At 43.0% G+C, this 144,179-nt stretch overlaps 2 protein-coding genes across 3 annotated transcripts; both read left to right on the top strand.

The window, feature by feature from the left end:
- Window positions 1-43,016: 43,016 nt before the first annotated feature.
- ARFGAP1 (ADP ribosylation factor GTPase activating protein 1) lies at window positions 43,017-85,630 on the top strand. 2 transcript variants are annotated; one of them, XM_030211197.1, is made up of 13 exons: window positions 43,017-43,108; window positions 58,639-58,702; window positions 59,497-59,606; window positions 60,974-61,145; window positions 61,850-61,950; window positions 62,690-62,767; window positions 70,689-70,800; window positions 71,574-71,630; window positions 72,584-72,616; window positions 75,291-75,347; window positions 76,605-76,664; window positions 82,050-82,126; window positions 82,995-85,630. In XM_030211197.1, the coding sequence occupies exons 2-13, from the start codon at window positions 58,643-58,645 to the stop codon at window positions 83,350-83,352; spliced, it is 1,275 nt and encodes a 424-aa protein (XP_030067057.1). In that variant the 5' UTR covers window positions 43,017-43,108; window positions 58,639-58,642; the 3' UTR covers window positions 83,353-85,630. The 2 variants fall into 2 exon arrangements, with proteins under 2 accessions (XP_030067057.1, XP_030067058.1); XM_030211198.1 differs by lacking the exon at window positions 75,291-75,347.
- A 13,473-nt stretch (window positions 85,631-99,103) lies between these two features.
- Window positions 99,104-138,198, top strand: LOC115476285 (DEP domain-containing mTOR-interacting protein-like). The gene is made up of 9 exons (XM_030212575.1): window positions 99,104-99,223; window positions 112,155-112,333; window positions 118,741-118,864; window positions 119,680-119,858; window positions 120,310-120,492; window positions 128,937-129,077; window positions 129,369-129,439; window positions 135,792-135,896; window positions 137,340-138,198. The coding sequence occupies exons 1-9, from the start codon at window positions 99,138-99,140 to the stop codon at window positions 137,475-137,477; spliced, it is 1,206 nt and encodes a 401-aa protein (XP_030068435.1). The 5' UTR covers window positions 99,104-99,137; the 3' UTR covers window positions 137,478-138,198.
- The last annotated feature ends 5,981 nt before the right edge of the window (window positions 138,199-144,179 follow it).

The following is a 144,179-nucleotide window of genomic DNA, read 5'->3' as shown; positions in this document are numbered from 1 at the left end:
GAGGAATGACAGGGTCATGCAACCCAAAGATGTTTACATGCAACAGCACAGGAGCCAAGGGGTATGGGGCACTGTGTACCTGACAGACCTAAATGCCAGATATCCATATAGGCAGGTGGGTAAAGAAAGAAGGATTGTGGAAGGCTTGCAGAGGGCACAGTGGCAGGAGCACAGAGGTGTGAAAAGCACATATACACACTGGTTGGTGATGGCTCAGGTTGCGGGGGGGGGGGGGGAGAGGGAAGGCAGCACCTAAAAATGACTGAAACAGGGGCCCTCCATTCGCCTAGCTGAGTGGCTCATGATGACCTGACCACTAAGTGCTACTCCCTGTTAATTTTGGCGTCACGACCCCTTATGACCATTCTTTCAACATGTCCTCTGGTGTGTCTTCTTACCAAGCTGCATCGCCACAGACCCTACTACTACTATTACTTATCATTTCTATAGTGCTACTAGACATAAGCTGCTGTGACCAGTGAAAGATAGTAAGGTAATAGCACTGCTGAAATAAGATATTACCAACAGTCAGGATAAAAAAGCGCAGTTCACAAGGCTAGCAAAAAGCACTCCTCAGTCTTGGTACGCTTTTCAGCTTGAACAGGCAGGAAGTGATAACCGTGGACAGGGCCAAGCCGAACCGCCAGAGATATTGCCATGCACAGTGAGAGATGGTAAGATAACAGCACTGTTTTTTCAAGATGTTTGAAGCCAGCAACTCCTGGGAACCCATTTTCTTAGTGCAAAGCACCACAAAGCTATAAAATGAACAGAAAGAAAGAAAGAAAAGATAGGTGGAGACACCAGAGCATAGGCACTGACTCCGTGGGTGCTGTGGGAGTGCCCCAGCACCCCCAATATTTTTGTGACCCTTCCTCACCGACCATGGTCCACTGGCCTTCAGAGGCTAGTGATGTCTTTTGCAGACTTGCACACTGCAGAACCATTGGAGCAGGCTCAAGTGTGAGTCAGGCATAGGCAGGGAATGATGACGTTCACACAGATGCAGCCAGTAGTGGCAAAGTTGCTAACTTGCATGAGGGAAACTCCAACATGATGGCATGGATGATGATGACTGTCTTGGACTGGTCTCTCACTCTCAATGTCTACTCTTCTTTATTTCGGGTTCAGGGGGGGGGAGGGGTGTTGGGATCTGCAGTCCTCTGGTCCAGCTCAGCAGGCAGGTCTGGAGTCAGACTGGTGAGCTTCGGGTGCATGCAGGAGCTGTGTAAGTGAGCTTTTAGCTTTTTATGTTTTAAATATTATTTGTGAATTTTTTGCTCTGGGGACTGAGGGTGAAGTGAGGACGGGTGGAGAGGCAAGTAGGGATATTCAGTAGGGAATGGGATGGTGGGTACTAGGAGGGCATGAGCTTTGAGATGCAGCAAGTTCATAGATTTGAGATGGGTATAAAAGGGGCTGAACTGAAGGAGGAAGAGTTGGTAGTCTGGGGGGGGGGGGTGAGGAAAGTTGATGGGCAGGGGCTGGGCAGGAAATAGGAAAACAGAAGAGCAGAGAAGGGAAAAGATCATAGACTGGTGAGAAGAGGCGAGGCACTGGGCAGAGGAAAGTAGAGTTGGGTAAGGACAGGGTGAGTAAAGACAGAGACTAGGGATATGGTGAGAGAGAATAAGCAACTGTATGGAGCAGAAAGGTGGTAGATAAGTAAGTCACAAGTGAGGTGTGAAAGAGGTGGGAGATGTGAAGACTGAAGAAAGACATGAATCAAAACACAGAAAAATCAGTATCACTGGTATAGGGAAGACAGAAGGAATCAAGAAATGAAAAATTGGCAAGATATCTTGGAGAAGAAGGTAGAAGAGAGGACAGCAGGACAGTGGCGTTCCGTGCTTGGCTGACACCTGGGGCAGGTCGCCGCTGCGTGCACCCCCCCCCCCCCCGGGTGCAGTGCAACACGGCGCCCCCCCCGGCGTGGAATGGCACCCCGCCCCCCTGGCACAGCGCCTCTCACTCCCCCCGACAGTCCCCACCTGCCTACCAGCTGAGCTCCGACCGACACCTCCAATCTGCAGCGCTGCTGACTTTAAATGAAGAAAACCATCTCGTCGTTGGCCCTTCACTACTGAGTCCCGCCCTCTGATATAACTTCCTATTTCCTCGAGGGCGGGACTCAATAGTGAAGGGCCAACGACGAGACGGTTTTCTTCATTTAAAGTCAGCAGCGCTGCAGATTGGAGGTGCCGGCTGGAGCTCAGCTGGTAGGCAGGTGGGGACTGTCGGGGGGAGTGAGAGGCGCTGCGCCGGGGGGGGGGGGGGGACGGAGCACCCCCCCACCTGTTGACGCCCGGGGTGGACCGCCCCCACCGCCCCGCCCTTGCTATGCCACTGCAGCAGGACCAACCTTGTGTCTTGGTATTGGGTCTCTGTGAACTAATTCTGTTTTCCTTTCAATATTCTTTTATTGAATTTGAAAAAAAATGTATAAATAACTAAAAAATAAAATTAAATGTTCAGACAAGAAGGATACAAAATGTTTTTGATTTTTCTGGTTGTAATTGGAATGTGTCACTTTTGAGAATGTGCATCTTTTCTCTCATATTTTGCATAGAACAGGAGGAAATGCATTTCTGGTCTCTATTTGCTCACTGTTCTACCGCACAGAAGGTTGTCTTCTTTGGGTTTCCAGTTCAGTTTTTGTCTGAATACTTGTATTTCTAATTTGTGGTTACTTATTCTGTATTTGTTGAGAATCTATTATGTTCTGTATGTGACCGAGCTGAGGTGCCTCACTCAACTTGCCACTTGGCCACTGTTGGAAACAGGATGCTGGGCTGGATGGACCTTTGGTCTTTCCCAGTATGGCAATACTTATGTAGTTTTGGTAGCAATGCAGCTTATTCTGTTTTCCCCATAGGAGATGTAATGGCGTTCTAGATCTTGTGTGACAATTGCTGTACTGCTTCTTCATAGACAGAATTGCTGTTTGAGCTTTCTCAGTTCTGAAATAGCATGACAAGTTTGATTTATAGGTTCTAAGTGTGTGTTTGTAAGATTTTGTATTTCATACTGTGGTTGTTAGTGTGTAAACAGTTCGTTTGCTGCTTCTGAGGTGCACTGGATTTTTGTGGTATCATCTCAGTTTATAGTGAACTCTCCATGATGTTCTTTCTGGCAGATTTTGAGTTACATCCTTCTGGTGATGCTGCTTAACAGCACTTTAGTCTAGAGGTACAGAAAATGTCAACTTGTAGCATTCCTCATGCACTAAGGGGCTTGTCTTCATATTATATGTTAACTGGACCCACAGAAACCCTTTGAAAATTAATGGGGTAGCAGCTACACTGAATGCCATACGATGACATTTCTCTGTACTACTGCCCTATGCCCCCATCACATTGCTCACCCTGGGGCAGCTGAGCTTTGTTATGGTACTGTTAAGCAGCTGTCATTGTGTTTTGTTGCCTCCAGCCACAAAAACACTCCTGCAGCACAAACTTAAATTACAGATTAAATCTGATTGTGGAAAACTGTGCCACAGTTCTAAAATGGATATGTTTGTAATTCGTATCACAGCAGAAAAAGAAATGGAACATAATACACCCCCAGCGTCTGGAGTTAATCTGAATACCACAAAACAAACTGCTGAAGAGTTAGATGAAGATGAGAGATCCAGCACTAGCAGTGGTGCAAAATCAAAAAAAGGACGCCTATGTCAAAAAAAAGTGGATGTCAAATTTCAGCTGGCTCATGTACTGCAAGAAAAAAAAAAAAAAAGAAAAGACATTTTGCAAGACTTGCCAAGATGCAAAAGGTAGAGGTTTAATACAGTTTGCTACAAAAGCTGAGTCTTTATTCATTGATGATGGATTTGACACATGGCATCACGCACTGGAAAGATTCTGTAAGCATGAAAAATCAGAGTGCCATTGGAAGCTACAAGCAAATTAGCGAGTACACAAAACGTATTTGCCATAATGAGTAAAGCCAAGAAAAATGACATGCTGACTGTACGCCTGGTTCTGACAAAAACCTTCACATCACTGAGATATATTGTTTAGTAGCGGCCAGGCTACACGTGGTGTGATAAAGTCACACCCAGGATAGTTGGATTAAGGCAGTTTCAGTCTGAACTACAAGTCCCAAAAGGCATTGCAGGCAAGGAGCCAGGGGGGTGAGACGGAAAACCCGGACTGGACTCCTAGCTGCAATAAGGGAGGACATGGGTGTAAGCTAACAGGAGGTGTAGATTGGCTGCCACTAGGGGGAAAGAGAGATAGGAAACCCTGTGTGCAGAAGCTCCTCATTAGTCTAAAGCTTAACTCAGCTGGTATGGGTGTAGAGAAGCTAATGAGTGGAGAATGATTGGTTGTGAAGGCAGAAGCCAGGGATTGATTAGGCAGGTGGGAAGGAGTCCCAGCAGTTGAGTTCAGTTCAGGAGAGAAGTATTTGCAGGCTGAAAATCATTGGGCAGGGAGGTCCCTAAAGTACTGAAGCAGGCTGAGATTCCTTGGGTGAGAGGAAGTCCCAAAAGTATTGAATTCACTGTGAAGCTGATGCAGGGGAAAACCCTTGGGTAACATAGTAACATACATAGTAGATGACGGCAGAAAAAGACCTGCACGGTCCATCCAGTCTACTCAACAAGATAAACTCATATGTGCTACTTTTTGTGTATACCTTACCTTGATTTGTACCTGTCCTTTTCAGGGCAGAAGGAGTCCCTAAAATACTGAAGTCTCCTGAAGGTAAAGAGGATAGAAGGTAGAAAATGCTGCTTGGTGACTGAACTGTGATGATGACTTGAAAGAACTGTTTGTCTTGGGAATTGAATTACTGCTGATTGTGCACTGGATAAAGAGCCCACACTGAAGCCTGTAAGCCTGTATTGAATCCTGGTATGTGCTATGCTGCTGTTGGAACTGTGTACTAGAAACCTGCATGGAATAAAAGCTCTTAAGATTGAAGTTACTGGTGGACATCTGTTTCTTCACTGTACCGGGAGCCTGTGGCTGGAGGAGATTGATCTATCCTCGGCTGCACAAGAGAGGTACCGGGTTACAGTGGCCATACAGACGACAGGTCTCATTTTTTGAATTTGCTGAAGTTAAGGGGTGAAGATGCTCCTGAAATAAATCAATAGTTACAATGAACTAACTACAAATGGCTGTCACATGCTTGTGAACACTCAAAATTGTGAGTATTTTTCTATCATGATGAAAGTGTTCAAGAACAAGATTCAGTTTGCATTCGATGGGTTGGTGATGGTTTAGAGGTTCATGAAGACTTCATCGGATTTTATTAAACACGTGAAAGAACAGCAGAAAACCTTTTCAATATTGTTAAAAGATGTCTTAACAAGGTGTGGTTTGGATTTTAAAACATGCAGGGGACAGTGCTTTGATGGTGCTAGTAATGTCTCAGAAATAAGGAATGCTCCGCTGGATCAAGATGGCGTCCGTGAGAGGAAACGCTTCCTGAGAGCTCCGAACCACAAGTCTTTTTTTTTCGGAGTGTTTATCTTTCCGGAACCCAGTTTATGGGGAAAAGAAAGGGAAAAAGCGGGGCTAAAGCCGCTTCTAGCCCCGCTTCTACTTTAACTCTCCGACAACCGACTTTGGAAGCGTTTGGACTCCAGGCGCGTAGCGCTTTGATTCCTGCCATGGTTGGATCCCCAGACCATCTGGGGGATCTTAGCGTAGAAGGGGCGTCATTAAGCCCGCCCCAACAGACTGCTCCGCCGAGACCTGATGGTGGTTCGAGATCGACGGGAGAGCCAGAGTCGGTGTTTTCCGAGGCTACAGGCGGCCCTGTTGTTTTTTCGACGCCAGATAGGAATACATCAGATGAGAGGTCGGGAAGTATTGTTTCCTCGCCCTCCCCTATCATGGCTCCACCACCTGTGAATATCGGCGCTATTATAAGACCGGCAGTTGTTACCCTGGAGGTTCTTTGGGACGCTATCCAGGCATTGAATTCGTCTCTGCTTCAAGCTTCAACTTCTTTCAACTTTGAACTACATGGCCTTAAACAACAACAGAATACTATGGAATCGAAGGTTAAAGAGCAAGAAGACAAGAGTGAGTTAAATTCACTTGAAATCCAAAAACTGCAAACAATTGTTGGTAATTTAGTTTCTGATAGAGACAATGCTCAAAGAAAAATTGAACATTTTGATAACCAACTAAGGAGAAACAACTTAAGATTTTTGAACTTTCCTAAATGCCCTTTAATACCTCCAATGGAAATGCTAAAAAAGTATTTTATTGATGTATTAGGAATCCCAAAAGAAGCTATACCTCCAATTGTGAAGGTGTATTATATTACTGGAGCCAAAACTACTTCTGTGGAGGCTCCAGTAAATTTAACACAATTTCTTGAAACGTCCTTAGAAACCATTACAGAACGCACGACTCTCCTTGCAACCTTTGCCTTTGAAACAGATAGAAATAATATACTTAGATTATATTTCAAATTTATGTCTCTTCTGTTTCTGGGCTCAAAGATACAAGTTTTTCCTGATATCAGTAAATCTACTCAGAGAAGAAGAAGGGAATTTCTGGGACTTAGGCCCCGGATTCTCGCATTAGGTGGAACTTTTAAGTTAAAATTTGCATGTAGATGCCTTATTTCTTTAAGAATGGTTTATTATGTATTCTTTGACCCAGAAAAGTTAAAGCAGTTCATAATAGCAAAAGAAAGCGGCGGCGAATCTGCTTTGACAGCAACCGAAGTTAGCTAAAACCGCAGACAGTGATCTAGCTCTTATCCTCTTATTGTACTTTCTTTCTTTTTGCTTTTGTGATTAATTACCTTATATCTTGATCAAATATTATTGTGGTCTAAGTAACTATAACATTGCTATTTACCCTTGACTACGGTAACGATAGCCAGGGTGTATGTCATTATGTTCTTTTTTTTATTTTGTATTTCCTGATTTTCTGCATTTATTTTATATGAATGTATATTTGAAATTAATAAATAGAAATTAAAAAAAAAAAAAAAAAAGAAATAAGGAATGCTGTGCACGCTAAAGTTCAGGAAATGGAGCCTCGTGCCATCTTTGTTCATTGTTTGGCACACTCCCTCAATTTGGTTGTTCAGGACTGTGTAGCAAATGTATTAAACTGTAGGAATGTGCTGACTGAAATCAGGGACCTGATTAATTTTGTGACTGCATCTCCTAAACGAGCAGAAAAATATAAAAATCTGAAACATTCATCTGATGCACATAACCTGCAAACATTTGCACCCACTAGATTGACACTCGGTGCAGCTAGTTTAAAGTCAGTTATTGACAATTACGAAGAACTGCTTGAATTTTTCCACATAGCTGAGAGATTACACTGAAGCTGGGGCCAAACCGAATGGATTTTGTTGCAGACTACAGACATTTTCTGTGTATTTCATGCTACACCTACTTCTGAAGTTATTCTCTCATATTGATGTAGCAAACACAGCATTACAAGCAAGTACTCTCTGCATCCAGAAAGCATCATCTGTTATTGACAATTTGAAAATCACTCTTCAGTATCTAAGGAATAATTCCGATATATTCTGGTCAGAAACAAAAGAACAGACGAACAGGCTGAATCTTGTTGGGCAGACTGGATGGAGCATACAGGTTTTTATCTGCCGCCATTTACTGTGTTATACTGAAGAGCCAGTCCTGCCTCAGAAGCACAGAGTAACAAAGAAGTTAGATTCAGGAGTCAGTCAGCAACATACATTTTCCATAGCAGAAGATTTCTACAGGTGCCAGTACTTTAGGTTTTTGCTAATGCACTGACTGTTTTGCATGGCAGATTTGACATAGAAAGCTTGCATTTGCTTATGCAAGTTGAGAAATTTGTGATCATGGAAGATTCAGGAGAAAGTGTTTTCAGTTCTATGGAAGTGATGTTGACAGTAGTAGACTAACCACACAACGCGATATGATGCTGGATGTAATACAAGCCAGACAATCCCTCAGCACCATGAAAAATATACATGATGCTACGATATTTTTCAAGTCTAATCCAACATTTTTAAGCTTTTTTGACTAATTGTAGCATTCCGAGTCACAACGTGCTCCAGTGAGAGATCGTTCTATGCACTATGCCATCTAAAGACATTTCTCCGGTCAATAGTGGGTCAAGCAAGACTGAACAGCACTGCTGTTGGATTCTGTAGATATTGAGGTAGTAGTAAATGAATTCATCAGCAGAACTGCTGTACAAAAGGAACACATTCTCCTTGACAATAAAAAAAAATACTGATTCCCTCACTTTTTGTCATTTTGTTTTGCAATAACACTTTGACTTGGATGTTGGGCAATATTCTGTGAATCTGTTTGTCTCTAACAATAAACAGAAAATTGAATGTAATGTAAGACTATTTCTTTTTGTGGTGGTGGCAGGCGGAGGGAGAATATTGGGTTCTGTTCAGCACCCCCAATCATTTTGAAAAGTTGGCTCCCATGCGCCAGCGTCTGCCTCATTCATGACTTTGTTTAAAGGAATGAGGAGAACCAAGGCAGGAATTTACAAACTTAAAATACCATGAGCTATCAGGCAGGCAGGTATGTATGTGATGTCCTATTCCAGCTGGCTACACATAGCCTGTATCAGTTACACCAGCTACAGCAAACTGAGGCTAAACTACAAAAGCTTTCTACAAGCCGGTAAAGCTGCACGGTGAGTAGCTCTTGCTGGAGAGCCAGCATGTCCTTGATCAGTCTCCTTACTGTAGTGGTGACAGATATAATCTGTAACTTGGAAGGAGATTTTACACAATAAGGCTGAACATCCTTTAAACTTCTGTCACCACCATTGTCCAATTCCGTGCAAATGTATAGTCAAATACAGTTCTGTGAAATATATCTTTCAAACCTCCAATCACCATTTTTAATAGTAAGAGGGCGCTTCGAGTGTAGATCTTGTTTAAGATTTGCGTCTGTTGTAAATCTAAATGCTCCTGGAACATAATGCTTTTTTGTTGTTTGTTTTATTGCTGACATTTATTTCTTCTCAATTTTCTATCCTGGTCTTCCTCCTAGTGTGGGCTTGATAGATGCTATTGAGATTTTTTTTTGTCTTTATTAAATGTCTGTACAGGCATATACTGTAATATATAAGGTGCATTTAAAAGAAAAGAAAAACAACATTGTCCACCTCTGACTGCGTTAGCATCTGTGGCAGCTATTGCCTGTTCATCACTTCTACAATGTAGATCTTTTCATCAAGTTTCTCCCCCACCTTTTGCTGGTGTATCTGCTGTTCTTGCGCATCAATCACATTCACATAGACCACGACTGTATCCCTTGGGTATTGTGGACCATCATCTGAGAAAGGCAGCACAATTTTTTTAAAAATAGAAAATCCAGGGATATCTGTCCTAGTCCACCACTTCTATCTTCTATAGTGCATCCTAGAAAAGAAAGGAAAATGAATACGACATTCAGACGTCAAAAATATAATAGAAATATATCCTAGTACAAACATTGCTGGATTTCTAGTTACTATCAATTCAGCTTCCTTCTAAATGTTTGGCTTATGAATTTAAGCTAGCCATTATAGCTTGTCTATATAAAAGCTAAAAAGCGCTTCTGCAACGTTTTTATTATATTTTGACAAATGTTGAAGACATGTTGCATGAAAGACTCCTCATGTAAGGGAAGTGCTTCCATGGCCCTTTCTAATTTCTATTAGTTTACATTCTGTTTTGGGTTCACTGTTCAGCAGTGGGAGAAAGAGCAAGTTTGCAGATGAAATGTTATAATTAGGGCTATACATTTACCCCCCTATTTATAAAGCCATATGTCAATGCAGACACAGCCCATTCAAAGTGAGCTGGCTGTGTTGGAATTACCACACCGGAAGCCACTAGCGCAGCTTTGTAAACAGGGGGGTTAACGCGTTAATAATGTGATTAACGTGTTAAAATGAGTAAGTAGCACATATGCACTCAGTTTGTTATGCTTTTATATGGACATATACTGAGATAGTCAACATGTTATATCAATAAAAATTGTTGAAACATAAAAAAAAAATAAGTAAGCTAAAGTCATCTCTCTCTTCTTACCTCTCCCGGTGCTCTGGCAGCCCCCTTTCCTCTGCGCGTTCCTTCTCCCTGCTACTCACATGGCCCTCGGCCTTGACCGCTGCAGGGAGAACACGCTGTGTTTCACATGGCCCCAAGCGTCCCTTTATAACAGGAAGTTCTGTCAGAGGAGGTGGAACGTCCTATTACAGAGAAAGGCTTTGGGCCAGGTGAGACGCAGAGTGCTTTCCCCTACAGAGGTCAAAGCCGAGAGCCTTGAGTAGCAGGGAGAAAAGTGTGCAGAGGAATGGGGGCTGCCGAGGTGCCAGGAGAAAAAAAAAAGAAGAGAGGAGGAAAGAGAGAGAAAGATGCAGACTGGGGGGGGGGGGGGGGGGGGGGTGTGTGCAGCAGTGGGAGAAAGAGAGAGAAGTGGCGAGATAAAGAGGAATGAGAGAGAAATACAGGGTGGGGGGAGGTGGCGGTGGCAGAAAGAGGAAATGAGAGAGAAATACGGGGGTGGGGGGAGGTGGCGGTGGCAGAAAGAGAAAATGAGAGAGAAATACGGGAGGGGTGGAGGTGGCGGTGGCAGAAAGAGGAAATGAGAGAGATGTGGGTGGAGAGTTGTTAGAGGGACAGGTGCTGGAATTGGGGTTGGAAGAATCAAAGAAGGGAAATACTGTCCATAGAAGGGAGGGGAGGAAAGAGAGAAGGGAATAAACGGTGATCATGTATGGAGGGAAGGGAGGAGATAGTGCCCATGGAGGGGAGATGTAAACAACTATGTGTACATTGTAACCAGGTACCTCTCTTGTGCAGCCAAGGATAGAACAATCTCCTCCAGCCACAGGCTCCCGGCACAATGAAGAAATAGATGTCCACCAGTAACTTCAATCTTAAGGACTTTTATTCCATGCAGGTTTCTAGTACACAGTTCCAACAGCAGCACAGCACATACCAGGATTCAATACAGGCTTACAGGCTCCAGTCTGGGCTCTTTATCCACTGCACAATAAACAGTAATTCAATTCCCAAGACAAACAGTTCTTTCAGTTCATCATCACAGTTCAGTCACTAAGCAGCAGTTTCTCCCTTCTATCCTCTTTACCTTCAGGAGAGTTCAATATTTTAGGGACTCCTTCTAGCCAAGGGTTTTCCCCTGCATCAGCTTCACAGTGAATTCAATACTTTTGGGACTTCCTCTCACCCAAGGAATCTCAGCCTGCTTCAGTACTTTAGGGACCTCCCTGCCCAAGGATTCTCAGCCTGTAACTGCCAGTACTTTAGGGACCTCCTTGCCCAAGGGTTTTCAGCCTGCAACTCCTTCTCTCCTTCTGTTTCTCTCTCCTGAACTGAACTGCCTCTCTGCTGGGACTCCTTCCCACCTGCCTAATCAATCCCTGGCTTCAGCTCCCACCACCAATCATTCTCCTTCCATTAGCTTCCTCACACCCCAAACCAGCTGAGTTAAGCATTAGACTAATGAGACCAATGATGAGCTCCTGCACACAGGGTTTCCTCTCTTTCCTGCTAGTGGTAGCCACTCTACACAACATGCCAGCTTACACCCATGTCTTCCCTGATTGCAGCTAGGAGTCCAGTCCGGGTTCTTCATCTCCCCCTCTGGCTCTTTGCCTGCAATGCCTTCTGGGACTTGTAGTTCAGACAAACTGCCTTAACCCAACTATCCTGGAGGTGACTTTATCACAACATGCTAAATTTATTTCAACTTTTACATTTGGATCATGCAATTAATTGCATGGCTAAAAATTTTAATTGATGTACAGCCCTTGTTATAATGGGTTCCATGATCTGTTTGCAGAGATGGGAAATTCTACTTTACCTTAAAATCTCCCATAGCCTCTCTAAGTGCTGTCAAGTTCATCAGATGACTCTCACATAAGTAACTTAAAGTCAAAATTCATGTCTTGTGTTCACTTTCCAATGGAAAGGGTCCCTTCCTTCTCGTAATGTAATTTCCCAGTGCTCTGGGGAAGGAGGATTGGGGGGGGGGGGGGGGTGAAGCAAGTCAGCAGTTTCCTCAATCTGGTGACCTTCCACTGACTCCGCCAACACTTCTGACTGACAGTTCATCTTAATACTGTATACTGTAGGAAACAACTCACACTCAAGGAACCTTTCCTCTTAACAAACCTGTTCTGAAAATTATAAAAAGAGTAAGAAACTCAAAAACATTAAAACAAACTGAATTCAGTTGCTTTTCATAAGGAAGGATGAAAAAGGCACCTATCTACCATGACGCCTGAAAAGCTTATACAGTCACATTCTTGGAGAATTCTTACATTGGTCTCATAATAAGATATTTTGTTGCCTGCAAAGAACTGAACAGCAGCAAATTTAAGAATGCAATAATAAGGTAAATCAGACATGAGAGATTTAAGGCCTGACCACCATCCCAAAATGAGGAAAAAAAAGCTTCAGTAAACAAAACCATTGAACAAGCTAAGAACAAGCTAAGAATAAAACAAATGGTGACATGTATTTGTACTAGACCAGTCCATACCAATGGACTGTGTTCCTTCCTGACCAGCAGATGGAAGTCAAGAAATCCGAATTTTTCCAATATCATCACTAGTGTAAGGGCTGGTGCCTGCCAGAATCTGTCAGTATTTGCTTTGCTCAAGCAGTATAGTATCCAGACAAAAAAAAAACAACTTTCCCTGTAGGGATAAATCCAACATTGCTTCAAGCAAGGAACAGAATGAAATCTCTGATACAGCAGTCTTCCAGAATGGGTCCAGATTGCCTAATAGGACTCAAAGAAAGGCAGATATGAATAAGAATTTCACCTTTCTTATTGCCCCATTAGACTAGTCCACAAAGGAATGTACAACAGCAGTCCCTTAACAGTAGGGGTGTCACGTTTTCAAAGCTTGAACAAGGTTTGTGAGCCCTTGGGCCACTGCCGAGGAGCGGCAGTGGCAGGCAAAACCACCTCACACCGGAGACTAGGCAGAACAGGACTGGAACTTCGGACTGGAGTTGCAGCAGAGGCAAACAGGCAGGACTAAAGCAGAGCAGGTACCCTTAAACTTCACCTGCACTTGGCCACTTTTCACCACAAGTTGAGCTTCTGACTGCAGGTGGCCGGCAGGACTTACTGGACAAGGCAGGACTGGATACCCACTAGGCTGAACCAGGACTGAGGGTCAGAGGGGAAAGGAATAAACAGGGACCGCAGGGCAAGGAAGGGAAGCTAGGCAGAAAACTAGATAAGGACTCTCAAACAGACAAGGGGCAGATCTGAAAGCTGCAAGCAGCCACTGAAACAGGGGAAAAAACACAGACAACCTAGCACTAGACACAGACATACAAACAAGAGCAAGACTGGGAAACAAGCAATACAGAAAACAAGCAGAACAGGACACAAAGCTACACAAAGACTAAGCTAGAATCAGGCAAGAATACAAACTATAAACTGGACTGGGCAGAAGTGCAGCAAGCACCAACATACCAGGGCCTTAGACGCAATGCAAAGGCAAAGCAGTAAGGTTTCAGAATGGCTAATAAGCTCAGCAGCACCTGCAGCTCAGCTGCAACCATCACCAGGAAACTACGGGTGCTGTGTAGGTTCAATCCAAGCAAGCAAGTCTGGCAGCCCAGAAGATCCGGACCGGACTGGGCTGAAATCTGGAACGGGTGACGGTCCACAGCAGCTACCGGTTCTGGCCACCAGAGGGCGAGGTGAGCACAGACGTAACAAGGGGGTAAGGCAAGGTCCTCTGAATGAGTGCCCTGCCAAAGGCTGCATCTCATTTGGCCATGATGACTTATCTTGTAATGTTTTATGAAGGAATGCAGCAATGACCAGGTTGTCACTCGGCAGATATCTTCTTGTGGAATAGCCTTAGCCTCCACCTTGCATCTCACTATGTAGGCTTCCTCAATGGCCAGTTTAATCCAACAATCTATGGAGGCCTTGGATGCTGCCTCCAACACTCTATGGAGGCCTTGGATGCTGCCTCCCCTTTGTGCAGCCCCTGAAACAGGGCAAATATGGACTTAGTTGAAGGAGTCAGAACCATCGTTCTTCTTAAAAGCTGGCAGAACCACTGCCTGGTTAAGATGAGAGACCTTGAGTAAAAAGGATGGAATAGTCCATATCGAAATAGAGTGCTCCGAGAAAGACAGATGGGGATCCTTACGGAAGGCCAATCTGGCCAAACAAAGCACTACTAGTAACACCATCTTCAGAGCAAGATCCTTCAGGGTAGCATGCTTCAAAGCTCAAAGTGTGGGGGAAATGGTCCACCCAGGCCACTGAAGATAAAATAGGTCTCACTGATACGTCTCACTGTGAAAGAACAACTTTCAAAGGAGGGCCGAGATGTTTGAGCAGGGACTGTCTTTCTCCTATGTTTGTGCAGCGCTGCGTACGCCTTGTAGCGCTATAGAAATGCTAAATAGTAGTAGTAGTAGTAGTTTGACCCTCTACAAGAACCTCACCACATCCAGGTGGACTGCCAAGGACAAACTCTGGACTTTGCCCTAGAAGCAAGACAGCTGCCACCTAGACAAGAAGTTAAAGGCCAATCTACTATTAGTGATGTCATTAACCTTATATTGGATGGTGGCCAATGTAATGTCAATTTTTAAAAAGGGTTCCGGAGCGATCTGGGAAATTACAGACCAGTACTGATGTCAGTGCTGATCAAAATGATAGAATAAAGAATAAAATGACCAAACACATCGACAAACATGGTTAATAGGACAGTCTCAACATGGATTCAGTCAAGGGGAAATCTTGCCTCACCAATTTGCTACATTTCTTTGAAGGCATGAACAAACATATGGGTAATGGTGAGCTGGTTGATGTAGTGTATCTAGATTTTTAGAAAGCTTTTGACAAGGAGGAGTGGCCTAGTGGTTAGAGCACTGATCTTGAAATCCAGAGGTGGCCAGTTCAAATCCCACTGCTGCTCCTTGTGATCTCGGGCAAATCACTTAACCCTCCATTGCCTCAGGTACAAACTTAGATTGTGAGCCCTCTTAGGACAGAGCAATATCCAGTGTACCTGAATGTACCTCACCTTGAACTACTACTGAAAAAGGTGTGAGCAAAATCTAAATAAATAAATAAAGTACTGCATGAGAGACTCATGAGAAAATTAAAATGCCATGGGATAGGAGGCAATTTTCTGTTGTAGATTGGGAAGTGGTTAAAAGATAGACAACAAAGAGTAAGGTTAGATGGCCATTTCTCTTAATGGAGAAGGTGAACAGTGGAGTATCCCAGGGTTCTGTACTACGACTGGTGCTTTTTAACATACTTGACGAAGAAGGGCTACCTTCGAAAGCTAATCAAAAAAGTATTGTTAGTCCAATAAAAAAGGTATAATCTTATTTTCATTTCTATGTTTCATTTTATTCTATTTCTATTGATTACAGTGTTTACAGAAAATTTTCTTACCATACAACTGTTTGATATCTAAGATACCGTAAAAATGATCACGATGGAGTAACAGATATACTCCTATGAAATGGCTGACGGTTGCTTGTTTTAAAAAGACTTCAGCCATTTCTGTCTGTACGATGTAGAACTCATATGTTTAAGCACAGATGTTCTTCAAAAACCACGCCGTCGTGGCCTAGTGGTTACGGTGGTGGACATTGGTCCTGGGGAACTGAGTTCGATTCCCACTTCAGGCACAGGCAGCTCCTTGTGACTCTGAGCAAGTCACTTAACCCTCCATTGCCCCATGTAAGCTGCATTGAGCCTGCCATGAGTGGGAAAGCGCGGGGTACAAATGTAATAAAAATATAACTTTTTTTTTCTTCTGACCATCCTAGCTCGGTGTGTAGTTTTCTGGCTTCATGTAACAATGCTATGTATTTTAGCTTGACAGCAGTGGTAAGTGCCTTGAGACTCCCTGCAAAGCACAAGTTATTACCCACGTTGTTTAGATATACTAAATGTCTTCTTTTTTCCACGATAATGTGGTTACTGAGAACACTTTGTAAAGACCTGTTACAACCCGCACTACCGTCTTTGTTTCTGATAACTGTCACAATGAGATGCATGTTCTCATTGATGTGTATTTCTCTGAAACTCTGCAGAAAATTACTGATCTGTTCTAAGAAATGCCCTGCCTTGGTCCCTCCCGGTCTATGACTTCTAGAATACAAGGAATTATATAAACCTCCAGGCATAAATCTTATTTGTAAGTAATCATTGGGTGATGCTCTACTGTTTATGATATCTAAAGCTTGTTGGATACCCTGTCGCAGGGGCGTATCTGCGTGGGGCCACAGGGGCCTGGGCCCCCGCAGATTTTGCCCCGGACCCCCCTACCGCCGTTAACCCTCCCTCCCTCGCCTACCGCCGTCACCTACCCCGAGGTCCGCTTCCTCCGGCTTTTTAAAATGTTGCTTCAGCTGGCGGGGGACCCCAACCCCCCGCCAGCCCAGCCGCGATCTTTAACTTTTTCATCCTCGTCATGCAGCGCGCTGTGAAAGCTGCATGCATCTTTAGTTCCAGTTGGATGGAGTCTCTGACGCCAGCTGAAGCAATATTTTAAAAAGCCGGAGGAAGCGGACCTCGGGGTAGGTGACGGCGGTAGGCGAGGGAGGGAGGGAGTGTTAACGGCGGTAGGGGGGGGAGCTATAATGTGCCCCCTCACTCTAGCCCCTGCCTCCCCTACCGCCGAACCTCAGATACGCCCCTGCCCTGTCGTACAGCATTTTGAACATCACTGAATGATCTTGTAGTGTCTATATTAACAAAACAAAAATGGTCTGAGTAGCTCGTGCCAATAAACCTGGGAGAAGGCCTAGTCCACTTGTTCACAAACTCTATATATCTCACCGATTCAGGGTCCGCTGTAACATTTTCAGAAACATTGTCTATAACAGGTCCACTCACAGTTTCAGAATTGTTACGGGCCTCATACTCGCTACCAATGATGTCCGCATCTGAAGTTCCGCTCTCGGCTCTGGTATAACGGTGCACCCTCTTTCTCCCTCTTTCTGCAGGAGGGCGACTCATGCGTTTTCCTCTTTTCTCACTTGTGCTCCCCGGTCATTTTTCCAAATGATTGAATTTACCTCTAGGTTGAATGTACCGATTTGGGGGCACCGCTTCTGATTGGCTAAAAACCTGGAAGTGGGCATGCCACCTGCCAAAATCAATTAATTTTGACAACTGCAGGTGAGATATACTACTTTTACTCTCTTTACGAAAAACGATGCGGATAGGATCTGTGCTTTGTAGTGTTCATCGACATCCCCACTCATTAAACAGAAGGCATCTTTACTCCTCTTCAGTTTTATCTTAACATCTACCTCGATGATCAAAAGTTTTTCTTGGAAAAACAGATCACTGTGTAAATGGCCCAGTAACTCTACCTTCTGGCTTCCGGCTGTAAAGTGAGCCCTTTCATTGAAACTAGTGTTGCAACCGCTTTGTTTCTTTATAGAAGGTTGACCCTCACTTATGTAAGTTTTGTAATATTCCCATTTAGCAATTCTTAAAGCCAATTTATACTAAATTGCTTTTCTTCAAGCTTTTTTATTTTCATCAGTGTTGTTCTTAAGCTATATCCTTTCAAGTTTTCTGCAAAGTCTCTTCGCACTCAGATTATTTGTGTCAAACCAGGGAGAAGATTTTTTTATGTTTGGATTTTTGTCTTTTTTTGGTGCTAATTTGTCTACTATAAGTTTCGGTGAGTGGTCCCAGTGCAGAATAAAGTTATTATAGTCAAAAGATGATGTACACAGATCACTCTGGAACTGAGCCCATAACTCTCAGCCATCTACCTTAGCTCTTGTGGTGTAGGTGGTGGTGATATTATGGTTCTGTTCCTTAGAAAACGATTCCCTCCAGTTGAGGGTAAATGTAAGTTTACTATGATCAGACCATGGGATGCTCCTCCAACTATCATAATTAACGTAGTTCGTATCTAGAGATGAGAATCTGACACGAATAAATCTAGAAGATTTATCATGAGAACAAAGTGCAGTAGGATTGGAAAATCCCCAAGAATTTAGTAAATTGGTAATCTCTTCGGTATTAGGAGTGTAAATTTATATCTCCTACAAGAATAGTGCTCAAAGTATTTAAGCAAACATTGATACAAATTTAGTGAATTTGTACTGATCATTAGTCCAACTATCAGTGATACGATAGAAGACAATAGCAATTAAATGGCTAGCACGTGTTACTTCTTTGATTTTACAAGCAAGAATTTCCAGGTAAGGTGAAGAGTGATTGGATCTTTTTTTGTTACATTTGTACCCACTCAACTGAGAAGAAAAATGTATAAATTTATACCACCTCTCCTTTTCTTTATTCTGGGAAGATGTAATATTTTGAATACAGGGGGACAGAGGTCACTTATGGCAGGGAGATTGTAGTCATGTCTCTGAAATGAAAACTAGACACAGGTGGTCCTCAAGAATCCTATACTTGTTATCGGCAGCTTTATTTACTACAGAACAGGCATTTATATACCCTATAGGTACATGTAGGAAAGAATCAGTATTGACCTTAGATCACTGAATGTTGCAATTGTGATAAGCTGTGTTGTGCCGACTATTGTTATTTGCTATATGAGGTAATTTGTGATGCGATTTATGAGAGTGAATGTTGTTGTTAAACTGAAGTTCTAAATGTGAGTCGACTAACATTTGATTTTCTTAGCCTTCATCTAGAGGAATTCAGAACCAGAATATTAAAGAACAGGGCACAAACTGTATCGCAGTGATAGGATCAAATTGGGGGGGGGGGGGGGGGGGGGGGGTTGCGCTATAGGTTAAAGAGGAAATTGAGTCAAATAAAATAAACATTCCACATGACACAGATAGCAGTGTGGAATCATTATGGATAGAAATTCCATGTGTGAAGGGAAGGAGTATTTGTGAAGGGCTGTACTATCATCCATCTGGACAAAATGAACAGACGGATGAAGAAATGTTTACAGAGATTAGGAAAGCTGGCAAATTGGGCAATGCTATAATAATGGGTGATTTCAATTACCCCAATATTGACTGGATAAAGGGAGTGCCATGGAGATAAAATTTCTAGATGTAATAAATGACTGCTTCCTGGAGCAGTTGGTCCGGGAACCGACAAGAGGGGACGCCATTTTGGATCTGTTTCTTGGTGGCATGCAGGGCCTAGTGCGAGAGATGATGGTGTTGGGTCCCCTGGGAAATAGTGATCAAAACAGTAGCTCAAACTTGATCATATCTGGGATGAACCTGCAAAAAAAAAAAAAAAAAACTACTGTAGCTGCATTTAATTTTCAAAAGGGCAACTATAATAAAATGAGGGAAATGGTTCAAAAGAAACTAAAAGGATCGGCTGCAAAGGTTAGGACACTAAATCAGGCATGGACGTTATTCAAAAATACCATCTTGGAAGCCCAGTCCAGATGCATTCCATGTATTTGCAAAGGTGGAAAGAAGAGAAAACGTCAGCCAGCTTGGTTAAAAGGTGAAGTAAAAGAGGCCATTACAGCCAAAAGACTGTCCTCAAAGAATGGAAAAAGGACCCAAATGAAGAAAATAAGAAGCAACGTAAGTACTGGCAAGTCAGAGGCAAAACATTAATAAAGAAGGCTAAAAAAGAATATGAAGAGAAACTTGATGCAGAAGCTAAAACTCGCAGTAACAACTTTTTCAGAAACATCAGAAGCAGAAAGCCTGCAAGGGAATCCGTGGAATTGTTAGATCATGAAGGAGCAAAAGGGGCGCTCAGGGAGGACAAGGCCATAACGGAGAAACTCAATGAATTCTTTGCTTCTGTCTTTATGAGAGAAGATGTAAGAGATCTGCCTGTACCGGAAATGGTTTTCAAGGGTGATGATGCAGAGGAACTGAAAGAAATCTCGGTGAACCTGGAAGATGTACTGAGCCAAACTGACAAATTAAAGAGTAGCAAATCACCTGGACTGGATGGCATACATCCAAGGGTTCTCAAAGAACTCAAGCATGAAATTACTGATCTGCTGTTAGTAATATGTAACCTGTCGTTAAAATCATCTGTAGGGCCTGAAGATTAGAGGGTGGCCAATGTGATGCCGATTTTGAACAAGGGTTCTAGGGGTGATCCGGGAAATTATAAACCGGTAAGCCTGACATTGGTGCTGGGCAAAATAGTGGAAACTATTAAAAAGAATAAAATTACAGAACATATAGACAAACATGGTTTAATGGGACAGAGTCAGCATGGGTTCAGCCGAGGGAAGTCTTGCCATTTCTTTGAAGGCGTGAATAAACCTGTGGATAAAGGTGAACCAGTTGATGTAGTATACCTAGATTTTCAGAAAGAGTTTGATAAAGTTCCTCATGACAGATTCCTGAGAAAATTAAAGAGTCATGGGACAGGAAGCAAGGTTCTGGTGTGGATTAAGATTTGGTTATTGGACAGAAAACAGAGGGTAGGGTGAAATGGTCATTTCTCTCAATGGAGGACGGTGAACAGTGGAGTGCCACAGGGATCTGTACTGGGACCAGTACAATTTAACATATTTATAAATGATATGGAAATCAGAACGATGAGTGAGGTGATCAAATTTGCAGATGATATAAAACTATTCAAGGTTGTTAAAACACGTGTGGACTGTGAAATATTCCAGGAAGACCTTAGGAAATTGGAAGACTTGGCATCCAAATGGCAGATGAAATTTAATGTGGACAAATGCAAGGTGATACATATTGGAAAGAATAATCCGAATCATAGTTACCTGATGCTAGGGTCCACCTTGGGGGTCAGCAATCAAGAAAAAGATCTGGTTCTCACTGTACATAATACACCAAAATCTTCTGTTCAGTGTGCGGCAGCAGCCAATAAAGCAAATAGGATGTTAAGAATTATTAGGAAAGGGATGGTGAATAAGATCAAAAATACTACAATGCCTTTGTGTCGCTCCATAGTGTGTCTGCACCTTAAGTATTGTGTTCAGTTCTGGTTGCCATATCTCAAAAAAAGATATAACGGAATTAGAAAAGGTTCAAAGAAGAGCAACCAAAATGATAAAGGGGATGGAACTCCTCTCGGATGAGGAAAGGCTAAAGAGGTTAGGGCTCTTCAGCTTGGAAAAGAGACGGATGAGGGGAGATATGATTGAGGTCTACAAAATCCTGAGTGGTGTAGAATGAGTAGAAGTAGATCGATTTTTTACTCATTCCAAAAGTACAAAGACTAGAGTCACTTGAGGAAGTTACATGGAAATACTTTTAAAACAAATATTTTTTCACTCAACGAATATTTAAGTTCTGGAACTCTTTGCCGGAGGATGTGGTAAAAGCAGTTAGAGTATCTGGGTTTAAAAAAAGGTTTGGACAAGTTCCTGGAGGAAAAGTCCATAGTCTGCTATTGAGGCAGACACGGGAAGCAACTGCTTGCCCTGGGATTTGTAGTATGGTGTGTTGCTGCTAAATGGGTTTCTGCCAGGTACTTGTGACCTGGCTTGGCCACTGTTTGAAAAACAGAATACTGGGCTAGATGGACCATTGGTCTGACCCAGTATGGCTACTCTTATGTTCATATGTTCTAATGCTTTAACCTGGTAACTTGGAGTACAACAACCAGTTTCACAGTTGCACCATCATAAATTAGTTAACAGAGTGATATGTAATAGATAATAATACCTTAAAATGTATTAGTTCAGAGTAAACTGCTTGGACAGATCAGGATAGAAATCGCTACCAAAGTTGTGCACGAAGGGGCCCATAAAGGGGCAGGACTTGCCCCTTTGACACGCTTCTTTGGCACAATGCCTCAGATGGTAGCTTAATTTTAAAATCTGGTGGGAGGTGATGTCACTGGCAGTACATATTAGTCTTACCCAGGGGTTCTCAATCCAGTCCTTGGGACACACTTGCCAGTCAGGTTTTCAGGATACCCATAATAAATATGCAAGAGATAAATTTGCATATAATGGAGGTAGAGCATGCAGATCTCTCATATGCATATTTGTTGTGGGTATCCTAAAAACCTGACTGGCTAGGTGTGTCCTGAGAACGGGTTGAGAACCCCTAGTCTAACCGGATCATAAGGAATAATCATGTATGAAACAAAAATGGTACCTCTCCCATCAAGAAATATCCTTTACAGATTCAGATAACCTTTACTGGCCTAACATGTGTTGACAAATTAATACATGTAGGAAGCAGTTTTGCAACACAGAGTTAATTTTAAAAAACCTCACACTTGTATTTTAAAAAGACAAGGTACGCATTTAGGGCCCTTTTTATCAAGCTGCAGTAAAAAGGGCCCTGCAGTAGTATCAACGTGTGGATTCACTGTGTGCTGAGGCCCCCTTTTACCGCAGAAGGTAGAAGTCTTTTTTTTTTTTTAAGGGAAATGGCTCTGCTGAAAGTGAACCACTTGCCATGTGGCCATATCCCAGAGGAGCCCTTTCCACCACCCATTTATGAGGCAGTAAGGGCTCCCACGCTATCACAGCATTAGAAACTAAAAATGTATTTTCTAGTAAAAGGGCCCCTAAACTGCCTTTAACTAAGAAGCTACTATAATAATTCTCAGAGGAGCACAAATGCTCTCAGAGTTCAAGGAAAGTGCAACTATGTGCATGAACTCTAATGCGGGCACACGCCCATTTTATAAAATAAAGCAAACAGGTATACAACAGCTCCAACCAAATGCAGACATTAGGAACACCTACAGGCAAACCTCTTAAAAGTATATATGCTCTTGCACCAACGTTCCCTCTAAGGATTGAGTAGACGTGAGCAAAAATTTTTCTTTGCAGGGACTGACATTACCTTGAGAGCACATCTTACAGATACACATGTTATGATTAGTTTTGGGGTGACTTTCGGCCTGTAGGCTATAGGGAAGTTAACTCAAATTAGGCTTTGCTTCCTAGCTGTTCAGATCAGACCTGAAACTGTATTTTTAGGAGAACTAAGCTGTCAGCATGTGAGATCATGGGACAGAAGAATCATGATGTACTAGGTAACCTGGGAACAACTAGGGATATGACTACCCAAGCCCAATTATGCCAACCAATAAGGTAGTGAGAGGGTAGGTCTGAGAAGACTTCCCTTTGATGGGCCTATCAGAGAATGGGTTGTGTATACTTAAGCAGACTAGGCCTTTGCATCATAGGACCAACCCCCATGACTTAATCCTCATTACACTGGACCAATCATGAATTGCCAGGCTCCATTACTTCCATGTTAGTCTGTTGACATCCAGTCGGCTATGGAGACAAATCCCATATAACATGGGATTTCCTGAATATTAGCCAGAGTGAGTGTGTGAGCAAGAAGGGGAGTGTGAGAGCCAGAATGAGTGAGAGAGAAAGGGAGTGGGAGAGTGACAGAAGAGTGACAGTGAGTGAGTTGAAGTATGTGAAAAAAAAGGTGGACTCCAGCTCCACAGAAGGGCTGGAAAGATGTGCAATAGAAAAAGATGTATCACCAAAGGGGACAGCAAGGATCTCTCCCTGGATAAAGGAAAGAAAGTCCTATTCAGATTGAGTTAATATCAGAAATGTTACTACAGTGAAATTCTGTTTTAAAATCAGACTCTTTTTGGAGCAGTATTGGCCTGACAGCAACTAGCACAGTTTAAGTCCATTCATCAAACAGGGGGTAAGCTAGAGTAAATATGTGGTATTGACTGTGTGGAAACATTAAACATATTATCTTACTGAAATACAGAGATTGTAAGTTTCTACATATTTCTTTAATCAGAACTTAATTAAATGTGTTAATCTGTGTAACTATTCATTTGAGTTAAATAGAAGCCATACTTTAATTCCCAAGCCAAGCTGTATTTACTGTGAGTACCTCTTGATTATATAAGGCATAGCATTAAGGAGAAATTAGACCTTACCTGCTAATTTGCTTTCCTTTAATCCCTCCGGACCGGCCCAGGATTGGACATGGGTTGTGCTCGCCTACCAGCAGGTGGAGACTGAGAAAAAACTCTGACTCTAGATAGCCAATAAGAGCCCTGGTCATGTGACCTTAGCCTCAGTATTTGAATAACAAAGCAGAAAGGAAAGATCAGACCTATCTTCTGTGCCATGAGGCATATAAGCAGCCAGAAAGCACTAGCAAACAAAACGTGCTTATCATACGGCGGAGCCGTGATCTTGGGCTCACCAACAACTCATTGTAGAGCTGAGGTATGGCCAACTATGTACAGATTTATGAGCATATAAATATACGAATTTATTTCACTGTGAAAAGATATAAACAGGAAAACTTGCAGAATATTTAAGATATAGCCTTGTAACTTGTAGAACCTTTAAGCATTTTCTTAAGACTGTCTAACTCACAGAAATCGCTCTGTAGACGACAGTTTAAAATCTGTACACAGTAAAGTGGAATATATATATTCTGAAAGATACCACGGGAGGGGCCTGGGCCGGTCCGGAGGGATTAAAGGAAAGCAAATTAGCAGGTAAGGTCTAATTTCTCCTTCCTTAGCATCCCTCCGGACCGGCCCAGGATTGGACTGATGGGACGTAACAAAGCAGTAGTCCTAAGGGAGGGACCCCCGCAAACCAGCGGTGAGCACTCTTGATGCGAAGATGGCCTCCTGACGACACTGAACATCCAGCCTGTAATGCTTAGAGAATGAATGAAGAGAGGACCATGTCGCCGCCTTACAGATTTCCGCTGGCGGAACCAAGGAGCACTCTGCCCACGAGGCTGCCTGTCCTCGAGTAGAATGAGCTTTAACCGTCTCCGGAACTGGTCTGCCTGATAAAAGGTAAGCAGACGCTATCATCTCCTTAATCCAGCGAGACAAAGTTGCCTTAGAAGCTGACAACCCTTTGCGGTGACCCGCAAAAAGAAGAAAGAGACGGTCCGAGCGACGGAAGTCTTCAGTAACCGCGAGATACCTTTTAAGGACTCTCTTAACGTCCAGAGTACGCAAGTTCCGCTGCTCCTGTGTTCCTGAGGCCGATCCCAGTACCGGGAGAAAAACCGACTGGGAGAGATGAAAACGAGATAGCACCTTAGGCAAAAAGAAAGGAACTGGCCGAAGGACCACGCGCTCTTTAGAGAATTCCAGGAATGGAGATCTACAGGAAAAAGCTTGCAACTCTGAGACCCTCCGAGCAGATGCAATAGCCACCAAGAACAGTGCCTTAAGCGTTAAATCCTTCAAAGAACAAGCTTGTAAAGGCTCAAAAGGAGGTTTTGTTAGAGTCGTGAGAACCAGATTGAGATCCCAAGATGGAAACACCGCCCTGACCGGAGGACGAAGAAGACTTACCCCCTTCAAAAAACGGACCACATCGGGAAGGCTGGCGACAGACTTACCCCGAATGCGACCTCTGAAACAGGAGAGAGCTGCCGCCTGCACTTTGAGTGAAGAAAGAGAAAGTCCTTTATCAAAACCTCGCTGCAGAAAATCTAACATCTGAGCCACGGACGCCCGGAAAGGGACAACGCCCGCCTCTGCACACCAAGCCTCAAAAATTCTCCAAGTACGAATATAGCTCAGAGAGGTGGAACGCCGACGAGATCGAAGCATGGTGGAAATCACAGGAGCTGAGAAACCCCTCTTAGCTAACCGGGCTCGTTCAAGAGCCAAGCCGTAAGACAACATCGAGCCGGATCTGGATGTGGTACTGGTCCTTGCACCAGCAAGTCCTTGTGCACGGGAAGCTGAAGAGGAACCACTGCCGACAGACGTTGGAGATCCGCGTACCAAGGACGCCGAGGCCAGTCTGGAGCCACCAAAATCACTGGCCCCTCGTGTTCCTCGATCCTCTGTAGGAGACGACCTATTAGAGGCCATGGCGGAAACGCATAAAGAAGACCGGAGGGCCACTGCTGTAACAGAGCGTCTACCCCTGCCGCTCTGACATCCCTGCGACGACTGAAGAACCGAGGGACCTTGGAGTTGAGCCCTGAGGCGAACAGATCCTGAACTGGAGTGCCCCAGCGTTGCACTATGCAGTGAAAGGCCTGATCGCTGAGAGCCCACTCCCCGGGATCGAGAGTGTGTCGACTGAGAAAGTCTGCCCGCACATTGTCGACCCCTGCTACATGCGAGGCTGATATGGCGGAGAGGTGAACCTCCGCCCACGCGAGAAGACTCTCCGCTTCTCGATACAAGAGACGACACCTCGTTCCTCCCTGGCGGTTGATGTAGGCCACTGCCGAGGCATTGTCTGAGAGAACTCGTACCGCCTTGCCTACTAGGAGATGACCAAAGTGCTGCAGGGCTAACCGAATCGCCCTGGTCTCCAAGAAATTGATGGATTGAGCTGCTTCCAGCGGGGACCACAGCCCCTGGGTCCACTTGTCCAGGCAGTGAGCTCCCCAGCCCCGGAGACTGGCATCTGTTGTTAATGGTATCCACCGAGGAGACTCCAACGGCATTCCTGCCGAGAGATTCTTCATCCGTAGCCACCAGCAAAGAGAGCTGCGTTCTGGATGACGGAGTAACAACTTCATCGTGAGAGGATGTCGCTGAGAAGACCACCGGGAGAGCAGGGACCACTGAAGAGACCTCATGTGCAATCTGGCTGAAGAGAAGACTAGACGATTTAATATAAAAAGTTTATTTACAATTGTACTGCATACCTTTTATGAGGTATGCAGGAAGCATGTTCAGACAAAGCAGTCAGAGAATGCTTAAAGGCACAGATCTCTCATTGGTCTTATATAGCTTTCTTTGGCATCTGACTATACAACATCCCTGTGCAAGTCTCTGAATACCACAAACTGTTAATCATGTGCAGAACATCTGCTTTCTATTACCCCCCTACCTTCTATCCCACAGACTTTCTGGAGCCTGCCTCTGGCTAATGTGGGCCCCATCATGTCCCAGGAGATTTTAGTGTTGAAACAGCTAGCTCTGCATGTTTTTTTTTTTAAGCATTCCACTCCAATTTTTTTATGCTTTTATTCAACATTTTTATGCTTTTATTCAACATCCTCCCTTTGAGGACTGATATTCCAGGCCTCAACACATCTGTTTCAGCTCCAGTCTGTTTTCTTACCTCCTTTCTAAATCTCCTCCCCCCTTGTTTGTGGCATTCAGTTTCTGCACGCTTTTTCAATATTTTTGGCTGACATATTAAAGTTCTATTTATTCTGAATTTCAGTTATCATTGTTATTTTAAAAACATCCTGGCACATCTTTGCAAACATGCTAATACATGTTGCATTAAACAGATTCAATTGTACTAGGGTACAAAATTTATATTTCCTTTGAATACAGACAGTGAGCTTCATCAAAGGGGAATACACTGTCATTCATTCTTACTTCTCATTAGTTGATGTGGCATTAAAAATTACACAAATTAAAAGCATAACATTCATTGAATCAGTTGTTACAACATTCTGCATGTAAGTGCACTTTATCGGGGGAATGTGTTCAGTTGTCATACTATTAATCAGACACCAAAATGATGTCTGTGGGTACTTGTCCATAAGCAAGGCTTGCTTATAAATAGTCTCATTTGTCCAATGAAGGTTTTCATCATCTCTTACACAGGTATTATTGGAATCACAGTCATGGTGCCCACTCAATTTTATCATTGTAGTCCCATATATCATAGCTGGCAAGGACAAGGATGTGGGCACATATGATACAATCAGTCAGATTCAACATCTTGGCCGCTGCAACAAGTCTATTATCATATGTGTTCATTGTCCATTAACAAACAACAACATCCCAATACCATCATGTTTCGGGACATGTTTGTTTATTCTTTGTCCATTTCAATATTATTAGTTCGTCGAATATCTGATAAGTGTATCCAAGAAGTATGACCTTCCAGACAGGCAGCGGTCTGAGTAAGGGCCGTGATAGCAAAAGGCCCTACATACACAGGATCCTTCCATGTTTTATGTGTAAAGTTCTTTCGTAGCACTAGGTCACCTACTTTAAAAGCACAAACATCATTAGTAGTTCCTGCCTGTGATACTACATTTGTTCGGATCATATCACTTGTCAGGTTCAACATAGGTTGTAGCTTTTGCCAGTACTGAGCTGTGCTATCAGTACTTGCTGTCTGCATCGGGAAGAAATGACGTCCTGTCTGAATTTGGAATGGGGTCAATTTAGTACGCCCATTAGGTTGGGCCCTTATAACCATCAAAGCTAATGGTAACAAATCAAGCCAGGTATATGGTTTACCTGCTGTTTCCTTGTTTAAAGCCTTCAGTAATACTCTCAATTTAGTTTTTAAAATACCATTGTAGCGTTCCACCAAACCATTGGAGGTGGGGCGATACACTGATACTTTTCTGTGTGTTAAACCCATAATCGTTGCCATTTCTTTCAAAACACTGTTATTAAAATGTGTCCCGTTATCAGAAATTATTCTAGATGGACACCCATGTCTTGGCATAATATGAGTTACCAGGCATTGTACCACTTCATGTGCTGTCTCCCTTTTACATGGAAATGCTTCTACCCACCTTGAGAAAGCATCCACCCAAACTAACAAATACCTTTTTCCCTGCACTGGAACAATCATATCAGTGAAATCCATATACCATTCTTTTGCTGGGCCTTCTGGTATTGGAAGTGTCCCAGGCGATATTTTAGGACCTCGTTTAGGTATGTTAATATTACATACCATGCAATTCTGCACAACCTGTTGAATCAAGTTATCAATTTTTAAAGTCCAAAATCTTTGCTCAAACTGTTGTTTCATTGTATCTTTATTCCAATGCATGGTTGCATGCCACTCAGCCAATACCTTAATCGCCTGGCTCATTGGCATACAAGGTAATCCTTCTTCTGCATTAAACCATTCACTTCCCAATTTCATACATCCTCTCTTCAACCATTTTTCACTTTCCTGTCTCTCTGGCTGCCACATTTCAATCTTATCTACATTCGTAAGTGGCCCTTCCTGTGTCTGTCTAGTATTATACAAAATCTTTTCACTTTGCTTAACCACCTCCGTTGCTGCTGCATCAGCCATTGCATTACCTAGTGCCTCAAAGGTTGGCTTTTCAGTGTGGGCCGGGGTCCACACAACTGCAGTTTTTCTACCTTCACGTTCCCTTCTTGCCAAAATTTCAAACAGCAATTTCCAATATGTGTAATGTTGTAAATTTTTACCTGCACTGGTTATCATCCCCCTACGCTGCCATTTTAATATATGATACTGTAGTGAACTTGCAACATAACCACTATCAGTATATATAGTGACATTTTGAGTCATATCAGTGTGTTGTAAGGCCGTAATAACGGCTAAAAGTTCAGCATGCTGTGCAGTCTGGTTAGGAGGGGTTTTATATTGTACTTGCATTATCTTTCTTAGATTCTCATCTACCTGCACGCAGGCAAAGCCTGCAACAGTCCTTTCACAAGCTCCATCTGTAAACCATATTAACCCATCAGATAAGGGTTCAAAAGTAAGACAGTGAAATGTAGGGATTTCTATAGTATCGATCTCACCCTCTTGATCGACAGGAAAAAGCAGATCTATCTTATTTCTCTGTTCTTTAGTTAATGGTATTATTCTTATATCTTGTCCTAAAAGTACTGCTTGATATTTTCCAAATCTAGTGGCTGTCAATGCTGTTTGGCTAGGGCTCAACAGCGTTTTAATCGTGTGGTTGGTATGTATTACAATAGGAACAAAAGGCATTTGTGCTCTCCATTTGCCTATTGCTGCCACAATAGCTGTCAGTAACTTTGGTATTTCTTTCATTCCCTTTTCCACATGATTAAAAGAGCCTGATAAAAAAGCTACTGGTGCATTTACTTCATTATTTTGATTAATCATAGCTGCCCAACTATTTCCCATGTCTTTTACCCACAAATGCACAGGTGATTGGATATCTATTACTGCTAACGGTCCTGGAGATAATAAATCCCTCACAATCTTAGCCAGTACTATCTTATCCTGCTCTTCCAACACAATTAGTGTATTCTTTGGTGTGGCTGCGGGCAGTTTCAAATGTTTATAAAGTCTCATTACTTTTTGTGTATAATTTGGTATCCATTGTCTGCAGTAATTTAACATTCCCAAAACAGCACGTAACTGGGTAACTGTTTGCGGTACCGGAGTTTCATTTAAAATAGATATAACTTCCGGTATAATTACCTTATGTTCTGCTGAAACATTTTGTCCTAAAAAGGTGACAGTAGACTGAGCTATAACACATTTTTCCCTGTTACATTTATATCCTAACTCTCCTAATAACAAAAATAATTTTGTAGTCCAATCTAGGCATTCTGCTTCAGTCTCAGCAGACAGTAGAATATCATCTACATAGACAAACAATGACACCGTGTCAGGCAATTGACTCCTGAAATCCTTTAAATCCATCATTAGTTGTTTTGAGAATACCGATGGACTATCAGTAAAGCCTTGAGGCATCCTAGTCCACCTGTATGCCTCATTCTGTACTATAAATGACGTCAAATCCCTAGACTCTGGATGAAGAGGTATTGAAAAGAATGCATTAGACAAGTCAATAACAGTGTTATATGCATATATATTCTGAGTGTGCAGAAGAGTAGCAGGATTTGCACAAATCGGAAATTGATTTTTTGTAACCTCATTTAGCTCTCTTAAATCATGTACTATCCTTACATTGTTTTCCCCTTTCGGGACAGGAAACAATGGGGTATTGTACGGGGATACTGAAGGTTCAATAATACCACATTTCAATAATTTACCAATGTGTTCCAGGGTTTTGGATACTAATTTAGGTCGTATGGGGTAAGGGTCTTGCTTCGGCCCCTTTGCCCCTTCTATTAATTCTATCTTATGGGGTTTTGCATTTATGGCTAGTCCATATGGTGAATCACTTGTACTCCAAATATGTTGTGGTAATTCTTCCATAACCCATACTTTATTTTCATTATTCAATTGTTGGACCATAGTGAGCAAACTTGGTATTTCTTTATTTCCAAAATCTAAACACAATCCTAATTGAGACAATAAGTCTCTACCACACAAATTTACTGGGCAATCAGGTGCCACTAAGAAGGGTACCACAGCCTCCCTTGAACCGTGCGGTTGGCATTCCAAGCGCACCAGAGTCGGTTCCGTTAGCCTTTTTCTTTGTTCTATCCCCGTAAATCCCACTGTTGTTCTATACTGATTTGAAAGCTTAACTCCCTGCGGTTTTGCACATAACACAGAGGTACTCGCCCCTGTATCTATCAAAAATCTCACAGGAGTTCCATATTTGCCAATTGTCAATGTAATAAAGGGTTCCCTTGTGTCTAATCTGAAAATCATTCCCTCCTCCTGACACTGGTCTGCTTCCAGTCAATAGCATTGGTCTGGAGTATTCTGCCAAGCTGGAAAAGCATTTACAGTACCCTGTCTCTGTACTGCAGCCCCTGGTCCCTGTGATTGCATCACCGGCTGCTGTATTGCAGTCTGCGGGGCACTCACAGGCATCCCTACTACTTGTGGCATTAATCCTTGCTGCGTCTGCATTTGTACTTGGGGCATTCCTGCATTCTGATAACATTCTGAAGCATAGTAACCATATTGCTGACAAATCATATTGTTCAGATGTTATTAAAGATTTTAAATCACCTCTTCTATTAAACCTACACACAGAACTAGCTAGGACTGTGACTAATTCAAGACAGATGATCTCTTAACACTGCAGGAATCTCACTTAAAAAAGAGTCAAACAAAGTTAAATTGCAAAGACATTCCACATAGAGAACTAGAAACAGAATAACACATATTTTAAAATAAACAGAGATCAGAATTCCCTATAAGACAAAGAACTTATTTAAATCTAATCTAAAACAATCTTTTAAAAGGAACAAAAAAAAATTTCAGTTCTTCTTGACCTTTCTAACCTGTAAAGCCAGACACCCGAGAAATCAAAAACAGATGACATTCCTCAACCTTCAGGCTGAACAAAAGGTTGCTTTTCCCGCTCTTGCTGTATTTTTTCAAACGATCCATACTGAGACCAGCTCAAAAAAGAATCTTTTGCATCATACCATTTCTCATGTATTTTTTCAATCTGTTTTTTTTCTAATGGGAATAATTCTATGACATGCTGCAAAGGGGAGCATTTTTTTGAACTATCTAAATCTAAATACATAGCATATACAGGAGGCTGTTCTTTCTTATCTGCCCCTTTCCCTTTCATTTTATTCTGACTATTACAATTTCTCCTATAAAGCCACAACCTACAAAAATATACTAATGCACTTAAACAAAGAAAATATACAAAAAAGAAAACTACAAAGCTAAACAAATACCACTAATACGTCCACAATGTAAGCTTACTCACGCGTCTTCTTATTTCTCTTTAGCAAGCCCAGGAGTCCGTCACCTGTATGTCCACTTCAATAGTTTGATCACTCCCAAATCCGTGGTACATAGTAATCAGGCGTAAACAACGCTTGCTCTCTCTCAAAATCCTGTAAAAAACTTCATTAACAACAAACACTTAATTTGTTATTCGTCTGGCCTTCTCTTTTCCGTTTGCGGCCTACTCCTGGCTGGCTCGCCACTTTGAAGAGAAGACTAGACGATTTAATATAAAAAGTTTATTTACAATTGTACTGCATACCTTTTATGAGGTATGCAGGAAGCATGTTCAGACAAAGCAGTCAGAGAATGCTTAAAGGCACAGATCTCTCATTGGTCTTATATAGCTTTCTTTGGCATCTGACTATACAACATCCCTGTGCAAGTCTCTGAATACCACAAACTGTTAATCATGTGCAGAACATCTGCTTTCTATTACCCCCCTACCTTCTATCCCACAGACTTTCTGGAGCCTGCCTCTGGCTAATGTGGGCCCCATCATGTCCCAGGAGATTTTAGTGTTGAAACAGCTAGCTCTGCATGTTTTTTTTTTGAAGCATTCCACTCCAATTTTTTTATGCTTTTATTCAACATTTTTATGCTTTTATTCAACATGGCCCAGGGCACTACCTCTATTGTTGCTGCCATCGAACCGAGAACCTGCAGATAATCCCGAGCCGACGGGGTTTTCTGATGAAGTAATCCCAGAACCTGAGACCTGAGCTTCAAGACTCTTCCTTGCGGGAGGAAAACTCGACCCTTCTCTGTATCGAAGGTGACTCCCAAATACTCTAGCAACTGAGAGGGAACCAACCGGCACTTGGCCAGATTCACTACCCAACCTAGGGACTGCAAGAAAGCTACCACTCGCTGAGTGACCTGACAACTCTCCTGATAAGACTTCGCTCTGATCAACCAGTCGTCTAAGTAAGGATGAACGAGGATTCCCTCTTTCCTGAGAGCAGCTGCCACCACTACCATAACCTTGGTAAACGTGCGTGGAGCCGTCGCGAGACCAAAGGGCAGAGCTGGAAACTGGTAATGCTTTCCTAGGATGGCAAAGCGCAAGAACTGGTGGTGAGCCGGACATATCGGGATATGCAAATAAGCCTCTGTGAGATCTAATGCTGTTAAATACTCTCCTTGGCGAACTGCCACTATGACGGAGCGAAGAGTCTCCATACGAAAGCTTGTGACCTTGAGCGCCCGATTGACAGCCTTGAGATCTAAAATTGGCCGAAAAGCATCTTCTTTCTTTGGGACCACAAAATAAATTGAATAGCGACCCCGCTTCTGCTCCGAGGGAGGAACTGGATAAATTGCTTGAAGATCTAAGAGCCTCTGCAGAGTCTCCCGAACCGCCCGCGCTTTGCAGCGAGAGCGACAGGGGGACTCCAGAAAGGCTTCTGAAATAGGCCTTGCGAACTCTAAGGCATAACCGTCTCGAACAACGTCCAAGACCCACTGATCCGAAGTAATGTGGACCCACCTCTGATAGAACTGTGAAAGACGAGCTCCCACAGGGACCAGTGGAGAGTCCTTCGCACCTTCATTGGGAAGCACGAGACGGGGAGCGAAAATTCGCGGAAGAAAATCTACCTGCTCTTCGGTAACCCCGAAAGGACTGAGTTCTGTTAAAAAATCGAGACCTCTGTGTCTGAGGACCCCTATCAGATAGAAATCTACGGAAAGGACGAATACCACGACGACCAAACAAAGCACCCCGACTAGGCAGCCGAGGCCTATCTTCCGGGAGACGAGGAACTTTAGCGTCACCTAGAGACTGCACCAACTTATCCAATTCCTCTCCAAACAAGAAAGAGCCCCGAAAAGGGAATCTACTTAACTTAGATTTAGAGGCTGCATCCGCCGACCACCCTTTCAACCAGAGGGAGCGACGTGCAGCGACCCCCAAGGCCAAGGACTTAGAAGATGCCCTCAACAGATCATATAGGGCATCGGCTAAAAAGGCAGAGCCCGTCTCAATCTTGGCCACTTCTACATCAATAGCACCTAGATCATCAGAAGATCTATCCAAAACTCTTTCCGCCCAACGAAAACAAGCTCTGGCCACCAAAGAACCACAGATGGCCGCCTGCACTGCCAGAGAAGAAACATGAAAACTATTCTTTAGAAGAGTGTCTAGCCTCCTATCCTGAGCATCCCGCAGAGCAGTCCCTCCATCCACAGGGACCGTATTGCGCTTAGTAACCGCCGAGACCACGACATCCACCACGGGAAGCTTAAGCAGAGCTCCATCCGCCTCCGGGACAGGATAAAGCCGATTCATAGATTTGGAGAAACGAAAAACAGCATCCGGGGCCTCCCATTGTGCCTTAATAACCTCCCAAATATCCTGATGCATAGGGAAAGTTTTAGAGGAAGATCTAGATCCCTTTATCAAAACATCAATTTTCCTCACCTCTGAGACAGGGAGCGGATCCTCAAAATGCAACGTTGAGGCTACCATGGAAATAAGTTCCTGCAAGTCCTCCTTGTGGAACACTCTAGCCACCGAGGGATCCTCCCCCTGTGGCAAGGGCACTGAGTCTGAATCCAAGGAGGGAAAATCCTCCCAAGAAGGATCTGCTAGGTCCTGAAGACCCTCTTCTTCCTCTAAAAGGGGCATATCCAGATCCTGGTGAGAAAAAACATCCAACTGTGAGTCCCAATCCCTAGGTCTCTTGGGAGGGAGAACAGAGCTAACAGGATCCCCTGGCGCTGCTGCTCCTGCCTTGTCCTTCTGCATAAGAAAAGCGCGGTACATCTGCAGCACAAACTCAGGAGGAAATCCCCCTGCCTGAGTGCCTGCAGCCTGCACCATCGCCCCTGATTCTGGATTCCCTAAGGCCCCTGAAGTGCGGGAAAGAGACTGACCCCCCTAAGGAGAAACCGGAGGAGGAACCAAAATGGGCGCCGTTCGCGCCAAACTTCCAGCACCACCCCTCGATACCGCGCCTGAGGCCTCCGCACTCAGCGGCAAAGATAACGAGGGAGAAGGAAGAACCGCCGCACTGGCCCCCGAAACCGACGAAGGGACGGAGGAATCATGCGCTGTGCAGTACTTACAAGCGCCGGAGGAATTAACTCCCCGACGCTGACATACAGAACATCGTTTCAACTTTTCCGACATATTGAAGACACGAGCACGCGCGTGCACGCGCCGGCGCGGTTCGCGCGGGAGCCTTTTTTTTTTTTTTTTTTTTAATGCTCCCCAAGAAAAAATAGCGATAGCTTCAGCAAAATAAACAGAAATAAATTCTGGCCCCAATCAATAGACTGCAAGTTCTACTTAGGCTGGCTGTTTGTCTTAGAGCTCTTTTCTCTTTTTTTTTTTTTTTTTTTAACAGCTGCCTCAAACAAAGCTCAATGCTCGTTAGGTCAGAGGGGAAAAAAGATTCCTCTTTTAAATTACACTGGCTGCCTCTCCCAAAGGCGAACACCTTTCCTCAGAAAGGGTGGCCCTTCCCTCTTATTTTTTTATTTTATTATTATTTTTTTTTTTTTAATAATTATCACTGCACAGGAGGGAGATGGGGAGGAAGGGGGGAGGGACTCGGGACACCCGAGTGTAACACCCCAGAGGCTACAAATAATGATAAAAATCTGGGAAAAGCCTCTAATCAATACTTCTCAGGCACAGAAAAGAAGATACACAGAAAAGAAACCTATATATTAGAGAGACTAATGGGCTCGCTTCCTACCTGCTGGGAGACTGAGAAAATACTGAGGCTAAGGTCACATGACCAGGGCTCTTATTGGCTATCTAGAGTCAGAGTTTTTTCTCAGTCTCCACCTGCTGGTAGGCGAGCACAACCCATCAGTCCAATCCTGGGCCGGTCCGGAGGGATGCTAAGGAAGAGGGTATTTAGGTAATGCCTAATAAGGTATAAATGGATCTTGTAACACATACATATACATAAACTCTCACAGGAATTTGGAAAGAATTTCATGAACCATGCTCTGCTGCTTTCTCTACTTATTTGCCTGTAATTTAACTGTGTTTGGATGTTTAGCACAGCTTAAAGGAGCATCACTCTTTTTTTTTCTTTAAGAGGACAGTAGGGACACTTTTGAACAAAGCAGGGAAGGACCCCTTCACTGTTTACTAGCTGCCTTCCCCAGTATCTTTACTACTGATGGCATTATGCACACTATAGGCACTCCAGAGAATTATGCACCAACAAACAAATCTAAACAATGCACAGTAAAATAATACAACATATTAAACAGAATAGTATTTGCAGTATTCTGAAAATATATGCAGGTACTTTAACACTTGGGTCTCAGTCAGCACTAACTCCCAAGTCCAGCATCTTCCTCTTGGAACAGTGATTTTCAGTAGCACTGTAACAAAATCCTGAGGTCACTGGAATCCATAAAAATATGAACATAAGAATCGCCATACTAGGACAGATGAAGCTTATGTGACAATCAATGGTTTTGATAGTTTGCCAAAGGGCCACTAGGCTTCAGCTCTGCTAGCCTTTAGTTTGCTGTTGAGTTACTAAACATTAGGTACAGCTAATATGTACCTAATGGTTAGAGTAGCAGGATGAGAACCATGGAAGCCAGAATTCAAACCCCACTGTTGCTCCTTGAGATCTCTGACAAGTCACTTAGCCTCTTATCAAGCCGCACATCAATGCCGACTGAGCCCATTCAAAGTGAATGGGTTTTGTTGGCATTACCACACCAGAAACCACTAGTGCAGTTTGATAAAAGAGGTTCTTAATTTTCCATTGTCTCAGGTACAAAACTTAAATTGTAAGCCCTCCAGGGTATAGGAAAATACCTACTGTACCTAAATGTAATTTGCCTTGAGCTACTACCAAGAAAGGTGTGATCTAAATCCAAATTCAGTACAAGGCACACTGTGAAGTAACACAGAACATCACAAATGTCACTCAGCACCTACAGAGCAATACTACGATAACATAATAATAGTAACTTCCATGAGTCATACAAGGACCTACCTAGGAAAAGACAGCACCACAAACACTGCAGTGGACACTAACATCAATAGACCTACTGGAAAACTAAACAAGCCAGATTAGTACAGATTGATCCTGTACGGAAAATCATGTCTCTTTCATACACATAGAACACAGATAGCCTCCCCCATCACATCCAGTATAGATTAAGTAACCACAAATATAAAATAAATAGAAATATGTAGACAAAAATTAAACTGAACACCCAAGAAACCAAACTCTACTTAGAGTGCACACCAGAGAAAGTGACACAGGTTCCCCTGTACTGTGCAAAATACGAAGATAGCAGATATAAATTTCAATCACCACATTACAAATTAACAAATACAAATAAAACAAAAATGATATATTGGACTAAATACATTTTTCAATTAGCTTTCAGAGGCCAAACCCTTTTTTATCAGGTCAGGACAGTATACTGCAGTTATGGCATCCTGTCCTGACTGATGGAAGGAGATTTTGATCTCTGAAAGTTAGTCAAAAAGTATTAAAATTAGTCCAATAAAAAGAAGTCACTTTATTTCCATTTTCTACTTATATTAACTTTTATCAACACAGCTACTGCACTACTTTATCCTAAACCAAAAATAGAATTGGACATTTACTTTTTTAATTGTGTTGGCCCCAGTCTCTGATTTCTGCTTCCACCATCTTCTCTTAACTCTCTTGCCAGGAATTCCTGTCCATTTGTCATTTTTCTTTCCTCCTTTTCCTTTAAGCTTTCTTAAATTTACTGTTCAGCCCTTGTCTAGATTTAATTTTTTCTTACTATCCAGTCTCCAATTTATCTCCTTTTACTGTGACTACCTATACTGCCCTTCAATGACAAAAGAAAGCAAGTGACATTTTTATCGAAATTGGGTTAGTGGCATACCTGATTTTGGGGAAGCAAGTGCTATACATGTGTATAATCCTGCTTGAACTAAATGCTATAGAGGGTCCTCTTTGTGAAAGATTACCTGGCAGCATAAACTAATTACTGTACTTCAAAACATAGGAGCCAACTTTTCAAAATTATTGGGGGTGCTAAACACAATAAAATAATCCCTCCCTGGACACATACAAGGAACTTCCTTAATATTGGGGGTGCTCAAGCACCCACAGCACCCACAGAGTCGGCTCCAATGCTTCAAAATAAGTTTTCCCTGGTTTTCTCAAAATATGAGTTGTGCCGCTTGCTCCCTTTGTCACTGGAGGGCAGTAAAGCTTGCCGTGTATTTCCCCTCACCCTGGCTCTGTTTCACTTCCTCTTATTTCCCAGTTTCTCTTCTTCTTCCATCCCCTATCCAGTGTCTGCCTCTTTCTTCCAGTGCCTGTCCCTTCTCTGTGACCCTTCATTCATTCATAGCCTGCCCACTCTCTCTGACCTTTTCTTTCCACATCTGAGCTCACCCCCACCAATGCTACTGCTCCAGACTAGCAGCAGCAAAACAAAGAACAGCCACTGCGAGGCCGCACTGTGCAGATTTGTGGCTGCCGGCTTTGCCCCAGAGCAGAAGTGATATCAGAGAACATGGACGGGCAGCCGTGAGTCTGCACAAGGCAGACCTGCTGTGACTGACCTTTGTTCTGCCGCAGGTCTGTAGCAGTAGCAGCTGCCGCCAGAGTGGCGACGGGAGAGAGGTGAGCCAGGTCCAGGTGAAATTGCTGTGCAGGACTGGTACACGGCTTCTACAGAGAAGGTGTACGGCCATGCAACTTAGAGAAAACATTGACATATACTTACACATGCTTTCACACATTAAAAAAAAGCCATTTCCACATGTAGAATATGAGCCACGAACAGAAAATGCTTTAAAAAATGACAAAGTGGTTAAAAGGGAAACTCCTTTTCCAAAATTGCAACAACAGTAAAATAAAGCTACAGGGTATAGAAAGGTTGTGCATTTACATATTCCAAGGCAGTAAAGCAGAAGCCCCATGCAAGTTTGAGAACTGCTAATGAGAACCAAGCATGTGCACAAGCCAGACCAAAAGTGAAAGCACACACTGGTGCCTTTATTTCTGCGTTTAAATATGAGTCTTTCCAAAATTAAAAGTGCAAACAATTATTGAAAGACATATATAAAAGTGCAAACAGTGCTGATGTATGCTTGCACTTTCAGATCTGTCTAGACATGCACATAAGAGCCATGCTTGTTGCAAACCCTTTGTGCACAGCACATGTGCCAGGTACTATCCTTCCCTTGTATAAGACTTCTCTTGAGCATCACTTAGCTATTTTTCTGCGTTGTTGCACTATGGGCTTTTGCATTGTGGGCTTTAGTGCCCAGCTTTGAGCATCAGCCTAGTGGGGTGAAAGGCAAACCAGAGGAAGCAGACACTCAACAATTCACACTCAATACCCTCCCCCCTCTGTCCCCATTTGGTATCTCTTCCTCTCCATCTCAAACCCAAATCCACAGCCCCAACCCAGCATCTCTCCCTCGTTCTCGAACTAGAGAGCTGCACACGGACAGAAATTTCACCCATTTCCTGGCCCCTTCTCTCTGTCACTGAAATTTAACCCACCCACACAAGTAATATTCTCCATCCCCACCTGTAGCCATAAACTTCAGAAGTAGTTATTTCATTTAATTATGCTACTAAAAAAACATTAGAGGCTCTGGCAGAGACCCATTTATGAAATATGTATTCTTCCCAATTAATATTTCCAAATAAGCAAAGGCCCTTTATTAATTTGGAAATATTAATTCACTATGGCAATAAAATATGTTGGATCAGTCATTGCATAGTTCAGCTGTTTAAGGAGAACACACCTGTACCAGAATGAACCACCAGAAAACCAAATTCTTAATCCTACAGTAAACTAGAGGAACAGCAGCTATGGCAATAAAATATGTTGGATCCAGCCACCAGGACAGAACTATAATCTGAGCAGGAACAATAACCAACAGAACCTGGCACCGTCTTTGCCTCTATGAATGCATTTTACTGTTACAGAAAGAAATAATTTATAAAATCATAATAGTATACCACTAGCTCTTATCTAGATGCTCATATTCAGTGGTTCCATACTTTTAAATTGCTACACTCATTATACATGGATGGTATTCATCCCAGAGTACTGATAGAATTGATAAATGAACTGGCGGAACTATTGTTAGTAATAAGAAAATTATCTTTAAAATCGAGCATGGTACCGGAAGATTGGAGGGTAGCCCATGTAACGCCGATATTTTAAAAAGGTTCTAAAGGGGATCCAGGAAATTATAGACCAGTGAGCCTGACGTCTGTGCTGGGCAAAATGGTAAAAACTATTATAAAGAACAAGAATTACAGAGCATATTCAAAAGCATGGATTAATGAGACAAAGCCAGAACGGATTTAATGAAGGAAAATCTAGCCTCACCAATCTATTACATTTCTTTAAAGGGGTGAACAAACATGTGGATAAAGGCGAGCCAGTTGATATTGTGTATCTGGATTTTCAAAAGGCGTTTGACAAAGTACCTCATGAAAGACTCCAGAGGAAATTGGAGAGTCATGGGATAGGAGGTAGTGTCCTATTGTTGATTAAAAACTGGTTAAAGGATAGAAAACAGACAGTAGGGTTAAATGGTCAGTATTCTCAATGGAGAAGGGTAGATAGTGGGGTTCCTCAGGGGTCTGTGCTGGGACAGCTTGTTTTTAACATATTTATAAATGAGCTAGAGATGGGTGTAACTAGTGAGATAATTAAATTTGCTGATGACACAAAATTATTCAACGTTGTTAAATCACGAGAGGATTGTAAAAAATTACAAGAGGACCTTACAAGACTGGGTGTGTAAATGGCAGATGACGTTTAATGTGAGCAAGTGCAAAGTGATGCATGTGGGAAAGAGGAACCCGAACTATAGTTACGTAATGCAAGGTTCCACGTTAGGAGTCACCGACCAAGAAAGGGATCTCGGTGTCGTTGTTGATGATACGTTGAAATGCTCTGCTCAGTGTGCTGCTGCTGCGGCGGCTAAGAAAGCAAATAGAATGTTAGGTATTATTAGGAAAGGAATGGAAAACAAAAGTGAGGACGTTATAATGCCTTTGTATCGGTCCATGGTGCGACCGCACCTCAAATATTGTTTTCAATTCTGTCGCCGCATCTCAAAAAAGATATAGTGGGATTAGAAAAGGTATAGAGATGGGTGACTAAAATGATAAAGGGGATAGGGTGACTTCCCTATGAGGAAAGGCTGAAGCATCTAGGGCTCTTCAGCCTGGAGATGAGACAGCTGAGGGGAAATATGGTAGAGGTCTATAAAATAATGAGTGGAGTGGAATGGGTAGACGTGAATCGTTTGTTTACTCTTTCCAAAAATAGTAGGACCAAGGGGCATGCGATGAAGCTACTAAGTAGTAAATTTAATACGAATCAGAGAAAGTTTTTCTTCACTCAACATGTAATTAAACTCTGGAATTCATTGCCAGAGAATTTGGTAAAGGCGGTTAGCTTAGCGGGGGTTTTAAAAAGTCTGGCTGGCTTCCTAAAGGAAAAGTCCATAGACCATTATTAAATTGACTTGGAGAAAATCCACTGCTTATTTTTGGGATAAGCAGCATAAAATGTATTGAGCTTTTTTGGGATCTTGCCAGGTATTTGTGACCTGTTGGAAACAGGATGCTGGGCTTGATTGACCTTTGGCCTGTCCCAATATGGCAATACGTATGTATTGTACTTAAGAATAAAGTGATACTTTTTTTTTATTATTGAACTAACAATCCATATAAGGTGTAACTTTGTCACCATTCATGCATATACGGTAGACCTCTTATTTAGTTGGCTTAAGTTATATTCAAAGCAGATTAATTTCAACCTCTACCCAGTAGAAGAGTGTGGTAGCCATGTTAGTCCACTCTTAAGGTTATCAATAGAAATCAAACAAAATAAAACATGGAAAATAAGATGATACCTTTTTTATTGGACATAACTTAATACATTTCTTGATTAGCTTTCGAAGGTTGATATACTTTGATGTCCCCATGCATACCTCCTACCCACCCCATCCTCCCACCCTGTCAGACTGTCATAGTAATGCTTGAATGTTTTCACTTATATACACTGTCAGCTAGCACATTTGCTTATTTCCGATCTGACGAAGAAGGGCAACCTTCGAAAGCTAATCAAGAAATGTATTAAGTTATGTCCAATAAAAAAGGTATCATCTTATTTTCTTTTCCATGTTTTATTTTGTTTGATTTCTATTGATAACCTCTACCCATAACCTATGCTGGTCCCCAGTCTACCCTTAAGTACACCTCCAAATCTATGCATACGTTTTATGCACATAATTATTTGTAGAACCAATGCGAATTAAAAAAAAAACTCCCGGTGGACTCACACTTTGGTGGAAAAATATAGCACTATGCAACAAGTTCTACGACTCGCTTCAATAATTCAGCAAAGCTGCAGTTGCTCTCTGCCAGTACCCAGGGCTGAAACAGCGAGGCTCACTCTTGACACATATACGGGCAAGCGACATCAGAAATCAGTCACCTGATCTACTGGCGCATACAAGGATCCAACCTCCTTAGGCGCGTGGGTGTGGCAACTCGAACGCCACACGTTTCCGCTAGTAGACCAGGTGGCCTCTGATGCTGCCGGCCAAGGCTGGCTTGTGCACGTGTCAGTGTGAACCTCGCTCAAGGGGGTTTTAATGTCTTAATCCAACCTCCTTAACTTCCCTGCATCAGCCAGCCCAGACAGACAGCAAGTGCGCCTGCGTTAAATAATTATTGACGGGAGGAGGAGGCGGTACCTACTTGTATCCCCGCCGGCTTTATGTTGGGATTCGTTCGCCGGCTTTTTCCGCTCTCCTTTTACGCAATTTCCTGTTTCCGGCAAGACAGGACTGGACACCTCAGAGAGAGAAGTTGTGTGTCATAGGGGACGGGACACCGGAGAAGGAAAGCTGAAGGGTTGTTGGTGGGCGACCTCAGGTATGAGTTTGACGGTGGGGGTTTTGAGGGAGAGGTGCTGAATCGCGGACAGGGAGGAGGGGGGAGACAGAGGGGGAGATGGCAGACCACAGGAAGATCGGTACCTGAGTGCGTGAGGAGGGATGCTTGGTGTGTCGTGTGAGGGCAGCCGAGTGCGTGTGACTTGATATCCTTGCAAGAGGATCACATAGTGTCAACATCTGAAAAATGATTGGGGGTCCCAAACACAATACTTCTATTTGTTTACAGCTCCCCAGCACCCATTGTACCAACAGAGCTGGCTCTTATGCCCCCATCCTCAGAGAATCCCACGCTGCTTTCCATCTCCTACATAGTGTAATCCTATTAACCCCAAACGACGGAGCCCCACTTTGTCCTCATCTCCCACCCCCCCCCCACCTGAGGGAGCCCCACACTGCCCCCCCCCCCACCATTCCCTACCTGAGGGAATCCTACAGCCCCCTATCCCCAGAGGATCATATACTGGACCCTCTGGCGGGGTGATGGGGCAGTGGCATTGCCAAGGGTGGGCCCAGGCCCACCCAGTAGTGCCCAGTAGCAACACAGCAATGATGTGACTGGCAGGGATTCCCAAGCCCCACCAGCTGAAAACTCCCAACAACTGTCCCTCCTGCATACCTTGTAAATAACAGATCTTCGCCTGCAGCAAGCAGTGACTGATACATACTACTCACACCAGCCCCACAGCCTTCCCTCCGACATATTCCTGCCTATGTGGAAACAGGAATTTGCATCAGTGGGAAGGCTGTGGGGCCAACATTAAGAGTGTACATTAGTTGCTGTTTGCTACTGAAAATCTGCTATTTAAAAGGTATATGGGGGGGGGGGGGGGTTGTTTGAGAGACCATATGGCATGCAGATTAGAGAAGGAGAGACCAAATCACATGTGGAATGGAGTGGGGTTCTGCCCACCCAGCTTGGGCCCAGGCCCACCCAAAATTGGGTATCTGGCTACACCCCTGTGATGGGGGACAACACCCTCTCTTCCACTATCCCATCCCCCATATATGAAAATTCTACACTGCCAAATGAGGGAATCCTATATAGTTCCACCCCATCCTAGGATATCTCATACTGCACCCGTTCACCACCCTCAGAAAGTCCTCAGGAGATTCCTCATTGCCCCCCATGGGAGCCTATACTGTTCCTCCCTTCCCTTATATACACCTTATCTACCTGTGCCCCACACTGCTTCTTATCCCCCAAATGAGGAAGTGCTACAGACTCTAATTCTTACCACACTTCCCCACTTTACACGATCTCATAATGGCACCAAGGCTGTGGAGTCTGAGTCTGAAGCAGTTTTGGGTGGAGTCTAAAAATGTACCAACTCCGATTCCAGCTTCAAAACAAAATAAGTTTGTTGATATATGTACATATATATACATATCTTTGTCTTGGATCTAAAGTTTTATATTTACCAGTACTTTAGATCCAGAACAAAAGTTTTAAAGCCTAATATCAGTAAGAATCAGAGCTGGAGTTGAAGTTGGACAATAGAAAAATACAGGAGTCGGAGTCAAAGGTTTGGTGTTCTGATGCTTTAAAAAATGACAAGGAAGACTCTGATGCAAGGAAGACCACAGTGCCTCATTCCCCATACTCAAGCTGTCCCACACTTCTCCTTGCCCCATTCCAGAGGATTCTACACTCCCCCCCCCCCAAAAAAAAAAATCTTAAAGTGAGCTTACACTGCCTCCCCCCACATACACACTCCCTCAACCCCTACTCTTAAAAAGAGTATCCAGCATAGCCCCCACCTCTTTACTAGTGTTTCCCATACAGTCACTGTCATATCCCTCATTATCCGAGGATACCATACTACTCCTCATCGTCCACATCCCAGGGGGATCCCATATAGCCATCTCAAGCCCTGTCACCAGGGGATTTCATACTGTCTTCCTATCAAAGGATCCCACATTACCTGTTATTCCACACTGTTCACCTTCCTCTCCTAGAAGAATCCCATGCTGCTTTCCACTCCCAGGATGTTCTATATTTCCTTATTACTGGCTCCCTTGCTATCTCCCTTTCACTTGGTTGTCCCTGGTAACTCCTCTTCTTCCGCTGACTGATCCAGGAGTGGTGTTTCAGGAGGTGCCTAAATCACAGACAGTTCTATGCTATGGGAAAACTTTTTTTTCTGTATTCTATCACTGCTTTAACCAGAACAGGATTTTCACAAGCGTTACCTTATAGAGTTGGTCGTCAACCCGGTTCTGGTGATACACCTAGCCACTCAAGTTTTCAGGATACCCATAATGAAAGTGCATGAGAGAGAGTTACATATCGTGAAGGTAGTGCATGCAGATTTTTCTCATGCATATTCATTATCTCAATAAAACTTGGTAAATCAATTCAAATATAGTTGCATCAATTGCATAAACAACTTTCCCAAGCAATTGTAGCATATACAAAATCTTTATTACAAGTCATAAACATACTAACACACTTTTCTAAAAGCTCATCACATTCGCATAGTGTTATTGCTCCTAAGAATTGCACATTTCACTTTTATATTTACACCACGTATGATCCCTAAAAAAAAAAAAGCAAAAATAGCTGCACTCCACCCAGTCTGTTACCAAAAATCGAAAAACTCAGTACTTATCTTGACAATCCTTCACCACATAATACTGAGGATGATTGTTTAGTTCCTCAATTGTTCTGATGAACCTCATACACACGAAGTCAACAGTACACTCCATAGTTCTCACAGACCTCCAGACGGATCGCTGTCAATCAAGATCCCTTGAATTAGTCCTTCAAATGTAGTCACTGAATGTTCACAAACTTGTCATAAACATCCACCACTTGTGTCCAGCCGGGTACACAAAGCATTTCAATAATCCACACAACTCTGATGTTGATAGTCTTATCCAGCCATGACCCTACACGGTCCGTGTTTTGCTAAATAAGTGTGATCAGGGGTCAATTATCTGAAGCCACCCTGGTGGTCTAGTGGAGTCTTCGGGGACGGAAGCCGTTCCTGCAGGGTTCCCGTGGAAGTGTACGCTGCACTTGCACCAGCATCTTACTTACCAAGTTCTTTGATTGCTGTCTCTTTCTCCTCCTTGCTTTAAAAGCACAGATGAGGAAAGTCTCCATTAAGGAGGTGGTAGAGACACAAATGGTGACGGAATTCAAAAAGGCATGGGATGAACACAGAGGATCTCTAATTAGAAAATAGAAGTTATAAAAAACCTAAACTTAAATGACTACATATATGTGAATGTGTTGAGTGACGCTTAGATGGTGACTCTGGCTGTGATGAACTAGGACCGATACCGGGCAGACTTGTATGGTCTGTCTCTCGTATACGGCATTCTGGTTTAGGATAGGCTGGAAAGGGCTTAGACAGCAACTTTAGTGGCTGGAACATGAGGACAGTGCTGGACAGACTTTTACAGTCTGTTTCCCGCAAATGAGAAGACAAATAGGCTGGAGTGGGCTTCAATGACAACTCCAGCAGTTGGACCATAAGGATAGGTCCAGGCGGACTTCTATGATCTATGTCCCAGAAACACCAAAGAAAGACCATAATGAAGTATATATCACTTTCATTGTTGATTTAATTATGAATTGATAATGAGCGTGACTATTGGACAGACTAGACCAATAAGGTTTTTTTCTGCTGTCACTTACTATGTTACTATTAATCCTCTCTGCTCCCAGGCTGATGCACAGACCTCAGCTCTGACACAGGCACAAGGATCAGATGTCACCTGACCTACTGGCGCGTGCATGTGGCGACCTCTGAGCAAACAGTGCCAATGAATCGGAGACAACTTACATGTGCGCACCAGACCAAGTTCCAACTTCTGTTCCTTCCTTGCATGCAGTGCTGTGGCTGGAACCCAGAGAGAGACTGAGAGAGCTAACCGGAATTTTTTTCATGTACTATTAAATTCTTGTGGGAATGGGTGGGGACAGGTTATATTCTTGCGGGGATGGGTGGGGACAGGTTAAATTCTGGTGGGAATGGGTTAAATTCTTGCGGAGATGGGTGGGGATGGGCAAGATTCCAGCGGAGACAGGTGGGGATGGGTAAGATTTCTGCCCCCATGCAACTCTCTACATGAGACACACCCAGCCAATTGGGTTTTCAGGACAAACACAGTGAATATACATGCGAGACATTTGCACGCACTGCCTACTTGGTATGTAAATTATCTCATTGTGGATATCTTGAAAAACCTCACTTGCTGAGTGTACCCTGAGCAACTAGTTTGGGAACCCCCTGCTCTAATGCAGGGGTGGGCAACCAGGGTCATCGAGGGCTACAACCTCCATAGTGAAAATGAATTAGATTTATTTGCATATACTGCTTCCATTGTATGTAAATATCTCATGCTTATTCATTGTGGATATCCTGAAAAACTTGACTGGCTGGGTGTACCCTGAGTATTGGGTTGAGAACCTCTGCTCTAATGTCTTCAGCCAGTATCTGGCTGTAACATTACCAGTCTATGGTTAGTTACAGGGCAGAGATCCTTCATATACTCTGTACATTGGAGATGAATCCAGCTGCATGTTAGGTACATTGGAGATGAATCCAGCTGCTTGTTAGGAGAAATGCCAAGGAATGAATGTAAAGACACTTCATTTATACTATAGAACCCAAATTTATCGTTTATCGGTTTACTATACTGCCTCTAAGTGAAAAATCAAACGGTTTACAATCAAAAACAAAAAAAAAGAAAAGGAACTCCATAAATTAATAGGAAAGACCAGTCAACAAACCAGGCACACAGAGGAGATAGATGCTTTCTTTTATCTTCAAATTACACCTGAGCTTTCTCTCCCGTCACAGGAACCATCTGTGTTGGAACAGGAGGCTCTAAAGATTTGTGATTTGTATTGCTGCCCTATGGCACTAGTTCCCTTGGTTGGTCAGCAAGTGGTGTTTGACCTCTGCATTATAGCTGTAACAGAGGGCTGTTTTCTTTTTATCTACATTCCCCAAAAGAGAAAAGTAATTACATAAGTATTGCCGCACTGGGACAGACAAAATGTCCATCAAGCCCAGCATCCTGTTTCCAACAGTGGCCAATCCAGGTCACAAATACCTGGCAAGATCCCGAAAAAGTTCAGTACATTTTATGCTGCTTAACCCAGAAATAAGCAGTGGATTTTCCCCAAGTCAATTTCTATGGACTTTTCCTTTAGGAAGCCGTCCAGACTTTTTAAAAACCCTGCTAAGCTAACTGCCTTTACCACATTTTCTAGCAGCGAATTCCAGAGTTTAATTACACGTTGAGTGAAGAAAAACTTTCTCAGATTCATATTAAATTTACTACTTTGTAGCTTCATCGCATGCCCCCTAGTCCTAGTATTTTTGGAAAGAGTAAACAAACGATTCACGTCTACCCATTCCACTCCACTCATTTTATAGACCTCTTATCATATCTCCCCTCAGCCGTCTTTTCTCCAAGCTGAAGAGCCCTAGACGCTTCAGCCTTTCCTCATAGGGAAGTCGTCCCATCCCCTTTATTATTTTCGTCACCCTTCTCTGTACCTTTTCTAATTCCACTATATCTTTTTTGAGATGCGGCGACCAGAATTGAAAACAATATTTGAGGTGCGGTCACACCGTGGACCGATACAAAGGCATTATAATGTCCTCACTTTTGTTTTCCATTCCTTTCCTAATAATACCTAACATTTTATTTGCTTTCTTAGCTGCCACAACACACTGAGTAGAGGGTTTCAACGTATCATCAACAACGACTCCGAGATCCCTTTCTTGGTCCGTGACTTCTAATGTGGAACCTTGCATTACATAGCTATAATTCGGGTTCCTCTTTCCCACATGCATCACTTTGCACGTGCTCATATTAAACGTCATCTGCAGTGTGATTGGTCAAATATCCTTAGTGCTAATGCTCTTTGTCCTGATTGGCCTTGAAGCCAAGGACTTAGCCCAGAATGTGCTTCTAGAATTCCCCAATCTCAGTTGGGAGTGTGGAGGGAGTGGACCTCTGCGCTGAGGTCCTGTTCAATTTCTGTGAGCAGTTTCTTTTTTCTGACCTCCCCAGGTACTACTTTGGTAGTAAAAAGTGTTCAACTAGATTTAACACCAAATCCTTGTTGTTTTACCTGTTCCTGTTTGCTGTTTAAACTTTTACCATTCACAGTTCTACTTTTTTTGATAATAAACCTATTAGTTTGTTAGCTCTGTTGTCCTGGACTGACTAACAATCCTGCGGAATCGGTCTGTGGGTGTTTTCTAGGAACTGTGAGACCCTTAGCATTGTGGCCCCCAGTGCCTTTATAAACCACCGGTGAAATAACTTACGGGTGGCAGAACTTGTCCAGAGGCAAGTGGGACCCAGCAGGTGGGTGAAATGTATGCTAGTGTAGGGACACATACACAGGTTCAAGCAAGCCCGAGCAGTTCTGGGCTACACCCTCTAAATGGCCACAGGGTTAACCGCAGGTTGGTGCTATGGTTAACGCTAAGGCGTTATATGACAGACTCCTTTTTCTGGTGGCAGAGTGGTGGGATTGTCAGGCTCAGTTTGTAAGTTGAGGGTCACCATCCACATTTTGATTCATTTAAAAAAAAAAAAAAAAATCTTATCTGCAGCTTCCAGACACAGAGCACAGTGAACGAGTACATCAGCAACAGGGTCCCCTTCCCCATACAGTTTCTTTTTGGGTACTGTTAGGCGATTAGCTGCGTGCTTAAGGTGAATGGCAGTGGCTGTCGGACACCGGATATGCCTGACTTAACACGAGAGCAACCAGATGACTTCGGCAAGGAGCAGATGCAGCACTCGCTTGTTCTGAGTCCCACTCCTGGGGGGGGGGGGGAAACCAAGACTCCTTGTAAGCTAGCAGTGCTGGATCCCTCACCAGCTGAAATCCTGTGGATCTACATGGAAAAGTGACAGCAGCAAGCGGAATGAGTAGAGTGACAGCAGCAAGAGAAGCATGAATTCCAGCTGCAGAAGATGGAGATGGAAATGACTCATATCCAAGGCTCCAGCCCATCCTCTGTGCCGATGCCAAAGGCAGGATTCACAACCCAGATCGGGCCCAACTTGTTTGTGTAGTTTGATACACGAGGTGCCATTGATGGACATCTAACTGCCTTTGAGAAAATTTGCCACCTCAATGAGATTCCCGAGAAAGACTGGGAGCAGCTATTTGGGAGGAAAGCTCACTGGTAGAGCACTTGAGGCATTCCAAGGATTGTCCATGGAGACATGCTCCCAGTTTGAGGAGATGTGCAAAGCTTTGTTGAACCGTTATGCCATTATGAGCCCTACAGACTAAAGTTTCAGACTTTGCAAAAGGGGGTGGATGATACCCACAGTGAGTTTGTGATCCAGCTAAGATGAGGTGAGGGAGCATGTTCGAGATCACCAGTCCCATGCAGTGGAGAAGGCAGTTGAAATGGCTGACATCTTTGTGGCTAATATCCACAGCAACCAGGATCTGACCGCCCTTAAGTTGAATATTCCTGCAACCTTGGAGACAGTCGGCAAACCTTCCAGTTGTCTCCCAAAATCTAAGGACTTTAGGCATGAACGTCCTTGTTACCAGTGTGGGCATAAAGGACATTTCAAAGTGGATTGTCCAGATAACCCCTACTACTACTACTACTATTTAGCATTTTTTATAGCGCTACAAGGCATACGCAGCGCTGCACAAACATAGAAGAAAGACAGTCCCTGCTCAAAGAGCTTACAATCTACTACTACTATTTAGCATTTCTATAGCGCTACAAGGCGTACGCAGCGCTGCACAAACATAGAAGAAAGACAGTCCCTGCTCAAAGAGCTTACAATCTACTAGACAAAAAATAAATAAAGTAAGCAAATCAAATCAATTAATGTGAACGGGAAGGAAGAGAGGAGGGTAGGTGGAGGCGAGTGGTTACAAGTGGTTACGAGTCAAAAGCAATGTTAAAGAGGTGGGCTTTCAGTCTAGATTTAAAGGTGGCCAAGGATGGGGCAAGACGTAGGGGCTCAGGAAGTTTATTCCAGGCGTAGGGTGCAGCGAGACAGAAGGCGCGAAGTCTGGAGTTGGCAGTAGTGGAGAAGGGAACAAATAAGAAGGATTTATCCATGGAGCGGAGTGCACGGGAAGGGGTGTAGGGAAGGACGAGTGTGGAGAGATACTGGGGAGCAGCAGAGTGAGTACATTTATAGGTTAGTAGAAGAAGTTTGAACAGGATGTGAAAACGGATAGGGAGCCAGTGAAGGGTCTTGAGGAGAGGGGTAGTATGAGTAAAGCGACCCTGGCAGAAGACGAGACGGGCAGCAGAGTTTTGAACTGACTGGAGAGGGGAGAGGTGACTAAGTGGGAGGCCAGAAAGAAGCAGATTGCAGTAGTCTAAACGAGAGGTGACAAGGGTGTGGATGAGGGTTTTGGTAGAGTGCTCGGAAAGAAAGGGGCGGATTTTACGGATGTTGTAAAGAAAGAAACGACAGGTCTTGGCAATCTGCTGGATATGAGCAGAGAAGGAGAGAGAAGAGTCAAAGATGACCCCAAGGTTTCGAGCTGAGGAGACAGGGAGAATGAGAGAGCCATCAACAGAAATAGAAAACGGGGGGAGCGGGGAGGTGGGTTTGGGGGGGGGGGGGAAATGAGAAGCTCGGTTTTGGTCATATTTAATTTCAGGTGGCGTTGAGACATCCAGACAGCAATGTCAGACAAGCACGCTGAAACTTTGGTTTGGATGCAAGGTGAGATATCAGGGGTAGAAAGGTAGATTTGGGAGTCATCAGCATAGAGATGGTAGGAAAAGCCATGGGATGAGATTAATGAACCAAGGGAAGAAGTGTAGATAGAAAAGAGGAGGGGACCAAGAACAGAACCCTGAGGTACGCCGACAGGCAGAGGGATAGAAGTAGAAGAGGATCCACCAGAGTGAACACTAAAGGTGCGGAGGGAGAGGTAGGAAGAGAACCAGGAAAGGACAGAGCCCTGGAATCCAAGTGAGGACAGGGTATCGAGAAGTATGCTGTGATCGACAGTGTCAAAAGCAGCGGAAAGATCAAGAAGAATGAGGATGGAATATTGACCTCTGGATTTAGCCAGTAATAGGTCATTGGAGACTTTAGTAAGCGCAGTTTCGGTTGAGTGGAGAGGGCGAAAACCAGATTGTAGAGGGTCAAGAATAGCATGTGAGGAGAGAAAATCAAGGCAGCGGCGGTGAACAGCACGCTCAAGTAATTTGGAGAGAAAAGGAAGGAGGGAGATGGGTCGGTAATTAGAGGGACAAGTAGGGTCAAGTGAAGGCTTCTTAAGGAGAGGTGTGACCACAGCATGTTTAAAGGCAGCAGGGACAGTCGCAGTGGAAAGTGAGAGGTTGAGAATGTGACAGATGAAAGGAATAAGAGCAGGAGAGATGGCATTAAGAAGGTGGGTGGGAATGGGATCAGAGGAACAGGTGGTACATTTTGAGGAAGAAAGGAGAAGTGTAGTTTCCTCAATAGTAACTTCAGGAAAGGAGGAAAGGGAATGAGGGGAAGGAGAGGGAGGGGAACGGACTAGTGGAGGGAGAGGTGGTGAGGTAGAGAAAGCAAGGTTTATCTTTTGAACCTTGTTGTGAAAGAATTCAGCAAGGGTCTGAGGAGATAATGGAGGGGGCACCTTGAGGAGAGAGTTCAATGTGGTGAAGAGAAGTCGAGGATTAGAGCCAAGAGAGTTGGTCAGTTGGATATAATAATCCTGTTTGGCACGTAAAAGAGCAGATTGGAAGGAGGTCAGCATGAACTTAAAGTGTAAGAAATCAGCAAGGGCCCGAGATTTCCGCCAGAGGCGTTCGGCGGAGCGGGTACAGGAAAGTAGGTAGCGGATATTAGAAGTCAGCCAAAAATAAAGTAAGCAGTGTAGAGCATTCCAGTCCCTGCACCAAAACTGGCAAACAGAGTCAGACATGGGTGGCCCAACAGACGAAACCAGCAGAGACCACCTCTCCAGTTTCAGAACCTGAGTTCATCCAGGTGGAACCTGCTGACCAAGCAACAAGAGGAAGTGCTCCAGTGTTTCCAGCAGAACCAGTTGTGAAGTGACCGAGGCCTTCATTATGGGACAGCCTGATATATCTGGGACAACTATTGATCAGACCGTTGAACTTGATTTGACAATCACCAGCAGAGTCCCTTCCAGCTATTGATACTGATATAGGATAGAAACATGCTTTCCAGGATGCACAACATTCTGACCCTAACCTGGAAACCCTGCAGCAGAGTACTTGTCAGCCAACTGATGAGACCCGTAAAGGTCACATCCTATGGAATGGGGGCTTGTTGTACAGAAAGGAAGGGGTGAACAAACGTGGATCGATATTGTGTATCTGGATTTTTAAAAAGGCATTTGATAAAGTACCTCATGAAAGACTCCAGAGGAAATTGGAAAGTCATGGGACAGGAGGTAGTGTTCTATTTTGTATTTAAAAACTGGTTAAAAGAAAACAGTAGGGTTAAGTGGTCAATATTGTGCTTATTATTTCTATCAGTTTTTTTGTACAAGTTTAGCTTCATTTGTCTTTATTTGAAATTTCATAAATAAAAAAATGTTCTAAAAATGGAATAATCTTATCAGTGGGGTGGAGTTAGGGTAGGGGCGGGGCTACAGTGGGGGTGGGACTACAGTGGGGCGGGGCTAGGATGGGGCCCCACCAAATTGGTCTGCATAGGGCCCCGCACTTGCTAAGACCGGCCCTGGCTACGGTAGAAGCTATTTAAAATTAGCCCACTCCCAAAACCAAAAAGCAAGTACAGTACTGACCTTCCTCAGGACTACAGGGTATTACAGAAAGTTTGTGCCTCACTATAGCACCATAGCCAAGCCCCTGACTGACCTAAAAAGAGACTGTCCCAAATCATTTCCTGGTTGCCAGGGTGTGAAACAGCCTTCCTAATGTTAGATTGCTTTAGCTACCACTCTAGTACTAGCTGCGCTGGACTACCATCAAAGGTTCGTGGTACAGACTGATGCCTTAACATATGGCATCGGGGCTGTGCTCAATCAAGTGAAGAGCAAAGGGGAAGAGCACCACATTGTGTATCTGAGCCGCAAGCTCCTGGACAGGGAGGTAGTGTATACCATTATTGAGAGAAAATGCCTGGCCTTAGCGTGGGCGACACTTTACTGTCATCACAGATCACAATCCATAGGTCTGGCTTGAGAGAGTGGAAAGCAACTTCAGTGGAGTCTGTCCCTACAGATGTATAACTTCACCGTACAGCACCATAAGGGCAGTGAACATGGCAATGCCAATGAACTCTCCAGGAAGAAAGAGCCACGACTGCCCGGACGATGGACTGTTGAGACCTGACCAGCACTCTAACCAGACCGCAGTCTGTGGTCTGTCTTGAAGTGGGGAAGTGTGGTGGAACAGGGGGCTTCTACTTGTGATTTTTTTTTTTTTTGTATTGCTGCCCTATGACACTTTTTCCCTTCAGTGTTTTTTTCCCTTGGTTGGCCAGCAGGTGGTGTTTGACCTCTGCATTATAGCTGTAACAGAGGGCTGTTTTCTTTTTAGCTACATTCCCCAAAAGAGAAAAGTAACCTGCAGTGTCATTGGTCAAACAGCCTTAGTGCTAATGCTCTGTAGCCCAGAATGTGCGAGAACTCCCCAGTCTCAGTTGGGAGTGTGGAGGGAGTAGACCTGCACTGAGGCCCTGTTCAATTCCTGTGAGCAGTTTTTTTTTCCCTGACCTCCCTAAGTACTACTTAGGTAATAAAAGTGTTCAGCTAGATTTAACACCAAATCCTTGTTGTTTTACCTGTTCCTGTTTGCTGTCTAAACATTTACCGTTCTCTGTTCTACTTTTTTTTTTATATTAGCTTGTTGGCTCTGTTATTCTGGACTGACTAAGAATCCTGTCAGTTTATGTTCGCAGTCTGTGGGTGTTTTCTAGGTGTGGCCTCAGTACCTCTAGAGACCACCGGGGAAATAACTTGTGGGTGGTAGAACTTGTCCAGAGGCAAGTGGGACCCAGCAGGTGGGTGAAGGGTATGCCAGTGTAGGGTCACGTGCACAGGCAGGCCTGGGCAATGCTTGGCCAGATCCTTCAGGTGACCACAGAGATAACCGCAGGTGGGTGCTAGGGGTAACACTAAATGTCTTAATTGGTCTAAAAAAAAATCAGCAAAGGTAACTCAATGTAGAGATAATATTAAACCCTTTAAATGTTTTATAACAACAACAACATTAACGGAGACTACCGACCACATTCTGTTCAAGAAGTCCCTTAAGACTTATCTATGTGGTAGAACATACTCCTCTGTTACTTAACTTCCCACAGTTCTTTTTTTTGTACCCCCAGTTGTTTGCCCCCACCTAAGATGTACTTTATTCTCTGTTCTGACTTCGAATTAGTTTGTTCATTTCCTATTGTTGTTAGCCACATAGAGCCTGCCATGGTGGGAATCTGTGGGATATAAATGTTCTAAAATAAATAAATAACAAAGTTCACGATGCATCTTCACTTTATATTCCAACCATACAAAACTTTATTCTTTATCTCCAAACATATTCTTAGGTATGTATCTTCCAACTTTGTATTCTTACATTTACAGCTTCATGCTTTAAAAGAATCTTCTCATTTCAGTTACACACTCACATCTCTTTATACTCCAAATAGTTTAAAGTGCATTAACCGGACACCTTCACCACCTACATGTGGTATGTTTCGCTAATCGCTGCTTCAGGGTGTGGTCCGAATTCTCTATATGTAGCAATACCTCCATTTCACATTATGTGACACCATCCAGTAAAGTATTAGGTATTAAATAAGAGCTGAAAGAGAGAAATTTCAAGGAAAGCAGGATTGAAACTGGGAAGCTAAAATTTACTGCTGCATCTCTGGTGTAAACATACATAACATAGTAGATGATGGCAGAAAAAGACCTGCACGGTCCATCCAGTCTGCCCAACAAGATAACTCATATGTGCTACTTTTTGTGTATACCCTACTTTGATTTGTACCTGTGAGTCAGCAAAAAGCAGTTTTCAATTTTTTAAAATTTATTTCTGCAGCTTAAGTTCAGTAAGATGCATTGTTCTTGAAATGTACCAGCGTTATGAGACTTGTACGGGACCTAGACAGAGTCTTAAGAAAATCCACTGGAAGAAAGGGATTGGTTGCAGATGTGATAATAAAAATGTGATAAACCTGATAAACCTTCTATAAGGTACAAGGAGGCATTGTTCATGGGCTAGGGAGAAGGTCCAGTGGGAGTTATTTTTTACTGAAATGGGAACAAATGCTTGGATCCAGCAGGACCGTAGAATGCAAGTACCCCGGGGGCAGATAAGATAGTGGTAAGACTGCTTTCCAAAAATACTGGGACTAGGGGGCATGCGATGAAGCTACAATGTAGTAAATTTAAAATGAATCGGAGAAAGTTTTTCTTCACTCAAAGTGTAATTAAACTCTGGAATTCACTGCCAGGTAAAGGCAGTTAGCTTAGCGGAGTTTAAAAAAGGTTTGGACGGCTTCCTAAAGGAAAAGTCCATAGACCGTTATTAAATGGACTTGGGGAAAATCCACTATTTCTGGGATAAGCAGTATAAAATGTTTTGTACATTTTTGGGATCTTGCCAGGTATTTGTGACCTGGATTGGCCACTGAGGGAAACAGGATGCTGGGCTCGATGGACCTTTGGTCTTTCCCAGTATGGCAATACTTATGTACTTATGAGATCTAGTGATGACAGCAAATTAACTGGACCAAGAGGTGGTCATCTGCCAGAAGCTGCTATATTACAATGTGAAGGTCAGATATTTCAGGTTACAGTTAGATCTCATTGTACCAAACTGCTGACCTTATTTTGAGAAAAACAGGCAAAAGAAAATAAAATGAGCTTCAACTGCACTATCCAAAGAAAGCTTAAAATGGCCAACTTAGCACTGATGAGCAGGGAGGGAACAGTGCAGAAGCCTCACACCCCTTTCTCTAGCACTAGGAGGGGATTCTCTGAGCCCCATGTTACTATGTTTACTGCAAGGATGACTGCTGTTCACTTCCTCAGAAATTGGTATCATCACAGCATCTTCATTTTTATTGCCACCTATCAGTTGCTTGATTGCTATTGATGCCTGTAAATTTCATGTCCTTTTGTGCTTATGAGGCAAAGTCAGCATAGCTGTTTAACATGGGATTTTTCTGAAAAATTCTAATACAGATGATCCATGTCGAGGAATAATCTGAGACTGATAAACTCAGTTCACACAATATCTGAGGTCTTTTTGAAATGGAAGTTTTTAGACTAGGGAAAGGTGATTTTCTGCTTCCTGGCGATTCCCAGTGGCACTGTTACAATCAAAGCATATGGTAGAGTTGCAGAAATTGTCTTGGAAAGCACTGTTAGTAGGAATATGTGCCTGTGCCATTTCAAGCAAGTTCCAGAGAAGGCAGTAGATGCAAAATACTGAAAGACATAAGCTACCGGCATCCATGGTTTCATTAAGCAGAAGTACACTGAAGCTGTTCACCTTTGATATCTTGATTAATGATCCAAAAATCCATTAAGGATAGAAATGGAACAGAACAGCGTGAATGTATTTTGTTTCTTGATGCAGAGATTGTGAGGTTTCCCAGTGATGGTGTGATTATAGCATTTAGAGACTGCCTGCTTGCTCCAGGAGATCAGTCTGCACTGGCCAAGCAAGAAATGGTACAGTGATGTTACTACAGAGTGCAGCATCTGTATGATCCACTGTGAAAAGATTAGCAGAAATCTCTTCCAAACTGAGGTCACCCTTGCTTTCATCAGTATCAGTTCATGTCTCAGTCCTTCCCTTGAACAGCCTCTTGGTTTCCCTGTAACCATGTTTTACACACTCTGCTACAACCTCCAGGCTGACCTCTGTGTAACTAAGGATATGGTGATATTTGATGAGGCATGAGAGTGGCTGGAAATTCTTTCATATAAGATTCAAGATCTTTTCTGCTGCATGGCCTGTTTTGTTTATCTGGGCCCTGTGTAAGACAGCATGCATTAATGTTTATATATGTATATATATATATATATATATATATATATATATATATATATATATATATTTGTTACATTTGTATCCCACATTTTCCCACCTATTTATATGTTGATTGTCTTTTGCATGTGATTTTTGTAACACGTCTAGTTAATAGGCGGGCTATGAATATTTTAATTAAAATAAATAAATGGACCCCCCGGCCTTGTCCCTGACTGCAGTCTTCACAGTGAAATAATTCAATCAGTATTTGAAGATCTTTCTCCTTGCTGGTTACACATGATGTACTGTTTGTGTGTGTGAAATAGTGGGGAGAGGGGGGTTCTCGTTTTTTGTTTTGGGAGGAGGGACTGTCCTTCCATGTTAAATTGTACAGCGCTGCGTAACCCTAGTAGCGCTTTAGAAATGTTTAGTAGTAGTAGGAAATTAAAAATGACTGTTATGTATTCATAGTGTGAATTATCTTGTTGTACTGTTTGGGATAACTCAAAAAACATGTATATCAAATAAATTCAAAAATATATTCTGCATGATTTTTCTCTTCTAGCACCATGGCAAGCCCACGGACAAGGAAGGTGCTTAAAGAAGTCCGAGCACAAGATGAGAACAACGTAAGCAAAGTCTGTGTTGTGACCTCCTGAGATTGCCTGGGAGTCGTATACTTCTCATGGCCATGCATTTCCCCTTGATCTTTCCTCCTCAGAGCTTCTGAATCCTGAGTTGTGGATGGCAGCCCTTAGTCAGCTGCACTTTAGTTTCAGATAGGACAGCAGCTCTTTCTATTTATGACTTTGTATTTCACAACAGGCAGTGTGTGGGAGACTGTTGTAGCGAGTGAAAGGTACAGGACACACCACCAAACAAATACAATAATCGTAAAACAAAAATAAAATTAGTAAACCTAATTGACAGCCATTCTAAAATAAAAATTATACTGTACATAATCAAAATACCAAATCAAACAAATAATAGAAGACCTTTCTTCCACATATATTTGGGAAACATAGGCGCCGATGAACTTTTTTCCTTAGCTTCCTTTTCTTATGTTGCTGTTTTTGTCTTACCAGTTGTTTTGTGTATGTAATAGATATATATTGATTTTTACTTCTTTTCCTTCATTTTCATTTTTTGCTTTTCTGAATTTTAGGCACATGGATAACCTGCCTGCTGGGAGATTTCCAGCTCTGGTAGAAATATTTATGTGCTTTGAGTCATTACTTTTTTTTTTTTGGCTTGTTTATACAATTGATCAGATGGTTCTGCTGCTTCTAGGCCACTTCCACAGGCCTGTGCTCAGTGGTATGAAAGCTTAGATTTATGCGAAAGACTTTTAGCTACTTCCTTTTCCATCTGACAGACCCACCTCTCGGTAGCTCACAGAATGCTTTGGCTTTATGTCTTGCAGCTCTGCTTTGAGTGTGGTGCATTTAACCCACAGTGGGTGAGTGTGACGTATGGGATTTGGATCTGCCTGGAGTGTTCAGGGAAACATCGAGGACTGGGAGTTCACCTCAGGTGAGTCCTGAGTGGTCTTATCAGCAAGAAATGAGCTCTCTTCTGCTGCTTTGAAAACTTATTAAAAAATTGTTACCTGATTTGAACAAATATATTTTTAAATTTGGCTTTTCCCGAATTTTACCTCTTTAAGTCCCCCCCCCCCCTCTTACCCCCAGGTGGCATGCCCAGCAGCTCTATGAAACGTTTGCCGACCCAAAGACTGGAGTGGCATCACAGTGCGAAGCTGCACGGCCACTCTTCAGGTTATAGTCATTCATGCCTAAATGCTGGTTGGCAGTTTGCCATCATGTCAACCACATATAGGTAGCTAAATATGGTGCAGTCTTAGAACAATATATGTTAAATACTGAGAGCAATACTTCTGGCTTTAACTTGCTAATCTTAACATGTTTCCCCCTCCCCCTTGAGATGCACAGCACCCTCACTCGTAGCATATAATGAAGTGATACACAATATGCAAACTTGATCTTCATCTGAGGTGCACTTTTGAGTCAGCAGGAGCCGCCACAATACAATGTTCTCATCCTTCCATAGGCCTGCGTGCCCCCTCGCCCCCAGTGTCTGTTCTGTTGATAGGGGATCTGAACTCTAATCCCTTGTGTGACAGTGACTAATGTTATGGCCTGGGTCATGGGGCCAATGCACAGAACTGAATGTTTTCTCGAATAAAACAAAACAAAGCAGGATGCATGGGTCTTCTTGTACCATACTGCTGACCTTTCATTTTGGGCCAGACAGTCACCAAATTTGGCTTTGTTTAAAATTAAAAATCACCAGTGTTTAATATTATCCTTCTTATTAGTTATTGGTCATGATGCCTGCCTAATGAGACTTTCCTAACACACTGTCAAATGTTATTGCTTTTTCCCTGATGTTTTCCAGTGAGGTTCATCAATTTATGATCAGCTGGGCTGGCCAAGTATCAACCAGCATGATTTAGCCAAGTATAAAAAAACAAACTTGTGCCAGCACTGATGGGCCCCTGCAATGCAGAGCATGAGGGAAATCCTGAGTCCCAGGGGCATCATTTCATTCCTGCTTCTGTGTGATTTGGTGTAGGGAGAATTGCTATGAGCTCAGCAGGTCTTTCGTACACATCTATCCTCTCCCTCTTTTCATTACCCTTTATTTCTCCCTTACCAAGGCTGCTTAGGTGACTTGCTGGCCAGTGAAGAAGGGGTAGTGTTTCCAAGACTGAGCCCCCTCAGTTGAACCACGAAGGGTCACCCCTGTTCTTTGTACTTCAAGCTCTCTGCCCTGGGGGATGCAAGACTTGGAGATGGGCTACATCCCTGTGTTTTTTGCATGCTAAACATTTTTTGCAGTGTGTTTTGAAATGTGAGAACTGCATGTTTCTGCTGCAGCTTTGTGCGCTCTGTCACCATGGACAAGTGGAAGGATGTGGAGCTGGAGAAGATGAAAGCCGGAGGCAATGCCAAGTTTCGGCAGTTCTTGGAGTCCCAGGACGACTACAACCCCTGCTGGACAATGCAGGAAAAGTACAACAGCAAGGTTGCAGCTCTCTATAGGGACAAGGTAAAAAGATTGAAATGGAAACCTAACAGCTCTTGTGTCTTTAGAAACATGGAGGAGTAGCTTAATGGTTAGAGCAGCAGGCAGAGAACCAAGGAAACCAAGGTTCAAATCCTACTTTTCCCATGAGACTCTGGGTAAGTCACTTTACCCTCCATTTCCTTTTGTACTGTTGAAATTGTAAGCCCTCCTGGATAAGGAAATAATTTGTATTAACCTGATTGTAGCTCACTTGGATTTTGTGTTTGGAAGAGGTGGTAAATCTAAAATCAGCCAATCCGTTAGTGAAAATTGGATCCTTAGAAGGTGCGTTTATCGGGCCTTGTTGTCCTTAGTGACAGATATTTTGATTTGCGCTCTAATTTGCTCAGCCTCATGGTTTTGTTCAATATTTTATTTTGTAACATTTACAATCCTCACTCCACCAAGAAAGGATCCAGTAGATACACGAGGGTTTTATGGAAACTAATACAGGAAACAGACTGATAGCAGTTCTGTGACACTGTTTCCCTGTGATAGTGTGTCACATCACCTTTAACTAGTGGAGTATTTGAAAACTCAGCACATAGAGATGGAGAAGATTGGGGCTTCTTGGAGCAGGTGTTTGTAGTTGTAACTTGGCTCAAATTTCTGTGACTCTGTGGTAGTAATTCTCATTTTATTGTGATTTGTGGCTTTACCTTGTTTTTCTTTCTTTTTCTCCTTAGATTGCTACTTTGGCTGACGGCAAAGACTGGTCTGTTGAAACATCTGCTGCCAAGAACTGGATCCCTCCTCAACCTAAGACTTCTCTCCCACCAGCACAACGGTGGGTCATTGTGTTCCTTTAACACCTGTAGCACTGGTAACAGGACAGTTATCCATTGGAACATTGTTCATATCTGGGCTTTTTGGAGTAAGAGGAACCTACATAACTCCATCCAAGACAGAAATGAGTGTTCTTTTAAGGATAAGATGCCCTTGTACCTTTTCATTCATATTTTATTGCTTGTGTCGGGTAGTTCTGTAATGGTCACCCAAATGTGGAAACCAAAATATAGGGTGCTGAGTGCAAATATCTGGGCACTCGGATTATGTTATAGAGTAGAGCATAGGTCTGCGTTTGCATACTGACTTTTAAAGGTGCTATTGCTTACGCTTTGTAAAAGGCACGCATAAATTTTGCACTTCTATAAATTACGTGTATGCACCTTTGCGTTTGCGTGCTACATTCACATGTGTAAGTGCTAGTAATCTATAAATGTAAGCGCCATTGCACACTAAGATTATAGAATTAGGGGATAGTGCTTTTAAAAACACAGCAGATGTCTTCTTCATTTATGACGTGCACACACCTGGGACTGGCTTTCGGGCGTAGGCTCTCAAGGTTAAGGTAATAATGACTTCTGATTGATTTTTTTGGTGTGATTTTTGAATAGAGATTTTTAGATTTCATACGATACATGAGGCCTGTGCTGAAGTAGCTGCTGGGTTGGCATCTTATGAGGGGATATCTACAACTTCATATTATCTGCACAGTGCTTAATTCTCTGTCTGAATCTCTGCAGCTCCTCGCAGAATGCAGCAGGCCCAGCAGACAAGGCGTTTGAAGACTGGTTAAATGATGATGTTAACTCCTACCAAAGGTAAGTCCTGAATCACAAAAGACAGACAGGCCTTAAAAGTGCGGACTGAGATGCCCTATGTAATACATGGAACAAAAATAATTAAAATAAGATTATACCTTTTTGTTGGGACTAGCTTTTGAAGGTCAGAGCTGCCTTCCTCCTTATGTTGCATGTATTGCCAGGCACTTAGTGGGTTCAACCTTTGACTGATTGGATGGGTCCAGTAATGTACAAGTGCTGTGTTTAGTAGGGGCTGACTTGGACAGTATATTTTGGTCTGAATACTCTCTTGAACTGGTATGAATAGGGCCCTTCCTCCCCAAGGAAGTGCAAATTAAGTTCTGATGGTATTACAAGCTGAGTATAGAGCACATATCAGATTCAATAATCTGACCTCACATCATGACTGAGAAGATAGGTTGGTGGTGCTGACTGGGAAACATATGAAAATGTCATTAAAACGAGTTTGAGCTGATCTGTATTTGAAAGAAGAGAAATGTCAGCTTTTGCATTTGCTCTCTAGGGTAATGTTCAGCAGAGGGTTTCAGTGCTAATGACCCTTCCCATACCACCCAGGATGAAACATGGCAAGTGGCCTTGGATGACATCACTGCTGTACATGGAACACCTATAATATGGCAAAACATATAATGACAAAAATATCTATCAGATATTACGAACTGTATCCCAAAACTTGGAGCAAATTGCACCGTGTGCTGGGGAAGTTGTGACTGTAGAAAGAGGGGTGAGTGTTTGCCTTTAGGGAGTCTGCACTATTATAAAGAACAAAATCACAGAGCATATACATAAGCATGGATTTAGTGAAGGAAAATCTTGCTTCACCAATCTACTACATTTCTTTGAAGGGGTGAACAAACGTGGATTGATATTGTGTATCTGGATTTTCAAAAGGCATTTGACAAAGTACCTCATGAAAGACTCCAGAGGAAATTGGAAAGTCATGGGACAGGAGGTAGTGTTCTATTTTGGATTTGAAAACAGAGAGTAGGGTTAAGTGGTCAATATTCTCAATGGAGGAGGGTAGGTAAAGGGGTTCCGTAGGGGCCTGTGCTGGGACCACTGCTTTTTTGTTTTGTTTTTTAAAATTTTATAAGAAGTCTTTATTAATGTCAGAGAATGGAGGGGAAAACATCCATGTGATGACAATATAGCAGTATAGGAGATATTTGTAAAATTACAGAGGCAACAGATACATCCAATCTCCCAGTCCAATCCTGACAGTGTAAGGTAAACACGATGCACTTCAAAATTTTTAAGGTTTTTAAGAAAGAATGTAACACCATATTCCCCCTCACCCCCTTCTGACCAAGGAGGCACTGAACAGGAGATAATTATAGCCCACGAGAGCAGCATTCAAGTAGAAGAATGACTAATAAAAGGTTTCCAAGTAATTTCTCATTTATGAAGAGAGCATTGACGAACAGCTAATAAACACTCCATTTCACAAATATACCATAGTTTGTTCAGCCATTTCACCAGTGAGGGAACAATCAGGTTGTTTCCAGTGCGCTGCCAGTCACTCGAGCAGCACACATTGCATGTCGCACCAAAAAGGGCCTGAGGAGATGGTAGTCTTGGGTCGTTCTTAGGAAAAAAGAAAACAATTGGTGACCAGGGAATGGAATGGTGCAGCCACCTCTGGAGTCTATGTTGAATCATTCTCCAAAAGGCCCGAATCTTGACACAAGTCTACCAAATGTGACCCATGGTACCAATCTCCCCACAGCCCCTCCAACACAAGCCCGAGAGTCCTGGAAATGTATGTTGAAGACAGGCAGGCGTTAGATGACAGTGAAATAACACTTTTACAGCATTTTCATTAAAAGCTGCGGAGACACACCTTCACCAATGCCTTCTCTAGAGTGCTTCATTCATTGTCTCCCAGCTCCAGGCCCAGCTCATGCTGCCAATTCCGGCAGTGCAGAGTATAGATCGGTGATTATGAAGAAAGGTACTACAAGTAATCAAACCCTGAGTACTCTTCGAGTCTTCACGTAAGTCCTCCAGAAAAGAGACCTACCTAAGTATGAGAGCGGATGGATGGCGAGGAAAGAAAGTGAGATAGCTGAGGGAAAGCATATCTGTCTTGAGACACAAAAGGGTATTCCTCCAACAGAGAAGCAAAATTAAGCAGGGCGCCTTCATCGAAAATCTGACCCCAAGACCTGAGGCCCAATGAATATCAACGAGTGATAACACCAGGGGGGGGAACACAGGATTAAAAGCTATAGGCTCAAGATGTGACAAGATGTAATCTGGTTTCGAGAAAAGTGTCCTAATAGTAAAAAGTAGTGTAAATCGAGGGACACAACCCAGTACCAAGGTGGCTATGTTTACATGGAAGCCACATAAGGATGCCCAATGGTCTCAAACCTAGAGACATTTGTTCCAAATGAATGAATATTTTATGAGAGTGAGTCTGATACCATTCTAGAGCTGCATGTGCCTGAGCTGCCCTATAGTACCAGAAGACATTGGGGACTCCCAACCCCCCTCTCTGCTTATCCTGGTATAAAAAGGATTGAGTTAAGCGATGTTGTTTACCAGATCAGATAAAGCAAGTAATACAATCCTGCAGCTTAGAGAGAAATCCCCGTGATAACTGAAGCGGGAGAACCTGAAATAGGTAAAGTAATCAGGGCAAGATATTGACTTTAATTGTAGCTGTACTACCAAACCAGGAGAGACCCAAATCTTCCCAGCGGTACAAATCACGAGAGAGGCCTCGGACCAAACCAGAATAGTTAGCAGAAAATAAGTCGGAGTAAGATGGAGATTAAAAAAAAAAACCCAAGTAGCGTAGCCCATGTGTGGTCCATCGGAAAGGAAAGAAAGGCTGTATGGAGTCCAAGAGCCTCGAAAGTAAGGTAATATTTAGGGCCTCTGATTTATTCGTATTAATCTTAAACCCAGAGACCACAGAGTGCTCCTCGATGACCTGCAGAAGATTGTGAAATGAAGTTAATGGTCAAGTAATAGAAGCACATCATCAGCAAATAAAGCCATTTTATGCTCCTGGTTAGCAATGCAGATACCAGTGTCAGGATGTGAACACACCGATGCAAAGAGCATCCCTGGCGAGTTCCTCTAGATAAGGAAAACAAGGCAGTGTTCCCACCTTTAACGCATGCTTTAGGAGAATTATAAAAGGCCTGAATCTAGCCAAAGAAGGAGGGATCCAAACCAAATTGTTCCATAACCCGATACATAAAAGGCCAATGGACTCTATCAACAGCCTTCTTGGCATCTAATCTAAGAAGGCACATAGGAATCTGATCATGCTTGACCAGGTGTAACAAATCCATCATTCTACGGACATTATCCATGGCCTGGTGATGAGCCACAAAGTCCACTTGATCAGGGTATATAAGAGAAGCTAGAACAGTTGCAAGGCAGTTAGCCAAAACCTTTGCCAAAAGCTTTATGTCCATATTTTAAAATGAGATAGGTCGATATGAGGCACATTCAGTGATCCTTATCAGGTTTCGGAATTACCGCAATCCAGGCCTACATCATAGATGGTGGCAAAGCTTCCCCTGAATGAACCCCATTAAGAAGATCCACAAGAAGGGGAGCTAAGTCCACAGCAAAGGTCTTGTAGAATTTGTTCAGGAACCCATCCAACCCAGGGGTTTTCCCAGAAGGAAGCCCCTTTTGATAACCTTTTGGATTTCTATCGGAGTAACCGGTTGGTCAAGATCAGCATGTTTGGCAGTAAGTGAGGGGAGATTACGTGATGACCAGTAATCAGAAATAGCCTCAGGGCTAGTATGAATTTCCTGTGAATAAAGAGATTGATAGAAATCCTGGAAATGTTGATGAATCTGAGAAATAGTCAGAACCTTGCCTTTTCCAATCACATACTCGGCAGTTCATATGGTCCACTCTTTGTTTGCGGAGTTTCAGAGCAAGCAAATGGCCAGCTTTGTAAGTAAACCCATAAGAACTTACTTTGTGGTATGATTGTAGCAAACTTAGTTGTTCAGAGTAAATAGCATCCAGTTGAAGCTTAGCTGCACGCAATTCTCACAGCACCACAGAAGAGCCTGTAAGTTTATGGCTGGATTCTAAGCGTCTGATCGTGTCTAAGCAGTTTGCAAGTTGTGCTCGTTGAAGATGGGCTCGCCTACTAGCCAATTGTAAGAAGTAAACACGAGAAACTTATTTCATGGCATCACAGACTATATATCCAATGAAGGCTCTGAATCACGATTAATTTCCAAATTGTCTTTTAAGAGTGCTCTATAACCCCTCAATACCTCTGCATCGTGTAGTAAAAGAGTATTTAAGTTACATCTTTGGCTTCCTCCCTTAAAGAGGGCAGGAAAACCCAGATCGGTGTGTGATCCGAAAAAGTTATATTCCCTATACTCGAGTCCGTGCCCATCTCAACCAATCTTGTATCTAAAACGAGATAATTGATGTGTGAATGAGACTCTTGAGTAGAAGAATAGTAGGAGTATCACGCTCTCTCCGGTGAGAAGCACACCATGCATCCATTGACTGCAATGACCTTACAAGAGAACCCAAGGCAGAAGAGATCCTAGAATCAAGTCTAGAGGCCCCACTGGAACGATCAAGATAAGGATCCAAAGTTGTATTAAAGTTGCCGTCTCCCCAAGGATTAGAAAACCCTGAAGGAATGAGGAAAGAGCTTCCTGCAAGCGAATGTAAAACGCCTCTTGGTGGTCGTTGGGGGCATAGATAGAGGCCCATGTGACATCTACTTGATTGAGAGTAATGTGAAGAAACAAAAAGTGTCCCTTGGGGATCACGTTTGATCTTAACAACTTGCACTTGTAAAGAAGAATGTAGTAGAATAGCCACCCCCACTTTGAGGAGTCAGCAGCTGAGGCGTAATAAATATGGTGATAGCAAGGGTGAGAGAGGAGCTTCTTATGAGCACAGAGAAGGTTTGTATCCTGTGGGAATACATGAGGTTTTAAGTGGAGCAATTCTTTAGAGCTTTTGACGCTTCTGAGGCATGTTTAAACCTTTTACATAAGATAAAACTTTTAAATCACAAGTCATCCCAAACTAATGGAGTGCAAAAACATAATACCTAATCTGCACATTCCAAGTCGTCCCGAATTTCCAGGCCCCCCTTCCAGTAAAATATCCCCCCAACATTCCAACTCAGTTGTAATCCCATCCACCTCCCACCCTCCCCTCTCCACCCATGTAACAAACACCAGACTTCTGGCCCGTATGACCCTATCTACGGGATACAGAGGAACTGACCCACAACACCAAAAGATCCCTGCACACAAACAACCTCGATCCCCAACACACTTAAACACACACTTATTTATGTGCATAACTGACCGGAAAATATCCACTCTCCAACCATACAACCCACATACATACTAGAACTCACAAACTCCTAGCACTGGTAGAACCACAGTCCCTAGGCAAAGTGTATAAACAGTTTGTCAAAAAAGAACTCAGTCTGCAAGCGACAAAAACAGTAAAAAAAGACACATGGCAAAGAATAAAAAGAGAGCGCAAAATTGCCTAACTGATGTTGGTCATTTATCAACAGCCACTGCCTTTGCTTTTGTCAAGGTCTTCTTAGCTAAAGCAGGAACCCGCTGCCATTTCTAAAGTTTAGCTTTCATAGCAGGTGCCACTGTACTCCATGGCAGAAAGATCCGCATCATATAAAAGTTTCCACGCACCTGCTAATGACTGTACCTGATGCTGCTTACCCTTCAAAGCAAAGTTTAGTGAAAATGGAAACCCCCAACTGTATGAAATCTGTTCCTTGTTTAAGATATCCAAGGTGGTTTTCATCGGTGGACTCTGTAACAGTTTAAGTTGAGATAAATCCTGAAACACAATGATTTTATAGGTATTGTATTCCAAGTGAGGGGTTTGACGGGTGTGGGTAAGTACAGGCTCTTTGTCCGAGTATTTGACAAAGTGAGCAATTATATCTCATGGTTTATTGTCCATGTGCTGTCCCAATGAGCGATGGGCTGTCTCCAAATCAAATGGGACAGAAACCGCATCGGAGCCCAGTAAGGTGGTGCATATGGCATGGATTATAGCCAGTACATCCTCTGTCCCCCCTCTGGCACTCCAAATCGTCCAGCTTATATAGCAGATCAGATTGCTGTTTTGCCATATTTTGGATATTAGAAGTATTGGAGAAAATCAGGTCTGCATGTTCATCAATTTTCAATTCTATATCCTCCACCCGGCCTCCAAGCTCTCTGAGGTCGGAACCAAGCATCGCAATATGCTCTGGGTTCTCTTCCTTGGATGCTTGAATATCCGTTTGTATCCCCGACAGGAACTTCCTCCGGGACCGCTGCTTTTTAACATATATATGATCTAGATAACTAGTGAGGTAATTAAATTTGCTGATGACATAGTTATTCAAAGTTGCTAAATCACAAGAGGATTGTGAAAAATTGCAAGACGACCTTACAAGACTGGAAGACTGAGCATCCAAATGGCAGATGACATTTAATGTGAGCAAGTGCAAAGTGATGCATGTGGGAAAGAGTGACCCAAACTATAGCTGCATGATGCAAGGTTCCACATTTGAAGTCACCGACCAGGAAAAGGATCTAGGTGTCATCGTTGACGATACATTGAAACCCTCTGCTTAGTGTTCAGTGGCGGCGAAGCGAGCAAATAGAATGTTAGGTATTATTAGGTAAGGAACGGAAAATAAAAACAAGGATGTTATAATGCCTTTGTATCGCTCCATGGTGCGACCGCACCTTGAATACTGTGTGTAATTCTGGTCACCGCACCTCAAAAATGATACAGTGGAATTAGAAAAGTTACAGAGAAGGGCGATGGGATGACTTCCCTTTGAGGAAAGGCTGAAGCAACTAGGGTTCTTCAGCTTGGCAGAAAGACAGCTCAGGAGAGATATGATAGAGGTATATAAAATAATCAGTGAAGTGGAACAGGTAGTCTTGAATCGCTTGTTTACTTTTTCCAAAAATACTAGCACTGGGGGGCACCCAATGAAACTACAAAGTAGTAAATCAAACATATAAACGGCGAGTGACCGTACTCACTCGCAAATGCGCAGTAGAGACTTCCCTCTCTGCCCCGCCCCCGCTTCAATATGTGATGATGGGGGCAGGACAGAGAGGGAAGTCTCTACTGGCATGCTGCAGACGTCGGAACCGCTCCCCCTCCCCCCTCCCCCGGAGTTGCCGCCGCCCCTCCATCTGGCCCGAGCACTGTGAACTTACATCAGCACGCAGCAGCAGGCACATCAGCAAAGCTGCCATCTGGCTTCCTTTGTCCTGCCCTCGCCGATGTTACATCACACGAGGGCGGGACACAGGCAGAGAAGGAAGCCCGCCCCGACGGCAGCTTTGCTGATGTGCCTGCTGCTGCGTGCTGATGTAAGTTTACAGTGCTGCTCGGGCCGGGTGGAGGGGCGGCGGCGACTCCGGGGGGGGGGGGGGGGGCTCAGAACCCCCCCCCCCCCCCCATTCCAAAAGTAGCCCATTTTCACGGGCTCAACGGCTAGTTTAAAATAAATCAGAGAAAATATTTCTTCACTCAACATGTAATTAAACTCTGGAATTCACTGCCAGAGAATGTGGCAAAAGCAGTTAGCTTAGTGGGGTTTAAAAAAGGTTTGGATATCTTCCTAAAAGACAAGTCCATAAGCCATTATTAAAATGGACTTGGGAAAATCCACTGTTATTTCTAGAATATGCAGCATAAAATGTACTGTTTTGGGATCTTGCCAGGTACTTGTGACCTGGATTGGCTACTTTTGGAAACAGGATACTGGTCTTGATGGATCTTCAATCTGTCCCAGTATTGCAACACTTATGTTCATTGATTCAGCCCCTAAAGGAATGTATCGATCACAGACATTGCTAACTATGTATGTTCTTCACATAGCTGCAGAGTGAGTAACCCTGTTCTTCTCTTACAGTGGTGGGGGCGTCAGCAGTCAGGAAAACCGCTATGTAGGATTTGGGAACACAGTTACCCCTCCGAAGAAAGACGACGATTTTATTAACAATGCCATGACCTCTCTGTACTCGGTAAGGTGGCACTTCTCTGTAGGATTCTTTTCAACCAGGTTTCTAATTTTTCTTCCTTTTTTCCATATCTGTTTGGCTCTCCAGTCTTACTGTTGTGGCCCCTCTCTAAGAGGTGGAAACACCTTCCTCAGCACTACCAACAACGCAGTTCCATGATTAGCTTGCTCCTATCCCCAGGGCTGTTCTTTCCTTGTGTCTTCCTCATACAGGGGACCTAGGATGCTGCTCTACTTTAAAGTTGTGGAGATTTTAAAAGACTCTGAAGTTATTTGTAGACCACTTCATGTTTACTTTATATTCTTGTGTTGTGGCCTCCTCTATTCCCTGGTTGGAAAGTTTCTGGGAGAATGCCTGGGGTGCCCTCATGTGGTCAGAGCTCAGAATACCTGAGGAAGCTTTCCCTGTGAAATTCCATTTTCAACAGGGGAAAGGTTTTACGAGCTTGAAGTGGAGTATTATCTGTTACATTGAATGATAGGATACCAGCTCCTGGGAGAATTTTCTAAATCCTTTGCACTGACTGAGTAATTTACTACTTTAAACAATATCAATGTATAATTGGAGCGCACAAGACCTGTGAGCCACAGAGCATCCTCGCCCAGAAACGGTGAGCTTCTTTTTCATATAATGACTGTTATTCTAATGGCCAGAGTAGTACATTCACCTTTTCTGGGGTCATGTTACACTGTAAAGAAAGTTGGATGAGCTCCTGGTTTTAAAACTGAAAAAAAAAATATTTTTTTTGTTTGTTTGTTTTTGTTTGCATTTTTAAGGGCTGGAGTAATTTTACTACCGGAGCAAGCAAATTTGCTTCAGCAGCCAAAGAAAGTGTAAGTGATTGATTGATTGATTAACTCTTTCAAACCAGCAATTGTGTTGTTTGTAAGCAGCTCATGAATGGCCATTCTTCACACACAGGTACTGGAATCTTTCTCTACTTTATCTCTGCCCCTCTCTGTTCTCTGTCTCTCTTTGCTTCCTTAATTCCCCCCCCCCCCCCCCCCCCAGACTGGCTGCTTACAGAATCCTCAAAGTGGAATGATGATTAGAGCCTGAAACTCCCTGGCTTCACTCTTGACTTACTGTCCTACTCTTCCGTATATTACTTCCAGTAGATATCTCTTCTCTTTCTGCTTTTTTTTTCATGTTGTCATTTATAATCTGAAACAACATGCCAGTAAAACGAATTTTCTACTGTTTCATTATGTCTCCCCTGCGTTCACTCCCCTCACCCCACTACTTCATACAGCAGGAGTGATTCCCTGGCTGTTACAGTCTTACTATGTTCTTAATATAAAATGGAGCAGGCTGGCACAGCCAGTATCCCTTTGCATCATGGTATTAGCAGGGCAGGAAAAGCTTGGGATCACTCCTGCACCATGAAGATTTGGGGGCATAATATTAGTGAGACGGAGGAGGCTGTTGGGGGGGGGGGGGGCGGGACACAGTATTAGCTTAGTGTGCTGTTTTGGTTGAGGCAGGGGAGGGAAGAGGGCCAAGGAAATGTGGGCAGGCTGTCTTAGCAAGCATGTAAAAACAAAACTACATTTATTTTCCCTTGTACACTTCTACTGACACATTCTATTGCTGCCTTCTAGCCCAGCAGGGTGTGCTTTCTCTCCTTGAAGTATTGCAATTCTAAAAGCTGCCTTCACTGGGTTGTGCAGTTAGGGGTGGGATATTTTTGAGTTTCCAGCATGCTCTTGCAATGTATTTAAAGCCTGATAGTGAAATTTTCACATTTGTGTAAATTCAGCATAGCTTTCTTCCTGTTTATTTTTAGGCTACGAAGATTGGGTCTCAAGCAAGTCAGAAGGTAATTAATGATCTGTTGTACATCTTGTTGCTTCATTAATTATGTGGCTGGAGATGCTGCAGTGATATCTCAGCCCTCTCATCCTTGATTGCTCTGCAGGGCCTGAGTTTTGTGTTGGTTACATCCAGCGCTGTTGGATGCATTCACTACTCTCACTGCGCACACTCAGGAAATGGTGGGGGCACATCCTGGTTTCACATGATAGAAATCTAATTGTAAAGAAATCAAAGTATATTAGCCCATGTGAAGCACTAATAGCCTCTGCAGCTTTTGGATTGAAGCTGGCTGTATTTATCTATTGTGGCAGCAGGTTATTATATTAGAGGCAAAGTCAAGAGGTTTCCTATTCTGCTAAGCCTCAGTTCAGAAATGAAGCAGGAAAATTGTGGCTGCAGCTAATCAGAAGACAAACAGCTGGATACCAGTTAGTGTCTGAGATTCCCATCATTAGGTCTGTGGTGTGGTGTCACCCTCCCACCCCCCCCCCCAAACAAAACCAGCAACTAAAATACATTTTATATGCATTCAGTATACAAATCTCTGTCTGTATTAAAGCTCTTGTTTACAGTTGTTGGTCTTTACTGCCTTGTGGGGTTTTCTGGCCACAGTGAAGTTTCTGGTTGGTCTGCTTGGGATGACACGTGTCAGGGACATTTTGCTCTTTGTGCTGTTGGTCCTGGCTGAACCTGTTTCATCCATGGCTCTTCCTGTCATGTCACAATATTGCCTGGTTCTAGCACTGTGTCCTGCAGGTGTTTCTAAATCTCATAAAAGGATCAGGCAGCTTTACTGTTAAGTGTCACTGTTCCCCCTAGTAGTGTCTGATCTTTGCTTTATCTGGGGATTTTGCTACACAACACAGGTTTGTTTTAGCTTCATTTGTCCTTTCAGAGTCCAGAAGTGCTAATGTCACCCACTAGGGAGAGTTAGTCTTGTCCTGTTCAGGCTAAGCCACTGATATCCAAGACAACCTGGAAAGACAGAGATGCTTGCCAAGGAGAGAGGGCAGTAATAAATAAGAGATGAGAGGACAGGGAGAAAGCAAACAAGTGGGTGGGGAGTGGGGGGAGCTGTGTCAGGGAGAGGCAGCAGTAATAAATTGATTGGGTGGGGGGAAACTAGTGGGTGGGGAGCACTGGTAGCGAAAGGGGATAGTAATAACAATCACATTGAGGATTCGTCTAAAACGTCCAGTTCAGTAAAAGGGAAAAATAGAGTATCTTCCACCATTGTTTTGAGAACTGGGTCTACTGATGTGCCCCCCCCCCCCCCCCCCCAATACGGTGCACTCCAGTCCCCCACAATTGCTCTTCACATGGCAGAGATCTGCATTACCCTAGCAGTATCTGCACACAGAAAGAGCAACTCAAGTCCTGCCTCCAACAGGGTCTGTCTTTCAGGGTATCACTAATTAATATGTATAAAGTATGTTTGCCTATAGTTCATCTGAAAAAACAGGTTGAATTATCCTAAAACTAGAGAGGTTCTGCAGATTTGGGCAAAATTTGTAACCGGCCTGCTTCTTTTAACTCCTTGCTACCTGGGTAAAGTTTTGGGGCTACAAGCAGCATCAGTCTGAGCCGGTAAAACCCTCTTATGCTCTCCTGTCGTGCATGGGTTCAGTCGCTTTGTGCTAAGCAACTGCTTCTTCTGTCCAGGACCTGTTTTAGGGTTTTCCATTTTAGTTGTCAAATGGAATTTCATGCATCCACAATTTTATTTTTGCCCCTCTTCATGTCTGTTAGTGATGGTCTGCGCTGTCTTGCTTATGGTGTGATGAGGTTATTTCAGCTATGCTTATGCTCTTACATAGAAGTATGTCTTCTGCTTGTGCCTGGGATACTTCTGTGAAATGTGTCACCGACTCCACGCTTCACCTGGCTGCTAGCTGTTTGTGCAGTCACTCTATCGCTTTCTCTCTGTTCAGCTGGTTGGTACCTCACACGTAGTTGCTCTGGCGAGGTGAGAGAATGTTTGAGGGGGCCTGTGACCTATCAGTGGTGCTTTTCCTTCCCAGTCATTCATTAGCTTTCAGGGCACACTGCTCACTTACCACTCTTGGGATCATAAATTGCTTTCATTTCTCTTCAAATATTCGCAGGAGCTGAAGAAATCTTCCAAATCACTTTTTTCAGATTTTTGTGTGCCAGCTGCTTACTGGCTTTCCTAAGGTGTCTCTCTTTGTGTTCATCTAGTTGCAAATACAGCTCTGATTTACTAAACTTTTTCCCCATAGATACAGAAAGAGTAAAATGTCTTTAGTAAATCAAAGCAATAGACTGTTTCTGGTCCTCAGATTTAGCCAGGGCACTGCTTTGACAGTAGCTAGCTAGCTGTGAATGAATAGCTACACCTCAGGGTCAATGGCAGTTGCAAAAAATGGTCTTGGGCCATCAGAGTGGACTCATCTGCCTTTAATCAAGCTTAAGTGGGACAGCTTTGGTGTGCGCTGAACATAGTGTGGGCGGTTGTACGCTGACTGCACTGAGAGTAGCCTCGCTCGTCTCTTAACCCTGTCTTGTCTGCTTCCTGGCTGGTTGTTGCTTGTATGAAACATAGCCCAAGGCTTCCTGCAGTCTTGTTCTGTGGTTGTCCATATTGCCTGTTATTCTCCTAAGCAAAGGAAAACTGTTTCTGATTTTCTCTTTATTGATTTTGTTTTCACTTTAACTAGGCTTCAGAGTTAGGTCAGAATTTCAATGAAAGTGTTCTCAAACCTGCCCAAGAAAAGGTAACTGTATAAATTTGTAAATGCTGTAATCTCTGTGCTATTAGTAATCTTCTTGGCTGCTCCTTCATGCAGCACATGAGGTAAATGCTGCCACTGGGTTCAGCCCCCTAAAGATGTCAGAAGCTGGAGGGAGCACCTTCAAGATTAAAGACCTTTGTTGAACACTGCAGCGGATGAGTATGCCCTCCAGAACATGCCTGGATCCAGTTTAATGATTTACAGCAGGGCTTTGTGAACTTTCTAATGAATACAAAACTTAACTTAGATGGTCCCAGTAAATCTTCCAATTTTCTCATTGTTGCTGATGGACCTCAGCTTTAATTAACTGTACTGATAAATATCACACATGATCTTGAATCCATAGAAGGAAGGGGCAGAGACGTGGTGGATGTAGGCAGGGACTGAAAAAGGACCCTCTCAATGACCTGATTTTCCCTTGTGTAGTACAATATTCTCTTTTAGTGGAAGTGTTTGTGTTGTTATTTGTGTTGCTGGCACACTTTAAACATACTTAAAAGTAGAATAAGGGAAGAGCTTTTTCCTATATCTACTGGCAACAGTTTACATTTTGTCTTAAAAACTAGGGAAAAACTTTGAGTGTCCTGTTCATTGCTTAAGTGTAATACTTAAAAGGGAAGGGATGTAGATTTAGGTCGTGCCCTTTTCAGTTGTAAGTGAGCTACATTTGAAGTATAGGAGGTTTTTCTCTGACCCCTGAGGGCTCACTCCTGTCTTATATTTTTGTACCTGAGGCAATGGAGGGTTAAGTGACTGACCCAGGATCACAAGGAACCACAATGGGATTTGAACCCTGGCTTCCCTGCTGCTCTAATCATTAGGATCAGGAAACAAGGGGACATAGGGGGGTGCCCTAAATGAAAGCAGAGTGCCAGGCATCTGTGCGCAGCCTTTGCTCTCTGGAAGTGGCTGCTTGGACAGTTACTACTGCTACTTTTTATCATTTCTATAGCGCTACTAGATGTACGCAGCGCTGTACACTGGACAGTTGGTTATATTTATGATGTGTATGTCTTCCTGAAAAAGGACTCTGAACCACTACTTTCTGTCACACACTCTGACAAGATGCAGAAAGTCATATGTGCTCTATTAAACTTACCATTGTGGATGATACCTAGTGCTGTGAACAGGCACTTCAGTCCTGTGCTTCACCATCCCTTTGCCTTTGTTCTGATTTAAGTTGTGCTAACGGCCATTTTTATTTTTGCCTCTAATTTCAAACCATTTTGATCCATCCAGGTGAAGGAGGGCCGGATGCTTGATGATGTGTCCGTGGGGGTGTCTCAGCTGGCATCCAAGGTAGGGGCGAGGCCCCCCTCCCATGTTGTCCAAGATGGCAGGATATTAAGCCAGTCTCCATACTCCTTCACATGTAAACAGGGTCGGTTTAGAGTCTCTGCGTCCTGTGCTGTCTAAAGGAAGCTAGACATGGGCTCTGTGAAATTTTATGTATACTTGAATGTATTTCAAGCCAACAAGTTAAAATGCCTTAAGAATTTGTGTACTAGACCAGTGGCCACTGTCAAATTAATGCAAGTGATGTTTTATGGCAAATGTAATGGCTAAAATCTTTTTATTGAATTGCTTTTTGGGTTTTGTTGGTTTTTATTTAAAAAATATTTTGTATTGTAGTGATTCAGTAGAACTAATGCCATTCCAGTAATTGCAGAAAGGTAAATGTGCCACCTGACACTCCTTCATAATATGGAACACAGGCCTTCTGCTGTTCTCTAATATGTGAGTGGGTGAGAGCCCAGAGCAGAGGTTCAGAGACAGAGACTGCACATGATAAGGAATCTGGAGACAGCTTACGTGAAATAAGTCTCTCTCTTACAATGTATTAATATGTGACCCTTTCCCCTCCCGCTTTCATTGCTGCCACTGATTGTCACCTGGTAAGTACATGTGCTGTTGCCGGCATCGCAGACGAGTCTCAGGCTGCTGTGAATCTCTCCTGTGAGGGTAAATGAAAGAGCCCATTCCAGTCCGTTCCTTTGCTCTCAGTCTTGCTGTGAGCAATGGAGGGAGGCTGCTGTCTGAGCCCCTTCATGATGAAGCCTTGTGTTAGCAGAGTCAAGTAAATCTCACTACACTATGAAAGCGGAGAATCCTATCACAGAAGAAAAGCTAGTGCAGGGCATGGATCAATGTCTCTTAAGGCAGCACAGTGATGGCAGATAGAAACCAGTTATATTCTGGCTGTACCCTAGTTCTCTACTTTTTTGGGAAGGCAAGCATATAAATTCCCACACTTAAACTAATACCATCTCCCTGACCCCCCCCCCCCCCCCCCATATTTTACATGAGCTGTCACTTCTGTTCCAACTGCTGTCCTCTTATCTTCCTTTACAGTGGTAGGAGGTAGGTCCAGGCCTTGTTTTCCTCTCTTGTTTCTTTAGATCCCTTGTTTAATCCAACGCCCAAGCCCCTGTCCTTGTCTTACCACCAAACTTGATATAGTCCACAGAGCCAGTGAGGCTGTTTCTGAAACATCGCCTATGCCATGCTCTTTGATAATAGGGGTTCCATGCAGAATACTTCAGCTGCCTACTATTTACTTCTATAGTGCTACTAGGTGTACACAGCGCTGTACACTAAACACGTATGAGATAGTCCATGCTTGACAGAGCTTTCAACTAATCAAGACAGACAAACAGGTCAAATAAGGGTTTAGGAATTACTTATGGTTGGAATGATTAAAACAGACATGGATACTGAACAAGTGAATAGGAGTTAAAAGCAGCCTCAAAAAAGTGGGATGTTAGCTTAGATTTGAATACGGCCAGAGATGGAGCTTGACGTACTGACGCAGGAAGTCTGTTCCTGGCATACGGTGCAGCAAGTTAAAAGGAACAGAGTCTGGAGTTGGCAGTGGAAGAGAAATTTACCCAATGAACAGAGTTCCTGGGGTGGATTGTAAGGAGAGATAAGAATGCAGAGATACTGAGGAGCTGTAGAGTGAATGCCCTTGTAAGTTATTAAGAGGAGGTTGAAATGTGTGCGAAAACAGGGAGCCAAAGGAGTGACTTGAGGGAGGGGGCTAATATGAGTGTAGCCACACTGGTCGAATACAAGTCATGCAGCAGAATGTTGAACAGTTGAAGAGGAGAGAGATTGTTTACTGGGAGACTGGTGAGAAGCAAGTTGCAGTAATCTAAGTGTGAGTTGATAAGTGTGTATAAGGGTTTTGGTAGTGTGCTCAGATGGTGAGAAGCAAGTTGCAGTAATCTAAGCATGAGTTGATAAGTGTGTATAAGGGTTTTGGTATTGTGCTCAGAAAGACAGGGATGAATTTTGGTGATATAGATAGCCTGTTGGGTTTGTGCAGAGAGAGAGGAGTGAAAGATGACACCAAGGTTACAAGCTGAGGAGACAGGGAGTTTGAGAATGCTATCCATAGAAATAAAAGACGGGGGAAGAGAAGAGGTGGGTTTACGAGGAAAGATGATAAGCTCAGTCTTGGCCATGTTCAGTTTCAGATGGCAGTGAGACATCCAGGCAGCAATGTCAGACAAGCAGGCTGAGACTTCAGTATCAGGTGCAGCAGTGCATGTGATGTTAGACTTGTAGCTATAGGAGCTGGTGCTGTGGGTGCTTGAGCACTCCTAATATTGCCCAAACACCTATGTTATGTCCAGGGAGGGGTAAGTTCCATTGGGTTTAGTACCCCCCCCCCCCAAAAAAAAAAAATCATTTTGACAAATTGGCTCCTATTCTGGTATTCCAACCTAATAAGTGGAGCTTGATATACAAATATAGTAAGTTTGAAGGTGTCCCTTTAAAATAATGGAGAAAACCCCAACCTTTGCAGAATTTATCTAACAAATGGAACCTCAAACCTCCAAACAAGGGACCATACCAAAGTACTCATAACACCTTGTATATACAGGAGTAGGTTACTATCATAGGTTCCTTACTGGTATAGTTCTCTAGTTGGTTTCTTTGGGGCTCTCTTCTCTCGAGGGGTCTCCTTATAGATAATCTGGTTCTGGGTTGGGGTCAGTTTTGGTTGGTTTGGTTTTTGGTGTTCCTTTATTATATTTTCATAAGAGGGAAGGAGAGTTTTTCATCCCACACGATTTTCTCATTTAAAATGAGTTTTTGCGCTTGGGCTTTTTTTCTCTTCTTCCTTCTTAGTAGGAACCTATGAAGCAGTGTACATTCAGCTACAGTAAGTATTAGTCTGTCCCTGGAGGGCTAGCAATCAAGTTTGTATACTTGAGGCAATGGAGAATTAAGTGACTTGCCCACAATCACAAGGAGTTGCAGTAGGGTTTAAACTGAGCTGTCCTGGTTCTCAGCTCGTTACTCTTAACCTTTAGGCTCTTTCTTCTTGTAGTCACTTGTCTGTCCATTATTTAGCAGATCCCAAGAATGAGCTGTTTTCAGATTACCATGTGTTTAACAAAACAACTTTCATGGGACAAATGTTTGACACAATATATCAAATAATAGTAAAAAGAAAATATATTTCAAAAGCCTGATGGGGGGGGGGGGGGGGGGGGGGAAGTCCCCCCCCCCCCCCCCCCCCCCCCTCTAAACAGCCAGTTCACTTGTCTGTGTAAAATTCACAGGTCATTCCTCACAGCTGTAAAGCATACTCCTTTGTGCATCTGAGTGAATGTTGTGAATCTGTCTGATGGGATCTTGCCAGGTACCTGTGACCTAGATTGGTCACTGTTTTGAAACAGGATACTGGGCTCGATGGACCTTTGGTCTGTCCCAGTATAGCAACACTTAAGTTCTAACTGCCACGAATGAAGAGGGAGGGCAGAAAAATGTCATAATCATTTTCTTGAAATGTGCAGATGTGGGAAAATAGAGGCTCAAAGCAAGAACAGCTGTTTGGAGAATTAAAACAGTGCAGATTCTGGAGACTCAGGTGAAATGTGTTCATAATCCCTACAGCCTTTGAAAAGTTGTTCTGAGCACGCAGAATGCGAGGGTGGTAACCTAAATAAAGTACATTACAAGAATGAAAAGTTGGACAGATTAGCCCCAAAATGCTGCTCAAAACCCTTAAATCGGTACCAGTGACTTACAGTATGTTGTCATAAAATTCTCAACATAAAGCTGGCTTGCTGCTGTCCTAAAGTGGGGTAACATAGGAATCTACTTTAAGTCTCAGATTCTAACAACTGTGACCAAGAACACTTAATAATGTTTTGGGGAATTGGTTAAGGTGCTACAAAGAGAGTAATTTAACCTGCTGTCTTAGGCCCTCTGCAATGTTACGTGATGTTAAAATGTTCATGACCTTCCTCCTTTCTTCTACCTGTTACCCACCTTGCAGTTTTGTTTTGTGTCTGTCCCAAGCGTTTTAAAATTCTGCCATGGCTTTGATTGCACCACGTCTGCTGGTAGCCTATTCCAAACATCTGTTCCCACAATTTATGAATATGCAGAGGCTTATTGTGCTATCCATTGGGCTATGTCCGATTGCCTTCCAGTTCTTGTCCTTTGAATTAATGGGGAGTAATAAAAATTAGTTTTTATCTCCATTGCTTGATTTTACAGTCTTTACCGCGGAAGCTCTTTTTACATGTTGGCAACATGTTTGGGTTTCAAGTTCCCTTTCATTGTTCATTAGATTTTTGTATTTTGTGACAAGGTTCTCTCGACTTCCTCAGCAGTGTCATTAATAAAGATATTGAGAAGTTATTGTCCTACTACTGAGCCCTTTATTGACCACTGTGCGTCATCTCCAGCTGCTCACCTGGTTTCTCGCCCAGTCCCATTTGTCTAGCTTGTTTACCAGCCTTCTGTATAAGGCAGTGTCCAAAGATAAGCAATGTTCTACTGCACCTCCCTGCTCTTCCACTTTTGCACCTTCTTAAAAAAACTCAAGTTTCTTGTTTCAATGTGCCAAAGTGTCTCTTTGTTTAGTATTCTTTCCATAGTTTTGTGCACTAATTAACATCTGCTGTCAACTTGCAGTCCCTTGGAATTTCTCCATTGAACAGAGTATTCTGAGGGACCATGGCTTTCTAAGTCCTCCTAGAGTTTGGGTTGTATTCATTTCATATATGTCAGACGGTTGTTGTCTTAAATTGATTGTCTTCCCTCTCTATAAATAGCATGTAAATAAACTAATTTAAGATCTCCTACCTCTAGCTGCTCCTCTTCCTTTGATATCTAAAGAAGACTTTGTCTCTTCTAATTGCCCTCCCTGAATTCCTTTCGTCGTTCTGATAGTTCCTCCTGTTGTAGGCCTTCTTGTACGTTTTAGTGTTTTACAAATGCTGATCTATTGTTACCTTTTCTGAAACCATATTGTTTTTTCTCTCCATTGCCTTAGGTAGAGATTTCTTTTTTTTTTTTTTTTCTCACTGCTGGCCAAATTTCCTCTGTACCTTACAGCTCTCAGCCTTTTCCACAATATCATTCACCTTGAAGTCAGCCCTCCCCAAAGTCCAAGACCCTAGTCTTAATGTGCTTCAGTTTAGGTTGGAGTTTAATTTTGAATTATGTAATAGGGTGGTCATAAGACCTTGTATGTTCCAGTGTCAGTACCAGGTGTATGTATATATAGCTTAGGCATCATGTTGGAACTGGGTTGCTTGCTGCATGACCTGTGCCTGGGGTGGAAATCAGAGAGGTGGCTTGCTGAAACACAGCTAGGTGCAATGTGATGTGGTCATCAGCTCTGCTCCGTCACATTGATCTTCTCTGCTTCTCCTTTAGGTTCAGGGAATTAGCATTAAAGGTTGGCATGATGTAACCACTTTCTTTAGTGGCAAAGCAGAGGAGTCCCCTGAGAGGTACAGTATGTTCTTTGAGTTACTGTGCTATTAATGTTTATACCTTTGTTATCAAATCTACTTTGCGTTATTTTTTAGGCGGGGGGGGGGGGGGGTGAGGGTCAGTTTTATGATCTGTATTATTTTAAGTGTTTTACTTTGTATTTATTATGAAAATGCATTGATGCAGGTTCTTGGGAATTGCAGGATATCAAGTTTAATAAACAATAACTTGAATCCCTATAATAGGAACTGAAGTGTGGGCACAATGGGACGGGTGTACTAAATATTTTGATGCCAAACAAAGGAGATGTGTAAAATTTGAATAAAAAAAAGAGCAAGGCTCGCAAATGCAACTTATCTTTAGGAAGCCAGGGATTGCAACTTTCAATGAAGGGTGACTTAACATTGATGGTTCCAAAGACTCGTTTATATCATTCTTGACACCAGTTTATATTGTTTAAAATAATTGGCAATAAAACTGAATTTGAAATTTAAAATATCTTTAGCTAGGAAAGAAATGAAAACCAGTAGTATCACCTCACAACTATACCCACCTAGGAGCCAGCATCCCACTTCACATCAAAAGCTATGTGTGTTCAATGTATAATAAAACTTGCTATACCACCTTTTCTGGCAAACAGGTCAGGGCAGTTTACAATAAAATGAAATAATTAAAAGAAAATGGAATGCCAATTAAACATAGGACAGGCACAAGCAAACGGGAAATACACCCATAACGAGCAAAATCCTAGGTTTCAATGTCAAAAACCTCAGAGGATTTTAGGTTAATTTGCTTTAAATTATAAGAGAGGTGGGAGGAAAAACAACCAAATGAACTCTGATAAAGTATATTCAGAACTGGTGATTCTCTTCTTCTCTTTAACAGACCTGCGATGGATCAGAGCTACCAGAACAGCAGTGGGGATAGTTACCAGAACAGCAGTGCAGATAAAACCTTCTGGGAAACCTTCGGCAACCAGGATGTGGCCAAAACCCACAAGTCACCAAGCAGTGACAGCTGGACCTATGCAGACAACTCTGGTGAAAAGAAGAGTTCTGATAGCTGGGATGTCTGGGGCTCCGAAACAGTCTCCAACAACAAGAACAGCAACAGCGATGGCTGGGATACCTGGGAGAGCACTTGGGAGAACACAGGGACTGAGAGCAGATCGAAAAAAGCTGCTCCAAAGAGCAAAGGCAAAGCAACAGAGCCTGAGGATGGGTGGGATAATTCCAACTGGTAGGGCTGAAGGAAAAGACCCTTCTCGGCCTTCCCCCAGAGCATCAGAAGATTAAGCGCACACAAAGCTGACATTGATCTTTGTCCCTACTGAAATGTAATGTGTTCATCTCATTCTCACCATGCCGGTCTTGAAATAAAAAGAAATGTGACTTTGTTCTTCCCACCACTTCAGATCTCACCGTTAACTTGTGAAGCCCTGCTGCCTTTTTATCGCGAGGAGTTTTAACGGCCAGCATGGTAACATTTAACAAAAGCCGAGATCTTCAAGACCTGAACCCTGCAGGGATATGTCTGTAACATACGTACCTGGTGTTGTGCATTTGAAATTGTGCATCTATTTATAGACCTAATGATGAGGACCATTGAGGCAACAGAGGGCAGTGCGGGGGGAGGGGGGGGGGAGGAAGAGAGCTGAAACTAACACAGGAATGAAACATATTGAATGAACAACTCCAAGAAAATGGCAAACCTCTGCCTTTCCCTAACCAAGCACTGACAGTGATAGAAAAATTTATTCAAAACCTTTTAAAAATCTTCCACGATGGGTAAAAGAAGTGTTCCGTTTTCACCAGATAACTGCAGTAAGGATGCTGAGAGCCTTAGAGGTGACTGAAACAGACTGGAGCATGAAGAGTCAGTAGATGATTATATTGTGACAATGCTGGACTAGAACTGTGTCACTGGTCTGTGGACTCCCACGTACTCAACACAGGATGTGTTTTAGACTGACTTAAGAGTTACATGCTATTTATTTCTTAAGCATATTAGAGTTTTCTCTAACTCGGAGTATGAAGACACACACATAGCAATGGAATCAGTAGCTTAGAATTACAGAGCTGGTTGGAACCATTTTTTTCTTCAGAGGATCTGTAGCTGCAGAGTTGCTAGAAAACTTATCTTTGGTTTCATGTGCTTTTCTTATTTGCCAGTGCAGTCCTTAATGCAATCTTGCCCCCCCCCCCTTTTTTTTTTGCTTCTGAATCCTCACATCCTCACTTTGAGCTAGAGCATACCAGTAGCTCACTTTGCTTTCCTCAAGGAGATTCCAGTACAGGTCTCATCCATGTCAATGTACAGCTGTTGCTAAAGCAGGCAGAGGAGCTTGCTGTTGAAGTAGAAATGCAGATGTGACAAAAGAGAACAGATTATGCATGGATGTGGATCAGTTTGTCAACCTGAACCTCTTAAAAATGACCTGCCTTATCAGTTTCAGGTTATCTTTAATTTGGTTCCCTGCAAGATTATGGAGAACTTTCACCCCAAGTTTACGTTCAATTCATACAAGTCAGTGTTCTCCTCAGAAGGATTGGCCATGTGGGGGTGGGTGGGGGAGTGTTGTGTGGTATTTAAAATTTTCTGTTAAGTTAGCCGGTCATTTGTAAAATCAGCCAGGTGGAGCACCATTCAGAAGATCTGGGGGGGGGGGGGGGGGGGGGGAGGACACTGCAATTTATGGACCATTCTTGTGCCTCTAGACAAGCGGCCAAATTGAATCTCTACTAAGCACTTCTCTGGCACTTTGAAAAGCACTAGAATACATCAACAACGTGGCATTTTATACTTTTCGGAGGCAGCTTGAATTACTGAAGTTTAATTATATCCCATAAACAAATTTGTCCTGTTTGAGAGTTCCCACAAATGGGTTAACCCTAGTGAAATCGTTGGTGATAAGCACTTGGTTTCCCTAGGTACCTGTATGTGGCAGTGGTATGCAGCCAGGCATCAGTAAAGCCAGTATATAGTCTGTGTGGATCTACAGCTTATTTGATGGCTTGACAGCTGATTTTGCTTAAAACAGTCCAACTTCTGGTCCCTTTGGGCCACTAGTTGTGTTTTGGTCAGAGGCTGAGGCCTGTGCAAACTATTGATACAGGTGACTGTGTTGTGGTGTGGCCATCAAATCGTGATTTATGAGCTAATTTGTGCAGTTTTTCTACCTCTTGTGTTGCTTTCGTCACGAGTGTGAGTGTGGTAAAAGTAGAAGTATATTCTGTTAATAACTGAAGAGGTTGGAAAAGAGATCAGCACCTTCTGCCACATTATTTATATGTAGATGTACATATTCAGTACCCTTGTATTATGTCATGCTCTTTTGGAGAAGGCATGTAAGCTTTGTCCTGTGCCTGAAGTGGAAAATGGGTTCTGTGCTTAGAAGAACTCATTCTCTGTAGAAAAGTGATTCCCAAAACTGCCCTGAGGGAACCTCAGCCAATCAGGTTTTCAAGATATCTGCAGTGAATATTCATGAGTTACATTGGTATGCACTGCCTCAATTGCATGCAAATCGAACTCGTAAATATTCATTGCAGATACCCTGGAAACCTGGCTGGCTAGTTTGGGAACCACTGCTGTAGAGGCTGATTGTCAATAAACAAATGAGTGTGGGTGGGAGGGATGGGGTTGCAGCAGGTTTTCTTCCGCTTCTTTTGCTGGTCTTTCTAAACCTGTACCACGATGGTGGTCCTCCCTGTTCCTGCTCTGTAAGTGCTGTGGAGGTACAGTATGAGCTCTCTTTGTTTTACAGATTGTAAATACAGACAGTACTGAGGACTTTGTGGGAGAGACTAACCAGGATCACGCTTAGGAAGGACTTCGTTGGCTGTATTTTGAGGGTCAGCATTGACGTGTCTGCACTTGATGCTTCAAGTCCATGGCATGAAAGTCAGCATCTTCAGTCTTTTCTGTCAGATCCCAGAAGAACTACAACTGAGCTACAAAGTGTTAACTCTCTCTGTGTTTCTTGTCTTGAAGGAAGTCCTCATGCAGGCATCTCCTCTGAAGCAGTATTGTTGCTTGGTTGACTCTTTAATTCTTATGTTGTGATGCTGTATGGGACTCTCTCTTGTGTGCTGCTTGCATGGATTCCAGCTTCTGCTGAGTCCCTTCTTTGTCTCTGCAAGATTTTAACTCTAATTTGTTATCTAAAAATGGATTTCAGATTTTTTCTATGCATACATTTTCCAGATGATCTGTGACCTGTCCTGGTCACTTACCAGCACTGGACGGCTGTTTAAATGAGAGAATTTGTGGTTAAGTAAATTATAAAACTATCTCTGTTTTACTGTTCTAGAAACAAACCCAGCAGTAGTAAGGATGTCCTGGGATGGGTGGTGTCCTCACAAGCTCATTTCACTGGTGAGCTTACTGTGCGCCAATTTGGAGCTACGGCTGGCCCAATGCAAACACGGGCGCCAATGGTAGTTCCAGCCCCAATGCACACTGTTTCCTGCGCTGGGGAAAATAAAGCTCAATTTTTTGGTGCTTTGGTTACCCGGCGGTAATCGGACAGCTCTGCTCGCTACCCGGTTACTATGGGAGCCCTTACTGTCACCTCAGTGGGTGGCAGTAAGTGCTCCCCCCCCCCCCGCATAGCCACGCGGTAAGAGCAGTCTTACCCCTCATGGCCATGTCTTTGTGTGGCCTTTTAACCACTGTGGTAAAAAGAGCCTCAGCACGTGGCTAAAACGGCCATTGCCGCAGGGCCCTTTTTACCGCTGTGGTAAAAAGGCCATACAAAGACATGGCCATGAGGGTCTCTTAGTGATTTTTTTTGAGAATTTTTGTAGGATTCAAACTGAGACTTTTCTGGAAAGTTGGTCTCTTATATGTAGAATTCCATAATGAACCATATTCTGAGTCTTCCGTATTTAGAGTAAGAATCAACTCCATAAACGTGGCTCAGTAGAACGCAGGATTGCTTATAACACATTTAGGAGTTGGACTCTTTGTTTGTTTGTTTATATCAGATCAGCAGTGTAATATTATGTGGATTCACTTATAACCAGGGCTGTGGCGTTAGTACACCAAACCTTTGACTCAAACTCCTATTATGTATAGTAAATCCAAGAAAAATATGATTAATTACAGAAACATGGGATATTTCTTTATGTACAAAATTAGGACTAAGACTGCAAAATATATTTGAAGTTTGAACAATTTTATATATATAGTTTTTATTTTGAAGCTGGAGTTGTTACATTTTTACTGACTCCACCCAAAATTGCTTCTGACTCCAACTTTACAGCCCTGCTTATAATATAGTCAAATCTTTGACACCCCCCCCCCCCCCCAGTGTCTATTACCTGGGGGTCTACAGTGTCTTACATGAATTAGGCCCTTTTTTCCCCCCCCCCCCCCCGTTTTCAGAGACCCGAGGGTGTGTGCTAGACCTTACAGCTGGAAGTTAGGATCTAGTTTATATGAGGATATGCAGTTGGGTCTCAAAGCACTAGTGTGAAAGTGAGGGCAGAATGAAGATTTACAGCAGGACCTGACTACACTGCACTGCTTATTGCTTCCCTTTTGCCCATTCTTGTGGCAGTTGGGTGTTTGTCGCTTGCTGTCTTGCCTGCTTCCAACACTCTCCCTTTTGGTGCACTGTGACTGCTGGGTACTTGCTGCTTTAACCTCTCTTGTATGAATGGATTTCTGTTCTTTGCCTGCTGGCATCCTTTGGCTAAAGTTGTGCTGTTTTGATTGCAGGTGCAGTGCGCTTCTGCCTCCAATACAACTCTTTACTGTTAAGTGTGTAGTGCGTGTGCCATGCAGTGTGTACGTTGAACTGTACAGATTGATTTTTTTATGTATGCACTGCTAGTATCATGTGTGAAACATGGTCATGTATCATGTCAAGTAGAATGCTAATGTTTTTATTCTCTAAATGTTTATTTGGCTACTTTCGTACATGACTGTAAAATCATGTTTTAATTTTGAAGACAGAAATAAAACTCCAGTTCACCAATGAGATATTGTCTCCCTGAAAAAGGAGAAAAGTGGCACCAGATGTTGATATTCATTGGCCTGAGCCTATTGTGGGCCTTGGTCCCCCTTTAACCTTGCACAGCAGTCATGGTGAGGTTCTGCACTGCCGGGTTCTCTGGCCTCCTGTTTTCTTTAAAATATAAAAGTCCATTCTCTTATTTTCCTTAGCTGTTTTGTCTTTTATATTGCCCGATTCTATCATTATGTATCAAGACTTTGCTCATAATGGAGGGCAAGGTAGTCCCATAAGTTCCCGTATCTGGTAGCTAATAATTTGAAGCTAGACTGTTGAGCTTTAATCCTTAAAGGAAGCTGACTGCTCTACCATATCCTCATTCAGTTGGGATTTGCTGTGCTTAGAAGGAACAGCCCAGTTTCTTTTCACCTGGGATTTACCCAGACTTTAACTCCTGCCCTTTCTCTTAGTCAAACAATTGTATTACTGAATGTGCTGCCTTGTTCTATTTTTGATGCCATTCCCTGGGCACAACATAATCTGTTAGTAGATAGCTATTTCTATGTCGTAAAGTCCTTGAGTGTGTTGGGTGAATCCTTGTGTATTTTGTTTTTATTAAATTAGAGAGAGTGAGTACTCCGGGTGTCATGTCACCCACCTGCACTTACTCTTTTCAGTGGCAGACATGAGCAGTACCATGGAATGAGCAAACCCAGCTCGATGCTGAATGTGTGAAGGATATTTCTTCAGCCATTGCACAAAGCTTCTAGCGTCTTCAAACAGTTCCTGTACAATGTGTTTGATTGAAGTCATCCTGGCTGAGCCAAAGCTGTTGCTAAATCAATGATGTGTATTCTAATAGTGCCCCAGTCCTCTGCTGTGCTTTGGTCTGTGATGCTGCAATTGTTTACCAGAGGTATGCAGTAATGGGTTAGATCAGCCCCCTTCATAACAGATGAGTTGGGCACAAACAGGTTTGCAGGAAGATTTGGCTCTAAACAATCTGGGTAAGGGTGAGTTGGGCAGATAGAGCTTCAGGAGTGGCCTAGTGGTTAGGGTGGTGGACTTTGGTCCTGGGGAACTGAGGAACTGAGTTCGATTCCCACTTCAGGCACAGGCAGCTCCTTCTGACTCTGGGCAAGTCACTTAACCCTCTATTGCCCCATGTAAGCCGCATTGAGCCTGCCATGAGTGGGAAAGCGCGGGGTACAAATGTAACAAAAATAAAATAGATACTACTGGAGATTCTACATGGAATGTTGCTACATGTAGAAGGCTGCGCAGGGTTCTGTTTCTGTGAGTCTGACGTCCTGCACGTACGTGCAGGATGTCAGACTCACAGAAGCAGAAGCCTGCGCGGCCACATTGGTGATCTGCAAGGGCCGACTTCTACATGGAATGTTGCTAGTGGAATAGCAACATTCCATGTAGAATCTCAAATAGTAGCAACAGTGGAGGAGTGGCCTAGTGGTTAGGGTGGTGGACTTTGGTCCTGGGGAACTGGGTTCAATTCCCACTTCAGGCACAGGCAGCTCCTTGTGACTCTGGGCAAGTCACTTAACCCTTCATTGCCCCATGTAAGCCGCATTGAGCCTGTCATGAGTGGGAAAGCGTGGGGTACAAATGTAACAAAAAAAAATTGTTATAAAGACCATCCTTATTCTACCCTGAATCAAGTTCTTTCTGTAATCATGTGCCTAGGGTTAGGTGTTATTTAGAATCTGACAGCAAATACAGTATAGTGATGTACCTAATGAAGCTGGGAGAGAGAGCAAACACCAGCCCTCCAGTTGTCAGTGTGTGCCTCTTTGTTGGAGAGTTGAGTTGTGGTGGCAGTTTCCATGGGTACCTGAGCCTAGTACTAGAATGAAGTCTTATTTCAGTATTTTAGTTATTTAATAGAGAATAATGATTTGTTTGCATGTTTTGATAGCTAAACTTTCTATATTAAATGTCCTTGCACATCAGGCATGTACTGGACCAAGAGTTCAAAAAGTAATGACAGTAAATTGAATTCAGTAGAAGCAGTCTTGGTGTTATGCCCACTGCAAAATTAGCCCCGGTCCTTGCATACAGGTCCCTATCCTTCTCACACAACAAAAGCTTGATCAGTGGCGTGATGTATCTGAGCTTCCTTTGATGTAGTTCTGTGACGTGCCTGGAATGGTTGTTTTGGTGCTCTTTATGTGTACTTTTTCTGTCTGAGCACTGCTGCATTTGGACCTGCAGTGTTTCCTTTTATGATGACCATTATAAATAAAAGCAGAAAGAAATGACTTTGTCTTGAGTCTTTTGCGGGTCTGTACAACAGTACTACCCTTTTCTTCCTAAGAAAAACAGTGAAGAACTTGCAACCTTAATGTACAAGTCAATGACATTCCATGAGAGAAGACTGGATGTGGTTTACCTGTAGAAGCCCAAGTTACCTCTGTCTGCCACACAGCATGGCTGCACTAAATTTCCTTTTAATCTGTATGTGTTTATTTCCTCTGTCTCCCATTGCATGACGGTTATTTATTAGGATTTACTTACTGCCTTTTTGAAGGAATTCACTGAAGGTGTGTACATAAGTACATAAGTAGTGCCATACTGGGAAAGACCAAAGGTCCATCTAGCCCAGCATCCTGTCACCGACAGTGGCCAATCCAGGTCAAGGGCACCTGGCACGCTCCCCAAACGTAAAAACATTCCAGACAAGTTATACCTAAAAATGCGGAATTTTTCCAAGTCCATTTAATAGCGGTCTATGGACTTGTCCTTTAGGAATCTATCTAACCCCTTTTTAAACTCCGTCAAGCTAACCGCCCGTACCACGTTCTCCGGCAACGAATTCCAGAGTCTAATTACACGTTGGGTGAAGAAAAATTTTCTCCGATTCGTTTTAAATTTACCACACTGTAGCTTCAACTCATGCCCTCTAGTCCTAGTATTTTTGGATAGCGTGAACAGTCGCTTCACATCCACCCGATCCATTCCACTCATTATTTTATACACTTCTATCATATCTCCCCTCAGCCGTCTCTTCTCCAAGCTGAAAAGCCCTAGCCTTCTCAGCCTCTCTTCATAGGAAAGTCGTCCCATCCCCACTATCATTTTCGTCGCCCTTCGCTGTACCTTTTCCAATTCTACAAAGAATAAATCAAAAGTAAGCAATAGACAATTATACCAGTAAAAAATATTCAAATACAAAGTATGGCATAGTATACTACTTACAATGTCAACACAATACATACTAAAACATTTTAATAGTGTAGGTTATAAACAAAGATAGAACATATAGATAGGTAAAAGGAATTAGAAAATGAGGCTAATTTAAAGAAAGTTGCACAATGAGGTCAGAGAGGTGATTAAATATCTCAGGTAGGGTAGGAGTGGATAAACGTCCTGCTGCAGTATTGCAGTCAAGTTCAGGAATGCACAGCTTGCCCAGTGGCTGTATTAAGATCTGATAACTTTATTTTGCACTCTAGATTCCTGTAGAGAAATGGCTTTTTTAAGATCATTGTTCTTGTATGTGCCTTCTCCCACCCCAAACTAATTTATCCAATCAAGTTTATTCAGATTTCTGCCTCAGGTCATAGAGTAGCTCATGGGCTCTAGAATATTTTCTTTATTAGATTCTTGATATACAACATTTTTAAAGCTGTCCTGCCATTGGTCAATTAATGCCTTTGTAGCCTAGCTAACTGAATTAGTTGCTTAGAGAGAAAAAAAAAAAAAAACCAGTCCCAAATCTTTAATGGTGAAGCTATTACACAGAAATTCACATAAGAAGCATTGTCTTAATCCTATTGTTTTCTGTTTGGAAAATGAAAGTGGGCATTTCAAACTGTACCTTTTGTGTTCTATATAATGTTGACAAAGATCACATGGCAGTATTGCTAGTACAGTAAGTGAAAATGGGAACAGCAGGCCTGACTCTTCTGGTGTGTAACAGTGCATCCTGTTTTTTTTACGCAGTAGCCACTGGAGGGCAGCACTCAGGCTGTCAGCAGTCAGCACCTGGAAAGTTGATATGGATTGGATAGCCATGTGCAAGGGATCCTGAAGCACTGAGAAAACACTATGAGGCCGATGCACAAAAGTCCCATAAGGCACTATTCACTATTTTCACCTCGGTAAAAATTAGTGGGGTGGAAGTAGTGAGCAATGCTAAAAAAAAAAATATCAGATGCAAATGAGCTGCATGGATGGGCCAGGGCATGCACACAGCAGTCAATGGTAAGCATGGCTGCTATGTGCTTGCTGTGAACACAACAACCTATGGATGCCCTCCACAACGTTTCACTATGGCTGTCATACACACATACAAGCTGCATGTACAAAACCCATTTGTAACCTTTTTTTTTTTTTCTCAAACTTTATAAGTGGCACAAGCGATTTTTATGCACAGGCTCACAGTGAACCTGATTTCTAGAGAGATGAGCTCTCTCTGTCTAGCAGCAGCATGGAGCTGCGGTCTGACTGCGAGTGTTTCCTGTGTCCGGCACTGGCCCCCTTCCGCAGCAGGGACCGGCTGTCAGAGATCATTCGGGCACAGATCTGCACCGAGTAGCCTGAGCAGGCGCTGTTGATACTTCCCGATGGCACTCCAGCCTGACAGCGGGGAGCCAGGGCTGCAGCAGTTGAGAAAACCGAGCCTGCTACTACCCGGAGCCTATTATTCTGTACATGGGCTCCTTCCATACGTGTGCAGGAGCCTCTGAACTGTGGTGGTGCTACGCTCACCCTCGGATCCTCCTGTTGACTGCACTGCTGAGAAGACACCGTCATGCAATGGCTCCTGACCACCCATAAAAATTTCCTCTGCAAGGTAGGCGGTCCTTTCTGTGCATCACTTGGAATGCACATTTGAATAGTAATAAGGTCATTAAAATAACTTTGCATACCATTCCCATTGGCTGTTACATGGAAAAGAACCTGCAGAACCCCTTTGTGCATGTCTTGCTGAACTCCGTGCTTCCTAAACGGACTAGAACTGGTCAAAAATGCATGTTGCTGGCCCAGTAGGTTTTGTGCATCGGGCCCTGTGTGTGTACTGGTATGTAGACTGCCATTACCTTCTCAGTAACATGTGACCAGTTATTTGCAGCCTAAGCTGCATGTGTTAATTCCCTGATGCATGTGAATAGTCTCTGTTCACAGGTACTCATCCTGTATGGTTCACAAGTAATTCCACTGGATTCATCCAAACTATTCTACTTAATAATGTTCTGAGGCTTAAATTTGGGGAGCTAAACTATTACTTTTTGAATAATGTTTGTTAATGTTTTTAGAGCAAATAGGAGTAGTCTATATTGAGTGAAAGGTAGCTAGGGTCAGCTCCTGGTCTCCTGGGCATAGTCTGTCCTCAGTGAAAGGTCCTGGTCTGATCTGGATCTGTGTGCACAGACATAGAATCACACCAATATTATGAAAGTCCTCTCTCCCCAAGGAAATCCTGAAAATTTAGGGGGAAACAGAGGGAGAAACAGCTGACTGGTCATGTGATGTGACCTCTCACCATTCCTCCGCCATAAGCAGAGAAGAGTGATAGCACATCACGTTACCTTCTGCTGTTTAGGCTGAGTTCCACTTGAAGAAAACCCAGGTATTGACAATAAAACTGCTTTCTTAAATATGTTTTAAATCTCTTACTTTTTTTTTTGTCATGGAGTAATAGTGGATGAACATATAAATTCCAGGGTGGAGCAGAGCAGTAGCCTAGCGGTTAGTGCAGCAGACTGTGATGCTGGGGAACTGGGTTCAACTCCCACCACAGCCCCCCATGACCCTGGGCAAGCCACCCAACCCCCCATTGCCCCAGGCCCAAATAAGTACTTGTTTACTTCTATGTAAACCACCTTGAATGTAGTTGTAAAAAACAAAAAAATAACACAAGCAGTATATCAAGCCCTATTTCCATAGGCAACTGTAGAGCACCCCCCCCCCCCCAAAAAAAAAAAACCTTTACCTGCATTTGCTGCTTCTTCCACTGCCTTTCAGAACAGTCCCAAGTATGCTGTCCTTCAGGCCTTATCCTTCACCATGATTGTTACAAGACCATTGCTAAAGTCTACATCCAGGTCATCTACCTTGTGTGATTACCAAGCTTGGAAGTGGACCTGGATGGTGGATTTAGTGTTGGTTGTATAATAATCATAATTTGTACCCATACTTTGAAAACCTTGTTAGACTTAAAATCTGTACACATTTACAATATGGTAGGTGTTCATAACTTAAATTTTTTTAATATGGTCAAAATCATACATGTATAGGGATATAGTGCTTTTATGTGCAACAACGGTGCAAGGAGAAACAGAGCCGGTGGTTGGGAGGTGAGGATAGTGCTGGGCAGACTTATACGATCTGTGCCAGAGTCGGTGGTTGGGAGGAGGGGCTGGTGGTTGGGAGGCGGGGATAGTGCTGGGCAGACTTATACAGTCTGTGCCCTGACGAGCACAGATACAAATCAAAGTAGGGTATACACAAAAAGCAGCAAATATGAGTTATCTTGTTGGGCGGACTGGATGGACCATGCAGGTCTTTTTCTGCTGTCATCTACTATGTTACTTTTAGCAAAGCTCTACATCATTTTATTTTTCTTACATTTGTACCCTACACTTTCCCACTCATAGCAGGTTCAATGTGGCTTACATATTATATACAGGTACTTATTTGTACCTGGGGCAATGGAGGGTTAAGTGACTTGCCCAGAGTCACAAGGAGCTGCCTGTGCCTGCAGTGGGAATCAAACCCAGTTCCCCAGGACCAAAGTCCACCACTCTAACCACTAGGCCACTCCTTCACTCATGTGATATGGCATAAGAACATAATAGCAATACTGGGTCAGACCAATGGTCCACCTAGCCCTGTATCATGTGGCCAATCCAGGCCACAAGTACCTAGCAGAAAACCAATTAGTAGCAATTGGTTTTCTGTCAGGTACCAATCCTGGGACAAGCAGTGGCTTTCCCCCATGTCCATCTCAATAACAGACTATAGACGTTTCCTCCAGGAACTTGTCCAATCCTTTTTTAAACCCAAATACACTAACTGCCATTACCACAACCTCCAGCAGCAAGTGCCAGAGCTTAACTCTTCTTTGAGTAAAAAAAAAAAATATATATATATATATATATATATATATATATATATATATATCTTTTTGTTTTAAAAGTATTTCTGTGCAATTTCATTGAGTATCCCCTGGTCTTTGTACTTTTTGAAAGAATTAAAAAATCTATTCACTTCTACCCATTCTACACCACTCAGGATTTTATAGACCTCAATCATACCCCCCCCCCCCCCCCCAGCTGTCTCTTTTCCAAGCTGAAGAATCCTAACCGCTTTAGCCTTTCCTCATACGGGAGGAGTTCCATTATTTTGGCTGCTCTTCTTTGAACCTTTTCTAATTCTGCTATATATTTTTTGAGATATGGTGACCAGAATTGAATGCAATACTCTAAGTGAGGTCACACCATGGAGCAATACAGAGGCATTATAATAGTCTTGGTCTTATTTTGCATCCCTTTCCTAATAATTCCTAACATTCTGTTTGCTTTTTTGGCTGCCGCTACACACTGGGCAGATTTCAGCATGTTGCCTACAATGACACCTAGATCTTTTTCTTGAGTGCAGTGGCTTTTCCTAGGGTGGCTGACACCCAGGGCGGATCGCCGATGCCCCCCCCCCGGGTGCAGCGCCCCCCCACCCCGGCGAAAGGACACCCCCCAGGTGCATTTTTACCTGCTGGGGGGAGTGCCGCACGCCTGTCTGCTTCGCTCGTTCCATGCTCCCTCTGCCCCGGAACAGGAAGTAACCTGTTCCGGGCAGAGGGAGCACAGAACGAGTGGAGCTGACAGGCGCGCGGCACCCCCCACCCCAGCAGCGTGCACCTGGGGCAGACCGCCCCCACTTGGTATGCCACTGCTTGAGTGCTGACTTCTAAGGTGGACCCTAGCATCAGGTAACTATGATTTGGATTATTCTTCTCAATGTGCATCACTTTGCATTGTCCACATTAAATTTCATCTGCCATTTGGACACCCAGCCTTTCAGTTTCCTAAGCTGTTCCTGCAATTTTTCCCAATCCACATGTGCTTTGACAGCTTTAAATAGTTTTGTCACCGTTGAAAACCATTTCTGGAACAGGTAGATCTCTTGCATCTTCTTCCGTAAAGACCAAAGCAAAGAATCCATTTAATCTCTCCACTATGGCATTGTCCTTCTTCAGTGCCCCTTTTGCTCTTTCATGATCTAATGATCCCATGGATTCTCTCACAGGCTTTCTAGTTCTGAAAAAGGAGTTAATGTGAATTTTTTGTCTCCACGGCAAGTTTTTCTTCATATTCTCTTTTAGCCTTTTTTATCTGTGCTTTGCTTCTATCCTTCTACTAACTTTTGGCGAATGGCTATGGGGTAAATTTCAGGACTTCACATACAGTTGTGAATCTGATCAAAGGTCCCTCTAAGCAGCACAGGGAGCTGTTTTCTGTGTTTTAGCCACTGGTCATCTTGCAGCAATCTTCAGTGTGGGTGGATAGGTAGGTAGGTAGGTAGGCAGGCAGGCTGGCTGGCCGGCTGGCCCATCAGCTTGGTTAGAAGGTGGGCCTTGAAAGATTCTGTCTCTGGATTGATTGAGGAACTGCATGAACAGTTTAAGACATGTTGAAAAGCTTTGCAAATATAACATTGGGCATTTCTAAGAAACATTTTCTTGGAATGTTTCCAAAGGTTGGTTGAATTCCGGTACTCTTCATGGATAAAAAAAAAATGCATAGGAGAAAATTTTCTGTACTTCATTTTTATTTGATGTACTACATATTCAGAAAAGTAGTTAAGCAGCTTATACAGAATATTAGAAAAGGTGATGGAATTACATTTTCAAAAACAGAACAGAGGAGAATCACATGTATGATTCAAGATGTTCTCCAATTTCAGTGCTATCCCGAACCACCTAACACTTCACCATTAGCATGTTCTCTCTAATCAAGGGTCCGATGCACAGCACTCTGGCGCTGTAAGGAACGGTGCTGGAAAAACGTCGGCTTATTATCAAGTCAGAATTATCGACTGATGCACAACACTAACAGAATGCCAATTATATGTATGCAGTTAGTGTTGTGCATCACTTGGTAAGGGGTCTGAGCATTTGTACCGTGCAGCTCTTGTGGGCATATGCCAGGAATGCTTGGACCCCTCTGACCCTCCTTCCAGTTTTCTGGAACAGCTCCCTGGTGCTCCAGTGGATGCTGCCTGATCCCCCCCCCCCCCACCTTACAAAAAAGTCCTGGCAGCCAAGTGGACCCTCTTTCCCAAGAACATCAATGGTGGTCCTGTGTATCCCCTGATCGGGTTGGCTGTACCCCCTAGTTCCCAGTAAAAGCCCTGGTGGTCTAGTGGCATTGTTTTCCACACCCCTCCCCCGCAGACCTGTCCACTTATCTTAATGGAGGACTGTGTACTTCCTCCTGCCTTGGACACTGACAGGAAAGTTAGTGCGGAACCTCAATGACCGCTCCAATGCTGTGGGCTTTGTGGGTGCTTGAGCATCCCCGATATTGAGAAAATTCCTTGTATATGTCCAGGGAAAGGTTATTTCCACTGGGCTTAGCACCCCCAATAATTTTGAAAAGTTGGATCCCATAGGGTATGGGTTTTCTGTGCATTGCATGGACTTGTTAATGAGCTTAATAGTATAGGACTTTTAGACACTGCTTCCGTCTACGGTAAACAGTGACTGAAAGCCTCTGGGCATTGGCCACACAATAACATTTCCTTTAGACTGGCTAAAACCACTCTAAATGAAATGTTGCAAGCCTAATTTGCTTTGAGCATCGGCCTGCAAGAATGGATAGTGAGCAGTCTCTCTCCTCTCCAATTAAAAGTTTTCTCTTTTATAGATTGTAAGTCTGGAGCTGGGCCACTGAAATCATGTGTGTTACCTTAGTCAAAAAATTTAAAGCCTACAACATCAGGGTTAGATTTTTTACATGGTAGGGACTAACAAGGCACAAATGTTTGAGGATGCTATCTACCTTTGGCTTACAAGGGATTTTTTAAGCCACTGATTTCAGGGCTGGTTTTGAACCATCAGGCAGACTAGGCACTTTCTGATCGTGGTAAAAAACAGCTGCAGTCAAAGAAAAAACCAGGTTCTAACAACAACATATTCAAAAAAACTATGGGTGTTTATCTGCAGGGAGAGTGGGTAGTTTTCAGATAGCCCGTTTAGTCATGGAAAAAACTTTTAGAAATCACCCGTGTATGTATCTAACTATGCAAGAAAGGATGCCTAATATTTAAAAGTGATGTCTAGTTGTAACAGAGAGAGGTACTTCTGATTGAGTTTAATTATCAGCCTCAGATGGAAGGTGCTAAGGAGCTTGAAAATTAATTGAAAGGAGCCTGCAGTTGATGCTTTGTCTAGGACTTCTAATAAATATCATTGTCCTAGTTCTGACTGATGTCTTAAATTGGAGATTATATATATATATATATATATATATATCTATATATATCTTTTTGGGCTGCTGATGTCTTTCAGTTCTCTCCTGATTCCTGTTTAAAGCAGTGCTGGGCCCTGGGGGAAGAGGCTCCTAAAGCTTCCTGGGAGGCCCCTGTTAAATTAATTTACGGAAGCTCTTTCGAGCAGGGACTGTCTCTTCATGTTCAAGTGTACAGCGCTGCGTACGTCTAGTAGCGCTATAGAAATGATAAGTAGTAGTAGTAGAAATAAACTGCTTGAGTGCAGCAGGGTCCAGAGTCCCATCATGAAAAGTCAAGTTCAGTCTTCCCGAAATGTCCAAATACTGGTGGATCTCGATTTAGGGTAGACTTCACTGGGACTTTCCCTCCATTCTGTGGTTCTAGTAAACAAGCTGAATGTGCTCCGGGCCCTTTGGTAAAGCTTTTTCCTTCCTAGGTAATGCCCCGGTGTTTCTGATCTTGTTACTTTTGCCTGAGCAGAAAGAGGATCAGGTTACGGGCCAAGCCCCGCCTTCCCAGCAGGATAAAAAGGCTCCTGCAGTTGGGTCGAGCTGTCACCTGGCAGGTGTGTGATAGAGTTGCAACGTCAAAGGAGCTGGATGGAGAGTGTCAGCAGCCCAGTGAAGAAGAAAGCGGCGGAGAGGCAACACCGAGCCGAGGTTCTGTTGGCCGGAGAACAGCTTAGGTACCGTTCATAGACCCGGGGTGGGTTGGTAGCAGGGAACAGTTAAACTCTGCGGCTTAAAGCCTGTTCTTTAGGGCTGGGTGATAAAAATGTGGATAATGGGTAACCAGGGGATTCCTAGAAAACAGCTTTACTGATTTAAAGTGTACCGCTTTCAGAGACTCCGTAGGGTAAGATCAGGATTAGCTAAGCAAAGGCTTTAGCCGCGCACATGGAAACCGAATGTTAAACTGAGTTCAAATGGCTTGAAAACAAAAGTTACTGTTCTGTGCCTGATATTTTGATGCCGGTTCACTTTGTTAAAGGTTAGTTGGCAGGACGGACTCAAATACAAGACGGTGAGCGGTTTGGAAACTTGTTTTTAATGCTTGACAAAAGAATATGCCAGGACACAGATGATAGCTGTTAGTAGGACAGGACGGGGCATCGGATAGCCAGCTGGCCACTATAAAATGGGACTATAGATGCCAAAGGACAGTGGGTGTGTTGGGAGAGGAGATCTGGAGACGCTACACGTGTTGATACAACATTCAGGCGTGCCAAAAAAACAAAGCCACCCACCTTTTCCCTTAGGACTCATTATCTCTCTGTTCGCTTATGTGTGGGCCGCTCTTGTTAATTCATTGTACAACAGTCTCGTGATGCTCCTCCACGTGTATATACAGTATAACTGGTGGGACTGGATTAGGCTGTGCAGAGATTCTAGTTTATGTATTTACTGGGACTTATTAACCACTTTAAAAGATTCACTGGTTCCGCCTCCTGTGACAACCCAGCTGTGACCACTATTCTCCGTACTGGCCGTCCCCCCCCCCCCCCCCCCCCCACCAATAATACCCCTTGTTAAAACCAATTGTTTCTGTGATGTTATAGTCCTCAACTGTGGGTTATAACTATATGGACAATGACTTCAGAGACTAGATTGTGGCATCAGTGAAGGACATTAGGCAGCCACATAGGGTTGACTGTACTACAAATGGATTTAGCGTAGAACTGGATGAATGGCAGCACTTGAGTGATTAAATAGAGGGTGGACTTCTACACTAGGGAGGCTCACAGGCAGGCTCTGTGCTTTTTACTCTGGATACATGCTGGAGCTTTTCTGAAGCATCGCCCCTACGGAAGCTTGTGGCTTAAATGAGTTAGAGCCTGTATCAGTATAGTAAATATTGGCAAATAAAGACCTGCATAGTCCATTCAGTCTAACAAGGTGGCTGGAGTTGCATCTGGCATTCTGCACAGGTTCTACTTCCAGATCAAATACTGGGGCACAGACTGTAGAAGTCTTGCCCAACACTGGGGTCCCACTGTCCAGTTGCTGGCGTTGCAATCATGATCGAGACTGGAGGACCACACCAGCTTGATCATGATCTGACTTTGCTCCCTCACACATCTCCTTTGCTATTGGGGAAGGGGGACTGACCAAGCCAAATTACTACAGAATGCTACATAGAAAATTCATACTACCTTGACACCACAAATGCCAAATACATAATAGCTGACCAAAATCCTGTGAAGCCACACCTTGCATATAGTAAAACACCAAAGAAACAAAGATGCATTTCCTTTTTTACTGTGCAAAATATAAAGACCACACATGGCAGGGATGGTATTAGGGGATAACTTCCCCCTGGCCTGAGAGCTGTAGCCTGCTGGAAGCTGAAGATGGCACAGCCTGGTAGTGGGCTTTGTGGTCCCCTCAAATTTCTAACACCAGCTTTGGTAGGATACATGTCAAATCTTGACACAGTCTAATCACAAAATAGAAAATGTATTTTTCCCACCTTTTTTGGTCATTTTTATTTTTCAAATCATGTTGGTCCTAGGCTCTAGTTTTGTTTCCCCTCTGTTCTTACCTTGACATGTTGGTTGCTGTTTTGATGTACTCTTAAAACTCTCTCGCCAGGATATCCTGCCCATCTGACATTTCTTCTTTCTCTGTGTACCTATCTTTCCCCATGTTCAGCATCTGTGTGTCCTATACTTCCCTGCGTTCATCACCACTCTGTCCCTATCCCCTCCCCCATGTCTAGCATCTTCCCTGTGTCCATATACCATCTGCATGCAGCACACCCCTTTTGTGTTCTATCCCTATGCTCCCCTTCATGTCCATCTTCTCTCTGTATACCTCCCTGTGTCCTCTCTCTTTCTCTTTCTCTCTTTCTCCTCCCCCCCCTCCCCCCCCCCCCCCCATGGTTCTAGGCCCTGGAGCAGGCTTGTGGGGATCGCTGTATGTGTGCCATATGGTACAAGGAGGGATATGCTGGACTTGTGGTAGCAGTAACCGTAGAAAGGGATTATCTATATCACCTTTTTGAAGGGATTATTCACTCAAGGTGGTGTACAACAAGAATACATCAAAACATAAGCAATAGACAATTGCAGCAGTAAAAATATTCAAACAATACAGTATGTTACAGTCCAATGTCAACATGATAGAACATTTGAATAGTATAGGGTGTAAGCAAAGATGGACCATGTCTAGATAGAGTAACAGGAGTAAGACAATAAGGGACTAGTTAGAGAGTTGCAAATGAGTTCAGAAATGTGCTTGAACATTATCTTGGGTAGGAGTGAATAAACGTATCCTGCTATAATATATGCAGCTGGTGTCATTTTACTTCATTAAAGGGCTGGTTGAAGAGCCAAGCTTTCACCTGCATCTTGAAGTAGATAGTCTTGTTAAGCAAAGCCTTCAGGGTGTGCATTCCAGAGTGTGGGGGCTACTTCAGAGAATGCTTGCTGGGGTCACATCATGTGATGCTCTTTTGAGGGGGGGGGGGGGTGGTTAGGAAAGGACCTTGGTAACCTTGAAGGTATTTAGAGGGAGATCCTGTTCAAGCACCTGGGCCATTTCTTTAAGGGCCTAGATTGTGGAACAAAACTTGGCCCTGTATTGTACTGGTAGCCAGTGAAGTTTATGCAAAAATGGTGTGATGTGGTCATTATTGCTTACAACTTTCTATTCGGCTTGCTGCAGCATTTTGAATCAGAGCTGGTGCAAACCCTCTAGTCAGACTAGTGTGTAGAGGGCATTACAATAATCCAGTTGACGTTGTGGCATACACAACTGAGACTAGGCTTGCTTTCTCAATGTTAGGAGACGAGCAGTGTAGTTGCAAGTGATAGAAGCTGCTCTTGAAGGTTGTTTGGATTTGGGCTATCGGAGTAATTGTTGAATCAAGCTGTATTCCAGGGTTACTAACTTGTGACTTGAGCGGGAGTTCATATTTCCCAAAATAGATTTTGATGGTGGGTATGTTCCCACTTGTGTTAGGGACCCATAGAAACTGTTTTACTTGGTTCAGGCTATTCTTGAATTGATGTTGGGTTGTAAGTCAGATTCAATGAGTATAAGTAGCTGCATGTCATCTGAGTAGATGTAGAACCAAGTGTCCATTGACTGAATCAGCTTGGCTAGTGGATTGAGGTAGATATTGAATAGAATAGGTGACAGTATTGATCTTGTGATGAGGCGCTGCCGGGCTCTATGGATTGTTGCCTGTCTGACAGGATCTGAACCAGGCAAGTACTGTTCATTGATACCTGTCTGTGCCAGTTGTGCTAGCATAACTTCATGATCCAGTGTCAAAAGCTGCAGAGAAATCTAGCAGTACTAAAACCGAGGCAAATCCCCCAATCTTGATTTTCTGTGAAGATCTATACAAGGACTTTGTTCTATAACTGGGTCTGAATGTCAATCTTCTAGCAAATCACTGAGTTGATAACACTGTTCTATAAGTTTCCCTAAAAGGGATGTACTTTTCAAGGTTGTTCCTTGGCAAAGGACGCACCACTGCCCTTTCTAATGCTGTTGGTAGTTGTCTATTAGAAAGAGAGGAATTCATGATTTTTGTGGTCTTCTATGAGGCCCCTGCTGCACTCTGAGGGGAAGGTGTTGAGGAAGCAGGTAGTTGGTTGAAGGTTTCTTAGGATTTTGTCAAGGCCCTCCTCTGTTATTGGGTTGAGACCATACGTCTGTGTCGGGGGGGGGGGGGGGGGGTGAGTTTGTGCATTCTAAGTTTGCCAATTGGAGACTGGGTGAGATTGCTGTAGGAGCATGGCTTTTTACTGTTCCTGCAGGGCAGTAAAGTTTTGCACAATAGCCTATATACAGAAACTAGAGAATGACATGGAGATGGGGACCTATGGTAAAACTGTGGGAAAATAGAAAATAGTAAATTTATTTTACTTTTTTATTTTATTGCATTTGTATCCCACATTATCCCACCTATTTGCAGGCTCAATGTGGCTTGCATAGTTTTGTAAGTTGTCATTACAGGGTAGCAGATACATTTAGTATTGTGCAGAAATTAAATGAGGGAAGAAAGGGAGTGATTAGGGTAGTTATAGAAGGTGAGTTGGTGAGGTGTACAGGTGTGATTTCGGTTCTCGTTGTAGGCCTTGAAGAGATGTCTTCAGAGACTTGCGGAAGACGTTTCGTAGATTGTTCTCAGGTCTGTAGGCAATGCATTCCATAATTGAGTGCTTATGTAAGAGAGTGGTGGCGTGCGTCTGCTTGTATTTTAGTCCTTTACAGCTGGGGAAGTGTAGGTTGAGAAATTTGCGGGATGATCTTGTGGCGTTTCTTGGAAGTATGGCCATAAGGTTTAGCATGTAGCTTGGGGCTTCCACTTGAATGATTTTGTGTACAGTCGTGCAGATTTTGAACGTAATGCGTTCCCTAAGTGGGAGCCAGTGGAGTTTCTCTCAAGGGTTTTGCACTTTCATATTTAGCTTTTCCAAATATGAGTCTGGCGGCAGTATTCTGGGCTGTTTGGAGTTTTTTGATGGTCTGTTCTTTGCAGCCTGCATATAGTGCATTGCAGTAGTCTAGATGACTTATTATCATTGACTGTACCAGGGTATGGAATATGTATCTCGGGAAGAGAGGTTTTACTCTTAAGTTTCCACATGGAGTAGAACATCTTTTTCTACTACAGTTTTACCATTTTACCATAGGTCCCTATCTCCATTTCATTCTAGTTTGTGTATCTGTTTGTTCAGGCTGACTAGTACATACTCTGTAATGTAACATAGTAAATGTCCGATAAAGACCTGCACAGTCTGTAAGAGTTGAATCTACTTTGCATAGGTTCCACTTCATGATTAAACACTACTTTAATGTGTTTGCAGGTGTGCACATCTGACAACTTTAGTTAGCTTATGCCAGAATAAATCTATTACAGAGGCTGGAGCATTTTAAAGAGTGTCGGCAACTCTTCTGCTTCAGGTTTATCCCTTATTGCAGGGAGAAGGGCTGGAGTTCTTTTTAAGATAAAATTGGCAACTTCTACACTAATCCAAAGTATTACAGTTCTCAATTGCTCCTGTGTCATTGCTAAATTTTAAGCATGCGCTAGATCTGGTACTTGATAACAAGCTCAGATTGCACTGCACAGGTTATATATAATGGCTTATGTTTATACTGCTTCAGTAAACATTAGGCAGACATGAATCAAGAATATGTTTACAGTCAACAAACTGTAAAGCAAACTTTATTTGAGTTGAGTAACAAGCACCAATGGTCTTGGCCTTTTACTGCCAGTCCTTGAGGGCTATCAACCAGGCAAGTTCATATATATTAGGAATATCCTGAGGCGATGCATGCTACTACTGTGGATATCCTGAAAATCCAAATGGTTGGGGCTATCTTAGGACCTGATGTGATCCTCTGGGCATTTACCTTGGGCTTCTTATGGTTTATTTAAAGTTTGGTATATTGGCCTTCCTGTGAACATAACAGGGTGGTTCACATAAAATACCAGAAATACAGTCAACAGAAAAGGAATGCCCATATTCTTTGTGGCTAACCTGAAAACCAGAGTGGCTAGGTGTTGCCTGAGGACTGGGTTGACAATTTCTATAGTAGGCAGAGCAGGGGTAAAATTGACACCTATGCATGTGTATTATATAATTGTACATTATATTGGTCCTCCAGGACATCCATCTTTAAGCAGAAGGAGTGCAGGAAACATCTGGCTAGGGGCCTTTTTGATTCTTGATGTAGCATCTAAATTCTTCGAGTATTGGGATGTAGAGACTCTCCTGTCTGTCTTAGACTTAGAGAACCTGCAGTTCAGGAGCATCTGGCTGACATCCCTTGCTGGGGCAATCACCTTTTCAGAGACAAGGTGGAAGAGGTGGTGGACCTCATAAAAAATTAGATACCATTAAGTCTGTTGCGCCCCTTTCTGCACCCCTCCCCCATCTTGTAGGTTTTATGGTCGGGACAGGAAGAATTCTTGTTAGAGGTGTAGGTACACTCCTGCTGCTTGTTTTCGGCAGCAGCTCTGACCTCAATATTCCTGTCCACAGCAACAATGGGTTCAGAAGTCCTGCCAGCTCCCCAGTCTAAGCAGGGGATGAGCTTTTGACTGGCTCCAGGAGAGCATAACCTCCATAATAGTAACTGTCCTGGATGGCCTACTGGTAGGAGGGAGGCAGAATTTTTTTTTTTTCTCAATGAAAGATGACTCCTTGTAACCTTAGACCAGTGGATTCTCCAAATAGTCCCTCAATTGGTAGCACAGACCTCCCAAACTTGTTTATGAATGTGCACTTGTAACCTGCCTTGTTAAAGGCAGGATATAAATTTTTTAAATAAGTTGCCCACCTCGGCTCTTCAACACAGGGAAGTGCTCAATGAGGAACTCTCCTCCCTTCTTGAGACCCATGCAGTCGAGTCCATTCTAGCAGGAGAAGAGGGAAGGGATTCTATCCCAAGTACTTACTCATGCCTTAGACTGGGGCATTTTGTCCCATCCTAGACCTAAGGGCCCTGAACAAGTATCTGGTCAAAGAAAAGTTCAGTATGGGTTCTCTGTGCACCCTTCTTCACATGATTCAGGCAAATGATGCCTATGCTACCAGTACCATGTCCTGCTGTTTGACCTTTCCATCCACTCCCAGGGTCTTCACAGAGTGTCTTGCAGTAGTCACAGTATCTCTACTCACTGGGAGTTCGTGTTTCCCCATCTGGATCATGTGCTGATCAAGAGCACATCCAGGGAGGGTCTTGGGAGTCCAGGGGCGTAGCTATATGGGAGCATGGGCCGCCATCCGCCCCGCCGCCGTATCAGGTACCTTGTTTGCTGGTAGGGGTCCTCAATACCCGCCAGCTGAAGAGTAGTCTTCAGCGCCGGTCGACTCCGGCGCCCTCGTTGTGTGGTCATCTGTTTGACACCTTACATCCTGCCCGGCATGTACAGAGGCCCTGATGGTCATTGCCTCTCAGGTTTGAGACAGTCGGCAGGTATCTGTTCTGCTGATGTTGAGGTTGCTAGGCCACATGGCTGCTCTGCAGATGTTGGAGGTTGCTAGGCCACATGGATTCTACTGTTCATGTCACCCCTATGGCATGCCTCCATTTGAGAAGTGATCAGTGGACCTGAAAAAATTCTGACTATGGATGCATCCACTCTGGGGTTGGGAGCCCATGAAGATGGGCATCACACAGGGAGTCTGGCGGTCTCTGAGTCTGTTTTCAGATCAACCTCCCAGGTGATTTGGAATCATCTAAAGGCTTTCAGAGTGTGCTCATTCAGACAATTTAGTTCACTAGCCTATCAGGGTGCCAGGCAGCTGTCGGGGTGTGGCACTGGGATCTCTGCCACTGTGTAGTTCTTTGGGTCACTTATCTGGTAGGAAAAGACAGCAGTCTGGCAGATGGGCTGAGTAGGGTGATACAGCTGCATGAATGTTACTCATGAGATCTTCTGAGAGTGAGGCACCCCCATGGTGAATCTCTGCATTCAGCTCGACAACATGGTCCCTTGGTTGCTTCAGGTTGCATGAGACTAGCATCTATAGCATCGGAAGCCTTCCTCAGTTTGGGGGAAAGATCTTCTATGTGTATCCTCACGTTGCTCTAATTGGGAATACTTTGATAAAACTCAAGCAGGATTGGGAGACCATGAACCTCCTTTTGCTGCACTGGCTGAGACAGATATGGTTCCCTTTACTTCTAGATTTATCCTCCAAGAGCCATGAAGACTGGGCTGCTTTCTTGATCTCATCACACAGAATGAGGGAGCCCTTCTGTACCCTAATCGCCAGTCTATGGCCTTCACAGCCTGGATGTTGCAAGTGTAGAATTTGACTCCTTTCATCTGCCTGTCTCCAGGATCCTGCTGGCTTCCAGAAAAGGTTCCACTAAGGTGTTCATTTAAGTGGAAGAGGTTTGTCTTGCATGAGGGCAAGGCCCTAGATCTCCTTTAATGCCCTAAACTGTTTGAATATCTCCTGTACCTCTCTAGTCTGGTTTGAAGACCAACTCTGTAAGGGTTCATCATGCTTATCACCATTGTGTGGAGGGTAAGCCCATCTCTGTTCAGCCTCTAGCTGTTCATTTCTTGAGGTTTGCTGTTGGCTAAGTGCCCCCATCAAATCTTCTACTGTGTTATGGGACCTCAATCATCCTCCCCCAGCTGATGAAAGCTCTTGAGCCACTTATCAACTCGCAGAATCGGTGAGCTTCAGGCCTTAGTAGCTGATCCACCTTTACACAAGATTACTCATAAGAGTAGTACTCTGCATGCTTCAAGCTCTCTCCTAAGGTGGTGTCTGAGTTCTATCTTAACCAATCAATTGTCCTGCCAACATTCTTCCCAAAGCCTCATGCCATGCTCATACTGGCAAAAGCACACTACATACCTTGGACTGCAAGTGTTCGTAGCTTACTTGAGATCAGCCTCTGTTGCGATGTGGTCTTCAGTCTACGCGTTCACATCCATTACTGCTTTGAGCAGCATACCTGACATGACAACCAGTTTGGTCAGACATTCCTGCAGAATTTGTTTGATTAGAATCCATCGCCACGCTCAGGCCTATTTTCTGTGCTCCAGGCTGCACCTTCACAACATGTGTGTGTGGGGGGGTTCTCAGGTTTACTGGTTCTCACTGGCCTTGCCCTTCCAAGGCCTTATTGATGTTTCTTTTTCAATGAGCCTAGTAGGTAGGGATTACCCACATATGAGAAACTAAGTGGGATCTTGCCAGGTATTTTGTGATCTGGATTGGCCACTGTTGGAAACAGGATGCTGGGCTTGATGGATCTTTGGTCTTTCCCAGTATGGCAATACTTATGTACACAAATTATGTATTATGTAAGTCCTGCTTGTCCTCGGGAACAAATTATGTACTTGTGTAAGTCCTGCTTGTTCTCAGGAAAAGTGAAGTTGCTCACCTGTAGCAGGTGCTCTGAGGTCAGCAGGATTAGTATTCTTGTATACCCTCTCTCTTGCGTTGCATTCTTTTCTATTTACTATTGGATTAGACTGGCAGTCCTGTATGACTTTGGGTGGTTTAATGTTAAGGTAGGTGTGGAGAAGGTTCTAGACTTAAAAACAAAAAAACACCCCTAACTTTATTCAGATGGGGGATTATCTCAAGGAATTGCTGTCTGGATAGGAACATCTGGAAAACAGTGGGTAAAACTGAAAGGAGCTATTATAAGGACAACAAACCTACAAACCTTTTTGTAAGGAAAGTAAATTAAAAGTAAGAGGAAAAGGAGGCTGCATTGGTTCTCTAGTAGCTGAGATGGAAAAAGGTTAGCCTTTATAAACTATAAGATTGCAGAAAGAGGAAGATGAGCAACCATATCTGGAAAAGCTGGTAGAGTATTCAGGAAAGCAAAGACAGAAATGGAAAAATAGCTTAACATGGTAAAAATGGTGGTGGTGGTGGTGGTGGGGCACAAGACACTTTTTTAGATAGGTTAGTGATAGGAGGAAGTGGCATTGTAAAACTCAAAGGTAAAGGGGAGGAATATGTAGAAGTTGACAGAAATAAGGCAGAATTGCTTGTTATGTGTTCACAATTGAAGGGCTAGGAGCAGGACTGCAGAAGACAGACATAAATAGGAATGGAGGGGTGGTAGTCTTTGAATGATTTTCAGAGGACTTTGTGAGGAGCTGGCTAAACTAAAGTTGGACAAAGCAATGATGCCAGCTAGCATACATCCGAGGGTATTGAAGGAACTTAAGGAAGTTCTAGTGGCTCTGCTGGCTGATCTTTCAATGCTGTCCAGTTGGGAGTAGTCCTGGAGGACTGGAGAAGAGCAGCTGTGGTCTCTCCACAAATGCAGAAGCAAGGAAGAGGTTGGGAATTAGACCGGTATGACTTCTGTGGTAAGTAAATTCTTTTAAAACAGAGTACAGTAAAGTTTGGAATTCAGTAGATCACAGGACCTGAGGCAGACATTTGATTTTTCTTTGGGTGACCAGAGAATTGGCTCGAAGGAAAGTGTTAGATGTGGTGTATTTAGATTTTAATTTCTTTGGTTCTGCATAAACAAGTAACAGATAAACTGAGTGCCCTCAGTATGGGCACTAAAGTGACTGACTGGGTTAGGAACTGGTTGAGGAAAAGGATGTTACCAATGGTGTGCCAAAAGTTTGTTGTTGGGCCAGTTAGTTCTTTCTAATATTTTTGTAAGTTGCCTCTCTGCAGATGATGCCAAAATCTGCAACAGGGTAGACATCCCTGATGGTGTGGATAACAAGTGGAAGCAAAGCTAGAGGAATGGCTTTCAGTTTGGCAGCTTAGATTTAATGCTAAAAAATGCCGGGGTCATGCATTTGGGCTGCAAAAGTCTGAGGAAATGAATCAGTTTAGGGGGTGGAAGAACATTTGTGCACAAAAGAGTAGGACTTGAATGTGATTGTATATGATAAGCCAACAGACGATGCCCCTGTATAAAACTCTTGAGATGACATTTAGAATATTGTGTGCAATTCTGGAGACTATACCTTTAAAAACTTGTAAATAGGATGGAGTCGGGCCAGAGGGTGGTTACTAAAATAGTCGGTCTTTCTCATAATACTTATGGGGATCCTGGCTTAAAGAACTTAATATGTATACTTTAGAAGAAAGGTGAGAGGGGGCATATGAGAGACATTTAAATACCTTTGCAGCATACTTGCACAGGAGGCAAATATCTTTCAATTGAAAAGGAAGCTCTGGAACGAGGGAGTATAGGATGAAGGCGAAAGGGCATAGACTCAGAAGTAACCTGAGGAAATGCTTCTTCATGGAAAGGGTGGTGAATATGTGGAAGAAAAAAGAGAAGTGGGGGAAGATAGACCTATCAATAAGGGAGACGTATATTTGAAAAAGGTATGTTTATAACAGGTCAACTCATCACAGCCGTGTTTCGGTGGCGTAGCACCTTCAGGAGTCTTCCAACAGTATATAGAGTACTTGAGTGTTTAATACTCCAAGAAAAACCATTTTGAAGAACATGCAGTTCCTTCTCTTTCAGTGTAGTGACAGAAATGCATATAGCAAGCGAGGCCGTAGAAGGAAATGTACATTTACATAAAAATGAATAAAGGAGAAAATAGAATACCAACAAGTCTTAAGAAATGTATATTAAAAAGCCTAGAATTAAGGCTCGCATTCAGAAGCATCATTAAAAAGATTTATCTTTAAGACCAGACAAACATTTCAAGGGAAGGTAACTTGTCAAGACAAATGGCGACACGATAATAAATATACAATACTTTTTGTGTAAAACATAAATACTATGGTTCATAAAAACATGATGCTGGATAATGGCCTATCAGTCTGCCCATCCTCAGTAACCATGAACTCCTCATATCCCAAATGCCTGTCCCATGCTTTCATAAATTCTGACACGATCCTTGTCTTTATGACCTCCTCCGAGAGGCCATTCCACGCATCCACTACCCTTTTCGTGAAAGTGTCTTAGGTTACTCTTAAGCCTGTTTCCTCTTAACTTCATCCTATACCCTCATTCCAGAGTTTTCCTCCATTTGAAAAGATTGCCACCTGTACTTTAATGTCACTGAGGTATTTAAACATCTCGTATCATATCCACTCTCTCCTGTATCTCTTCTAGTGTATACAGTAAATATCAATTACATAAAACTGCTTGAGAGCAAAACAAATATCACAACTTACATCTCTGAAGGGTCTGTAATATTCCAATGCATATTATCACAAAACAGCCTTTCTTACCAGGGTCAAGATTAAAAAGCACATACCCAAAGTTGTTCCAGTTATATTGTAGTGAGCCTCTACTTGTGGTCAAACATTCTAAATAACTGTAAAGGAAAGACATAGAAGCTTATATTGATGCATGCTCATTAGTGAAAATAACAGCTTTTGTATATGTATACATATCTATGCAATTCACATCTATATGGCTTTAAAAATTTTTTTTCTGATCTGAAAGACATCAGAAGCTGCCATCTTTCTTACTGGCAAAAATTCACCACAGTGTTGGCCTTAATCTGCTGGTGCTATTTTTGCAGCTAATGTAACAATAGGACAGGAGAGACCAGTATTCTGTGAATATTGTGGGAGGAGGGGTGGTGGATCAGGTGAAGGCCTGGTGGAAGGGGTTCTACTGCAGCAGTGGTGACCTGATATTCATTAAAAAGGCAAAATAAAACTTTAAAAAAAAAAAACTTCATTTGCAAAACAAAAGGGACATTCGTTAAAACTTTCTGCTATGTTTAGAATTTAATTTTGCTCTTTTATTTCCTGTGTATAAGACTATAGTTTTTTGATAACTTTTGGGTTTGGAAGATTTAATAAGACTATTTTTTTTTTTGCTATATTGTAAATGAAGGCACATCTCTCAAGAACAATCTTGGGTGGTTGATCAATCCTACAGCTACATTTTAACTTGAAAAGAAAAAAAGTACGTAATGGCCACTTATAGACAAGCATTTCTTTGGGTCCATTTAATCCTGAGTCTGTGGCCCCTTTCTCTTCATGAGGCAGGAGACCTAGATTTTGCTGCCAGAGGCTTTACATTTTAAAGTGATTGCACTCATTTAGTATATCAGTGCTGACTTTTTTATAATAGGGTTACACATCTTTATATAAAGGGAGCAACGTGCACATGCTCCAGGTGCTTCTGTGGGTTCAAATGACCAGTGCTGGCAATCTGTTCCAGGCTCCGACTTCACGATGGGAAGCTCATTAAGGATCGGCGCTACCATCTTCGCACATACCCAAACTGCTTTGTAGCAAAAGAACTGACGGACTGGCTGGTGGAACATAAGGAGGCGCCAGACCGGGAAACTGGCATCCGCCTGATGCAGAAGTTGATGCACCATAACATCATCCATCACGGTGGGTGTACACATGTTGTCTATATGTTATCTGTGTGGTTATGAAGGGCTGGGTGCATGCTGGAGCTTCCCTCAGGGTTTCTGGTCTTGTACTACCTTGAGGGGGGGGCGAGGGTTTGTGTTGATGGGTGGGGAAGAGGACATGACCTCTAGATCACTGAAAGTGTCAAACATTATTAGATGTTGAAGCTGTTGCGTTCCAGTTAGACATCTGCCATTTCTCCTCTTGCTGTGGATATTGGCCTAGTAGTCTGAGCTGTTTGCACAGCAGCTTTTCTAGTCCATCCTGAGCAACGTTTTGGCCCGTTTCAAGTACTGATACCAAAGACACAAACTAGGGAAAACTTTGATAGAGTAGTGCCCACCATGTACATCTAAGGATGTGCAGAAAAAAAATACTTCTATTTTAATTTAGAGAAAATAAAGTTTGCAGTTTCATTAGTACTGGCTGCCCCCTTCTCCCAGCCTCAGCTCTCACCAGCGGGGGCAGGAGCAATGATATCCAGTTCCTGCTTATTGCTGTGCTGGTTTTATATAATGGTGCCCTTGACCCCCTAGCAGTAATCTCTCACCCTTATTGGCAACTTGACCCCTAGTGTTAGTACCCCAAGGTTCCTGCTATGTGTCAAGGGCATCATTATAAACCTGGCACAGCATTGAGCAGGAGCAACTGAGTATCACTGTTATCCCATGGACACTAGGGACTCTGGTAGCTGGGAATTGGGTGACTGAGGGTTTTTTTTTTGGGTGGGGGGGAAGAACTGATATTGGGAAGAGGGTATTCAGGTCAGGGTAACTGGCTGTCCCTGTAGTGTGCACCTGTAATGCTGGAAAAATCAATTTTTTTTCATGTTTTGGTTTTAAGAAAATATGAAACACTGTCCCCAGCTTCTTAATCCAACTTGTTGCTGCCACTCTTGATCTGGTTTCTATGGGCTCCTTAAACCTGTCAGTTTTGGAGTAAGACACTGAGTATGGTAAGCTGACTGACTGTAGCTGGTTAGGTCTGTGTGTGCTGCATAAAACTACACCTGCATGACAATACAGGGAAAAATACAGCCCGACTTAGAGCGGAATCTATACAGGTCATGCTCAGGCAGTTAATATTTCAAAATCTGTACTTTCTGCTCTCCTCTGGACTGTTACTTCTCCAGATGCACAAGTAATTCCTCAGTCTCCTTCCCAGAATACTATTCTAATCATTCTGTGAGTTGTCCTATGTGGGGCAGCATGTGCTGAGTGTGTACTACTGTATGATGCCAAGTGCAAAAAGTGAGACTTAAAAAAAAAAATCAGTGAAGCGAAAAAGCCGGCCAGTCAAATACAGCTTGGATGCGGAGTGCATTGCCTTAGATCAGCTAGGAGAGAGATGTACAGAACCGCAAGAGTGGATGCTACTCTAAACCCTCCTATCTTTCTCTAACAGAAAATGGATCTCAGTGCTCTCATGTCATCTGTGTTTTTGATTGGCTCCCTATAAAAGAACAAATAGCCTTTTAAAATATGTACATTAATCCACAGAATAATCTACGGTGAGGTACCAGAATACATGCTTGAATTGGTTGATTTACCACACAGAACCAGCTCCTCGCGATCATATCTGAACTTATTACCCAGACTGTAATGGCATAAAATATAAATCATTTTATGCCTCAAATTTCAATTACATTGGCACTTGGAACGCCTTACCCAAATTAACAAGAACTACCTAAACTTTAGGAAATCATTGAAATCAGTATTGTTTAAGAAGGCCTATTCCCCAGGTTCAACATAATCAAAATTATTCCCTTACTATTATATGATCCAATGGACTCTAACTACACCTTATTATTTTACTAATTATTATTTTCTTATTTACTACTGATTGTGATATCCTACTTCAATACCCATCATTGTTCAACTGTTTTCTATTCTGCTCAATTTGAGAAAAATTGTATTTCTTGCATTGTAACTTACTACAGTATTATTGTAAGCCACTTTGAGCCTGCAATCAGTGGGGGAAAAGGTGGGATACAAATGTAATATCATCCCTAAGATCCTCTGGGTTGCTGAAGTTTGGCCTATAATCGCCCCTCTTCCTTGTTTACAATCCCTAGTTACCCATTGCTTCCAGAATCAAATTCAAATCGTAAGCATAACCTTCACAGCTTTGCTTAATACATAACTTAATGCATGAATTCTTAACTCTTCATCTCTGTGTATGATCTTCTCAACTTCCTTTTGGATATCGCAGTGCCAGAGAATTTGGTCCAAGTACTCATCACATAGGCTTTAGTTACCTTGTCCCACACTTCTGGCTTACTTTTGCCTCTACATCTTAAGCTGAGTTGTACCTGATCTTCAGAGGACTGAAAATCTGGCTTTCATTGAGCAGAGCTAGAGTTCTCATAAGAATATAAGCATCACCATTACTGGGATAGACCAAAAGTTAATCAAGCCTAGTTTCTAACAGTGGCAAATCCAGGTCACAAGTACCTGGCAAGATGCTAAATATTAAAGCAGATTTATGCTGCTTATCCCAGAAATAGTGGATTTTCCCACATCATCTCAATAATGGTTTATGAACTTTTCCAAACTTTTTTAAACCCTGCTAAGCTAAATGCTTTTACCATATTCTCTGGCAAGTCCACATTGAATAACTGTGTTCTGATTTTGTGTTCTCAAATTTTACTAAAGAACTTCATGACACGCTCCCTAGTCATCTTATTTTTGGAAAGAATAAACAAGTGATTCATGTCTACCTGTTCCACTCAACTCTCAGGATTTTATAGAACTGTCATCTCGCTCATCCATCTCCTCAAGCTTGAAGGGTCCTAACCTCTTTAGCTTTTTCCTCATAGGGAAGTCATCCCATCCCCTTATCATTTTTATTGCCCTTCTATAATACTGGAATTAGAAAGTTAATCTTTTGAGATGTAGTGACCAGAATTGCGAACTCTATTTGAAGTGCAGTCTCACAATGGAGTGCCACAAAGGCATTACCAGTTTATTCTCCATTCATTTCCTAATTTTCTATTTGCTCTTCACTGCCTCTGCACACTGAGCAGAGGGGTTCAATGTATCAATGACACTAAATCTTTTCATGGTAGGTGAATCCTAATGTAGAATCTTGCATCATGTAGCTAGTTTGGGTTCCTCTACATGCATCACATTCCACTTGGCTCCCATTAAGTGTCATCTGACACTTGGATGCCCAGTCTCATAAGTTCCTCTTGCAAATTTTCACAATTCATGATTTGACAACTTTGAATAACTTTGCCATCAACTAATAATCACCTTGCTTATTCCTGTTTCCAGATCATTTGTAACTATATTAAAAAGCAGTGGCCCTAGGTGATCCCTGAGGTAAACCCCACTACCCTTCTCCACTGAGAATATTGACCATTTTAACCCTACTTTAAGAATTTTTTTTCTCTCTCCCTCTGCCTATGAGAAGCCCCCCTCCAAATTTCCCCCATACCTAGATTTGCCAATGTTGGTCAAAATGCACTGAGTTTGGGATTGCGGAGTACTCCTCAGTACTATTCTCTGTTCTGCTCTTTTAATTCTTCAAATTGTAAATTCCTTTACTATTCTAATCCCTTTTCTGTTCAACTGCGGTCTTTCCTTTCTCTCCCTTTGCTGTGCTTTTCAAAAGGCAGACTCATTGACTAGTAAAACATGCCCGTTTCTGACACAAATGAAACGGGCACTATATCCTCGGAGTTCCAGCGTTGCCTGCCCCTCACCTTCCTGCGTGCTGGCCTGAATTTAAAAGTTCTTGCCTCGGGGTCCGCCAGCAGCAGTAAAAGGCAAAACAGGCACGGTGCTTCAGCCTGCCGTCCCTTCTGTATCAGCTCTGCCTCTGGTCCTGCCCTCATCCGCCCTTCTGGAAACAGGAAATGAGGGTGGGACCAGAGACGGAGCTGAGAAAGTAAAAGGCTAGCAGGCATGGCGCTTCAGCCTGCCTTCCGTTCCCTCTCAGCTCTGCCTCTGGTCCCGCCTTCATCCGCCCTTCCGGAAGGGCGGATGAAGGCGGGACCAGAGGCAGAGCTGAGAGGGAAGGGAAGGCAGGCTGAAGTGCCATGCCTGCTAGCCTTTTACTGCTGCCGGCGGACCCCAAGGTAAAAACTTTTAAATTCAGGAAGGCGAGGGACAGGTGGAGGACTGAGAAAAAAAGGGCGGGCAATGCAGGTCTGGCTGCCACTCGGAGAGGGGGGAGGCCTGGAACTTGGAGGACAGAGGGGGTGATTCTCTGGCAATTGAATCCTCACCTCCAACATTCTGTGGCTGGCTGGTGCTGGTTTCCCTTCCCTCTCATTGGCCCGCCCTCTGACGTCATAGTCCAACGTGAGGGCGGACCAATGGGAATTGTTACAAACCTAGGCATCTAGATGTAGAACGCTGGAAGTGCAAATTATTATATAGGATATGCCAGTAAAAACTGTCTGGAGGTACAACACATGAATGGAATATACGAAGGGCTTTTTGTTTTGAGGGGGTACTTAGGGATACTGAGAACCAACACCTTTTTCCATTGTCTAAGAGCTCAGGTTCTACACACCAGTTCTGCCTTGTCATAGATTCTGTGAGTTGTTGCAGGGAGCCTTGCTATTGTGGGGTGGGTCCCTCAGTGATCACCCCACCCTTGTAGGGTGGCCTGGCATTTGAGTACCGGCACCTTTTTTTGTTAGAAAAAACACACTGACTATATGTCATAACACCAGCTTCCAGCTGGTTTCCCTCTTCTGCTGTGACAGTTGGGTTTAAGCCTTTCTCACTTAGAGGAGTGTGGTAGCCGTGTTAGTCCACTCTTAAGGTTATCAATAGAAATCAAACAAAATAAAACACACCTTTTTTAATGGACATAACTTAATACATTTCTTGATTAGCTTTCGAAGGTTGCCCTTCGTCAGATCGGAAATAAGCTTATGTGCTAGCTGACAGTGTATATAAGTGAAAACATTCAAGCATTACTATGACAGTCTGACAGGGTAGGAGGTATGCATGGGGACATCAAAGCATATCATTGATATTCTAACAGGATGGGTGTAGATAGGTGAGGGATGGAGTGATCAACAGAGACATACAGCTTTATGGTTTATAATGGGTTAGGAACCCCAGATCCTTAAGTCCTTTCTGTTGGGTCCGGTGGGATAGCATTTCACAGAACCAGGACACTGTACCAGTGATTTCACAGTGAGAATACTGAAAGGTAACTTTAAAACCATACAAGAACGTAAGTCAGAATGATTGAATATTTTAACACCCAACAGAAAGGACTTAACAAGGATCTGGGGTTCCTAACCCATTATAAACCATAAAGCTGTATGTCTGTTGATCACCCCACCCCTCACCTATCCACACCCATCCTGTTAGAATATCAATGATATGCTTTGATGTCCCCATGCATACCTCCAACCCACCCCCATCCTCCCACCCTGTCAGACTGTCATAGTAATGCTTGAATGTTTTCACTTATACACTGTCAGCTAGCACATTTGCTTATTTCCGATCTGACGAAGAAGGGCAACCTTCGAAAGCTAATCAAGAAATGTATTAAGTTATGTCCAATAAAAAAGGTATGTTTTATTTTGTTTCTATTGATAACCTTTCTCACTGAAACAGACTTAAGGGTCCTTTTTTTTAATATGACCTATGTCCAGCAATTTTACTGTACCAGAGCACGTCACCTTATAATTGTGAAAGGGAGGCCTGACTTGTAATAGAGGGCACAGCCACACAATTGCAGGAATGGGCCCTCTCTTCAGGAACTGTAGGATTAGCAGCTGAAGTGGAGCATCTCCAGCTTGGGGGAGGGGTATGCAGGAGGAACTATGTGGCATGCTGGGTGCTGCAGGCAGGGTTGTTGTACAAGAAATAAACAGTTCTTTGTGCTGGAGCATATGTTCTTCCAGTGCCTCCTCTATAATGGGAGTGTTAGTCCTGGGGTTGAGAGATTAACTGAGATTTTTGGGTTAATCAATAACTTAGTGCTGATTATTTGCAGGCAACAGGTTTCCTACTCCCTTAAGTTCTAAGCTGGTTATTAAAGAATTAATGGACCTGGAGAAGGGGCAGCAGGTTGGAGGTGTCGGAACCAACCACCAGCAGATCCAGGAAAATTTATACACATGTATATTTCCTAAAAGATTTGTTTTGCATATACTGTGTAGCATGCATAAGGCTCTGACAGATTTCCAGCTCAGGGACCCTGCTGCTCTTGGTAGATTTTGGTCAGTATTCGGTGGTAGGAAGACATCTCTGGGCTACTGAATTCACAGGCAGCTTACTCCAACCCATGAGATGGTGGTTAGTTGTTTGCAGTATAAACACTCAACATTCAGTCCAGTACCCTAAATTCCTTGGGCTGGTTAGGGCTGGATCAGATCTATCTTCTAATAACATGGCCTCTGTGCACCATTTCAGTATGTGATGAACACTCGGATTACAAGGATGCCAGGCTCCTGTACAGATTCCGGAAAGATGATGGCACATTCCCACTGGACAAGGACGTTAAGGTGTTCTTGAGGGGACAGAGCCTGTACGAGAAGTGAGTAGCTGTGCTGGATATGTGTTCTGTGGGTGATTATCCTCTGAGGTCTTAGGCTCCTATGTAACAAGCTAATGTTACAGCTGTCATATGCCGGCTTCTTGAAGCTGCTGAGTCCAAGGTCTTTACACATGGTGATTTTAGAGCCATGTATCAGAAGGCTAGGCTGAGTAATTCTGCTCTTACTGTGCATGTAGGGAAATATTACCCTGTATAAATGTTTTATCTATATACATTTTTGTTGTTGCCTTTAGGATGAATTTATTCTCAATGCTGTCATGGGGTAAACCAGGACAGGATCTGCAGCTTACATAAAGGGATGTACAACTGTGTATCTCAGTACCAAGCCAGAGCCTAATAGACACTTTTATTTATTTTATGATCTTGCTCAAACCAGTTTTTTTTAATCTGTACATTATTTCTCCCTCCTCCTTCCCCAAGTGAAAATTTTTTTTTGGATCTTTTCTCTCATTTCTATATTTGTGCAATATTCATTATCTCTAATTATAACAAAACCCTTTAAGTGTTTGAAAGAAATTCGTGACTGGAAGAACATCTAATGACATGGACTGAAGTGAGTTTTGCTGATTTAATATGTGGTGCTTTGGCTCCCCCTGCTGACACTGCACTGAATTTTCCACATGCCATCAAATAGGGCTCTGTGCACCTAGGATAAATACCAGGTAAATTTGTAAAGCCCAAGAAAGGAACTGACCGTGAGGTGAGGGAGTATATTTACCCTATGTTAACATGAGTAATGTCACTCAGACACATCCTGCAGTGTTGGGTATGTTTGGTTTCTGTTTCACCTTCAGAATGGTCAGTATAGAAGACTCAATTCTGAAAGCAAGGGAAGAGAACGAGGTCACATACCAGCGGACTGTCTTTGGTTGTGAGCTGATTGACTGGCTGATCCAAGAAGGGGAGACAGAGAGCAGGAAGGAGGCTGTGGAGCTGTGCCGGTTGCTCCTGGAGTATGGTATCATTCAGCATGGTGAGAACAGCTGGGATCTGGAATATGAGGGCATGGAAAACTGTTTACTCCCCTTCTGTTTTCTCCTACCTTAACCTTGATATGGGTGGGGTGGGATTGCGTGATTAACTTTTGTCAAGTGAGAATGTATAAACTTTTTTTTTTTTTGCTAACATTTAACCATCTGCCCTTTCACTTTCAGATAGTATAGGGCTGATAGAAAAAAACTGGCACAATTTAAAAACAAAATGTTTGAAAATTAGTAACACGCAAACCCAAATGTGTTTTCGAAATGATCCAAAGAAGAAAAACACCCCTGTTCAGGAATTCCATTAGACAATGGGTTTTGAGTGGGGGGGGGGGGGGGGGGGGGGGGAATACTCAGTCTGTGCAGTATGAGTTACATGCATACATTTCAGTACCTCTTTTTCTTTTCTTTTTTTTTTTTTCTGTGCTGCTCTGCTGACCTTAGTCTTGAACAAACACCATTTCTTTGATACAAAGATACTCTATCAATTTTGCATTAACTTCCGGCGTCGGCGGAGACTAACTGAATTGCTGAGTGAGGAAGCATTGCGCTCGTTACCCGAGAGCCCGGACAGTCCCTTCTGTCTCCGCAAACTCAGTTCTGAGCAGAGTGCCAGCTTCCATTCAGGTGAGACTGGGGCAAGGGGCAGCATTAATTTCATGCTTCATTTATTTTCCTCATAGTCCTATTGGAGGTTGAGAGCGTTTACTAAAAGACTAAGGGAAGTTTGGAGGAAGGAAGGCTTGTGATCCCTGTAAAACGGAAGAATGGGTACTGTGAATAATTTTGCAAGTCCAATGCTGATAAAGTATGTCACCTCTTATATCATTTAATCAGTCAGCTTCCATATATGGGTTCAAGGCATAGGGCAGTGAGCACACTTGACCAAATGGTGTTTTGAGGTGGGCAACAATCATAGGGTTAAAAAATGTAATTAAAACCCAAAGGAGTAGGGGAGAAAGATGGCTCTTTAGAAACAAACCATGGATCAAAAGTCTGCTGCTATAAGAGTAGGTACTGTAGGTGCCCGAGCCCCCTCAATATTTTTCCCTGGAAGTCTGTAGATCTGGGGCAGCAAGCTCATAAAAGAGCTGCTTACCTGTAATGGTGGTCCTTCTTTGGTCAGTTGATCATCTAGCAACACAGCTGAAGTGACATTGCTGGCCTGACTCTTAAAGCAGAAAAGCTCAAGGAGAGCTTTTTGTGCATGTCCCTATGTTACCGCCATGGACAGCTACTGTAAATACTGTACCCTTCATCACATCAGTAAATGGAAAGCTGGTGACAACTCTGATGGGACTGCATGGCTAGATCAATTGTCAAAGGAGAGCTACCGTTAGGTGAGCAATTCCCCCTCTTCTCCATGGACAGTGTGATCCTCTAGTCACACAGCTGAAGACTCCCAAGCTGAAAATCTGGAAATAGTCCCATGCAAATTAATATTTAACACAACTTTAATATAGTCTAAAAAGACTGTTACCTGGCATGGAGGAGGAGGCGAGTTGACATGAAGATCATGAAGATAAACACCACTCTCCCAAAAGCAGAGTCTGATGTTTAGTAAATGTATGTAATGAGGCCCAGGTAGCTGGAGTAGTTAGTGAAGATGAAGTGGTAAACAATGTGCTGGGATAATGTGGACTTTTATACTGGTTGAGGGCAGAACATATTACATAGTGATAATTACAAAAAGCTGAGATGGACAGTCAGGCCTGTTAGTGCATTGTAAGTATGTGCGGAGAGCCCAAGCACAATCCAGAGTGTGACATCACTGCTGCTCAGCTGACTCGTAAGGAGGCTAGAAGACTGGTAGTGTAATAGTTTGATTCAAATGAAAGGGTAGCAACTTTGGATGTGTATTGCATAATAGACTTAACGTTTAAATCTCCCCAATTCTTCAAGCTGAAGTAATGGCAATTTAAAAATGAAGTCTTTAAAGATAAACCTAAAATCAGATGTCTCCATAGGTTCAAAGGGGGCTCAGGTAAGAGCATTCAACACCCGTTTCAGATCCCATGCTTGTACTGGTGGAGATATAGGTGGTTGAACATGAAAAAGTCCTCACAAAAAATGTTTAGTAATGGGATGTCAAATTGGAGTCACATCCTCTATTACATCATGAAACAGAGATAAGGTAGCCAAGTAAACCTTTAGAGATTTAAATTCAAGACCTTCATTGGACAGGTGAAGTAGGTAGTCTAGAATATGTAGAAGGATTCAGTCCATGACACTTACACCACATAGAAAAACAGTGCCATATAGAGGCATAAGACAGCCTTGTAGATTCTGATCAAGGTGCCATTAAAATGTGAAGAACCTCTGGTGAAAATATTAGTTAAATTGGTAGTCATTTTGATTAGCAATGCAGATAACTTCAGTGTGTGAAGGTTTGGATGTTGTAGCTGTCTGATCCAGTATGATTGGTAAATATATCGGGGAGGGGGTGGGCGCCTTGTGACAACAGAAGTGTGGATAGTATGGGACAATGAGGATCATGTTTGCTGAATTCTTTTTTTTTTTTTTTTTTTTTTTTTTTTTTTCACCCTCCATGCTCTCATTACCAGGGCTCTGTGAAAAGATAGTCCTTGATTCCACTTACTGGAATGCATTGCCTGATGCAGGCAATGAGCTCCCCACCCCGTTGTCAATGCATCCGTTTTTTAGGTGTATTGTTGTGGAAGGGGTTTGAAATGAGCTCCCATGTGAAAGTTGAGAGGAAGTGTCCACCAGTGTAAGGTCTGTTTTGATAGCAACATCAAGGATTACTCTTGTGGTCAATGGTTGGGTGTACTGACCCCAATGCTGTTTGAGGAACCACTGTAATAGCATCATGTGCAGACATGCTAGAGGTATGATGTATACGATGTCTGTTTACACTGTTGGGCCATATGGCATCTGGCTGTTGAAATTCTGGTTTATTGTAACTGTTTGACCAGGAAAATAAATGGTATGCACAGAATACACAAGGAGCTGAAGTGAGACCAAATGGTAGCACTCTGTATTGGTGATTCTGTTTAGGGTAAATCTAAGTACTGTCTGGTGGGTGAATGGGTACATGTAGCTATGCATCCTGAAGGTGCAGGGATGCTAACAAGGCTTCTTTTTGGAGAAAAGGAAGGATGGTTGACAACGTAGTAATTCGAGAATGTTCCTTGATTTTGTTGAGGCGCAAGTCCAAAATGGCTTGCTAACCTTCCAATTATTTTGGTATCGGGAGCAAAATCCCAAACCTTTTTGTAGTGGAGGAACTATTTGTTGACATTGAGCAATAGAATACGACTTCTATTTTGTTAGATCTAAGAACTGGCATGGTCAGTTTTGATGGACCATTGGTGGTGGATATCCCCTAAAATTCATTCGATTTCCCATTAGTTTGCCAAGCATTGTAAAAATGACCCCAACCAAAACCTGTGATATGTCACAGTTGAGTTTGGCTTTGGTGGGTGAGTAGTCGCAGACTTTTGTGAATGACTTTTCCAGCTCTGGAGCCCTTGGAAGACGCTTTTTAAAAATTTTTTTATGGATAGGATTTCTTATACTGAAACCTAGTCTTTGGATGTTTAGTACAGAAGATGCTTGGATGAATATTTAGAGATTTTTGTTGTACCTTCTAAAGTGGTACTTGCATCTTTGATGCCCTCAATGAGTGCTGCAACCTTATCACCAAACGGACTGCCCCTCAAGATGTCTTCTCAAAGTGCTGATGCACGCAACCAGGCTTGCGTGCAGCTATAGCAGATCCTCTAACAGTTGTCAAAGCTACATCATTGTGCTGTGTCAAAGCTTATTATGGAGCAATCTTCTAAACTTGTAAAACTGAGTGGAGTATATACAAACTCTTCCAATATTTATTACTATGTGTATGTGTGCTTTGCATAGCAGATTTTTACAACTACTGAAGAGTGAGGTAGTTGAATCTGTCCATGGCCAAGAATGTCTTGAACTCTATTTCTCCTTGTTGAACAGAATATGATGTTGCCCAAATCTGCTTTTGCTGATCCTGCAGTAATGTCAACAGGGAGAAAAATTGCTTAGTTTTTTATTACTGATTGCTTGCTTGACTTGTTTGAATTTGAGCTGGCAATGTTAATTCCTAGGCTTGTGTAAACTCTTAAATAAGAATCTTCATGAGTAGAAATACAAAATGCAAAGTGTGGGAGAGTAAAGCAGCAATGGGGAGCCTAAGTACAGCCATCATTAGCTCTTGCTAGCTGTACTGAATGGAAACAAAAACAGGGAATTTGCATGTTTCTTCCTCACAACCCCCCCCCCCTTTCTTTTTAAAAGAAAAAAAAAGGCTTACTATAAAGGACAGGCTGAGTTCCAATACCAGAGACCACAGCAAAAGCAGACAAGTTACCCAGCTGCACCACACTCCATCCCTCCCTCCCTCATGCCAAAATAAACATCTAATATGCAAAATCTGCATCAACCACTCACACCCATACAAAAAAAACTCACAACCCCCCACACCAACATACAAACACTGCCATGTGCACACAGCATCTCTTTCACACTCACACTCCCTCCCCCAAACCCCTCAATACAGAAAGTGTAACATCTCACACCTACACACTCCATGAGACTCAACCCCCCTCAAAAAAAAGGCGCAACCTTCCTCACATATGCAAAATCAACATCTCACACACAGTGCCATGCACAGACAGCAACTCTCACTCGCGCACACACACCTATGTACCTCAATCACCCCCACACACCCTATGACTCCCCCCCCCCCCCCCCCAACTCCTCCACTCACACACACTCTCAGGAAAACTTTGCTAGCACCAGTTTCATCTCTGTAAGAAACGGGCCTTATTTACTAGTTATACATAATAAAGATTTCTGTGCCAACTAAGCTGATTCAAGAGTAGGCAATAACTGTATTTTGCCCTTATCTACTCTGTAGTCACCAGAATTAATGTTTACTGGCAGGCAGGGGGGGAATTGTGCCGGTATGATGCCATAGTCTGAAAAATAATTTTTTTTTTTTTAAATTTCTGAAATGGACACATGTCTCAAACTGAAAGGGGAAAAAGTTCACCCTTTTTTCCCCACAAAATTTGTCATTCCCTTGTTACATCTTATGGGAGACGGTAGGGGATCATGCTGTATCATTGCAAATAAATAGCATGTCAGCAGCAGGAGGAAGAGGTTATAGGACAGATGGGGGTAAGGGGTTCTTGGTTTTGGTTTTCCATTCTCAGTTTCCAGCACAGCTCTGCTACAGGCTAGCTCTTTGGGTATGTGGCTGTGCAGGGCACAATGAATGAGGGGGGTACTGCTGTAGTATGTGGGCCATGGAAAGGTATGTGTGTAAGGGGGGGGGGGGGTGATGGTGCTGGGCAAAGAATGGAGAAGGAAGGGGTGTTTGGTAAGAGTAAGAGATGTTGTGCTGGTGTCATGACTAATAAAGGAGGGGCCATTGTGCCAAAACTGTTACCAACAAATGAGATGCCAATTTCCATTATTGAAGGCACAAGAGTTGGTGCTGACTCAGCTCCCTGGGCCAACCACTTGCACTGTGACCACTAGAACTTCAGCAGCTGGTCTGGCACAGTGGGTTGGTTGATGTGTATTTTGGGTTCACTTTTTTGTGTGTGTGTGGGGGGGGGGGGGGGGGTCAGTCTGAGGGCAGGAAGCACTGTTAATGTGGCCCAGGGGCTTTGGAGCAACTGAGTTTCCAAGGATTTCTGGATGTGGAGCTGCTGTTGCATTTGTCTGTAAATTCTAGCTATGAATGGCAGCAGTGGGTTGATTGGTGTCTGGGACTCTGAGAAGAGGGAATAGGAATATGACCCGGAAGGGTGAAGATAAAAAAAAATTGACATCAATAAACCTTGCTTATGAGGGGTGGGTGAGCCTAGCCTATAGGGGAGGGGTACTGACTAAGATAGTGAGTGAACCTAATGGGTGGAGATATTTAGTAGGGGTCAGGTCAGAAGTAGAGACCAGAAGTGTAGAATGTGAGAGTGGGTTAGGTGTGTGTGTGTGTGGGGGGGGTTATTAAGCATCCTACCCACAACAGACGTGAAACTGCATTGGGAGGAAGAAATTGGAGAAAAACAGTAAGATGAAAGGAGGAAGTAGACATTAAGATAGTGAGGGACTGGAAAAAAAAAATAGGCAGTCTGAGAAAATAAAACGGGTTAAGTAGGGAAGAGGAACTATTGAGAATATGGGTTGTGTATGGGCCAGGGTGGACTGGAAGGTATAGTGTAAGTGTAGTGTAGATGGGTTGGGAGTAGGATGGTAAACTATGGCGAGGAGTTGGGGTTGAGGAGGAAGAGAAACAGGGGTAGTACTGCAAAATTCTCACCAAACATTTTTTTTTTTTTTTTTTTTTACCAAGTCCTCCCTGTGTGGGTACACCACCTGCTGTGCTCTTCATTTAAAGAGAGCCTGGCCAGTTGTGTTTACAACCCACCATGCTTTAATTTCCTTTATTATGGACTTGGTAATTTTGTGCCCGGTTGAGCACCCCAATCACTTTGAAAAAGTTGAATCCTACAATTGTCTAACACTTTGAACACTTGACCTGGAACTGTTTTCAGCAAACACACCTGCCTCAAGATTCTGTATTAGTGATGTTGTCTGCTCTAGCCTCCAGTGTGTCTGAGCTCAAATCATGTTATAGGATGGTCTGCCAGACAGCCCCCCCTGCCCCCCAAGTATAGTCTCATTTGATGATAATGGGTTTGCCAACAGCAATTAACAAATTGTTGAAAAATAAAGGCTGCAGCAGGATTTTTGACAGTTCCTCCTCAATAGTTCCGTGTCGAGTCTTCAAAGTGTCTGAGTATCGACAGTGGTGTTCAACAGCCTTTTTTTTTTTAATTGCATGGTTTTTCTGAAGAGCCATCTCTTCCCTACCCTTTGGACTTTCCATTTTGCACTCATAGGGACTCTTGTGTTCCTCCACTTCTGGTGCCTATGTAACTGCAATTAGTTGAACATGCATTTGACATATAAACATAGTTTCAAACAGGCCCACCCCCAGTGGAGCAGCTCTGTCTTTCCAAGCCCCACCAGGTTTCAGGCTTACTAAAATTTGACATACTGCCTGAGAAGAGGATTCTTTCTTAGTGGTTTACATACTATAAAGAGAACCATTTTAAAAATAGCTTTTAAAAGATGAGAAAGGGAAGAGGTTAAACTCTACTAACATAGTAAAGATTTTTTTTTTAAATGGGCGGGTGAACAGGCATTCTGCTAGTTTGGCGTCCAAACACTTAAGTCGAAAGATGGAGACTCATGAGCTGTAGGCATCATGGAAAGGAAAATCGTTGTTTGGGTTCAGAAGGTTTGACAAGATTGTTCAAGGCAGAGGTGAATAGAGAGGGCATTATATAATGTTGGGGCATTGATAAAAATTGTAAATCAGATAAAATCAAAATAAACTTGTTGAAGTGAGGGGATAACTAGGGAGCTGGATTGAGAAGACCTAAGGGGTGTAAAATGAAATAACAAAAGGATAAAGTGGAGTGCCAGAATAAGATTTTATGAACTAGGATAAATATTTTGAATGTAATTTAGATGGGTAATCCAAAGCCTGGTGAACATTTACTGAAGACCCTGAGCAATACCCCCCCCCCCCCCCCAAAGCATCTTTTCCTGCACTATCCCTCGCACCCAGGTGAGATTAGGATCTCAAAACTCTCCCCCTATGCCACCCCCTGTACCTTTTTTTAAAGCTTTTTAGTTCTTTGCCGGCAGCCAACAGTGGAGGGAGAAATGATAGATGGTGGGGTTCTTGTGTCTACCCATTTTGGACTCTAGGCCCACCCTATGATGCTGTGTAAATGTCAAGTATGTAAAATGTGTAATTTTTTACATATTAAATTGCATTAACATGTTTAAATGTCCTGTAGTTTTATCAGTAACAATGTTCAGAAAAGTTATATGTATTAACCCCATTGCCAGAATATTTCCCCCCAGATCTACACCTCTAGCAGCTCCCAGATCTGATGCAACCCTTCAGCATTGTACACTCCCCATTTCAACTTTGAAGACCCTAGTTCTCCCTCACACTCGGAGATTTTGATAGTTGATGATGATTGGTGTCACTCCTTCCAGAACTGTAAAAACAAAACTGAATTGGGCACCATATGTAAACATTTGTGTATATAGCGGCAGTTCTCAATAGTCCTTGGGATACATCATGCCAGTCAGATTTTCAGGCTACTCACATTGATTATATACATGAGTAGCATGCAAATCTCTCATGTATGTTCAGTTGAGTATCTTGAAACCCTGACTTGCCTGGTTGTGTACCAAGGACTGCATTGAAAGCCCCTGCTATAAAGCAAGAGGATGGAATCATCAGAGTACAGAAATTTCTGCTCGAAGCAAAAAAACTTCACACTGCACTGAGCAGCAGCTAAACCCTAACCACCACACTGGGCAGACCAGATAGGCCAAGGCTGTGCTGGCCTTTATCTACTGTCATTTACAATGTCAATATACACTGTAACTGGGTAAGGTGTGTGTCGAAAAACTGACACTTTCAGTGGGTTAAAATATGCACTTTTTTTTGGGGGGGGGGGGGGTGCTGTGTGGCTGCTAGAATCCATTGTTTGACTGACTGCAGCTGCTTACTACTGTCTCTCCCCTGCCCTATTTTTTTGTCTAGTTTTTTAGGTCAAACCAGCTCCAGCAGCTCCACTTTTCAGGATAGCCAACATGCAAAAATGATTAGTGCACCAAACGCATGAATATAGTGAGGGGGAACTAGGGTCCCAAAGTTGATGGGATAGGGGAGTGTACAGTGCTGAAGGGTTGCTGATATCTCCTAGTGTGGATGCAGACATAAATTATTGCTTAAGAGGAAGAGTGGATGTGGGATGAATTGGGAACCTGTGTACAGTACACCTCTAAATCCAGCTGCACAGGGTTTCCTAGATTAAGTAACATGTGACCTAGCACTAGGAGCACAGACCCAGATTCTAATTTCGATTCCTCCAACTGTTTCATCTTTTATCTTTGCTACCCATGGCATGACCTTGTAACCACATGGAACAGACAGCGCTATGTTCAGAAATGCATTTCATTGAATCCATTTTTCTTTTCAGTTCAGCCTGCAAAGGAGATTAAAATGGTCTCGGCTCTTCGGCGAAGCAGTGTCACATCTCTCTCTGGAGCTAGTTGCAGCTACTTCCCCAGTCCTCCCTCTTTGGGAGTTTTGCCCAGCATTGACTGCAACCCCAAGTCAGGTCAGACACTGGAATTGGGCCGTGCCTTTCTCTGTATGTCTGTGCTGGATTTTGACTGTGACAGGCCTCTGCTTTGGAACAGACTGCACAGTGCCTCTCTCACTGTACCATGACTAATATCCATGATCCTGTGCATTGTGATGATGATGATAGTTGCCTTGTCATTGCTCTGTCCTGGTTCTCCTGTTTTTGTAACATGGTGTATTGACTGCCTTTTTTTTTTTTTTTTTTGGTATGTGATATGAGTTGTTGTTTCACATTCCCTTACACGGTTATGCACTTCTGTCCTAGTGTTAACAAGACCAGTCACTACTGATGAGCTATTGTCCCCTGGGGCCCCTTATGTGAAGAAAACACTGACGGTAAGTGAGCAGAACTCTGGGACCAGTGCAGAAAGCTGTTTGGAGCCCTGTGTCAATGGCTGAGCACATGGCTTCTAATGTGACCCTGCAAAGTTTTTGCTCTCTGATGCTGTAAACAAATGGCATGCAAATTTACCGCCATGTTAAAAAGTGTGAACTGTTGGGGGGGGGGGGGGGGGTAGAGTTACCATATGGCTCCAGAAAAAGGACAGATTGAGCCAGTCTGGGTTTTTACTTCCATTGCTTTCAATGGAAGCAAAACCCAGATAGGATCAATGTTTTTTTTTTTTTTTTTTTCTGGAGCCATATGGTAACCCTGGGGGGGGGGGGGGGGGGGGAGGACACAGATCACACTCACTGATAGGCAAATGCCTGCAGACTATCTCCACCCCCCCCTCAAAAATAGTCCCTTTGTACCTTCAAGAAAGGCAGGAGTGATGTCCATTTGCTCCTGTCAGTGCCTCCATCTTTGAAAAAGGATGGTGCCTGAGCCCACACACAATGCATTCTGGGACACTGCTCAAAATCAGTCTGCCAAATAAGGGAGTTTCCCCTTATTTGATACTCTAGAAACATAGGCCATATGGTCTTTGCCTGCATTTTTCTATCCAATATGCCCATCCATGCCATCTACTGTCCCTATCACTCCCTTAGAGATCCTATGTACTCTTCCCAAGCACTCTTGAATTCAGATACTGATTTCGTCTCCAGCACTCCCACCAGGAGGCCATTCCACAAATTTACCACCCTTTTTATGAAGTATTTCCTCAGGCTACTTTCCGAGTGTATCCCCTTTCAACTTCATCCTATGCCCCCTTGTTTCCAGAGCTTCCTTTCAGTTGAAAGATACTCACCTGTGCATTTATGCTGCATAGGTATTTAAATGTCTGTCATATCTCCCCCTCTCCTGCCTTTTTGAGATCTTTAAGTCTGTCCCCATACGCTTTGACTAAGACCACTGATTATTTTAGTAGCAGCCCTCTGGACTGCTCCATCCTGTTTATCTTTTTGAAGGTACAGTCTGCAGAATTGTACACAATATTCTAAATGAGGTCTTAGAGGCATCATCACCTCATTTTTCATAATGGCCATTCCTCCCTCTATGCATCCATGCACCCTTCTAGCTTTCGCCATCACCTTTTCTACCCATTTGGTCACCTTAAGATCACATAGAATTACACCCAAGTCCCATTCCTTTCTTTGTGCACAAATTATTCACCCCCTAAACTGTACCATTCCCTCCAAATGCATGACCCTGCTTGTTCTGTCCTTTGACAGCCTTGCCTGGTTGGGATAGATTCCTGTAATGTGTTTTAATATTTAGACACTGTAATGTTAAATAAGCAAGGCATTATGTGAAATGAAGTTCACGGGTAGTGTAGACACACTGTTTAGAAAACTATTAGTGGTGTGTTGTTGCCTAGGCCTTTTTGCTCAGCCGAACTTGGCTCTGTTCTCATTGGTCCTTTTGACCTCTTGTTCTGTTGGCTTGAGGGAGCCCCCCCTCTCCTGTCCAGTTGCTCTCTGACTGACTTGATGGCTGTCTCCATCTTATTTTCTGTCAGCACTTGTCCTCATAGACTCACTGGAGAGAACTCTGTTTTTACCTCATAAATATCTCCTACATATCTTGCCAATGAGAGATTGCATCTTCAATCTCCCATCTGTGAGCTGCTCTTAACTGTTTTCTACCTAAGCAGTAGAACTGCCCTCTTCCTCAGGTCTCTTCCATCTGAGGCAGCTTTCAGAACATGAAGGCTCTGTACTAAGTAGCACCTCTTCTGATTTGTGAGTAAACTGTTATTCATTAAAGGATATTAAATATAAAGACTTCAGGGTGTATTGATGTGCTGAGGTTATACATCAAGATACTAAGATCATACAGTGACAGATCTTGGGAGGCTTGAACACTGCTTTTACATCTAAGCTGCCAAATTCCAGACCATTCATTCCTCTAGTTTGAGTCCTTCCTCATGTTCACACCATCAGGGGCTGTCTGCCCTATTACAGATTTTGGTATCATTGGCAAGAGGCAAACCTTACCAGTTAGTCCTTCAGCAATATCGCTTACAAAAATGTTAAAAGAACCAGCCCACACCACTGGTAATGTTTCTTTCCTCAGTGAGCTTCATTTACCACTACTGTCACCTTCACTCAACCAGTTATTAACCCAGAGGGTCATTTTAGGGCCCATAATGAGGGCACTCAGTTTATTAGTTGTCTAATGCAGAATCATGTTAAAGGGCTCTAGCACTCTCCAATGCTCTGGTCACCCAGTTGAAGAAATTTAATCAGATTTGTCTGAGAAGACCTGCTGGTAGTGTTACAGTCCTGTAATTCATTGAATTAAAAAAAAAATTACTATTTCATTTTAAAAGCATTTCCATTACTACAGAAGTTGGGCTTGCCAGCCTGTAATTCCCAACATCTTCCTTGCTTCCACATTTGTGGAGAGGGACCACATGTACTCTTCTCCAGCCCTCTAGGACCACGCAACTCCTAGAGAAGCAGTGGAGCTGCTAGAACTTCCCCAAGTTCCTTCCATATTCTCGGATGTATGCTGTTCAGGGACTACCATCCCTCCATTCTTTTTGTTTGATCTTTGTGGTCCTGCTCCTGGCTCTTCAGCTGTGAACACAAAGATTTTACTGTGCTTTATCTTTATTAGTTCTACATATCCCCTGACTTTGGAGTCTCTCAATGCCACTTTTGCTGTTCCTCCTATCACTTTTTTTTTTTTTTTTTTTGGTCTTGTTTCTGTCTTCTCCTCCCCCCCCCCCCCCCCCCCCCCCCCATTTAACCATATTGGCTATTTTTTTTCTTCCATTTTGCATCTTTGCTTTCCTGATTACTAGCTTCTTAGCTTTTCCAAATATTGTCACCTGTCTTCCTCTTTCTGCAATCTCTTGTAGATTTGTAAAGGCTAACATCTTTTTCCTTACCTTCTCAGCTGCTACTTCTGAGAGCCAAAGTAGCATCCTTTTTTCCTCTTACCTTTATTTACTTTCCTTACAAAAAGGTTTGTCCTTACTGTAACTCCTTTGTTTTTGCCCACTGCTTTCCAACTTCTTCCAGATGTTCCTATCCAGACAATTCCTTGTGGTAATCCCCCCCATCTGAATAGTTTTGCAGTCTAGAACTTTCACTTTTGAATGAACCCTCTCCACACCTTATCTTAATATTGAACCACGATCACTGGATGCCAGATCACATACTATAACTTCACAAAAACTCTCCATTAGTAAGCACTAAGTCCAGTATGGCCCCATCCCATGTGGGTTCCATTACCAACTGCTAAAATAGTTCTCCCTGCTTCTAAAAGACCCCAATGAACATCTAGCATATTAAAATATATTAGTAGTACTTCTTTCACAGCTATCTTGAATATCTTCAAGTAAATCTTTCCAATTCTTCTGTTTGGTGCAATATATAGGCCTCCTTCACAATGTAAATATATTTGCCAATCCCTCTTTCCAGATTTGACCCACAGTACCTGTTCCTTATCCTGTGGGTCCTGCAATTGTGCAACTTCAATATTATCTTTGACATACAATACCACTTCCCCCCTCCCTTTCTTTCTACCCTGTTTTCCCTGAACCGATTTATAGCCTGGTATAACTGTATATCCCAGTCATGGTCTTCTGTGAACCATGTCTCTGCTATCGCTAGTAATCCAAATCATCCTCGTCTTTCACAGCCTTAAGATCTAAAACCTTGCTTCCCATACTTCGGGCATTAGTATATATTGCTGTCCAGATGTTGCCACCTTTTTTTCTCATTTGTGTAGAGGTATTTAATATTTTATCTACCTGGGGACTTTGATCACCCTGCCCCAATGATTCTAGCTTAAAGCACTTTTCAGTAGGTTATCCAGTCTGCTGCTGAACACTTCTTCCTATCTTTGCTCAGTATCCCATGGTCCAGGAAGCCAAAATGCTCTTGACACCATCGGCACAGCCACATATTCCTCTCCAGTTTGAGAGGACCCCCAAAATAAGGGGGGGGGGGGGGGAGTAATGTCTCTTTGGCATAAGTACATAAAGTGTTTGCCATACTGGGGATCTTGCCAGGTCACAAGTACCTGGTAAGATCCCCAAACAGTACAATACATTTTATGCTGATTATCACCAATAAGCAGTGGATTTTCCCAAGTCCATTTTAAGTTTATGGACTTCTTTTAGGAAGCTTAACTTTTTTTTTTTAAACCCTACTAACTGCTTCTATCCCCTTTTTATAATTTTTTTGTCACCCTTCTCTATACTAGGATACACTGGGCTCAGATGCCACCTTTTTTTCTAAGATGGTGGCACTCATAGGCGTAGACTGGGGGGGGGGGGCGAGGGGGGCAGTGCACCCCAAACAATGAAGATGACTAAACACGAGTTCTTTCCCGCAGTGGCGAATGGGCGAGTGGGAAAGCAGCAAGCAAGCAGCCATGCTGAACTCCGTCCTTCACTTTCTGAATCCTGCCCTCTCAGCGTCCCGCCCACCCCAAAGGAAATGACATCAGAAGAAGGCGGGACACAGAGAGAGGGCAGGATTCAGGAAGCAAAGGACGGCATTCAGCGTGGCTGTTTCCTTGCTGCTTTCCCACCCGCCCGTTCGCTGCTGCAGCTTCGGAGTAAGACATTTGGGGAGACCCTTGATTTGCAACTATTGATTCGGTGGATCAGTGTGTCAGCAGCTGTGATATTTCTTTTGCACACTGTGCATATGAAATTGTGAAAATGAGCTGGAAAAAAAGAGAGACTTCCTTTTCATTTAATCACCAAAATCCTCCTCAATCTCCGTACTCCATGTGCAGAATAGAAGCTTTGCTTCATCATTTTACCATGACTTAATTTATGGCATTGCAGAAAATTGAATATATTGAGTTGTGCTAAAACCAGAGTCTCTAATTCATAGGCGTAGAAACACAGCAAGCAAACCTGTGAGTTGCTGCTGCTGCTGCTGCATCCACCTTGTCGTTCTTGGGAGATGCTTTGAAGGGGGAGGGAGACGCTGGCTAGAATGGGGATGGAAAGAAACAGGATGGGCAGGGGAGAGAGAAGAATTGTTGAACAGGGATTAATGGAGGGGACAGGGGAGAGAGGAAAGAAGGGTGAAAGAGCTGGCTTGATATCTCTTACATATTCCCAAAAAAAGCCAGCTCTTTTTCCCTTCCTTCCTTCCTATTAGCATATTCATTTGACTATATATTTGACACTAATATATATATATATATATATATATATATATATATATATATGCGCTCTGCCCCATTTTTGCCCCCCATGGTGGCACTGAGACAGGAGCAAGTGAACACAGAGTGGGGTGAGATCTGGGTTGTGGGTCCACTAGACACTAGGGCTTTTTTTTTTGGGGGGGGGGGAGTTGGAGGGGAGGGGAGCAATCTGTTAAAAGTGCAGTCTGAATGGGTGAGTGTTCCCTACCCTATACCCTGCCTCAGAGCAGGGACTACTGTGCACACTGCTGCAATACCTTAATTACCCACAGGGTGGTGTCATAAGAACAAGGATTACCTGCAGTTTACCCTCACCTACTCACAATGACAGTCACTGTAAATGTATCACTCAGTACTATATACCTTTTTGGTGCAACTGTGTCAAATTACCAGTCATGTGTGAAATACTCCTGAAAGTTCACCATGGGCTGTGAGTTTGTTCTCTAACTCTTCTCTTCCCCCAAATCCCTGAATGGTTCAAGAGCCTCTATCCCATGAACGTGGTTATGGTTTGTGTTTTGTCTGATTGCCAGCAGTATGTAAGTGATTTAACATGTCCTCTGATATTGCAAATCTATTCCTCTGTGTGGCATGATGGAGTTCTATAAAATGAGTGGAGTGTTTCGCTTGTTTACGCTTCCAAAAATACTAGGACTAGAGGCACGCAATGAAGCTACAAGTAGTAAAATTAAAACAAATTGGAGAAAATATTTCTTCACTCAACATGTAACTAACTCTTGGAATTTATTGCCAGAGAATGTGATAAAAGCAGTTAGCCAAGCCTTCTTTAAACCCCACTAAGCCATCTAAGCCTTTAAGATGGACTTGGGGGGAAATCCACTGATTATTTCTAGGATAAGCAGCATAAAATGTACTGTTTTGGGATCTTGCCAGGTACTTGTAACCTGGATTGACCACTGTTTGAAACAGGATGCTGGGCTTGATAGACCTTTGGTCTGTCCCAGTATGGCAATTTACCTGATGTGATTTGTCTTGTCCTCCCTGCACCTGGGAACAGTTACAGGACACAGTAGATCTGTGTCATTAGATGAAACCTTGGAAGGGAAAATGAATAGACTTGGGATACCTCATGTTCTGGGCCTTTCATGGTTTTTCTGTCTCTTGTAGATTGTAGGAGATTCTGTGGGCTGGGGCTTTGTGGTGCGTGGAGGGAAACCATGCCACATCCAGGCCGTGGATCCTGGTGGGCCTGCTGCTGCTGCTGGGATGAAGGTATTTATGTGGGTGTGGAGGGGGGGTGATGGGGCAGTAGCTCTCTGTATGTGTGTGTGTGTGTGTGGTGGGGGGGGGGGGTGATGGGGCAATAGCTCTCTCTGTATGTAAAGCCCTCACTCCTGGGAAGGGAGCTCTTGGCGTGATCCCTTGTGTTACTGGAGTTCTGCAGTTTTCAGGAAGTTTCATTGTGTGGCCATTCTGCTACAATTTAGAAATAAGATTGACATGCTGTGAAGGAAGAAGTGTAATGTTGTGAGCAACTACTGCAGGATTGGGGGGGGGGGGGGGAGAAAAGTGGTGTGGCTGGTGAGCCTCAGGTATCTGGTAGTGCCATAGCTTTTTGTTTTTTTTTTTCTTTGTTTTCCTCATCCCTTTAGGAAATGATTCACTAGATATAGGTAATCTGGGGCAGCAGAGGGGGGTGCTTTTGGTACTGCAGAGAAGAGGACGAGGGCTGCCCGTCTCTTGTCTGCTATCACAGATCCTACATGATGGAGTTCTATACTCCAGCATAGAAACATGCTGATGTAATGGGAGAGACTGGCTCATCCAGTCTTGTCTGTTCTAGGCCATGCTATATCTTGGCTTACCAGCCCTATACAGTGTGACTGTATAACATCTTTGTATCCGGCATTATGGTTTATCATCCCTTTTGTACTCGACCATTTTAGGCAGATGCTTGCACAATCCTTCACTCACTTCACCCCCCCCCCCCCCCCCAAAAGAAGCATAGCCAGGTTTTGATATCAGGGCAATGGACCTTTTATAAAATGTCAGTGAAGCTGAAGGGCTGATTTTTGCATAGATGCCATTTTATTCAAAATTCATTTGGGGGAGCAGTTGCACCCCACCTAGCTATGCCTCTGCACCCCTCCCTTCCTGTGTGTAACCACTTTCAACTGGTGCTAGTCTCTGAATTCATTAACTGAATAGCACTTAGAGTACCTGCTTGTCCCATCCCAAAGGCAAAAGATGGAGTCTGAATCCTAATTTAGAGAGGTGGATTTATGTGAGATTTGGCAGCACTTGTTCCTGAAGCCTGAAAGGTGTGAAATGGTGGCCCTGTAGAACAGTTAAAGCTAAGTGCTGGCTTAATATTTTCAGAATGTGAAAGCTTAAAGTTTGAAAAGCCTGCAATCAGTCTAAGATTTGGACACTATTTTATGATAAATTTGTTGCACTTTGAGGAATAGCACAAAAAAAAAATGGAAGTTTAGCCCTATGATAGAAACTAAGCACTGGTTAATAAATGAAACCGTGTTCTGCCAAGGGTTGTAGTCCTCTGGTTTGAGGGCTTTTCTCCAACCAGACAGTACATCAGCTTTTAGAATCTTTTATACCAGTGCACTTTGTTGCTAGTATTCAATCACCTGAATTGAGTACTAGTATTTACTGTTTGTTTTTTGTAACTGTAGATTCTTCTCTGCATTTCTTCCACAGGTGTGCCAGTTTGTCTTCTCTGTGAATGGGATGTATGTGCTACACTTGGATTACCAGGTTGTCGGTAATCTTATCATGACCGGCCCACGGACCCTGGTCCTGGAGGTTATGGAAGCCATCGACGAACAGATGCCGTGACCGCATCAACAGGCAGTCTTGGGGCAACTTGCAGCAGGAGGAGTTATAATATTCTGTCCAGATTTGCACTCCATATTGCATTCTGTCCCTCGATTCTTGCGACAAAGGAAACACTAATGTTGCCATGAAATCAGGTGAAACATCCATTCCTAAAATACATGATCACTGTAGTAGCAGTTAAGAACCTTTCCCTTGAATAAGGGCAGTATTGGTCTTGCAGTGAAAAACTGTCCCTTGAAGGGTGAGCGGGACTTCATACTGTGAAAACTCTTCCCAGAAAACTGTAGCAGAGTAATACTTGCACAACCACCAGTGTGCAGTGCTGTCGCAACTGTTGGAGCGAAATGATCCTAGGTCAGACCTGGACTGAACCAGGACAGCTGTACCTTACTGACCATGTTCTACTTTGAAATTGCATAAACCTTTCCCTGCATTTGGCAGTACTCAGCTGATCTGACCATCAAACACCAACTCTCCAACCCAATTTCTAAACAGGGTCCAGATATCAAAACTTTGGAGGGCACCAGTTCCTTGTATGTGGAAATCTTTCAGCATTCCTGGTGTCATTTTGAGAGGGAAAAGTTTCTTTTTTTTTTTTGTTTATCAAATGATCATGTATTAAAAATTGTGTCTTAGGGTAGTTATGAATAAAGTAAATAGGTTTATCTTTTCTAAAACTGATTTGTGAACATAGCAGATATAATAAAAGCTTTATACCTTACTTGTGTGTAGGCACTGCTGCATCCATTCCTCCTCTGTTTGCCTTGAAAATTGAAATGTAGAGCTCATTACATTATCTCCACTTAATCATGGGGACCACACTATTTAGGCTTAGAACAATCGAGTGGTATTCACGGAGATTATTCCATCCTACCTTCCTCAGGTCCAGAACATGACACAACAATTGAGTGAAATAAGTGTTTGAATACTCTTATCGGAGTGATCATTTTAGCTCAAATGTCTTACCTTGGTGGATTAGTTTGAAGGTGGTATCTGGTTCCAGAAATGTTCCTCTTGGTGGTATTTAAGATTTAGATTTAGTAACACTTAACAATCTGCCTTTATCCAAGGGGAAAAACAAAATTACATATAAATAAAAACAATTATACAAAAAAAAACAGGAATACTTAAAGTTCAACCACATCGTAAGCTAAATGTAGTAAATAAGCTCTGTTACCATTTTTAAAAACTTCCAAATTTCCCTGTTTTTCAGAGGTCCAATGGTAACTTGTTCCATTCAAATGGTCCCATAATTCGTTTTTCTCTGCACTTTTAATCACAAGTAAAAATATGGTACAAGCCAAGGGGCTGCTGGAAAAGCTTGGCCCAGCCTAACCGGCAAAGTTAGGTCAAGTGAAGATTCTAATAGAAAAATTGTCATTTTTATTAAATTCTTTTACAAGCAGTGGCAGTTGAAGATGGTGAAACTGGGCTCTGACCACAGAGCGTGCCAGGTGCCTATGAGCACAGAAAGTTAGGAAAGTTTGTGGTTAAAAACAAGGTCCCATCTGCCAGAAAAAGGTGGGAATTTTTCCAGAGTATATGTATGGGAGAGTCTGAAGCTGGAGGTCCGGTTGCATATCACTTCGTGAAAATATCTCCCCTAAGAATATACCTGTATATTCTTATATGCTTTCTATGTGACTTGGCTTGGGTCTGTATTAAAGTAGCAGACTTTCTCTCACTCTATTTCTCCTAACAGAAATTCTCTTTCAAGAAAAGAATGAATTTGGGTTTTAGAGATAACATAGGGACATTTACTAATTAAGGATTCATGGCCGTGATCTGTATCCATAGAAGTGCACATCTGTCTTGGAGTCGGGTCACTGCAGCAGCCTTAAAGTTTCCCTTGGCACTTGGTGACATGGCAGGTCCACGGTTTCCGAGTGCTGGGTGGCACCCAGGGTAGGATACCCACAAGAAAAACAGTGGGAACATAAGGCTGAATATTAGCACATAATAATCAATGCTGGTGCAAAGCCACATAAACTAACAAAAGCAACTTGTACTTAAAATGGTTACCTGTAGTTTACTGGATTAAGACACTATCGGATTTACTGGTAGCTTTATAAATGTTTAGTAGTAGTACTCAACCCACAACAGAGGTGCTCAGTTGAATTGTACTGCTTGTAATGACTGTATATACTATATTAACATTTGTATAGTGCTACCAGATGCACGCAGTGCTGAACACCTGACAGTCCCTGCTCAATAGGCCTTACAATCTAAAAATACAGACAGGAAAGTACTGGGTGAGAAGGAACATGGAGAGGAGAATTGAATAGTGGTTAGGAGCAAAAAGCAGTGGTGAAAAGGTGAGTTTAAGTGACTTGCCCACAGTCACAAGGAGCTGCAGTGGGAATCAAACCCAGTTCCCCAGGATCAACGTCTGCTGCACTAACCAGTAGCCTACTCCTCCACAATGCTCTACCCATTATGTTATGGACAGAAGACTCCAACTTAATGACCGCTCAATACAATTTAAACAATGGAAACCTCGAGAGTCTAGGGTGCCTACAGCAATGATCTAACCCTTTAACAGATTCATCATTGGTTTCACTATAACCTCTGAAACCAACCACAGTGTAAAAAAAAAAAAACTCCCTACTGGAGAAAAGACATTGTTGCAAAAAGATGTTTAATTTCAACAGCCCTTATGAGTTGAAGTTGATGCTCTCCTGGCTCAGTTGAAGAAAAAATTTACTTCCTATCCAGTGGAAGAAGCTGAGTGATTTTTTTCATTTATTTTGGTGGTGCATATACTCATTTTCATTGTATTTCAGTTTTTGTAAGTGATACATTATTGACTTGGGACTTCATTAGTGACATTGGAACAGTTCCCCCCCCCCTCCCCCCCTTTCTTTTTGCGCCACACTGTCTCTCTTCTCCAGTAGGGAGTTTTGTTTTACACTGGGGTTGGTTTTGGAGGTTATATTGAAACCAATGATAGGTCTCTGTTAAGGGGTAGACCATATCTGTAGGTACCCTAGACTCTTGAGGTTTGTTGTGTTAAACTGTATTTACCGGTCATTAAGTTGGAGTCCTCTGTCCATAACATAATAGGTAGAACATTTTCATATATAGATTTTTTAAATTTTTTTCTCTAACTCTAGTTTTTGGATTTTGAGACCTAGTAATACAATATTAATTCAGAACTGCAATGTACTCCTTTTTTTTTTAACCCATCTCCACACAATCTATTATATCCTTCTTACCCCCTTCCCTACATTTTTTCCTATAATAACTGTCAATTTGTTATATTGAACCATTCTATATCATTTTGTTAACCCGTTTTACTATGTAAACCGCATTGAGCGGGATAGTGTGAGGTACAAATGTTACAAATAAATATCATGACCCCCCCCCCCCCCAATAGTCTGCAAAACCTTCTGAATCAAAATGTGGACAATAAAGGCTTCAATTTACTCACATGCAATTTAAAATAAGAGCTCCTTACAACAGCTAGATAGTAACTGCAATTTAAAAGTTGAACATACATTAAATTGCATTCCCAAATACTTAATACTTTTCTACCACCTTGGGTTTTAGGTTCTCTTACACTTGTACTTACAGAACTAACACTCAACCAAGGGATTTAATAAGGAGGAAGTTATTATGCAATAACAGATGCACATTTAACATGTTTTTGTAACTGGATGATGTTATAATTAGGGCTGTGCTGAATATTTGTATTCTATTTGATTCTGCCTCGAATAAGTGCCATGAATATATTTGTATTTGGCAAAATAGTGATTTTAATTTTGAATACTAAAAATCCAGGGCTCTACTCCTAAATCCTACTGAAATAAAGCTTCCTCTCTGATTTCATGTTGCTGCTTTTACTAGTGTTTGGTCAAATAATATCCTTTTGTATTTGGCTTAATAGTAAAGAGCTCTAGTTTATTATTCCAGCTAGTATTTGAGAATATTTAAATGCATGAGTATGCTTAAGGATATCACAGTAACAAATTTCAATGTTGAAAAGGTAAAACTTCACACTGCTATTACCCTTAATTAAACTCTACTTGTGCAATCTGACTCACTTCTACTTCAAAAGCACATGAGGTAATTTATTATTGTTACTCAGTCTGTTTGTGCACATGGTGTAGAAGAGGTATTTTTATCTTTTGCTAGCTTGCTGCTCTCTTGAAGTGGTTAGTCTCTGTATAGTCTCTTGACGGTAGTCAGCTCTTAGGTGTACACGTAACTCAAAAAGGAAAACCTTCACTCCCTCTTCTCATGTGTGTACTCTAGTCTGTCCTTGTCGTCTTCGGTAAGGAAAGCCCATGTATAGCTAACTAGATCTTGTATAAAAAGATAAGCAAGGGAATTACACTCCTAGGCACTTAGGTTGGCTTCTAGGAGGCAGACACTTGACCTAGGTCTCTTTTCAGACACAAGCTATCTCCAGGGCAGGGGCTTAGATACAAGGTCTCTCGCTTTCAGGCAGCCATCTTGGTTGGGCTCACTGGTGTGGGCACTCATACCAGGAAAGGCTTTCATGCAGCCTCCTCTCTTTAGGGCAGAGGCTCTGATGTGGGCTCCCTTAGAGCATCCAGAAGTCTCACTAGCTATAGAGCACATCACAGTCCCATTGGCCCAGCACTGCAGGACCCTCCTCCGATGGTTTGGGTCTCCAGCCACATAACTCCTCTAGTATTTTCCCAGCACAGCATGCTCTATTCCACACTGCACAGCACATACTAGCTCTCGTCTGTGGCCAACACTGCCCTAGGGCTCCCATTACTACTGCCCACTCTTTTAGGACTCACTGGCTCCTCTGCAGCTCTCCTCCCAATGCCTCCTCTCAGCCTGCTTCTTCCCCTGGGCTTGCCTGCCAGCAACCTTCTCCTGCTTATGCCCAGGCATGCTCCAAGGCTTTGCCCACTTCTGCTCCATGATTGGTGTGATTTTCACACCTGTCCATATTAAAATCCCCTACTACAGCAATTGACTCCAGATGTATTGCACACCATGTCACTATACATAGACTCCTTACTTATACGTAACACCACCATTCAAAAACAATAATTGTATAAATTGTTCATCAATAAATAACTTTTGGAAGACTATACCCGCTCTGTTCCTGTCCAGCAGGACCTGCTGGAAATGATCTTTGATGGTTGAATAGTAGCTGCTGATTTGCGGTGGTGTCTTAGCTCCTGAGGAAATAATCTTGTGTAGCACTGTCAGCAGAATATTTCAATTTGTATTTGGGTTTTCATTTTTATTACGACGACTGTTTTCTGGATTTTGAACTGCTTGGTTGATTTAATCATTTAAAGGATCCTTTAAGGAACCAAGGTTTTTCTGTGGCTGAACATTGGACTTCAATACAGGGGCATTTGGATTTTCCCTTCAGATGGTTTGTTTAAATAAGGAGTGGATATAGTCTTCCAGTATTTAATGATTGTTTTTGAATGGTGGTGGTATTATTTTATATAAGTAGGTAGGGAGTCAGTGAAATGGTGTGCAAATATATCTTGAGTTGATTGATTGCAATAGGTGGCTTTAGTATGGTTTGTAATGAATCACAATACATCTTGTTTGTAGTAATCTATTCTTTTTTGATTATATTATATAACTGAAGACTAGTTTTACTGGAAGTGCCCAAAACAATTTTGTAAATCATTATCAAAAGCACAAATGGTTATGTGAATGAGCAATTCTAGCTCCAAAAAACTTAAATTTTATTTACATTTGTACCCCGCGCTTTCCCACTCATGGCAGGCTCAATGCGGCTTTCATGGGGCAATGGAGGGTTAAGTGACTTGCCCAGAGTCACAAAGAGCTGCCTGTGCCTGAAGTGGGAATCGAACTCGGTTCCTCAGGACCTGAGTCCACCACCCTAACCACTAGGCCACTCCTCCACTGTTGCTACTATTTGAGATTCTACATGGAATGTTGCTATTCCACTAGCAACATTCCATGTAGAAGTCGGCCCTTGCAGATCACCAATGTGGCCGCGCAGGCTTCTGCTTCTGTGAGTCTGACGTCCTGCACATACGTGCAGGACGTCAGACTCACAGAAACAGAAGTCTGCGCAGCCTTCTACATGGAATGTTGCTAGTGGAATAGCAACATTCCATGTAGAATCTCCAATAGTAGCAACATTCCATGTAGAATCTCCAATAGTATCTATTTTATTTTTGTTACATTTGTACCCCGCGCTTTCCCACTCATGGCAGGCTCAATGCGGCTTACATGGGGCAATGGAGGGTTAAGTGACTTGCCCAGAGTCACAAGGAGCTGCCTGTGCCTGAAGTGGGAATCAAACTGAGTTCCTCAGTTCCCCAGGACCAGAGTCCACCACCCTAACCACTAGACCACTGTCAATGAAATGAACAATAAAATCCAAGAAATGTTGCTAGCGGAAACTAAAGAGTATTTGTCTATTGCCACAGTGCAATAACCTAATGACATTGTAAATTATCTGGTTTAATTTTAAATTCACTTCAGCCAGCAGGCATGTGACCATATCAACTACCAATCATACTACTATGAAATCTAAATGCTTCAAAGCTATGTAATGGCACAGGTTTAGCTCCTCTAATGCCACATGTTATTGAAGGTACAATCATGATAGGTTGTGCCAAATGCCATGTTTTTTCATTTATATTTTTCAGCATCAATACAGAGAACAAATTCAGAGACTATACAAGTCATAACAAGTAATACTGTAACATCCTATAAGATTAAAGC

The sequence above is a fragment of the Microcaecilia unicolor genome, chromosome 8 (assembly GCF_901765095.1).
Source record: "Microcaecilia unicolor chromosome 8, aMicUni1.1, whole genome shotgun sequence".
Lineage (NCBI taxonomy): Eukaryota > Metazoa > Chordata > Amphibia > Gymnophiona > Siphonopidae > Microcaecilia > Microcaecilia unicolor.
Note: the sequence above shows the minus strand (reverse complement) of the source record. Positions and strands in the feature narration are given on the sequence as shown.

Coding starts and splice junctions, on each gene's coding strand:
- ARFGAP1 (XM_030211197.1), top strand. CDS start 58,643: ATGGCAAGCCCACGGACAAGGAAGGTGCTTAAAGAAGTCCGAGCACAA. Junction 58,703..59,496: donor GAGCACAAGATGAGAACAAC/GTAAGCAAAGTC, acceptor TATGTCTTGCAG/CTCTGCTTTGAGTGTGGTGC. Junction 71,631..72,583: donor CTTCAGCAGCCAAAGAAAGT/GTAAGTGATTGA, acceptor GTTTATTTTTAG/GCTACGAAGATTGGGTCTCA.
- LOC115476285 (XM_030212575.1), top strand. CDS start 99,138: ATGGAGAGTGTCAGCAGCCCAGTGAAGAAGAAAGCGGCGGAGAGGCAA. Junction 120,493..128,936: donor GAGTGCCAGCTTCCATTCAG/GTGAGACTGGGG, acceptor TTTTCTTTTCAG/TTCAGCCTGCAAAGGAGATT. Junction 135,897..137,339: donor CTGCTGCTGCTGGGATGAAG/GTATTTATGTGG, acceptor TTTCTTCCACAG/GTGTGCCAGTTTGTCTTCTC.